At 44.0% G+C, this 143,505-nt stretch overlaps 5 protein-coding genes and 1 long non-coding RNA gene across 12 annotated transcripts; 3 read left to right on the plus strand and 3 right to left on the minus strand.

The window, feature by feature from the left end:
• Positions 1 to 13,405: 13,405 nt before the first annotated feature.
• Positions 13,406 to 18,941, plus strand: LOC102790110 (proteinase-activated receptor 4). Its single transcript, XM_035909775.2, has 2 exons — positions 13,406 to 13,709; positions 17,297 to 18,941. Exons 1-2 carry the CDS (start codon positions 13,598 to 13,600, stop codon positions 18,385 to 18,387), a joined length of 1,203 nt encoding a protein of 400 aa, XP_035765668.2. The 5' UTR covers positions 13,406 to 13,597; the 3' UTR covers positions 18,388 to 18,941.
• Positions 18,942 to 24,330: 5,389 nt separating this feature from the next.
• On the minus strand, positions 24,331 to 62,025 carry arap3 (ArfGAP with RhoGAP domain, ankyrin repeat and PH domain 3). Of its 2 annotated transcripts, XM_087847423.1 has the most exons (36): positions 61,879 to 62,025; positions 47,190 to 47,352; positions 45,369 to 46,295; positions 44,916 to 44,956; positions 43,282 to 43,364; positions 43,121 to 43,185; positions 42,734 to 42,973; positions 42,522 to 42,644; positions 42,306 to 42,375; positions 41,863 to 41,983; positions 41,050 to 41,234; positions 40,868 to 40,974; positions 40,375 to 40,574; positions 39,530 to 39,615; positions 39,034 to 39,216; positions 38,606 to 38,741; positions 38,147 to 38,251; positions 37,303 to 37,456; positions 37,121 to 37,223; positions 36,743 to 36,941; positions 36,596 to 36,659; positions 36,353 to 36,516; positions 30,448 to 30,660; positions 30,163 to 30,268; positions 29,876 to 30,023; positions 28,690 to 28,758; positions 28,292 to 28,366; positions 28,090 to 28,207; positions 27,885 to 28,013; positions 27,668 to 27,804; positions 27,316 to 27,398; positions 26,673 to 26,708; positions 26,486 to 26,549; positions 26,272 to 26,409; positions 26,133 to 26,171; positions 24,331 to 26,038 (listed from the first exon to the last, which is right to left on the minus strand). In XM_087847423.1, exons 2-36 carry the CDS (start codon positions 47,282 to 47,284, stop codon positions 25,556 to 25,558), a joined length of 5,289 nt encoding a protein of 1,762 aa, XP_087703549.1. In that variant the 5' UTR covers positions 47,285 to 47,352; positions 61,879 to 62,025; the 3' UTR covers positions 24,331 to 25,555. The 2 variants fall into 2 exon arrangements, with proteins under 2 accessions (XP_087703549.1, XP_087703555.1); XM_087847429.1 differs by lacking the exon at positions 42,522 to 42,644.
• A 5,770-nt stretch (positions 62,026 to 67,795) lies between these two features.
• On the minus strand, positions 67,796 to 81,871 carry stard15 (StAR-related lipid transfer (START) domain containing 15). 2 transcript variants are annotated; one of them, XM_087852616.1, is made up of 6 exons: positions 81,656 to 81,871; positions 72,128 to 72,275; positions 70,157 to 70,260; positions 69,706 to 69,823; positions 69,280 to 69,332; positions 67,796 to 68,756 (listed from the first exon to the last, which is right to left on the minus strand). In XM_087852616.1, exons 1-6 carry the CDS (start codon positions 81,800 to 81,802, stop codon positions 68,541 to 68,543), a joined length of 786 nt encoding a protein of 261 aa, XP_087708742.1. In that variant the 5' UTR covers positions 81,803 to 81,871; the 3' UTR covers positions 67,796 to 68,540. The 2 variants fall into 2 exon arrangements, with proteins under 2 accessions (XP_087708742.1, XP_087708745.1); XM_087852619.1 differs by having other exon boundaries at positions 67,796 to 68,835; positions 69,172 to 69,332.
• A 7,042-nt stretch (positions 81,872 to 88,913) lies between these two features.
• LOC148106101 (uncharacterized) lies at positions 88,914 to 91,622 on the plus strand. Its single transcript, XR_015719725.1, has 3 exons — positions 88,914 to 89,021; positions 89,525 to 89,578; positions 91,257 to 91,622. It is a non-coding gene; the product is annotated as an uncharacterized LOC148106101 (long non-coding RNA).
• Positions 91,623 to 95,817: 4,195 nt separating this feature from the next.
• On the minus strand, positions 95,818 to 97,828 carry LOC148106102 (uncharacterized). The gene has a single exon (XM_087847445.1). It carries the CDS (start codon positions 97,220 to 97,222, stop codon positions 95,903 to 95,905), a length of 1,320 nt encoding a protein of 439 aa, XP_087703571.1. The 5' UTR covers positions 97,223 to 97,828; the 3' UTR covers positions 95,818 to 95,902.
• Positions 97,621 to 113,575, plus strand: LOC102786705 (rho guanine nucleotide exchange factor 37-like). Of its 5 annotated transcripts, none has more exons than XM_087847436.1 (16): positions 97,621 to 97,639; positions 102,536 to 102,732; positions 102,934 to 103,032; positions 103,902 to 104,356; positions 105,394 to 105,523; positions 106,010 to 106,157; positions 106,249 to 106,448; positions 106,525 to 106,655; positions 107,902 to 108,006; positions 108,504 to 108,617; positions 108,993 to 109,162; positions 109,239 to 109,386; positions 109,464 to 109,592; positions 110,383 to 110,578; positions 110,747 to 110,916; positions 111,613 to 113,575. In XM_087847436.1, exons 4-16 carry the CDS (start codon positions 103,913 to 103,915, stop codon positions 111,829 to 111,831), a joined length of 2,304 nt encoding a protein of 767 aa, XP_087703562.1. In that variant the 5' UTR covers positions 97,621 to 97,639; positions 102,536 to 102,732; positions 102,934 to 103,032; positions 103,902 to 103,912; the 3' UTR covers positions 111,832 to 113,575. The 5 variants fall into 5 exon arrangements, with proteins under 5 accessions (XP_087703562.1, XP_035767632.1, XP_006781970.1 ...); XM_035911739.2 differs by lacking the exon at positions 97,621 to 97,639 and adding an exon at positions 100,617 to 101,723; XM_006781907.3 differs by lacking the exon at positions 97,621 to 97,639 and adding an exon at positions 100,617 to 101,534.
• Positions 113,576 to 143,505: the final 29,930 nt, after the last annotated feature.

The raw sequence follows: 143,505 nt of genomic DNA on the forward strand, positions 1-143,505 counted from the left end.
TTAGGTTTTTTGTTACTGTATTTGCATTTATGAAAATAAAATTTAGCTAAGATAACTAACAAGTTTATTATAAAGTAAACATCTTCTTTTTTTTGCCTTCGAAAGAAACAAAATACAACATTTTCCCATTTCACAGTAAAGTCTTTATAGAGATGTCCAGCAATGAATCTACTGAAGTCTTTCCAAAATGTTCTAGCGTATGAACAGATCCAGAAGAGGTGTCGAACAGTCTCAGGATGGCTTCCACAAAATCCACAGTTCACATTTATGTCCCTTTTGAACTTTGTCATGTAATGATTAGCAGGATAAAATTTATGCAGTATTTTAAATGAGACTTCCTTCACTTTATTCGTTACCAGATACTTGTTAGGAATTGTCCATACTCTTTTCCAGTTAATGTCACTGAGAAAGGAATTCCAATAAGAGACCACATGTGGAATAGTTAGAAATTCTGTCTGGAACAAAGCACGAATATTCTTATTACTTTTACTATGGTTTGTTAGACAGATTCTTCCTATGTGTGAATCTAAAGGGTTGGGGAGAGAAACCGATGATATGCAAGGTTGAATACCTTTAAAAAGCATTATAATACCCGTAGGTATTGCATCAAATAATATGGCATATTCTTTGGGTGTGGCAGGAAATTTATAGGTGTTTAAGAATTCTGAATAGGACATAAGCTGCCCATTAGGATTAAGCAGCTGATTCACTAAAACAATCTGTTTCTCAACCCACCTAGAAAAAAAATAATGATTTATTTTTATACACTATGTTCCTATTATTCCAAATTGAATACGTATGGGGTGTAAAGTTGTGTTTATATATAAGGGACCAAGCTAATAGAACTTGTTTGTGAAACATCGAAAGGTTTTCTGGAATCTTATCTATATTATAATCACAACCTAAGATAAAACTTAGACCACCAAACTTAGAGAAAATGTAGTGAGGAATAAAATTCCAAATGGATACCGGATTTTTAAGAAAATGTTTGGCCCAATTAATCTTAAATGTATTGTTTAGAGTAGTAAAATCCAAAACATTGAGACCACCGTGTTCATAGTCATTCATCAATACACTTTTTCTGATGTAATGTGTCCTGTTTTTCCAGAGGAAGTTGAAGAGCATTCGATCAATATCCTTACAAGTTTTGCCGTCCACATGCAGAGAAATTGCTGCATAAGTCAGTCGAGACAGACCTTCTGCTTTTGAGAGCAATACCCTTCCTCTTAAACTTAAATCTCTCTGCAACCATTGATTTAATTTGGTTTGAGGTTTTTTAATAATTGGGGGAAAATTTAGTAAAATTCTGTCTTTTGGATCTTTGCAGATAATCAGACCTAAATATGTTGCTTCATTTTTAACTGTTATATTACAAATACTCTGAACATTACACTCTTTGACAGGTAATAATTGATATTTATTTAAGTTTAGGACCAATCCAGACCCTTTTGAGAAATCCTCTATTACACGTAAAGCAATTGGCACTTGGCTGGCATTTTTAAGAAAAATTGTGGTATCATCTGCCAATTGACTGATGACAATCTCTCTGTCTGCTATGTTTATACCCTTCACAGGGCTATTCGAAATATGAGAGGCAAGAATTTGGGTGCAAAGTAAAAAAAGATAAGGGCTAATCGGGCAACCCTGGCGTACCCCTCGATTAAGACTAAAACGAGAAGTGGTGCCATTTTTCATTCTAATAGAACTATTAGCATTGGAATACAGAGTTTTGATAGCTTTGCAGAAGATATCAGCAAAACCAAATTTCTGAAGTGTAAGAAATATAAATTCATGCTCAATTGAGTCAAAGGCTTTATAGAAGTCCAGGAGAAGGATGAATGAATCATCAGATATTAATGCTGAGTAGTCCAGAATATCCAAGACGAGTCTAATATTATTGGAGATGTGCCTGTTTGTCATAAAACCAGACTGTGTCTCGTCTACAATATCATCCAAAATATATTTAATTCTTCTAGCTAGCAACAGAGCTAATATTTTATAATCGTTATTTAGGAGGCTTATTGGTCTCCAGTTGTCTATAAAAAGTAGGTCCTTCTTAGGTTTGGGAATTAAAGTAATAAGTCCTTGAGTAAGGCTGGGAGGAAGAGTGCCCCTTTCAATACTTTCATTATAAACCTGCAACAAAAAGGGTGCAAGCTGAGAAGAAAATGATTTATAGAATTCAGCCACCAGCCCATCTGTGCCTGGAGATTTGTTGTTTTTAAGAAATTCAATAGATGTCAATATCTCTTTTTCAGTAATTGGACTGTCACAAAAAAGCCTATCAGCACTTTTAATCATTTCAACATTGTTTACAGAGTCAATAAATTGGGTAGCGACCTTTGCGTTATAATTGGATTCATACAACTTTGAGTAGAAATTACAACAAAATTGAGAAATAATTTTTGCATCATCACTGACCGTACCATTTATATTCAATTTATGAATAGTATTGGTTTTAGATCTATGTTTTTCTAAGCGGAAAAAATAAGCAGAATTCTGCTCTCCCTCCTCTATCCATCTTTTTCTTGAACAAACAAAAGCTCCTTCAGCTTTCTGGCAGTAAATCTCATCCAGTTTAGATTGAAAGGACCTAAGATGTAATCTATCCTCCTCCGAGACCTCGTCTGGTGGGAGTTGATATATTGCGGAAATTTGAACAATTAGATTTTCTTCTTCTGCCGCCCTTGACTTAGTTATTTTTGCCCCATACTGTCTCAAATTTAAAAATTTCCCAGTTTGTGCTATAGGAATTCTCAATATTAGCCTTGTGTATAAAGTGTTTTAACAGTCGTGTGATTTCAAATTTTACAATTGTATGGCTCAAAAGCGAGCTATTTAATTTCCAATATGAGGATCTATTAATTGCAATAGTAGGAAAGAGTTGCAGGTTAATATATATTGCTCTATGGTCTGTACGTGGAGTTGTAAGGATATTGACCGTGACACTGTCCTTTGATAGACTACTTGATATTAACCAGAAATCAATACGCGATTTCCTTGAACCAGAATGGTTACTCCAGGTAAATGATATATCATCAGGAAATTTGTCTCTCCAAATATCAGTTACATTAAATTTATCCATAAATGTTTCCAATCTCAAATTTTTCCTAAAATGTTGTGCTGGGGGCCATCTATCTATAGTGTCATTCAGTGAAACATTAAAATCTCCTCCAATTATTAAGTTTGAACTGGGATATTTAGAGAGCCAAAAACTAATCCTTCTATCTAAAGAGTCAATTAAATTATCATTTTCAGGTTTGGTATTATAGCCATATAAATTGACAATTATGAAAATGGAGTGATTGTATTCTACTACCAGACAAATATAATGACCCAAAGAGTCATAATCTGAATGTAGAACAATACCTTCGAAGCTACCTTTGAGAGTTGTGACCCCAGCTGACCTCTCTGTGCCGTGCGAATACCAAACATCGTTACCCCACTGAGACTTCCAGAAGTTCACATCAGCAGATACAGAATGGCTTTCTTGGAAAAAACAAAAATGACTTTTATATTTCTTAGCAAACAAAAATAAGGCTTTAGGTTTACAGATCTGTCTCAACCCCCTGGCATTAAGGGAAACAATAGAAAATGACAATTAAGAAAACAAAAAATAAACAGCTAGAAATTTAAGGAACCAATATTGTGTGCTTAACAAAAAATAAACCTCATTAAGGGACCGAGGATTGCAAGGATGTAAATAACTCGGCAGAAATACACAAAATATTTTTTAGGATACAACTCAGGTGCTGAAACTTAAAGTGTCCTCACACTATAAATGAGGCATAGACTTAATGATCCAAAACACCAGAAGGATCAATGAAAAACAGTCAACCAAGTCCAAGCAACTGTGCAACATTGTAGGGTCTTTTCTATTCCTTAGCTCCCCCCATATTCACCTCTCATTCTGAAGACGGGAAAACTTCTGTCCCATTAACAAAACCCCGGCATCCGACGTAATAGGCCTTTTTATTTTCTCTGCGAGCCTTCTCGATAATGGGCCACAACTTGCTCCGGCGCTCCCTCTCTTCTCTGGAAAGGTCCTCAGCAAACTTCAAGTCCCGGTTCTCCTTTAAGAATGGAGATGTCTTGGCTGCTTTCCACAGGCTATCTCTGGTTCTGCGGGAGATGAACTGGATGATAATAGATCTGGGACTGGTGTTGTTTGGGCGTTTGGAGCCGACCCGATGTACGGTGTCAATGGTGTCATAAAGTTGGTTTTTACATTCAGGCAACACAGCCTGACAAATCTCAACAGCAACTTTCCATGTATCCTCCTGTTGCTCTTCTTTGACACCAAACAACCTGAGGTTCCACCGTCTGGAATATCGCTCGAGATCTGTGATTCTTTGCTGGTTTTTATCCATACGCTCTTCCTCTTTGGAGATTTTCTGCTCCAATGTGCCCACTCTGCATTTGACATCTTTTATCTCTTCACATGCAAAGTCCACAGTTTTTCTGATCCCGGCAATCTGTAGTGCAAGGTTATCCATTCTTTTGTTTATTATCTTCGATAGAGTTTCAACAATATCCACGCTATCTACCTTTGAATGCATCGCTTTCTTTGGCGCTGGAGACTGGCTGGGTGAGATGGGTAGAGGTGGAAACTCGTCCATTACGTCCTCAGTTATTGGGAGAGGTAGTGAAAGAGCCGTATAGTCATGGCAGTTGTCAAGCAGTGGGTTTACCGACCCGGTTGTTTGGCTAGCATTAGCCTTTAGCAGCAGCTTCGTCTTGGAGCTAGACGAGGGTCTTTTATTGTCACGCTGTGACATTTTGTCTCTTAATTGATCAAAATCAGTCCTTTTCTGGCTTAAACACCGAAAAAGCTTCTAAGGTCTGAGTTGACACAGTGTTGCTACCGTATTATAGGCAGTGTTGGGAAGGTTACTTTTAAAATGTATTCCATTACAGAATACAGAATACACGCCCCAAAATGTATTCTGTAACGTATTCCGTTACGTTACTCAATGAGAGTAACGTATTCTGAATACTCTGGATTACTTAATATATTATCATGCTGTTTACAACTACATGAATGTACTATTGCTGTGATTTATTACTGTTACTGAAGGTCCGCGGCTCCGATCCGTAGTAAAGGGACCTCTGACTAATACGGTGGGTTCCGTGTCGGGCTCGTAGCTGAAAACTAGCTTTACTTTGTTGTCTGGGTCAACTTTGCTAGCGAGAGACAGAGAGAGGGTTGAAAGGCTGCTCCAACAGAACTTACTGTTTTTGGAGGAAAACACGAACACGGTGTACAGTCGAGTCTTAATAGCTTACTTACAACTGGGCTCGTCAGGCTCTCTTCTTGGCTGCAGTGGTTATTATTATATTTACATGCTTCCAGCTCCCGTTTTTGCTCGATGACAGCTCGTACTTTTCCTTTTTCTCCCTCCCTCGCTCACAGACACATAACGTGTATGGCAGTCCATTCTCCCTGCAGCACGGACTACACTACCTATGATGCTACATTTTTTAGAGTTATACCGGTAGCATTCTGCCTATTAGCTTAGCACAACAACAACAAAAAAGCCTCTCTCACCCAGGAAACACGCAGAGAGAGAGTGTCACCCTGTAACCATGGCAACCCTAAGGCTGCCACCTGGAACAACAGAACGTAGCTGTCAAACAAAACCCAAACAGTCCTGACCTGCCACAATATGAAACAGGAAAGTACCGTCTGTAATCCATTTATTTCAACAAAGTAACTGTATTCTAAATACCACCTTTTTAAACGGTACCTGTAACGGAATGCAGTTACTCATATTTTGTATTTTAAATACGTAACGGCGGTACATGTATTCCGTTACTCCCCAACACTGATTATAGGGTTACAGCTTGGCAGTAAGCGTGTACTTACTCGGCCATCTTGGAACGCCCCCCCCCTCCCGGTCTGCAGCCTTAAAGGCCGCATTTTACGGCAGATTACGTCACAGCGACGCGACGAAGGCTGTCCCAATTCAAAGGCTGCTCGAAATGTGGCCCTTGTCACTACCCGATCCGTACCGGAAACCCGATGGGTACCCCGCATGCGCGAAAGGTGTCTACTTCCGGTCGTAGCGTTTTACGATAGTTATGGGTCAGAGTATCGGTTAAGATGTTAAGAATAATAAGTATATCTTAAAATGTTTGCAATAATGAAGCATTTCAGTACAATGTAGACAAAAACGAAAAATAAAAAGATAGTTACGGATCGGGACTCCCCGATCCTTACTGCGCATGTGCAAAGTCGGACCGTACAAATCTGTCGTGTCCAAATTCATGGGCTGCATCCTCCTGAGGACCCGGCCTTCGCGGTCTACGTGGGCCGGGTCCTCAGAAGGTCGGGTAGGCCGGAAGTAAACGGCCGTAAAATTGGACGGTCTAGCCTTCTGATTAGCGTCACCACTGTCTCGGTGGAGTTTAATAAACTCAGCCGTCTGCTCCTTGCTATCTAAAATATAACAGGACACTGGCGTAAATTCTCGACTGTCTCATACTTCTGTTTAATCAGTTTTCTGTTTGACGTTTAGTCAGCTGTGTAAAAACCAAGGAGGAACCCACCCGGGGGATTAATAAAGTTTTATTTTATCTAATCTAATCAAATAACTTTAATCTCAGCCAAACCGATTTACTCACGAACAAACAAAACACTGAAAAAAGCCCAACAATAACATTTTTAGGTTGTCTAAGTGACTTATATACAGTGTTGGGTAAGTTACTTTAAATTAGTAACTTAGTTACATTGCTAGTTACTTCTATCAAAAGTAACTCAGTTACTTCAAGTTACTCGTTACTTTCAAAGTAACTAGTTACTAGGGAAAGTAACTTTGGTTTTACTCAGAATTCTCTTGTTAATGTGTTGCTTTCATAACTTTGCCAGTCTTCTAGCTTGCTTACTGTCAGGAGTGTCGTGTGTGGAGGCGAGGAAGTGACCCAAAAGCAGGACTCGTGGATAGTGAAGAACTGAAGATGGTTTATTATGAATCGTGGATAAACAGGGCAGGAACGAAGGACTGGCTGGCTGGCTGACTGGCTGGCTGACTGAACTGAACATACATACGGAGAGACGACATTAACATCAATGACACGAGTAGAAACAGAAGACTTAAATACACAGACTGATGAGGATGATAATGAGAGACCAGTGAGTACACAGCTGAACATAATCTGGCTAATGACACGAGACGAGCTGACACAGGAAAAGCAGGAAGTGAGAACATGGAAGTGGCAAAATAAACTGAACATGAACAAAACTGAAAGCACTGGGTCAGCAACCCAGGAACCCTGACACTTACTTGCCACAAGTGCACTGTGCCACCTACCAATAGAAAAAATAATAATAATGTGCATATTTCCACAAGAGAAATCCCACGCCTGGACCATCGTTGACCGCGGCCATGATTCTAGCCTACGTCACAGCATCATGTGCGCTTTTTACATCCAACACAAAAACTGCAGTCGTGATGCTTTTGATTGTACTCGGAAATTCTGACTTCTGAATAGGAAGATGTAAGCAACACCAGACTGCAGATGAGCTGCATACAGGGCTGGACTGGGACAAAAAATCGGCCCGGGCATTTTGACTAGAGACTGGCCTGCCATTATAGGAAAAATCATAAAGCCTTTGAATGAAAACAAACGCTGTTGTGACAGTGATGTACACTGTTTTGATGGTATATATGCATCAATCGTTTGTTGTAAGATTCAGATAATTTTTTTTTAAAAGCGAGACATTTTAAATGAGAATAAGAAAGAAAAGTATTTCTTTGTGCCCACCTCTCCCTGTTAATGCCCTACCTGCCCCCCTGGCAACACTTTGCTAGACCCGCCCCTGCACAGTTACCAGCTGTCAGCTACGTAGAAAAATGATCCTGGTGTTATTTGTCTCTCAGAAACAGTTCATAACTTCCCTTCAACTCATTCATGTCACCTAAAAGGTAAACCTGTTTCTCCATCACCTGTTCAGCTCTGATGATTCAGTAAGGACATCTCCTGGTTTCATCTTCATGTTTCCCTCTCACCAGATAACCAAACCGATATCATGACCAGCAGCTATACAGCTGTGGCTCCAGCAAACATCAGCTGATAGTAGAAATTAATATTAAATAAATTCTAACTACAGCTGATCAAGCTTAAACGTGCTGCTGTTGTTTAGCGACATCAGCTGGTTTCTTTCTGGCGCAAAGTGGGCGATAAACAAACGAGAGAAAAGCCGATCAGCTGATCTTGATCAGTTTTCATGATTGAAGTAGAAACAGGAGAGGGAGAGAATGAGAGAAGAAGAGGCAGCTGTGCAGCAAAGACACAGAATAACTCCAGCTTTGTGTCTTTTTCATTGTAGCTGAAGTCCGGGACAAACTGTGTGTCTTTTCACCTCAATACGAAACGCGCAATATTTTCTCTGAATACGAGACGATTCTGTTTTTTACGGGACGGTTGGAAACTCTAATAATTAACCTATGAACAAAATAAAGTTCAACATCTTCATAGCACCCACCCAGCTGTATAGAAACTCCGTCATGCTAGCTAGTACGCAGTACGGAAAAAGTCAGAATAACGAAAATAAACTCCACCTAAACTTGGTTTATATCTGACTCAGACTGCAGGTCATAACTTCTTACCTGAAGTTCAGTTCACCTGACAGTCGGACCAGCGGCTGCCTCGGGTCTCTGCTCCTCCTGCCTCCCCTTTTTCTCATCCACTTGCTAATGTTACTGAATCTGTGGAAGCTCTGCGATAGCCACCACACGAAGTAACGAGTAACGACCCTATCTAAATCCCAGTAACGACTAACGCGTTCCTGATTTTGGCATAATAACTAGTTACCGTGCTCGTTACCACAATAATAACGTAGTTACTGTAACGCGTTACTTAATAACGCGTTAGTCCCAACACTGCTTATATATTACGTTTAACCCGAGCAGCGAAAGTCCGCGGTGATCTGAAAATGATGTGCCGGGAGTTGTGCCGTTCTCGGCCGCATCAGTGACCCTCGAGCTCCCGGCTTGCTATCGAGCTGGTGGGTAACAGACGTCTCCGAAAACGTCGAAGCACTTTTGCAAATATGCGATATCTTGATAAACCGAGCAGTTATTTGATGTTTACACAGCTACTTTCTCGCCTGAAAATATGTTAAAAGTTTATTTTGTGACCCAGAAAGATTAGTATGAGTAATTTTAAAACTTAGTAGCGGCCCCCATTGTTGGAAACTGGAGTTTGGCTGGGCCGCGCTATGAATTCTGGGATATGGTAGGCCACGAAGGACACACCCAACCCATCCTTCAAATTTGGGGAAAAGGAGGACGCATTTGTCGGCTGCATTCGGAGGAGTCTACGAATTTGGACAGCCTTCAGCGCGTCGCTGTGACGTAATCGGTCTACAAATGCGGCCTCAGGAGGATGCAGCCCATGAATTTGGACACGACCATCGGGTCTACCCAATCCGTACTGCGCATGTGCAGATGTTTTCTTCTTCTTCTGTTCGTTTAATGGCAGAGTACTCCCCAGTGTATGAGGATACTGCCACCTGCTGACCGAGCGAATGAACCCCATTGTAAAATGAATTGGCGTCATTACAAACGTGTGTTAAATTTCATTTAGTGATAGTCGAGTGTGTTTATGCTTGTCTGTGAGGAGAGGATTGACTGGAATAGTGATGATGATGTCCGCTATCACTGTCAATTGTCAGTAAACACTTAATCTGGCTGATGAATCTTTACGTGACACATTGCTAAATCAATATTATTAAGTAAGTAATTAGGCGCCATTCTTCTTATTTTACAGCGCTGTTGTTCAATCGGGGAACGCTCTCTGTTGAGGAGAAAAGCATGAATTTGTTTGTATACGGATTATCAATTGTTTAAATGTCCCGGGCAGTCGAAAAGGAGGCAGAGCTGTTGAGAAATGCTAGGAGCTAACTGGGCGCTAACCATATCATTCAAATATATTGAGGGCCTTTCTCAATATGCGTACTTGTGCGTACTTGCGTTCTCGTGTACTCGTGATACGTCATCAGTTGGTGTTTTATTTGTCTGTGTTTTATTTGTTCCTGAGTAAACTGGTTTGGCTGTGATTAAAGTTAAGCTTCATAACATATTACTCACAGTTAAATTAAGAGGGGACAGCAGTAAAAACTCCGGACCTGTGACATCATCAAGTACGCTGGTGTTCCAATTGTACAAATCGCGAGTCCGTGCTCGCGTTCTCGGCGAGTCCGTACTCCCGTGCGTTCTCGGCGAGTACGTACTCACCGAGAACGCGAGTACGTACTCGCGTACTTGAGAATTGAGAAAGGGCCTCGCAATGTTGGCAAAGAGAGGAAGTGACGTAAGATTTGCGCATGCGGGGTACCGATCGGGTTTCCGGTACGGATCGGGTAGTGACAGCCCTCAAATGCGTCCTTCATTTCCCTGAATTTTAAGGATGTGGCGGTGTAGACTTCGTGGCCCAACATATCCCAGAATGCCTTATGTCACTTATTTATGTGCAAATGTTTAATAATGAAGAACATTAAAACATTACTGTTGGCCACATGTCAGCAAAGTTATGTGACATTAGTGACGTTTGTACTAACTTGGTTTTAAAGCCTTTACTTTAAAATATACGCCGTTCAATAGCTGAGCTTAATCTTACAGAGAATGATCAAAGCTCATGTAGAAACAAACAAACACTTGAACAAAAGATTTTCTCCTTCATTTCTGTCAAACAAAGCTTTATGAAACGTTTCCCGCTGTTAGTATCATGGTTGCTAGGCAACCTGGGCAGCGCAACGAAGGCTAGACCGTCCCATTTCACAAGCCTCGCACTTACCCATAAAACTTTCCAAATTTCATCAACAAGTTTTGTTAAATTGGAAATTAATGTTTAAACATAACTTTAGTCCCCACAACGTTCCATTATGGAACAATAGGGTGATATTGAATCGGGGGAAATCTATGTTTGTGGAAGAATGGATGACAAAACAAATTTGGTCTGTGGCACATATAATGGATGAAAATGGAGATATACTTGAATTAAACAGGCTTAATGAGAAATATGACATGAGTTATAAAAAGGTTTCACAGAATATCCCAATAGTCCTTGTAAATACGATAAAGAACAATTTTTCAAATATACCGACTCCAAATTTACATAAAATTAAACTAGACGGTCTTGACTTGGTTAATGAAAAATGCAATAATCAGTTTTTGAGGAGGTATTTGGTTAACACCTTATATCCAGGTAGGACAAAACATTCACTCATCTTTAAAGATTATAACAAATCTGAGATCTCGTTGATCAGAACCAAATATTTAAAATTTCCAATTCCCCCCAAATTTAAAGAAGTCTATTTTAGAACTACAAAAAATATTTACCCCTCCAATGAATTTATGAGAGACAGATTTAAATTTGTGTTAGACAACTGTTATATTTGTAAAACAACTTCGGAAACAACAGAGCACATGTTCTATGGGTGTGTGACAATCCAGGATTTATGGAAATCTCTCCATGTCCTAATATTGTCCCAGTATGGAAATATTGATTTTTGGTCTTTTCAAAATACTCAAATTGGAGTAATCCTTAAGGATAAAAGTAGTGAGTTTTTAGTTAACAATCTCATTATTATAACAAATGCCGATATGCTAAATCCCCCCCTTCATGGCCTGCTCTTAAAAACGAACTCTCCCTGTTCCGTAAATCTCTTAAGCTCATAAATAAGCCCCAAGCAATCAAATTGCATAGATTTTTAGAAGAGTTTGATTTTTCTTAGCCCCTTATTTAAGTTATGTGTCTCGTTTATGGAACCTCACTTTTAGAGATTTTATGATACCCCTTGTCTCCTTTATTTCTGTTCCTTGTTTTTCATTCTTTTTTATTGTTATTTATTTATTTTTGTATTGGTTATTCATCTTTTTATATTATTATTATTATGTAGATGTGTGTGTATAGATGTGTGCGTATGCATGTGTATATGCATATATATAGATATACACATATATGTATATGTATGTATATATATATGTATGTGTATGTATGTATGGTTACTTTCAGTTATTGTCAATTTCATTGTGGTATACCAACTGCACTGTGGCAGTGATGTGTATTCCTCTGATTGGAAGAAAAGAAAAAGGAGGTGTGATTCTGTTCTGAATGATTCAATATGTCGCTTGTCTCTTTGAGATTGTCATTGTTATTGTTCTAAATAAAGTTCACGTAAAAAAACAAAACAAAAAAAACAAGCCTCGCACTTCCGGCCTTAGCGGTCTTTAAGTACGCGGCCCTTGAGGACCGTTGAGGCTGCGTACTTTAAGGCTGCAGACCCTGAATTGGGATACAGCCCATCGATCGCTTATTGATCACCGACAGGTTGTGGATGTCAGCTGTAACAGTGCAACGTGAATGAGCAGCAGCAGGCGGTCAGCACCGCCCCCTGCTGGACACCGTCAGTACATGCAGGTGGGCTCAGTCTATCAGGCAACACTGACCGACAGCAGCTCACAGGTGTGTGTGTGTGGCTTCAGGTAAATCAGACAGGTGGCGCTGCTGGTGCCCTGCTTTGGAGCAGACCTGCTGAAGCTTCATGAGTGTTTGTGATGAGGTCAGTCGTCCTGAAATATCTCACTCCTGTATAAACTCTTACCTGTGCAGGTAAATGCAGTACATGAGGTTGTTTTAGTGACCTGAGAGCCACTGATTCCTTTCAGAGCAGCTAAAGTCCAGTTTGCTCTTTTGCAGGTGACCTTTGACCCTTCTCAGGTTTTATTTTGTGCAGTGTTGTCGTCTTTTCTTCTTGCTCTGAATTTTTAATTTTCTTCAAGCTGCTGCTTTATGATTCCTTCCAGATGTTCCTGCTGTGCTCTGCAGGGCAAACAGAGGCCATCTGAGCCTGAGCTCGTGTGGAGCGTCGGACATGAACAACACCCTAAACTTCTGCATCAGCCACAGACGGGAAGTCTGCTTATCAGCTGCTAACCGCTCGGGAAGATGGAGATAGTTTCTCACTAGTTAGTTTCTGAGGACTGAAGCAGAGCTGCACGTCTGAGTGTGACGTCCGTGTGAGGCCAGGTGAGAACAGTGCAGGTAAGCCTCATCATGTTTTACAGGTTTTGTTGTTTATTCAGTTTTGTTTTTGATTTTCAGTTTTCAGAGTTTCTTGTTTCAGTTTTTTAATGTTTTTTTTCTTTTCGCAGTAAAAGTGGAAAATGCTTCAGAGTAGAAACGCAGCTTGCCCCGCTGAGCTCTGATTGGGTGTGGGTTGTGGAGAGGATGGCGGGGAGGTAGTAGGAAGCAGGTACGTCAGGACTTCTATATTTCTGAGGACATAACAGTTTTTAAAAGTCTACAAACAAAACCAGCTAGCCTGAAGTGAGAAGAGGAAGACACGCACGGGTCTTCACAGAGGCACACATACCAGACACAGACACACACTTGGATTGCATCACCAGGGGAGGGGACAGCACAGCAGCTCTGAGATCAGACAGAACGCCTCAGACCACAGACGGGACTACTGCTGACAGCATTACTACCAATACTACCAGTACTGCTGATACTGGGAGAGTAGTACTAGTCTGAGGTGAGCTGAAAAACATCTGCTGCAGCTGTGACTCAGTGAAGAAGAAGAAGAAGAACAATGAGGGGGCTCACTGGGACTCTCCTGCTCTTCGTCTGCCTGCTGGCGTTCGTCTGTAGCGTCTCTCCTCCTCTTCCTCACCCCACAGATGAATGTCCTTTTATGGCCATCCGTGAGTCTTCTTCTCTTCTTCCTGTGAGCGCGTAGGCAGGCTGACAGTTTTTACTGGCAGCTTTCTGAACCTGAGGGCATTTAAACAGAGTGAGGATGCACAGTGTTTACAGAGGGAAGCAGTGCCTCCTCCTCAGGGTCGATCATTTACTGACACTTTAGACAGCAGAGAAAAAACATGTACAAACTTAAAAGTCTGAAAATACTTTGTGTGCATTTGAAGACACTTCTATAAAATTTACATGTTTAATCAAACCTCTCAAATTAAACTGAATCAGAATCAGAATACTTTATTGATCCCCAGGGGAGGTCATCAGACATGGAGAGACACCTGCTGTGTTTATTAAATGACCTTCAGTTAGGACCGGCTGTATATGTGTGTAATATCATATAAGGTGTCTGGGGAGGGAACTCAAAACTGGATTATAGATGGCAGACAGTTGGTGTCGTAAACCACCGCCTCTGTTCAATCAATGTAAACTTTATTTAAATAATTAATTTTTACAGACACAAGCTGTGCCCCAATTCCGAGGCCACATTTTCCTGAGGACCCGGCCTTCACGGTCTACGTGGGCCGGGTCCTCCGAAGATTGAGAGCGCCGAAAGTGAGCGGCTGTGAAATGGGACAGTCTAGGTTTGCGGCACCGCTGCCTCGGAGGAGTTTAATAAACTCAGCCGTCTGCTCCTTGCTAGCTAAGATGTAACAGGACACTGGAGTAAGGTCCTCTGTGATATCAGTTTTCTGTTTGACGTTTATTCAGCTGTGTGAAAACTATAACTTTAATCTCAGCCAAACCAATTTACTCAGGAACAAATAAAACACTGAAAAAAGTCAAACAATAACATTTTTAAGTTATCTGAGTGACTTGTATATCATATCATGTTTAACCTGAGTAGCCAAATATTGTGGGGGTCTGAAAACGATGTGCCCTATCGAGCGGGTGGGTAACAGACGTCTCAGAAAACATCGGAGCACTTTTACAAATATGTGATATCTTGATAAACCGAGCAGATATTTGAAATTTACACAGCTACATTCTCGCCTGAAAATATGTTAAAAGTTTTAATTTGTGACCCAGAAAGAGTAATAACAGTAATATTAAAACTAAGCTGAAAAACAGGAAAACTGGAATTGGCTGGGCTGCGCTATTAATTCTGGGATACATTGGGCCACGAAGGATACATCCAACAATCATTAATCAGTAATCATATTGTAAATGTCTCTGAAGTTACAGGCTTGTCCAAGATCAATTATAGTCTGTCTGAACCTGCATGTGATCATGTGCTGATGCAGAACACGGTTCTATTCTGGTGAGGAGTCTCTGCTGGAAACACAGAACACACCTGAACACCTGTTCAACCAATCACATTCACTTCACTCTGACCTGATCTCCAGGTCTCCTTCATCAGGCTGTGGGACAGGAAGCTTTAACGTTCCCATGGATCCAGTTTAAAGTCTTACAGCTCTAATGTGGAAATAAACATTAGAAATAAACAGCAGCACTCAGACACAAAATCATTCATTCAAATCGTGGTTTAACATTAATTACTGTTAGACTTTTATGTTTTTTATAGATTTCATCTGACAACATCTCTGATTGGTTTGAGTAGCTGGAAGCTGTCCTGAATTTTGTTTGTGGTCACACCCCTCTGGTTTCTCTGTGACGGTGGGTCGTCTGCACTGCTGATCACAAGGCATCAGCGACCCCCCCTCACTAGCCCCCTCTGTACAAACACATCCAGTTCCCCTTGACTGAAGCTTTGTGGAAACCTTTATGGAAAATGAATGTGCATGTAAACTACCAACACAGTTCACTCATAACTTTGTGTGTCTTTGTACACTGTACTAACAAAATCCCACAGCTCACCATTTGGGATGTAAAAGGTTAGAGTTCATCCAAAGTAAAGTGGGTCTTTAACAGACAGGTGAGGTACAGAGGTCTGCAGAGAGAAGGAAGTTCCTGCTGAACAGAAGCACAGAGCACTCTGTTAGCTGTCCAGTTTTATCTCAAAGGAAGCAGGAAGTGCAGCTAACAGGACACGACAAGCTCCAAAAAGTCTTTTTAAAAGAGGTCTTGGCACTCGGCAGCCGTCTTGGAATGAACTTGGGCAGTATGCCACCGTTCAGTGATGATGGTTCTCGCAGGAGCGACATGACCTTTCTGTGTAACATCGTTAAATCTTTGAGCACAAACAGAAAATCTGATACTGGTGCCCAGCCACGCTGGGCGAAGTTGCCGTAGATGATTCAGGCTGATCAGGAAGTTTCCCAAAGTATGAAAAACAACTCAGCAAGTCGGACACACTCAGGGACCCAACACAGGAAGTTTAGCTTTTAGCCACAACTGACTCATACCAACCTTTGATATATCTTAAAGATAAATATCAGTCAGTCCTGCTTGTTTGCTGAGCAGTACAAAGGAAATGTCCCTCCTCTGTTGGAGACATTTGTAAGTCGGACAACTTTACTGGCATTTATCAAACTGTAGGAAGAACACAAGGCTGCGTGTTGGAGGTGATCAGTGTCCACACCACAGATATTCTGAGGACAGGACAGGATACCACAGCGGTCTAAATGTCTTCACATGTGATTGAATTTCACTGATTTGTTCCACTGTGAGCTTTGTCAGCTTTTATTTTAACAGTCTGGAAGAAGAGTTCAGCATCAAACTGCATTTCTGTCCAGTGGAGGAAATCTGTGTTAGTCTTTAGTAAACATCTGCTTTAACAGTTGTATTTTCTTCTTCACTTGATAAAAATGAAAACCAAAACTCACTTTCCAGGAATTAAAAATGCACCTGCAGTTCCCCTGTCCTCCAGCTGTGGCTACAGTAGTGAGTCAGTCCCCAGAGACACCCATGTTAAAACTTTACAGCAGAAATACCTATACGGGGGGAGGGGCCGGTGTCCTGCAGGTTTCAGATGTGTCCTTGATCCAACACAGCTGATTTAAATGGCTAAATGACCTTCTCAACATGTCTTGAAGTTCTCCAGAGGCCTGGTAATGAACTAATCATATGATTCTGGTCTGTTGACCCAGGGTGAGATCTGAAATCTGCAGGACACCGGCCCTTGAGGTTGGAGTTCCCCACTCCTGCTCCAAAGCCTAACCTGTCGCTGCCATCGGACAGGTGTTTTAAAAAAAATATATATCTGTAACTCAATTGAAAGAATTCCAGCTGTTCCTGAAAGCAGCGACTCTTCACTTCTTCAGTAAAGTTGGAGTCATTACAATAACATCAGGCAGCCCTGCAAAGACAGAGGTTGGCTGAGAGAAGAGAGAGTGAGTGAGTGTGATGGAGCTGTAGACATTTTATCAGTCATATGGGTTCTTGAGTTCTTTTTACCATCTTTTTAAAATTGTTTTGTTTTTGTTGTTTTCTGTGTTATTTGCCGAGATTTGGATGTTGCGACTTGCAACGCAAGCGCAGAGTTGCTGCTTTCAGGAACAGTTGGAATTTTGCAATTGAGCCAGTGGTTAAATGGTTAAAGTTTGACCTAAAACCAATGGGAGTGCCCGCGCTCCCATCAGTTTTAGCGGGTTAAGGGGAGACCTGTTACGCTCTGATGTGTGTCGTGTCCCTGCAGGTCTGCGGACCTTCCGGCTCAGGCCTACCTGTAATGGGACAACTCTGAAGGAAAAGCAGCTGAAGGAGATCCAGGCTCCAGCCACCAACCTGTACCTGCCCATCCTCTACCTGCTCGCCTTTGTGGTCGGTCTGCCCTCCAACTTGCTGGCTCTCTGGGTTCTGGTGTTCCGGACCAAACAGCTGCCGTCCACCACGCTGCTCATCAATCTGACGGTGGCCGACTGCCTGCTACTCGTGGCATTGCCATTTCGGATCGTCTACCACTTCCGGGGGAACAACTGGGAGCTCGGCGAGCCCTTCTGTCGCTTTGTCATGGCGATCTTTTACGGCAACATGTACGGCTCCATGTGGTGTCTGGCCTTTGTGGCCCTGGACCGATACATTGCTTTGGTCCACCCATTTCGCGCCAGGACTCTGCGCAGCCAGCAGGTGTCTCTGTGTATGTCAGTGGTGGTGTGGACAGTGGTTCTGGTTGCAATGCTGCCACTGCTGCTGTCACGGCAGACCTACGAAGTCAGCACGCTGCAGATCACCACTTGCCACGATGCGCTTCCAGAGGATGAGCATGAGAACTACTTCTTGCTGTATTTCGCCACCCTGTTCGCCACCTGCTTCCTGCTACCCTTAGCCATCGTCCTGTACTGCCACAGCACTGTGTTGCGCACATTGCTGGCCGGGGAAAAATTCTACGGTCACGCCATCCGGGTGACGGTACTGGTGCTGCTGGTCTTCATCGTGTTTCTGCTGCCGAGCAACATCCTTCTCCTCCTCTCCTATGCTGACAGCTCACTGGCCGGAGATGGAGAGGACCTCTACATGCCCTACATGGTGAGCTTGGCGGTGAGCACCTTCAACAGCTGCATCGACCCGTTCATTTTCTACTACGTGTCCACGGAGTTCAGGCAAAAGGCCAAGAGCACTTTGTGCTGCCACTGCGATTCTGAGGATAAAACATACTCTCTGGTCAAGAATATGTCATCTTTATCATCAGGCCCAAGGTCAAAGGTCACCCTGCTGTCCATGTCCAGTCGACAGAGGCCACCTGAGATGCCATGCAGCTCCCAGGAGAACAGAGTAATGGACACCTGACTGAAGACTGTCACGCAAATGTCTTCAAATTGTTGGACTGCTCCTTTAAATGGGGAACTACAGTATATTGATCTCTTATTGGCTCTGATCACGTCAGCTGATGTCACGTGTTTAATGATTTGTTTTTTCACTAGGACCAATTCTGTTTACATTATACATGCTTCCCTTAGGCAGTATCATTAGAAGACATAGCATACATTTTCACTGCTATGCAGATGACACCCAGCTCTATCTGTCCATGAAGCCAGATAACACACACCAATTAGTTAAACTGCAGGAATGTCTTAAAGACATAAAGACTTGGATGGCCGCTAACTTTCTGCTTCTTAATTCAGATCAAACTGAGGTCATTGTACTCTGCCCTGAAAATGTTAGAAATATGGTATCTAACCAGATTCTTACTCTGGATGGCATTACCTTGGCCTCCAGTAACACTGTGAGGAACCTTGAAGTCATTTTTGACCAGGACATGTCCTTCAATGCACATATTAAACAAATATGTAAGACTGCTTTCTTCCATTTGTGCAACATCTCTAAAGTTTGAAATATCCTGTCTCAGAGTGATGCTGAAAAACTAGTTCATGCATTTATTACTTCCAGGCTGGATGACTGTAATTCATTATTATCAGGAAGTCCTAAAAACTCCCTGAAAATCCTTCAGTTAATCCAAAATGCTGCAGCAAGAGTCCTGACAGGGACTACAACACACAAACAGTTTGTCTCACAGTGTGTTGCAGCTAAAGGTCCAGCTGCAGGTTTCACAGGGAGAGAAAAGAAAGAGCTAACTTCACTCAGAGATGGAGAAAGATAAGAAAGAAGGACAGGAGAGGAAGAAGATAGCTTAGATATAAAAGGAAGGCCTGCTCAGTGACGCTTGATAAACTGCAGATTTAAAGCTCACATGTAATGACATAATTTTTATTGTATATTTAATGACATATTGGATCTATGTATTTTCAGGTTTGATAAATTATGTCAGTGGAGTTAGGTTAATAGGTGAGTGTAAATTGCCCATGGGTGTAAATTTGAGTGCAAATTGTTGTCCACCTCTCTGTGTCAACCCTGCAACAGACTGCTGACCTGTTCAGGATGTACCCCGGCTCTCAGCCTGGGGTAGCTGGGATAGGCTCTGGATCAGGTGACCCTAAATCCTGCCTTAGTTATGCTGCAATAGGTGTAGTGTTTCTTCTTCAGTCACTATGTGTTTATACACCTCTCTGCATCTAATCATTAGATGCATAGTCTTTATTAGTTTTATGCAGACCATATGCAGACCCTTTAGAGCAGCAGTCTCCAACCTTTTTTGCGCCACGGACCGGTTTATGCCCGACATTATTTTCACGGACTGGCCTTTAAGGTGTCGCGGATAAATACAACAAAATAAAACTAGTTCCGGTACCGAAAAAAAGAAGATTTATTCATAACACACGTGACAAGACCCAGGAAAATTGACAATATCAACAATAAAAACAATAAAAACAATAACAAAATAACGCTGAAAACCAATAAAAACCCTGAAAACCATACATTTCACAACTGAGCCTCAACTCTCGCGGCCCGGTACCAAACAACTCACGGACCGGTACCGGTCCGCTGCCCGGGGGTTGGGGACCGCTGCTTTATAGGGAAATCAAACACATCATGTGACTCTTTCTGTCATTTATCAGTATTTATGATGATCTGACCCGCTCACTGGATAAACACACTCACCTGTTTCTAACAATGACACCTGCAGAGCTCCCTGTTCCTCGCTTGCTGTTCCAAAGGGAGGAGCTTTGAAGAACACTGAAGGAGAATGAACCAACAGGATAAAATAGAAAAACCCATCATTCCTATGAGCAGCAAGTGGCAGCAGTGGGAAGGAAGAACTTGTTCTTCACAGGAAGAAACCTCCTGCAGAAGTAGGCTGAGGGAGGGGTGGCCATAGTTTAATTATTGGTATTACTTTAACTGCTTAATTACAGCAGTGGTGTATGAACACATGGTTCTTAAAGGCTGATGTGTACGGTCTGATGGAGGGTGGTCTACATCTGTCCAACACCATCAGGATGTCGGGCTGGTTTAAGACAAAGTGAAACATGGTTGTTTTTTCTCTGTGGAGGGGCTGATTCTGGCCCCCGGGCTTTATTTTTGACTCCCCTGCTGTGGATAATGAATAATAATTCAGTGTCCAACCTGATAACCCTCAGGTCAGTGGCTCCGAGTTTGAGATGAGATAGCCTTTATTTGTCAGTTGCAGGTCTTTTGCCCACAACCGAGATGACAGACCTTGCCGACCGTACATACAATACACAAACATCACAGTGGGGAGACAGGTCAGGCTAGGTAGCGAGGAAAAAAAACATCGAAATGTGTAACACAAAAGAATAATACAGGAATGCACAGATATCAACACACATAACACAATAAACACAGACAAGCAACACGGGAAAGAGTTCCAGTGTGTACATCTGATCTGGGACCGCTGCAATCTTCGACTGCGCCTCCAGCTGACCCGATGTCCACATCAGAGGGGAGGTAAGCGTTGGAGGTGGCGTTGGATCCGGGGTAGGGAGGGTGATGCGTCAGTGACTGCTTATCAGTGTATATGTATGTGTGTGCATGTCCATAGTTCAGCTGAGACAGTGTCCTTTGCCCTGCCAGGCTAAGTAAACAGTCTTCCAGCCAACCCAGGTGGCCTTGCATGGAATGGGAAGGAACAGTCTAAACACAGTCGTTATCAGGGAGTTTTTGTTCAGCTCATCCCCATGATGGTATCAAACTTGCGTTCCGTGGTCTTGTCATTATTTTGCTCAGAGAGCCGATTCTGAGAACTCACGACCGCAGTCAGCTGTTCCACGATGTAATCAAACTTTCGCTCAAAGGTGTTATTCTGAGCAGGCCTTTCCTTGATGTAACCCAATATACATTCAGAGGTGTTATTCTGAGTATTCACTGCAACTGTAAGCGTCTCCAAGGTCTTAACCATGCTGCCTTCAGTGAGCCCTTTCTGAGAAGTCGCGCCTTGTCCCATCGTTTCAATCCCAGCGGGCAGCCTTGTGGGGGTTTGAACAGCCGGTTCTGCTTTCTTAATTCTTCGATAAGCCAGGGCCAAGCCAGCTCCGATCAGCAAGAACCCTGTTATCATGGTTTCGAATAGGTGGATATCTTCAGCATCCTCGATCGACAGTCCCGCCAGGCACACGACCCTCCATTTCTGCCACCCGTCCATCGTGTATCCGGCAGGGAAAGTCCCTGCAGGGCACTCTGGCTCTCCCGAGCCCAGACTTCTCGTTGAGAAAATGGTGTCAATAGCATTCAGAGACCAGTTGATCAAATCCATAATTCTCTTTAGGTATTAGAAACAGACTGTGAGAGAGTGTTCCAGGGAAAGTAATACAAAAAACACAAGACTAGACAAGGACATAAGAACTAAGCAGGGAAGATAAGGGAGAGGAGAGGAGAAAAAATGCGTCTGCCTCATCCGAGAGCCAAAAGCAACAATTTTACGGTCCGTCTACATTTTTATTGGCTTGTGGAAAAAAAGCTTGTATTTTTTCATTTTGAAATGTTAATGCAATTTAATTACTACAATATTTTATATTATTTCACTTTCAATCTGGAAAATGTTATGAAAGCTGTGAAATAAACATGGTCTGGTACACCCCACGCCCCCCTTCACAGTCACCTCTGTTTGTTGCAGATGGCCTCCATGTAGAAAAGGACGTCAGAGTTTGTTGATCAGGTGTTTTGATGAAGGGCTCCTGCTCATACATGCCAACCCTCCCAATTTTTCTGGGAGAATCCCGAATTTCAGTGCCCCTCCCGAAAACCTCCATTCTCCCGATTTTCCACCCGGACAACAAAATTGAAAAACCATATCGCAGAATTCATAGCGCGGCCCAGCCAATTGCGGTTTCCAACAATGGCAGCACCTACTTAGTTTTAATATTACTCTTATTGCTCTTTCTGGGTCGCAAAATAAACTTTTAACATATTTTCAGGCAAGAATGTAGCTGTGTAAACTTCAAATATCTGAACCGACAAGAACAGCAAACTCCCGGCACATCGTTTTCAAACCCCCGCGGTCTTTGGCTATCAGGTTAAACATGATATATAAGTCACTTTGATAACTTAAAAATGTTATTGTTTGGCTTTTTTCAGTGTTCTATTTGTTCGTGAGTAAATCGGTTTGGCAGAGATCAAAGTTATTAGATTAGATTAAATTAAATTTAACTTTATTAATCCCTCGGGAGGGTTCCTCCGGGTGTTTTCACACAGCTGAATAAACGTCAAACAGAAAACTGATTAAACAGAAGTGTGAGACGGCCAAAAATTTACGCCAGCGTCCGGTTATATTTTCGATAGCAAGGAGCAGACGGCTGAGTTTGACTCCACCGAGAGAGCTCGTGACGTAATTCTGAAGGCTAGACCGTCGCTCACTTCCGGCCTACACAGCTTTCGGAGGACCCGGTCCACTTAGACCGCGAAGGCCAGGTCCTCAGGAGGATGCAGCTTCTGAATTTGGACACCCCCGCTGTTTCCGGCCAGCCAATAATAACGGTGACATTTTTATCCGATAAATAAACACTGTAAAATTCAAGTTTATATATATATATATAAATATATATATATATATATATATATATATATATATATATATGTGCCACCCCCCAACAGCCCTTTTGAATGTCTCCCTAATTCTGAGGTCTCAAGGTTGGCAAGAATGCTCCTGCTCGCCTTTCCAGTAAAGGTTTTATTGGCGGTTAAAGGAACAGTGCATGAGTTCAAAGTCTCACTCATGGCTCCGCCTCCTTCATGGTGTGTAAACAGACTGTTCATAGCCTGTGCGTAGCTTGTAGTTATAGCATATTCATAACATACCTTCATACCCTGTACACTGTAACATAGATCCATATTCTGTAATATATCTGTATTATTGCTGAAGCACTTTCTGGATGGATGCAAACTGCATTTGGTTGCCTTGTACTTGGACATGTGCAATGACAATAAAGTTGAATTGTATTCTGTTCTATTCAGACTTCGACTCCACGTTAACCTGTGCCAGTGTTTCAGGTTAAGGGTGTCTGTGTCTGTCTGCCAGAGTGTCAGGCGGTTTCACAAGACTGAAGACCTCAGCAAACAATGTCTCCATCTGCAGCTCGCACAAATGCATGCACGTATCGACATTATCCTCACGAAACCTCAGCTCGACGGACTCTCCGGTTTACCTGCATACATCCTCTTTACCTGTGAGCTGTTACTGATTCCGGAAACATGCACACCCTCCTCAGCTGCTGGAGCTTGTGTTTCTCCACAGAGTGACGGACCAGGAGAGACGATGGACACTGAGATAACTACAGCTCTTTAAAAGCCAGCGGGTGGGGTCATGGTCTTTGCTTCATGTTTAATAACTTGTCAGTTTAGAAGTGATAAAGTCTAAAAATTGGACGTAGCTTCCTGATCTTAAGAGTGAAGCCAACATGGAAGCGTGTTCCTTCTAAAATCCAGCAGGTGGCAAACCTGTTGACTGTGAAACAGAGGTCCGTGTGAAAACCGACCATCACTGACCCCTCCCTGTGATCAGTCAGCTGGTATTTTAGCTGACAAACTGATGCTGTGGGTTCCCTGTGAGCTTCTGGATGGATCGCTAACAGTTATGACGTTCCTTTGGGAAATTTGTGTCTCTGCTAGGAAAGTCTGAATAAATAAAGTTGGATGTGATCTTTGTGTTCGAGTTTGCGCTCAGATCTGATTAATTCAGCTTCTTTGAGAGGCTGTCCACACTCTGACACGAGGACCCTTCCCTCGGAGGAAGCAGTTTCTCTGTAAGAAGACTTCCCTGCAGAATGTTTGAATACCTGCTGCTCGCTCTCTGCATCACATCCTGCCAAAGCATCAAGAGGAAGCTTTTCATAATAAGAGGAAATATTGGATAAGGCATGACAGCTCTGAACCAATCAGTTTGCAGCAAACCAGCAGTTTAATAACACATCCCAAATCTGTACAGGAACATGAGCACACGGAGGTTTCAGCAACACAAACCAGTGAGGCCAGTCTGTCCTCACCAGCAGCTTTACTGGAACACTGTGGCTACTGGGAAACACTCCCATAAATACACACGTGTGTGTTACTGCAGATATGTTTACAAGTGTTTTTATATGAATAACACGTCTATAAAAATGTTCATACAGCTTCCAAACTAATACAAAGTGATAACTGATGGAAGTACTGCAGTACTATGAACTCCAGCTGGATCATCACATGACTTTTATTATGAAGTCCTCACAGGAAATGCAGCATTAGCGCTGACAGAGCGACAGGAAGAACACGTTACACTGTCCCAGCAGGAGGCGCCAAACCAACGCATGACTTCCAGACAGCCAATTTAAGACTGAGGCAGGCGCCTCATTGGTCACTTTACACACAGACGTGTAGAACTGACCAATGAGGCGCCTGCGTTTAGATGTGACCAACTGTGTTCACAGTTTGATTTGTTCCACATGTTGCAGCTCGTTTACTTCAATTTAATCTTCACAGCGCTGCGTTTCTATGATGTCATCGTTTGTGTAATCTGATGTGTAATCCCAGAGTCGTCACTGAAGCCGGCTCTCTGTCACTTATTCTCTTCTAACTTTATTTAAACACATACGCAGGAACAGCGCTGCAGGTTACCTGTTACTGAGTCCCGTGACACCTTCCTCCTTTACCTGTGTGAGCTTCATCGAGTATTTGAACTGACAGTTTAGAGAAGGTTACTGATGTGAGATATCAGATTAGACTTGTTGGAAACATTAAAATATCATAAAAACATTTTTCACCGTTTGTGAGTCATTCACAATTAAACACGTGTGATCAAACTTCCTGTTACATAAAGAGAACGACTCAGCTCTCAGTCTGTTAAGTACAAACTGATACAGCGCCCTCTCCTGGTTGCAGAGGACGCTTCACACAGGCTGAAAAAGTCAGAGAGCCGCTGATGTTAGCACAGCCCCGAACTGAGCTCCAATCACCTACAGGCGGCCGCATCACATGGCCCTCCTCAGCTGCAGCTTTTACAGTAAAGTCTGCCTGACGGGTCCTGTATGAGGTCATGTGATCGTTATCTCTGTAACCTGAATGGCCACCTTGGGTCGACTGCTGGCGTGCTGTGAATGGAGGGAGATCATGTGACCCCACCGTTTTGTCCTCAGACATCGTAGGGCCTCTCCTCTTCCTCCCGCTCCTCCTCCGTGGTATTCTTGATGAAGGCGGTGGACAGCTCTTGCAGGAGCAGTTCCTGCGATGGCGTGCAGACTCCCATCAGCGTCTGCCTGCTTCTCACTGCAGGCTGGCTGGCGGCATCTGAATCTGGAGAGCCTGCATCTCCATCGCCTCCGCCGGCTCCTCCGCTACTGCTGCTGCTCTGCTCCAGAGTCTCCACGGAGCCTCTCGCCATCCGGACTACTTCCGGGATGATCATGTGATCCAAATCTCTGGACTCCACGGGAACCAACCTGAGTGGGGGGTGGTCTGGCACTTCCTGGGTCTCTGCGATGCTGCTGGACAGGAAGCTGGTCTCCAGAGACTTCAGGACCTGCAGGCCGAAGTCGCCGACCTCCTCGTAGAGCGGCTCAGGCAGGTCAGGAGACTCCGAGCGTTCCTCGAACGAGTCCTGCTGGACCTTCATGGGCTGGAGACACACACGAGACCCAAGGTTAAACCCCGCCCCCCCAGCGTTTACTACAGGCTCACGAGTGAGACGAGAGGAAGTACAGAGTACTTACAAAGTACATGGAGAGAGTTCTCCGGTCGTGTAGTTTCCTCTGCAGGGGGAAGACAAAGTACAGATGACGAGTTTTGCATTTGACCTGTGACAGTTTACTGAGCATGTCTGAGAAACAGCTGAGAGAGTTGGACTCTAACCAGCGTCTGATTGGCCGACAGCATGCTGCTGTTGCTCTCGTCTCCTCTGATGGGGACGAGCGGCATCGTTCCAAACTTCTGCTTGGAGATGTCAGAGGAGGAGTGGCGGCGCAGCACTGGAGGACCCGGGTCATCGTTCTGCAACAGAAGCACATCCATGATGGCCAGCACAGGAGCGACGGCTGATCCCAGACCAGTGTGCAGGTAAACGTACCTGAGCTCTGAGAAGGCTCGTGATCCAATCCCACAGCTCGGCCTCGCTGCTGCAGCACAGGTACCTGGTGGAGGGGAGGGGCAAATACTTTTGACTTCATGCAAAACTCAAACCCTCAAACCACTCAAACATCAGCTGCTGCAGGTGAATGTGACGCTGAGGAGGACAGGTGAGCCTTGATACTTACAGCTGGTGTTTGTCTGACATCACTGTGAAGCCCCACCTGCACAGGAAACACACAAGCCATCAGCCTCTGACGCTCACTGCTCAGTTCAGACCGCAGGAGTGTGTGTGTGTGTGTGCATGTGTGAGTGTGTGTGTGTGCATGTGTGTGTGTGTGGATATGTGTGTGCATGTGTGTGTGTGTGTGCATGTGTGAATGTGTGTGTGCGTGTGTGTGCATGTGTGAGTGTGTGTGTGCGCATGTGTGCATGTGTGAGTGTGTGTGTGCATGTGAGTGTGTGTGCATGTGTGTGTGTGTGTGCGTGTGTGTGCATGTGTGTGTGAGTATGTGTGTGTGTGTGTGTATGGGTGTGAGTGTGTGTGTGTGGGTGTGTGTGTGTGTGTCTGTGTGTGTGTGGGTGTGTGTCTGTGTGTGAGTGTGTGTGTGTACGGGTTCTTACTATACTGGTGGGGACCAACAGCCCGGGTTGAAGCCATTTTTCACACTCAAAATGTGGTTTATGTGTGAAGCTACATTTGAGTTCGGTTTAGGTGTAGGGTCAGTGTTAGTCATTCATTTTTGATGGTTAGGGTAAGCAGCTAGGGAAAGCATTATGTCAATGGGAGGTCCCCACGAGGATAGCAAACCAGACTTATGTGTGTGTTACCTGGTTGGAGCCTTCAGCTTCTTGCGGATGCCGATGTAGATCTTTAAGGACTTCAGAGCCCACTCCTTCTCAGGTTTGATGCTCTGCAGACACAGATGGTGAGACTTTTGTTTTTTACTGTTCTTTTACTGAGATTTGCTGGTTTTCTGTTCTTATTTTGGTTTTCCCAGGTGTTACTCGTCTTCTTGTTCTCCAGTATTTTGTACATATTCCTCCTGTTTGTTAATTATTCGGCCACAGTTGGTGTGGAGCGCCTACAGTTTTGTTGTCCATGTACAATGATATCTATTCTATTCTATTCTTTTTTAACTGTTTTTTTGTTGTTTTACTGCTGTCTACTGTTCCTGACTACCTTCTTGTCTTTGAGCAGCAGCAGTTTGTGGTGTCGAATCTGGAACGTTCTCTCCTGGAACCTGGTTCCCTGAAGGAGTTTCGGAGGCTCCTCGCGACACCTCAGCAGACCCACCTTCATGATCTCGCTCTTATAAGCTGACAGGCAGACACAGGTGGACACGTTAGCCATTAATGCAACATCAGAGGCTTATTATCGCACAGCTGTGTCCACCTACAGGTGAGGAGAGTGATGCCTTCTCCTTTAGGGACCCTCTTCACCACCAGGTAGGCGGAGCTCGGGTCAGCCATCTTACACCACTGCAGAGCCTGCTCCAGGACCTTCTCTTTGGGGTGTAACGGACGCTCTAGAAACATGACAACAACCAACATGTGAGACAGGTGACCTCTGACCTCCTGAGAGAGACAGGAGTGTTTGCTCACCCAGCTGACCATCCTCGATGGCCTCGAACGTCATCCAGACGTCTTTGTCCCCAGCTGGGACGTTCCTCATGTACAGAACCTGATTGGTCAGCTCCTCAGCACACATGGTGGGAGACACCTGCAGGGGTCAGAGGTCACACAGCTTTAGTAATCGTCATTATCGCTATCAATAAAAGTTCTGATTAAGGATGCCCAGCCTTACTTTGAGAGTTATGCAGCAGTCAGGTATCTTCATCTCCAGATAGATTTCAATGATCAGATCACCGGCCTGAGAGAGCTGTACAGAATTAACCAATCAGGCAAAATGGCAAAATCAGCTAAACTTTAAAAGGAACTGCCGAGGACCGGCTGAGGGAACGCATCGCACAAAGGATGATGAAGATGGAGCTGCCAGGCAGGAGGAGAGGAGGAAGGCCTCAGAGAAGGTTCATGGGTGTAGTGAAGGAGGACATGCAGAGGGTGGGGCAACAGAGGAGGATGCTGGGATAGAGACGGATGATCACATTGGTCCCAGAGATCAGGACGCTGAATGAAACACTTAACACATGTTCTACGTTCTACGGTTCACCTGTGTGTCTGTGCAAGAGTGAGTTTGTGTACCTGAGTGTCCTTCCAGGTGGTGATGAGGCTGATTTCCAGCTCAATCTGGGTCTGATGCTCCTCATCGATCTGAAACACGAAACAGAACGTCACACACGGGAGAACGTCAAACACAGGAGAACAACACACACGGGACAACATCACACACAGGGGAACGTCACACACGGGACAACGTCACACACAGGGGAACATGACACAGAGAGGAGAACGTCACACACAGGAGAACGACACACACAGGAGAACATGACACAGAGAGGAGAACGTCACACACAGGAGAACGTCACACATAGGAGAACGACACACACAGGAGAACATGACACAGAGAGGAGAATGTCCCACACAGGAGAACGACACACAGGGGAACATGACATAGAGAGGAGAACGTCACACACAGGAGAACGACACACACAGGAGAACGTTACACACAGGAGAACGTCACTCGGGAGAACGTCACACACAGGAGAACGACACACAGGGGAACGTCACTCGGGAGAACGTCACACACAGGAGAACGACACACAGGGGAACGTCACTCGGGAGAACGTCACACACAGGAGAACAACACTCAGGAGAACGTCACACTCAGGACAACGTCACACACAGGAGAACGACACACACAGGAGAACGACACACACAGGAGAACGTCACACACAGGAGAACGACACACACAGGAGAACGTCACTCGGGAGAACGTCACACACAGGAGAACAACACTCAGGAGAACGTCACACTCAGGACAACGTCACACACAGGAGAACGACACACACAGGAGAACGACACACACAGGAGAACGTCACACACAGGAGAATGACACACACAGGAGAACGTCACACTCAGGAGAATGACACTCAGGAGAACGTCACACACAAGAGAACGTCACACACAGGAGAACAACACTCAGGAGAACGTCACACTCAGGACAACGTCACACACAGGAGAACGACACACACAGGAGAACGACACACACAGGAGAACGTCACACACAGGAGAACGTCACACTCAGGAGAATGACACTCAGGAGAACGTCACACACAGGAGAACGGCACTCAGGACAACGTCACACACAGGAGAACGTCACACTCAGGACGTCACACACAGGGGAACATGACACAGAGAGGAGAACGTCACACACGGGAGAACGTCACACTCAGGAGAACGTGTTGGCGTGCCCCTACGGCTTACTCACTTCAAAGACGTACAGGTAGTTGTCTATCAGGTCCTCCACGATCTTCACCTCATGCTCACCTTTCCCATCCGTCTGGAACAGACTTGGAGCGAAGAGCAGCGATAGGTTCTTGGTGCACATCTGGTTCAGATCTGCGCACTTCTGGACCCTGAAGAACCGCAGGTAACCTCTTTAGACTCATCGTTTGGCTCAGTGTCCTACACTCACCTGCTGTTTTCTACAAAAAGGCAAGTTCCTAAGCCCCACCCCCACCAGGTGTAACCGGTGCAGCTTCTTAGGGAGCTCACCTGTACAGGTGACTGATGAGAGCAGCCAGGGTGGTCCGGTTGACTCGGGGTAGAGTGCGGATGATGTCTTTGTAACGGTCCAGCCTCGCACGCCTCTGAGGGATTTCTGAGCACGAAGAACAAACTCGTTACAGACACCAATTACTCATTTAGACAAATTACAATCAGCTGAAGGTGTACCGCCGACCGTCCCTGAAATCTAAGTAAAACCAGATGATGTTCGGGCTGTGGTCTGGACCTGAACCCTGACAGCAGAAGCACCGGTCAGAAGAAAGGTGGACTCACTGGCAGCTTCCTGCCACAGCGGGTGGAGGTCGACCATGAAGATAGGGTCATCAATCTCTCTGAAGAACCTCTTCAGTACGTCGGTCACGTCCTCGATGAAGTGGTCCCCGATCCGCAGCTTGACGTTTCGAGCGTCTCTGCGGAACTCCTCCATCAGCAGTTTGATCCTGGATTTGGCTCCGTTCTTCCTGTAGATGCCCTCGTGACCCAGACCTGCACAGACCCAGAACGGCTTCAGTCACACAGCTCTGTTATCCTGACATGAGAAACCAGGGGAACAGAGCTGCGTGCCTCTTTCATCACATCTGAGCACATCATTTATCAGCAGAAACAATAAAATCACACATAAGCTGGTCTGCAGGGTTTTTCTTCTGGCTCTAAAACATCCTGCAGGGAAAAACACGCCAAGTTCAACCCGGCAGGAAGTCGTCCTGATGACAACGGCAGAAGAACCGTGCAGTGAGGTTCAGGCTTCACAATGCATCTAACACACTGCTCCTCCTCCTCCTAAACTCAAGCAGCTCATCGGGGAGCGCAGGTTTGCTTGGGTTAATCACCTGCTAGAAGCACCTTTCCCAGCAGGCGAGTATGGTAGAAAATTATAAAGGTATGTTATTTACCTTAAATATACTGACTAAAGTTTTACTCAAGCCAAAAGGGTTTAATCACTAGTGATGGGATTTCCGGCTCTTTTTAGAGAACCGGCTCTTTCGGTTCGGCTCACTAAAAAGAGCCGGCTCTTTCAGCTCCGAACCGGCTCTTCAGGTTGTTTTGTTGCTTTAATTAATTTATTATTAACAATAATATAAAATTATGCACAAAAGGAATTACTAATGTTAAAAAAAGTGGTTTTATTTATATATGTTTATATATAAATATATGCGGTGGCCCCTAGAGACAAAACATGTACAAACTCCAAAACACATTTCTAGCATTTCTAGCATAAATGATCTAGGTAGCTCTGAACTTCCAAAACAGAGCTACCTAGATCACTTAAATTACACAATTGAAAGCATGAAAGCATATGTGTATTGTTTGTGTATTTATACACAAGCATTCATATATAGTCAAAAAAAAAAAAAAAAAAAGTTCATTTACCTGTTACTACCACACACCAAATCCGGCCATTGGTACTTGCTGGCTTGTGTAGCCACTAGGTAACAAAAGTTCAACACTGCCCCTAGCATCCTGGAGCACTTCTGTTGTCTTTTGTACGTGTTTTGAGTTTTTATGTGCTTCTGAGTTTTTACGTGTTTTGGAGTTTGTACGTGTTTTGGAGTTTGTACGTGCTTCAGGGTTCGTACGTGATTTGAAGTTTGTATGTGCTTTGTCTGTAGGGGCCACCGTAAATATACTTTTATTTATTCACACCAAATAAAATGTAATAAATAAATCCTATAATACAAAAATCAACTATTCACATTTCAACTTTTAACTATTTAAATTTTCAGCTTTTTCCTTTTACAAATTTAAAGTGAACAACACAAAACACTGCAAACTACAACACAATTAAATATAAATTATAATATGAAAACAAAAAGAACATGCATATTCTCTGTCGTATGGGCCTGCATAAATAAACTTTCTGAATCCTTTATCATCTGCAACTGAAAATAGTGGATGATTACTATACCTTTCTAATGTGACGTTGTTGTCTCTCTCTGTCTCTCCCTCCTGCTCTGTTCCTGTGCTACTGAGTGTAACTACCGTCCCTCCCCCCTCTTCCCAGCGTAAAGCACAAGGCTCGCATGCTGAGTGAAGCGGAAAAAAGTGCGAGAGAGAGGTTGAGAGAAAGAAAAAAAACCCCCAGGGCTCGCGATAAGGAGCCGGCTCGCGTCGTTCACGTCAAAGATCCGGCTCTAAGAGCCATTTCGTTTGCGACCGACCCATCACTATTAATCATAGGGAAGCCTCAAAACATGTGCCAACGGCCCACCTAACCTCCAACAGTGTACCTGTGTCCAGATGAAAAAACAGATCAGACATTTCCAGCTGGACATATACTGGAATTTGTACATTTCCACAAGGACAAATATTCGTCCAACGATTCTTCATTTAATATTGAAATGTTTCCTTCATTTTCTTTATCACAGCCCGTATCAAAACCCTCGCAGCCTTACCTGTTTCCACTCGCCTTCAGAAGAAGGATCAGTATTGGATCATATAGATCAGTTCTGGTGACAATGTTCTGCTGGAAGTAGGTCCTTAATTGGAGATATCTAAAATAGTCTGAATTATTAAAATGATAATCAGTCTTTAAATGATCATTTTCTCATGTGTGAGCGAATAAAAGGTCTTCACATCCTTTGAAATCCAGTGTTTACATGGTTAGGCCCCAGGGTCAAATGGAAGTATGTGGACTGTATTGTCTAACTCAAACTCCAGTCCTCGAGGGCCGCTGTCCTGAAACCTTTCCATGTGTCCCTGCTGCAACACACCTGAATACAACTAGCAGATCATTAGCAAGACTCTGTAGAAGCTGTCTGCATGCTGAGGTGGCAATTCAGCCATTTGATTCATGTTGCAGCAGCTCACGAGTGAGTGAGCACGGTGCCATAAAAGTACTTCAGAAGTGCATTTTTCCAAAAAGTTTATTTATTTATTTATTTATTCATTTATTTAAAATGACCTGAGGAGGGTTAGAGGCTCTGTTCATCTCACTGTCCTTTCACCATTGAGACCTGAAGCTTCCTCCACCTCTTCAGTTCAGTTTAATCAGACGATCCTCCATCAGCAGCAGAGCCCACAGTGGCGTAGCTACAGTCTCCTAACCCCAACCCTTACCAACAAGGAAAGTCTGTCTGTCAGTCTTTTCAATTCAATTCAATTCAATTCAATTTTATTTATATAGCGCCAAATCACAACAAAAGTCACCTCAAGGCGCTTCATAGATACAGAGAAAAACCCAACAATCATATGACCCCCTATGAGCAAGCACTTTGGCGACAGTGGGAAGGAAAAACTCCCTTTTAACAGGAAGAAACCTCCGGCAGAACCAGGCTCAGGGAGGGGCGGCCATCTGCTGCGACCGGTTGGGGTGAGAGAAGGAAGACAGGATAAAAGACATGCTGTGGAAGAGAGACAGAGATTAATAACAGATATGATTCAATACAGAGAGGTCTGTTAATACATAGTGAGCGAGAAAGGTGACTGGAAAGGAAAAACTCAATACATCATGGGAATCCCCCGGCAGCCTACATCTATTGCAGCATAACTAAGGGAGGATTCAGGGTCACCTGGTCCAGCCCTAACTATATGCTTTAGCAAAAAGTAAAGTTTTAAGCCTAATCTTAAAAGTAGAGATAGTGTCTGTCTCCCGAATCCAAACTGGAAGCTGGTTCCACAGAAGAGGGGCCTGAAAACTGAAGGCTCTGCCTCCCATTCTACTTTTAAATACTCTAGGAACAACAAGTAGGCCTGCAGAGCGGGAGCGAAGTGCTCTAATAGGGTGATATGGTACTACAAGGTCATTAAGATAAGATGGGGCCTGATTATTTAAGACCTTGTATGTGAGGAGCAGGATTTTGAATTCAATTCTGGATTTAACAGGAAGCCAATGAAGGGAAGCCAAAACAGGAGAAATATGCTCTCTCTTTCTAGTCCCTGTCAGTACTCTTGCTGCAGCATTTTGGATTAACTGAAGGCTTTTCAGTGAGTTTTTTGGACATCCTGATAATAATGAATTGCAGTAGTCCAGCCTGGAAGTAATAAATGCATGAACTAGTTTTTCAGCGTCACTCTGAGACAGGATATTTCTAATTTTAGAGATGTTGCGCAAATGGAAGAACGCAGTCTTACATATTTGTTTAATATGTGCGTTGAAGGACACATCCTGGTCAAAAATGACTCCAAGGTTCCTCACAGTGTTACTGGAGGCCAAGGTAATGCCATCCAGAGTAAGAATCTGGTTAGATACCATATTTCTAAGCTTTTCAGCGCCGAGTACAATGACCTCAGTTTTATCTGAGTTAAGAAGCAGAAAGTTAGTGGCCATCCAGGTCTTTATGTCTTTAAGACATTCCTGCAGTTTAACTAATTGGTGTGTGTTATCTGGCTTCATGGACAGATAGAGCTGGGTGTCATCTGCATAGCAGTGAAAATGTATGCTATGTCTTCTAATGATGCTGCCTAGGGGAAGCATGTATAATGTAAACAGAATTGGTCCTAGCACTGAACCCTGTGGAACTCCATAATTAACCTCAGTGTGTGAAGAGGACTCTCCATTTACATGCACAAATTGGAGTCTATTAGATAGATATGATACAAACCACTGCAGTGCAATACCTGTAATACCTACAGCATGTTCTAATCGCTCTAAGAGGATATTATGGTCAACAGTATCGAATGCTGCACTAAGGTCAAGAAGGACAAGCACAGAGATGAGTCCACTGTCAGAGGCCATAAGAAGATCATTTGTAACCTTCACTAAAGCTGTTTCTGTGCTGTGATGAGCTCTGAAACCTGACTGAAACTCTTCAAATAAACCATTCCTCTGCAGATGATCTGTTAGCTGTTTGACAACTACTCTTTCAAGGATTTTTGATATGAAAGGAAGGTTGGAGATTGGCCTATAATTAGTTAAGACTGCTGGGTCTAGAGATGCTTTTTGAGTAAAGGTTTAACTGCAGCCACCTTGAAGGCCTGTGGTACATAGCCGATTATTAGAGATAGGTTGATCATATATAAGATCGAAGAATTAATCAATGGCAGGACTTCTTTGAGCAGTTTTGTAGGAATGGGGTCTAAAAGACACGTTGATGGTTTGGAGGAAGTAATTATTGAAGTTAACTCAGAAAGATCGATTGGAGAAAAAGAGTCTAACTTAACATCAATGGTACTAAGAGTAGCTGTAGATAATATTACATTTGTGGGATGATTATTGGTAATTTTTTCTCTAATGATAAAAATTTTATTTGTGAAGAAGTTCATGAAGTCATCACTAGTTAACGTTAAAGGGATGGTTGGCTCAAAAGAGCTCTGACTTTTTGTCAGCCTGGCTACAGTGCTGAAGAGAAACCTGGGGTTGTTCTTATTTTCTTCAATCAGTGATGAGTAGTAAGCTGTTCTGGCTTTGCGGAGGGCTTTCTTATAAAGCAACAAACTATTTCTCCAGGCTAAATGATGATCCTCTAAATTTGTGACACGCCATTTCCTCTCCAGATTACGAGTCATCTGCTTTAGGGTACGTGTTTGAGAATTATACCACGGGGTCAGGTACTTCTGATTAGAGACCTTAGTTTTCACTGGAGCTACAGTATCCAGAGTCGTACGTAGTGAGGAGGTGAAATTATTAACAAGATAATCGACCTCTGTTGGGGTAGCGTTCAGATAGCTGCTCTGCTCTGTGTTGGTACAGGGCATTGACGATGATAACAGTGGCTGGATTATATTCTTAAACTTAGTTACAGCGCTTTCAGAAAGACATCTACTTTGATAAAGTCCACTCTCCACTGCTGCGTAATCAATTATTGTAAATGTAAATGTTATCAAGAAATGATCAGACAGGAGAGGGTTTTCAGGAAACACTGTTAAATGTTCAGTTTCTATGCCATATGTTAAAACAAGATCTAGAGTGTGATTAAAGTGGTGGGTGGGTTCTTTTACATTTTGAGAGAAACCAACTGAGTCTAATAACAGATTAAATGCCATGTTGAGGCTGTCATTTTTAGCATCAACATGGATGTTAAAATCACCCACAATAATTATTTTATCTGAGCTCAGAACTAAATTAGATATAAAGTCTGAGAAATCAGACAGAAACTCTGTGTAAGGCCCAGGTGGACGATAGATGATAACAAGTAAGACTGGTTTCTGAGTTTCACAGCTGGGGTGGACAATGTTAAGCATCAGGCTTTCAAATGAATTAAAAGTCTGTCTTGGTCTTTCATTAATCAGTCTTCCTCACCGTACTGTGTGATGAAGGCGATGCAGCTGTCCACAATGATGGGGATGTCGTTCCTGCTCATCTGCTGGTCTCTCAGAGCGTTTCCTTTACCGCCGGCTGCTCGCTGAATGTCGGAGTACCACAGAGAGAAGTCTGCGCGACCAACGCCCTGCAGGTGGAGCGTTCTGACGGGAACACCGAACGCACGTGTGTCAAAATGTGAAGCAGACAACAAACTGAAGCCTGGACCAGACAAACACTCACCTTCCTTTTTCCACCAGGACCAGGATGTCTTTCTTCTCCTGGTTCTCCATCTCGGAGGTGATACCTGAACACAGAGAGCTCCGTCAATAACAACCAGACTCCATCAGAACTATTCACCAGGACCTGGACCGGGACCAGCACACGTACTCAGCTCCTGCAGGCGGTTGAGGTTGATGATGTCCTCGGCGGCGCCGTCATTGCGGGGACAGATGAACAGGTTGGACTTCTGCAGGACAAAGTAAGCCTCCTTCCACTGCTGAGGATCCAGCATCGCCCGGTACCGTAAAAGCCCGACCCGCTCAAACTCTCGGGTCAGCAGGCAGTGACAGCTGAGCGGCGTGGCAGCCTGGTGACGGTCGCAGCACAAACAGGGATCAGTTTGTTATTCAAGGAAGTTTTTAGGGAAAATATTTTGTGTTAGAACAATTTTGTAACATTATTTATTTGATTGTTTGTAACATGAACAGCAGAACAAACGTGTTCAGCTGCTCTGTGAGGAGGACGCAGACGAAATGCGGCGCAGACCTTTCCGATGGCTTTGGTCCAGAGGTGCAGCTCGTCGGCCGCTTCCAAGCCAAACAGAAAGAGTTTCTCCGACGTCAGATACAACTCGAAGGTGTAACGAAACCTGAGGGAGAAAAGTTTGAGTTTGACCAGGCTGACCATCTGAGCTTTCCGTTTAACCATGGAGCTTGGCGAATAAAAACCTATCAATGAATCCGTTGTTGCTGGAGGAGTCGGGTCGACTGATGCCCAAACACACGATGTCTTTAGCGCTGATCTGCAGGCTGGGATCAGCTGATCGATCCGACTCATAGAAGACCAGAGACTGATCCACCGAGCACCAGAACTTCTGGAAGTCTGATGATGAGAACAGAATTTTACACGAGACTCAACTCTGAATGTTCATCTCCCTCATCTTCATCTGCAACATTAGTGTTGCTCACAGGCGGGCGGTGAAGCAAACTGTCAGTGCCATAAATGATTCTGCATACGTCGACAGCTACGTCATGATGCTACAGAGTGGCTGTAGTCTGCTCTGATTGTTATTGTATCAGCGTAGCCTCAAATTCCACAAGAATTCCCAGAATTCCTTTGTGTTTGCTGCCAGTGCGCACACGGCTCAGAGAATCTGATGGAGTTTGGAAGCTGTGCTTCAGCCGTTGGGACGAAACAAAACACAATCTGAATAAACGTCTAAGGAGCAACTTTTACTTTGTCAGCACTGTTTAGAAATCAGATAATCCTTATGTCGTGGGAAACGAGATGTTTGAAAAGAGATGACGTTAAAAAACACCACATTTCAAGCTCGTGCTACAACGTCCTGGTCTGTGCTACCAAGCCAGCAGCCTTTGTGAGCTAACACAGCTAACATCCCGCCCTGTGCTCTGAGCCTGAACACTGAAGCAGAAACCTGCTGAAGACCTGAAAACGTCTATGACAGTTTTTGGTTTGGGTGAATTTTGGCAGATGTTGGAGGCGTTTACCGCCTCTTTGTTCTGATCTGAGGACTGTTTAAACCTTAAACCCTCTGACCCCGCCTCCTCCTACCTTCTCTGTTTTTTCTGGACATCGTTCCTCTGTTGGCAGAGCTCGACTTGTAGAGGTACCCAGAGTGAAGAACCGGGTGCATGATTTCATCGTAGACGCTGGGATCTGACCGATAAAAGCACAACATTATCAGATAAACACTGTCAGCCAATCACATCAACGAAAGAGAAATATTGCACTGCTGCAACTGGAGCAAACTGACACTGACGCAGGTGTTCTTCTGCTGAGCCAACACTCGGAAAACTGCTCAGTGAAGCCGAGCGTGACAGGGAGAAAGCCTCCCTGCAGGACAGCGCTGATATAGGAGCGGCTGACCTTCAGCGCCAATGCTGCTCCGCACCGAGCTCAGTCACTGACTTCACACGTTGAATTTAATCGGATCAAATACAACGCCCTGCTTCCTCGCAGCTCAACACTGCAGAGTGCATTAGAGTACAGCAGAGCACAGTAGAGTCCAACCTGATGTGCTGGAGTGATCCGCTAGGTGGGGGTGGCGGCCGTTGGAGTCACTGGCGAGGTGAGCTGACTCCGCCTCTGAGAAAATCTGAGTCACCGTTTTCAGGAGAATCTGCTCAGACACGGCTGAACACAGAACCTGTTGGAGACACGAAGCATCATCGTCAACACCAGAACCATCTCTGCACACTATCATCATCATCATCGTTGTTATTGCTGTTTGCTGCCATGGAAACCTCAGGCCCTGCGGACCCGGACACACAAACGCAGGAGCCATCTTCTGATGATGTCACAGATGTACTATAGACTGACAGTAACTCAGTGTGTGCGTGTCTGAGACAGACTCATGGCTGTGCTGCTGTGATTCTGTTTCGTGATTGTTTATTAAGGCTTTAAATGTTTGGATCAGCATGTCAGCTGATCAGGGTAACCTTGAGCAGCTCCTCCTGGCTGCTGAACGCCGGGTGGGCAAGGCGGTATCGACCCTCGCGGTACTTCTGGGCGATGAACTCTCTCCTCTGCTCGGCCGACGCATCGCAGTCCAACTCCTCAGAGACGGACAGACGGGCCGCCCAGAAGTCGTTGGCCCGGTCGTTCCCCAGCATGATGAAGAGCTGGCCCACAAACATACACACAGTATAAGCAAACAAACAAACACAACAGCACGGCTCTGCTTTCAGGCGTCTGTGAATGCTGGTCCTGAACCGGCTGCTCCGAGCTGGTACTTTAGAGCTTCTCTGTCACATTCTCAGTAGCTTCAGTGTCCTTTAATAAGCTTTTCCACCTTTACAGGTGAATACTTCATAAAAACAGGTGGATGTTAGACTACACCTGCCACTAACCCCCCCTACAGCTGAAAGCCTGTAACAGCAGAGAGCTGCACTGACACCACCCTCAGATTGAGAGGCCACCTGAAGCCGCTCTCACCTGAACGATCTCGTTGCTCCACACGCTCGTGTCCAGTTTCAGACTCTGAACCTTGGAGACCATCGTGCCCAGCCCTCTGTGCTGGCCTACATACACACACACACACACACACACACACACACACACACACACACACACACACTGGTGTGTTTCATCACTGACTTCTCCAAACACTAGCACAATACCAATGTATCACCCGGTGACGATCTTACAGTCTTAACAGACTTGTCTCCTAAGTGGCAGTTTCACCTGCAGTGATTCGTGTCTGCACAGGTAAACAGGAGCCTGTTTACCTGTGCAGGTGTGTTTATTGGCCTGATATTTTCAGTGAGCCACAGAAACAACCTCACCTTCAACATGTGGTGTTTTTCTTTCTGCTGCAGGTCTCCATGCTGACCTCCTGACTTCAGAGCAGCTTCCCTGGTGATCTGTGACGAACCTGTGTGTGTGTGCGTGTGTGTGCGCGTGTTGTTAGGTTCTTACAGTTGTTGTTGGTTACATTTCTGCTTTGTTAGTTGCTGCTTGTTGGGAATGTTACTGGGCCACTGTTACCTGTTGTGACAAGTAAGAGATAACATCTGGCCTGTCTAACCAGATGTCCCAGATAATGTGAGTCAGTGTGAACTGATTCTCTCTCTGTGATGACACAGACTGTAAATAAAAGCTGGATGGGTGGATGAGATGAAATGTAGGCTTTTGCTGCAGGTTGTAAATGTCTTTCTGTCATGCTAGCTCATGTTAGCTGACAGCTGACCGCCGCCGTCATTAGATCAAAGCTAGACTGACAGCAGAGAAAGAGGACTCTGGTATCAGTGAAGATGTCGAGCCTCGAGAGCAGGTCGTACCTGCGCAGTTCTTGCAGATGACCACACACAGGTTGATGGAGGCCCAGTCGGGGTTCAGGGCCTTGCAGTCGGCGCACATCCTGTTAGAGCGGTTGGACCAGATTTTCTCGGCCACCTCGTAATCTGACAGAGTCTCTGCGATCGCTTCCTGCAGTGCCTCCATCCAGTCCCGTTTGTCCCGGTCTGAGTCTGCGGTGAAGCTGAGGAGGCGGAGCAAAGGTCATTTAACGACATCTACATTGTTTGTCTCAGCGTTCTCATTAAAACAGAATGACTCAGAACTCCAACTGTGTGGGACAATAAGAGATTTTTCTCATTCAGCGACCCGCTGCTGAGTGCAGGACTCAGTTTGATCTGCAGAGCAGGAAACCTCAGAGACTCAAACCTGAGTCTTTCTTTCTGAGTTTGATTAATGCAGCGTCAGCGAGGCTGGTAACTGCAGACAGTACTGACAAAATCAAGCAGCAGCTGAGCTGAGCTTCAACTCACCCACCTGAAAGTTTTATACGGCGTGATGAGGTCGAAGCTCTTGTGTTTTCCATCTCGGATCGTTGCTCCGCGAGCTTCGATCACCGTGATGCCGATGCCGTTACGGAAACACTGGAGAAACATGGGAAGTGAAACAGTCACAGGACCCTGAGAAAGTCACAGGAAGTCAACTGGTGGCGCCCTCACCTGCTCGCTCTTGTAGAGCCAGATCTGGTCCGTTTTGATGGCAGCGTACACTTTGGATTTGGTTCCTTTGAGTTCCAGGCCCCCATGTTTCTGGCAGTGAGCTCCAGGACCAAAACGCCGGCGTCCAAATACCAGCTGATCTCTGACGTGTTCCTGCAGCGTGGACACCCAGCGCCGCCGCAGTACTGACGCACAGGAAACACATCAACTGCTTTGCCATCATCAACAGCATCATCATCATCATTATGGTCAATACCACCATCATCACCATCACGACTATCGTCATCACAACCATCATCATCATCATCATCACAACCATCATCATCATCATCATCACCACAATCATCATCATCACAACCATCATCATCATCACTATCATCATCATTATCATCACCACAATCATCATCATCACAACCATCATCCTCATCATCATCCTCATCATCATCACGACCATCATCGTCATCACGACCATGACGATGATGGTCGTGATGATGATGATGGTTGTGATGATGATGAGGATGATGATGATCATCATCGTCATCATCATCATCACTATCATACAAAACAGTCAAAACAGTCGCCTTAAGGCGCTTTAATCATCGTCATCATCACATCACAACCATGTCATCACATATCATCACCACCATCATCGTCATCGCCACCACCATCATCATCACCCCATCATCATCACCACCATCCTCATCAACACCATCATTATCATCAACCTTGAATTTTGTTGCATTTTGTGTTTTTATTGGGAAAACATTTACAACAAGAAGAGAAAAATCAGAGAATCTGACGTTGTGTGTTTACCTTCATTATCCGTCCTGAACACAAAGATCCGGTGACTCGTCACAATTTCAAATTTATTGTCTTTGGCTGGACGGGCCATCTGGATGGCAGCCAATGGGATGACTCCTTTTGGGTAGGCATCCTGAAACAGAGAACAGGTGAGAGGAGATGAGTCCAAACTGTGCGGTCAGCAGGGCGACAAGCTCCGGTGATAGCAGTGTTTCCTTTTTTTTTGTCTTTCCGCTGCTGGGATCAATAAAGCTCTGAAATGTTCAGCAGCTTAATGAGAGGATGCTAACAAGGGCCCACCCTACTGAACCTGTCGGGGTGACTGTTACGTTAGGAACACGAAGCCTGACAGGCTGAACGCAGGGCGCAGAGTGACCCACGCCTCTGACCTGCAGGATGAGAAATTCTAAGCTCGTCCCACGAGGACGGCGGCAACATCATAAAGATCTGAGTACCTTCTCACTGCCGAAGTACATCAAGTTTTTGCCGTCAAACTTCACGAAGCGTTTCTGGAAAACATAGTTCCTGAAAAACACAAACACACACCAGGATCACATTATCACTTACACAAAAGAGGAGACACATTTAGGTTTCATCCAATTCCACCACACTGAGTGACCTTCAGTAAGGGAAGGAAGGAAGGAAGCAGAGGAGAAAGGAAGGAAACACACCGAGTGTAGGAAGAGGAGGAAAGGACAGTGACGAGGCAGAGGCATGTCCTCAGGAGGAAGGAGACACAGGGAGGAGCAGACAGAAGGACACACAGCAGAACGGGCAGAGATGACCTCCGACCCCTGCCAACCACAAAGACAGAGAGAACAGGGTCAGACTTAGAGTCTCCTCCCAACATCCAGGCCCCATCAGCTGTGTGAAACAAACGCACCCCTGCGGAGACAGCTTGTCCAGCCAGCCGCTAATGATGGGCGGGGCTCTCTCGGTCAGGGAGGTGTAGCTGGCATAGGGGGAGATGGTAAGGTCCTCGTCGGCCTCGCAGGGGAGGGCGTGGTGGGGCAGCGAGAGACAGCGGAGGGAGGGTGGAGCTTCTCCCACAGTGCTGTAACCTGGCGAGTCCCCGGAGTGAAACGGCTGCGAAAAACGCTTCGTCCACGAGAACCTGTGACCCCTGAAAACACAAAAAACTTTATCAACGCACGTGAAGCAGACAGCGTGGGCATGACATCATCAGTAATTCGTGCAAATGTTTCTGCATTTTGAATCGTTCCAACGCCACGTTTACGTCTCGTTTCATGAGGATGAGTAGCCGTCTTACCCATGATCCTCTGCGTGCTTCTCCTCTTTCCTCGCCTCCCTTCCTTCATGTCTGCTTCTCTCGCTCTGCACATAAATGATCAAAGCAGCACATTTTATCAGACCTGTGAAAGTCAGAAGAGCGTCTCTGTCAGTGAGGGGGAGGAGTGGTGGCGGTCTGACCTCAGCGGCAGGAGGATGTCTCCGGGTCTGGAAAACAGTCTCACAGTATGGGCTGATCTCGTCCTCGGGGTCGTCCGTGGAGGCTGCCAAATAGAAATGGCCAGAGTTAGGATTCACCTGCGCCCCGGCCCTGTCCATTCTGATTTGATAACGTCAAAGTTAAAATAAACTGTGACCAGTATAACAAAGCCGATCTGTGTAGCATGTTAACACTATTGGAAGTAAAAATAACTTGAACTCCAATTTTGAAAACACAACTTTTTCTTTCTTTTTAAAAAAATAAAGCTCTGACTTGTATTATGAGTCTGTGGTCTGTGGTCTGGGAGAGAGTCTGTAACTCTCTGTCTGCAAAATACAGTAAATAATGACCAATGTTGGGCAATTAATTATATAGTTACTTCTTCAAAATAGTAACTGAGTTATGCAAACAACAACGTTTTTTGCAAGCTGTTTACCTAAAAATGCAGCCAAGGCGTTTTTTAAATAAACATTTCAAACTATTTACAGAACAATCAGCTGTTCTGCATCAAATTTGATGCCACACAAATTATTTGTGCCACTCCAAAAAATAATTTGTGTCCACTATGAGATAAAGGAGAACAACAGCCTGATACCTGCAGGCCTGACAACACCAGATGTATCACTGCTGTAACACCTGTAACATTCAGCAGTCGCCTCATTGTTCTGACACACACAACAAAACTATTAACTACACTACACACTAACTACACAAGATTTGTGCTAAACGCATATCTCTCACATCTCAAACACCGCCGTTACTCCTAAAACTTCCCCCTTCCTAAACATCTAAATGCCATGCTGCCATATCATTTTTTGATTGGTCGACATGGTACATTTTTCCACCAATAGGAAAGGGTGGGGGTTTTTCTGGTGTTGTTTTTGCTCACAAGTGGAGAGCGCTTTCGAGCGTTTTCCTCATAAAACACCGGTTTTATATAAAATATAAACAACGACAGTATTCAGGAAGAAAAGCAAACATTGAAGATATTTTTATCATGACTCTGGTTTTACGTGGCCGATCAACACAATTTAAAAACTGGTATAAAGTTCACACTTTTTCCGTCAGTTGTTCCGTCTTTCCTGCTCACATCTCCAATGGTTGTACACGTTGTCATTAACGTGGCTTCACTCCACATCAGCCGCTTTGCTCGCTAAAACACCCGTGTCGGCCCATAAGGACGCTGTCAGAGCCTGTCAACGTTGATTAGCTGCGTATATACGAATGTGAATCACATCATATGCTGGAACAGCCAGTCGCCGGTCACTTACTGACTCACACTGTAAAACAGAATCAATTGTTAATGTATTTATTTTCATTGCAATTCAGGTTAGATTTTTTTTTTGTGTGCAACGCAGATTTTCTGTGTGCTGATACCGTGACAGCAGTGCGTGATTGCGCGCGCGTGCAGCTTAGAGGGAACATTGCTCTCAAGTGTGCGTGCACTGTCTTGGGAACTAGGAGTCTCACACACCAGTCACAAAATTGTTTTTTATGTTTCGATCAGGCTGACAGGAAACGAGTAAGGACGTCTTCCTGTAGGCAGAGCTTACAGACAAGGCTTGACCTGCCTGGGTTTTAGGCTGTTCTGTGTGACTCAGAGCTCTGAACTCACCTCTGGCTGATCCTGAAGAGTTGTTACTTAAAGTGCTGCCACTGAAACAAACACAGTGAAAATGATGAATTATGTCAGGCCTGGGCCTTCACATAAAAACTGATTTTAAACAAACATATCATGGATCCTGGGGTACGCTCGAACACGCAAAAACTCCTTTTCCTAACCAATCCTCCTTAACCTCGATACAGGTGAAGGAAAGGTGCACTCGTGCGGTAGAGCAAGGCCGACCATCATGCTTTAATGCAAAAACATCCAGATGATCGCTTTTAGGAATGATCAGATGGTCTGTAGCTATGAATTGTGGGATGCTTTCATGAAGAACGTGTCTCCCCCGCTAAAGGAGGTGCAGACTTCAGACCGCTCGGACCGAGCACAAACCTTCCTAAATTGAGTGAAACTGAGTATTGGAACGTACCCCGGTCCAAATACTGATGCATCACGGTGACTAACCTGTTCCTCTCGCAGTTCCTCTCAGGTGTCTGTCTGGGTGGAGTGGGAGGAGCCGACTGCTGGCTGCAATAATTCCTCTTCCCACCGGGGGCAGCAGAGCTGTGTAACGTGTCCCAATATATCTCATTGGAGACCATCTCTAGGCCTCCTCGGGGAGAACCGGAGGGGGAGGATCCAGAGAGCCTGCTGTTGTCATGACTACCCGTGCAGGAAATGAAGGACGGCGCCTGCAAATGCTCTGTGGGAACAGGGGAAGAAGAAGAAGCGCGAGGAGTCCCCTGCATCGAGGCGGGGGGGACGATGCGGTTCAGCCTCGGGGGAACCGGCGGTAACCCTCCAGTGTCTGACAGAGACCTGCTGCGGCCGTTCCCATTTCTCTCCCCATGGCTCGACCTTCGGCTTGGTGACGGCGCCTTGTCACTGAGGTCAGGGGTCAAAGCACTGTCTGCTGTGGGCATGTCCGCTGAGCTCAGACTTTCCAGCACAGTGAGGCAGATGGAATCCTGGGAAAGCCTCCTAGGTAGGGGTGGAGCAGGGTCGGGTGTTGGGGTGAACTGGATGGGCGCGGTCCTGCGGCGATTGAAGACAGTTCTCGGTTTGGGGACCGGCTTCACTGTTGGCCTGCCGCCATCGGAGTTTGCCAGCATGGCGGCGAGGTCGGGAGCAGAGCTGTTCCTGATCACCTCCTGACGGGGCGACTCGGTGCGACCGCGCTTCGAAGAACAAACTGACTGACAGCGGTCACGAGGGAGATCTGCGTTCCGATTGGCTCTTTGGCCTTCTGTCCTCTCGATGTAACCGACCAATCGTAGGATTCTCTTCCTGTGTCCTGTGGCAGTTATGCCCAGACTGACCAATGCATCGCTGTCGAGGTGTGTGAAGTCTCTAGCCAATAGGAGACCGGCTCGATGGAAGGTGTCCAGGTACCTGGAGGAAGACAGAAGCCTGAAGTAATTCTGATTGGCTGGACGGGAGCTGCCCTTTGATTGGTTGTCAGTTTCTGTGATAACGTGTTAAAAATCACATTTGTTGACATGGAAAGAAGTTCATTTTTAACTGTTACACATGCACCCAGTTCTGTAGGCAGCTGAGCCCACTCAGTCACACTGAGGACCACGTGCTTTCATCTGTCTGCATTTCTAAAGTAGAAAAGCAGTCTGTGAGAATGACTGCAGTCAGCCTGAGGCTGTTCGCAGACAGGTTGTCTCCTGTGCGATCGCAGAACGGTGAGTGTGCCGCGAGCTAACCATGCATGACAATCATAGACAACCTCACACTGTTTTTGTAGCTGTGAGGAGGATGCTGCCTTGATTTTCCTTGTGTGGCCGAGCCGTCGGCTCACTCTGAGTTTGGAGGTAGCTTTGGCGAGCTCAGTACGTCTACATTATCTCTGGATGGCAGTGCAGGTAACAAGCCCTCCAGTATGTTCATTTCCATCCATCCAGCCGGAGCCTATCCCAGCTGTCTTAGGGCCAGAGGCAGGGTACAACCTGGACAGGCCACCAGTCTGTCACAGGGATGACACATAGGCACAGACAACCATTTGCACCTGTGGGCAATTTAGAGTTTCCAGTGAACCTAACCCCACTAACTGCATGTCTTTGGACTTTGGGAGGAAGCCAGAGTAGCCAGAGAGAACTCACGCACACACGGGGAGAACATGCAAACTCCACACAGAGAGGCCCCGGCTGTATTTTAACTTATTTAATAGAATATCAATATTTGGAGTCCCTGTATCGATACAACATTGCCACACAAACTATCTGATGATTGTGCCATTTCGGTTTTCCCCCATTTCATGCTGCACTCCTAAATCCTGACCTCTCCAGATGAATCGCAGAAAGCAGCCTCTCAACCGGCGTGCTTCCATCCAGGGAGCCCATGACGACCAACACAGAGTCCGGACTGGGCTTCATCTCCTCCACCAGCCGTAAACACCTGGGCCATCGCTGACCTACAGCAGTGGCGGATGGCGGTCGTCCATCTGGTGGAGAAAGAGGTGAAAGATTGATCTGCTTTAGATATCATCAGAAACTGGTTTAAGTTCTGCTGCTTCACTAACCCCACACTGAAACCAGAAAACCAGAAACACTGGATCACACACAACAGGAGCCAGCCTCTGTAACCATTCATTCCTCCAGCAGGGGGCGTTAAACGTTTCTTTGAACCGCATCCTCTAATTAAAGATCAATAAACAAACTGCCTCCACACACCGTGTAGATGGCACCACTGTCACCTTTGACCTCTGGAGCTCACGAGCCCCTCTTTCTGAGAACTAAAACCACAGAAGAAGAAGAAAGTATGATGTCAGCAGGCAGACACAGCTGTACGATTGTCTCTCTGCGTCTGCAGCAGGCTGACCTTTGACCTCTGCACAGCAGCAGAGAATCAGACAGAGGGTCACTGTGGGGATAAAGGTTGAGGGTTCCTGCCATGAAACCCTGACGCCCCTGCTGCTGCATGGAAAAACTCAGGGAACAAACTGTGGGCCCAGAACAGACCCACATCTGGATCATCTGCTGGATCAACAGCTGGAAGTCACACACAGCCAATGAGACAAGGAGAACTCTCCAGCTCAGAGCAGCACACCTCACTTCAGCCGCTCCCTGCATCCTGCCAGTGGGTGTGTGTCTGTGTGTGTGTGTGTGTGTGTCTATGTGTGTCTGTGTCTGCGTGTGTCTGCGTGTGTGTGTCTGTGTGTGTGTGTGTGAGTGTGTGTGTCTGTGTGTGTGTCTGTGTGAGTGTGTGTGTGTGTCTGTGTGAGTGTGTGTGTCTGTGTGTGTGTGAGTGTGTGTGTGTGTCTGTGTGTGTGAGTGTGTGTGTCTGTGTGTGTGTGAGTGTGTGTGTGTGTCTGTGTGTGTGTGTGTGTGTGTCTGTGTGTGTTTGTCTGTGTGAGTGTGTGTGTGTCTGTGTGTGTGTGAGTGTGTGTGTTTGTGTGTGTGTGGGTGTGTGAGTGTGTCTGTCTGTGTGTGTGTGTGTGTCTGTGTGTGTGTGTGTGTGTGTGAGTGTGTGTGTGTGTCTGTGTGTGTGTGTGTCTGTGTGTGTGTGAGTGTGTGTGTTTGTGTGTGTGTGGGTGTGTGAGTGTGTCTGTCTGTGTGTGTGTGTGTGTCTGTGTGTGTGTGTGTGTCTGTGTGTGTGTGTGTGTGTGTGAGTGTGTGTGTGTGTCTGTGTGTGTGTGTGTGTGTGTGGGCGTGTGTCTGTGTGTGTGAGTGTGTGTCACCTCTCTGTGATGTGTTCAGGAGATGTCAGCTAAGAAGCAGAAGCAGCTTCCTGTTGGACCTTTAACAATAAGAGCCTGTGAACACAGCAGATATACTGAAGTCCAGGTGTGACAGTAAAACTGCAGGTGTGATGGAGCCGGGGAGAGCTCTCTGTCAGCATCAGGACGTCACTCAGAGAAAGACAGAACAATATGTGTCTAACACCAAAGTAAAAATAACTCACTCACACACACACGCACACACACGCCTGCAGCGTCCTGCAGGAAGACAAAGGCCGAGGAGGAAGTGAGTCACAGCAGCTTCCTCCAGCCGACCTTTTTCCTCCTCCTCCACTCTTCAGACAAAAGCAGCGTCTGTTCTGAGATCAGCCGCCACACAGCCAGGAAACACGTTACACAGCAGCTGTGACACACAACATGATCAATGCTGTGTCAATAATGTGATCGTATCATAAATAACACAGTAATGCATGCTTCCGTGCAGTCACGTGACCACAGAGAGCCGTCGAGTGTCGTCAGCGCTGGCATCTCTCTGACTTTGACGTCTCCTCAGACTGAAGCCGGCGACCAACAGGAGGAAAGAAAACGCAGGACAGCTGCAGCACCTCGTCTCAGAGCTGAAATCTGCAGCGTCCGTGGACTCGTCACAGCGCACGCTCACAGACTGAACCTGGTTTTATTTTGAGAGACGCGATGCCTCGTGTTGACATGTGTGCTGGATCGTGCTCCATCTTTAAACCTTCCCTTTCACTGTCGCTGCCATCCTCCTGTCACAAATCCGCCCCGATACCCTCCTCCACAAACTCCACCCTACCTGGACTCTCCCCTCTCTGTGGATGGCTGACTCCAGGTATTTAGGCTCATCACCTTGACCTTCTGTACTCCTTACACATCCACCCTCTCATTCACACATGTATTCTGTCTTGCATCTCTTCAGAGCATGCCTCCACCTCTCCAGGCTCTCCTCCACCTGCTGCTTGCTCTCACTACAGATCACAGTGTCGTCTGCAAACATCAGCGTCCACAGAGACTCCTCTCTGACCTCATCTGTCAGCCTGTCCATCAGCACTGCAAACAAGAAGGGGCTTGGAGCAGATCCCTGATGTATCCCACTCCCATCTTTAACCCACCTGTCACTCCACCTGCACACCACTGTCTCTGTCCCCACACACATCCTGCACCACCCTAACAAACTTTCTCATGTTACTTTTTTCCAGGATAATAAAGGTAGAAACAGAGGAGAGTCATTTTAGGTACTTTGTAAAAGGGGAACAGGAGGTCGGTCGCTGCAGTCTAGTTTACTCACCGTTTACTCAGAGATGTTCACAGATGGTGGTGAATCAACACCAATCCACAGGAAACCACACTGAGTAATAACATCAACATGACTCCCGGCTGCAAACATTTCCACATGAGACCTTTTCATGTCTTGATACAAGCACATGCATCTGCTCAGTGGGAGAAACGTTTCATCATCATCAGGTGACTTCTTCAGTCTCAGCTGACTGCAGGTTTCCAGCCTGGACATTTACACATGACTGAATATGGGCTGTGAGGTCACATCTTTGTTAATGTTCAAACTGTCACGATCAGTGATCAGTGCTCTTCGATTAGTGGTTGTTGATCATTGATCATGACAATTTGCATATTAACAATGATGAAACTGATCTCATAGCTCATTGTTAGTCATTGTGTAAATGTCCTGTTTAAAGGTTGGGGAGACCTGCAGTCAGCTGAGACTGAAGAAGTCACCTGATGATGACGAAACGTTTCTCTGAAAACATCCAGATGAACAGAATCAACTTTGTGGGAGACATTTTAATGTAAAACTGGAGAGTTTCTCAAATCCAGCAGGAGTAAAAAGCAGAAGCCTGAGAAAAACTGCAGTGACAGAAAACAGAAAGTCCGGTGTGAGAGGAAAAAGAGCGGCCGAGGAGGAAAAACGTTAAAGAACCAGGCAGGAAGTCAGTGAAGGCCACAGATAAAGACCGAGCCAAGGAAAAGCAGCCAGAGGATACAGACCCTCCCATCCGACTTCCACTTTTAAACACTGCAGCTGAGACAGGCGGGAGGAGGGCCGAGCGCAGGCTGACTGAAGCTACAGCTGGAGCTCCTGTCTGAGGTTTGGGTGTAAAACCCAGTCAGAGTCAGGACATCGAAGGACGTTCATATTCTGACCACTGGATCCAACACATCTGTCCCTGTATCGATTTAATGTGTACTTAAACATCTTTCACTGGCCCGGCCCACTAAACATCACAGTGGGTTATACGTGGCCCACGGTGTAAAATCAGTGAAACCATCAGCTCTGTCGGTGTCTCCAGCTGATGGTGCTGGTCCTCGTGAGCGAGGGGTAAAAGGCACCAAAATCACATCTGTGGTGTGATCTACTTGAACCACCCTCCACACACCAGCTGATTCAGGGTGCACAGTGGGGGATCTGCAGGGGGATGACCCTCCATGTGATTGTGAAGAAGAATCCAATAAATGACATGAGTCAAACCTGAGGTCAGAGAGTGGGCTTGGAAATGCATGCTGGGAGTCTAATTTATAATAGCCGCTTTAGTTCTGATGATATTGATCCAAAGCGGGGGTCTCTGACACGACTGGATGTTGATTACTGATTAGAATTAGGTCAACGTCGATGCCGCGTGGCCCAAATAAAGTCACGCTGAACACAATGGGCCACAAACAGCAGACACCAGGTGTCAAACGCCTCAAACAGATTTTCACAGGAAACTTTACGAGTTCCTCATGGCGGCTGTTAAAAAGAGCCGATTCTGTCTGCAGGCTAAGTGTCAGCCGACCAAACTGCAAAGACACACAAGCTCACAGCTCCAACACACAAACAGGCAGTAACGCAGACGCACAGCTCTGTGCGGTCAGCATGACACCATTGCTAACAGTCTGACCCGCAGCCCCCCCCCCCCCCCCCCCAGCTGCTTTCCTGTCATTTCTTTACTGTACCTGTCAATAAAGGCCAAAAAAGTAACATAATCTTACTTTATTATTGTTATGCAGGTTTGTGTGAGGCAGCATGGATTACTACAGCATGTCCATGTTCTGTTCAGATGTGACTACATCATGTGACTCTGATAACTCCTGAATGATGTGCGCAGGTCACCCTGTGTTTGTTTCTGAGGACACCCCGTGACACGCTGCAAGGATGGACGCAGGGATTTTCAGCAGCTGGTCGTACTGCACACGTATCTGCACCAGTTTCCTTGTCACAGCTCAAACTTTGGCATTGACTATTTAAAAGAGTCCCAACAAACATCACTGTCTTCGCTGTTACTGAACCAAGAAAAACAGCAAAGACGTACAAAGGTGTTAAAGTGCTACTACATCAAGCTTGCATAACAACCCTGTTTACACTGTGCCAAATGTTAGGCTGTCTGAGACTTCCTCAGGAGGACTGAAGGCTCGCAGCCTGCAGCCCGAGAGACAAATCTGGTAAAAACGGTGAAAGTCCGTCCGGTGAAGTGCAGCTCTCACGGAGACCCGGTTGGCCTGGCTGAAGCGGTCCTGCTCTGACAGCTGAAATCAGACGCAGAAAGACGTCTTGGTTCAGACGCACCCACGCTACCTCTGCCGTTCCCATTTCTCCCCAAACACCAAACACACCCTTTCCTCGTCCCATCCCTCTCTCTTCACCTCCCTGACATTGCTCCCATGCCGCCCGCCTCATCACTGGTGTTTCTGTATGTTAGCTGATTTTTCACATGATAAAAAGACCTGGGAGAGCGAAGCTGGAAGACAAAAAGCTGTCATCTAGGGCTGGGCGATATGGCCTAAAATCCATATCGCGGTATAATTTGAAGCACGTGCGGTAACAATATATATCACGATATATTCTTTTCTTCTGTGTAATGTATTTTCAACACTATAAGGCACACTTAAAATCCTTTAATTTTTGTGCTTACTCACCTCGAACCGATTTTGGCGTGCAGAAATCTGTTAAAAAATGTTTTAGTACAACTTTGGTAAGCCGCACTGCTTAATGGATTGTCAGAGCATTACGGCTGCCGTAGTGAGGAGCTTCGCGGAGTAATCTGGGTCCAAAACTCTGTCCGCTTCAGGTCCCAAAGTCAAACGAACACTGAGAGTTAAAAACTGTCTAAATTCTTTCATCTTTAATAAAATCATCAGCGTTGCTGCTTTACCAGGTGTAACAATTAAGCTTAACATCCAGGCATCCGTGAAAACAGAATTTATTAAATTTAATGGAGTTAGAAGTCAACAGGAAGTTAGCTCGCTAGTTTCCACCTAAACATTTCATACCATGTTCTGACAGAGATTTTTGAAACTAATTAAAACGTACAGCTCTGCTACCACTTCCAACATAAATGAAGACAGAAAACTAAACAGCAGTGACATTTGCAGGGTTACTGAAGTTGGACTACCTGGTATATAATGTTGTGCTACGTGAGTGCTAGCGACACAGCTATGTTAGCATAACATTAGCACAGTGAAGCTGGAGGATGAACGCCAACGTTTCTAACGTGAGGGATTCTGGTGGTCAGGGACAAATGCAATCGCATAGCAGGATACTATACACGGGCCAAACTTCAGTCAGGAGAACTGAGATTTTTCATCCACAATACAAGGTTAGTTATTAATATACTGCAACAACATGTGAATAGAGCAGCTGCAAGAGAATTCAACATTAAGGAACCAATGTTACGGAAGTGGAGGAAGCGCGGTTTTTGGCTTTCCCCATATTTCAAAAGTGCGTCATCTCTTTGCTATGACTGCCACCCGGCAAAATTTGCAGACGCTAATGGTTGTAGCCGCTGCACTGCGCTGCTTTCGACCAAAACAGGCGCAGCTTGATGACATCATCAACATGCACTATCGCGGTAGAGCGGTATAGTCAAAATCTCCATCGTTGGCCAAATTTATATCGTTTATATCGTTTATATCGCCCACCCCTACTGTCATCTGTGGATTTTTACATCCACGTCTTCCTGTTTTATTTTGAATGCGAACCTTTTGTATGTTGTTTAACATACCAGTCATTACTTCCAACCCTTAAACATGAACATTAAAACGCAATGCAATGATCTGCCTCATAAACGCAAATGTGATTTACAATAGAGCTTAAGAAAACAAAACAAATGGAGAGGAGCCAAGATGGCGACCTGTGTGGACGCTTCTCTGTAAGCTCGTGAATTTCTGATGAGTACCTAACGTTTTAAATGATCTAAACGGACTCAGATCATTTCTTTATTAGAAGTGACTCATTGCACTTGTGTTTTGCACACGTACAGGACATCTTTATAACATAAAATCAGGCCGAACTGAGTTTCTTTTTTTTTCCCTGCCGAATTCTGACACGGTGAAGTGTTAGCTTGTATAGAAACATTTAGCTAATAGCCACGGGATAAGCTTGCAAAATGGCCAAAAAAGAGGCAAGAAGAAAGGAAGGACTGATAATGGACTTTGCAAGCGAACCTCTCCCTCAGACCCCTCTTAACAGCCCCAACCCAAAGAAGAGCCGCATCGAAGTGCATGAGGTGAAGAGAAAGCTGTATCCAATGCCGACATCTTGAAAGCTATTAATGGGCTGAATGACAGATTCGAACAAATTCGAACAAATGGTGAACAAAAACACGGCGGAGATTATTGCCGTGCGGGATCATGTGAAAGGTCTTGAAATACAGAGCAAAGAGACAGAGGTTACTGTGAAGAAGCTGAAAGATCGCATTGCTGCACTTCAAGAGAAACAAGAGGAGACGGAGAGATTTGGAACCTGGGTTTGCTGAATCTCCCAGAGCATAGTAACGAAGATATAAGAAAAGAGGTGATGGATATAATCGCCCTGATCATCCCAGAGGAAAAAAACAAATTCGAGTTCATGGTAGATACTGTTCACAGAGTTGGTCAAACAAGAGATGAAAACCGCTCACGCCCCATCATCATACAGTTCACCATGCGCACCTTCCGACACAAAGTGTGGAGAGCTTCCCTCAACTCTGATGTGATGAAGAAGAAGAATCTCAGGTTGGCTGAAGATCTCACCTACATGGAGAGACAGTGCAGAAAGAAACTGTGGCCAACTGTCAAACAAGCCCGTGACGAGGGAAAGAAGACCAAATGGATTGGTCCTGTGGCCATCATTGATGGTGTAAGACACACTGCATAAATAAGAGGTTATTAAAAGATCAGCAAGATGACTGAAATACTTTAAGTTCACTCTGTAAGTTACCTAACATTAACAGGTATTTCAACTACCTCAGGCTCCCAGTGTTACTGTTCAATATTTAATAATTTTGAGGCACTTGTATATTGTTTTTTTTTTTGTTTTTTTTTTGCTTGAAATACCTCAGGTTCATTTGGTAATATGTTTACAACCAATAATATCCTCTTTAAATTTTCTATAAAACTTTCATACCTCCAAGTTAGTTGTATGAAGTTGGGCAAACATTATTATGATTATGTTTGGACTTGCTTATGTTTTACAGTGTGAGTAGTTAAACATCCTACTTTTATTGGTGTATAAATGTTAATTTGCTTAAGCATTTGGGTCACTTCAATGGGGAAAAGAAAAACAAACAGAGTCTGAAGACTTTTACTTAGGTACTCAACATTTAGTGTTCCCGTTTGAGAGTATCTTCTTTAGGTGTTTATACCTTAGCACCTTATAAGTTTCTAGTTAATTTAACAGACATCCAGTTCACTTTATTCATTCCCTTCTTCTCTTATGACAGACTTACATTTCAGTTCCTTAAAAATACTATCCCTTAATGTTCGAGGTATTCGTGACAGTACCAAAAGAAAGTCAATTTTCATTTTCTGTAAACGGAAAAATGCTGATTTGATTTTTCTACAAGAAACTCATTCGAGTGATAATGATGTAAAATTCTGGAAAGCACAGTGGGGTGATCAGTGTTATTTTTGCCACACCTATCAACATTTGGCAGGCGTAGCCATTCTCCTTAACAACTTTAAAGGTAATATTATTGAATCATTGTCTTCAGATGAAGGCAGATGGATTATTCTGGTTTTCAAATTGGACAACACCTTCTTTATAGTCTGTAATTTATACAGTCATAACAACACAACTCAGGCCAAATCTATGTGCATACAATTATCTGAGAAACTTGATTTTTTTAAAATCAAAATATAAGGGAGCCCACATGATTCTTGGAGGAGATTATAATGATGCTCCAGACGATCTTATAGATAGAGTACCAATAAGAACATCTCAACACTCAAAATTTAAAAGCACTGCATTTTTCTGTGAACAACTTGCAGTTATAGATGTATGGAGATTCTTCAACTCTGATACAAAAGAGTTTACCTGGAGCAATGCAAATAGATCTCTACAATCCAGAATTGATTTGTGGTTAATATCTTCTTCATGTTTACATTTTGTTTCAGAATGTTCTCATGATTTTGCTCCATTAACTGATCACAAATTGATCACAATTCACTTAGTTGGCAATAAAAAGTCAAAGTAAACTACGTGGTTTTTGGAAGCTAAATAATAATTTATTGAATGATGATACATTTTGTAGTATAGTGGAAAAAATGGCAGAACAGATATTTGGGGATACCAATGTGAATCACACACTAAAATGGGAATTTTTCAAATTCAAGGTAAGGGAAGCGGCAATAAGGCGAAGCAAAGAAATTAAAAAAAGAAATGACACTAAAGAAATCAGTATTATGAATGAATTAAACATATTAATGAAGAAAGATGCTCTGTCAGATGATGAAGAAATTAAATTGAAAAGACTAAAGGAAGAAATGGATAATGCATATATTAACATGGCTAAAGGGGCTTTTATAAGGTCCAAAGCAAAATGGCTAGAACTAGGTGAAAGAAATTCCAGTTACTTTTTTGCTCTTGAGAAAGAAACCAAAGAAGAAACAATATATCTGCTCTTAAGATTGATAATAACATAACCACTAATTATTTAGATATCTCAAAACATGTTGGTTCATTCTACAAAGATATATACAAATCAAATTGTAATATCAATGATTGTGATAGATTTATCGAGTCAGTTAAAAATTTTGCACCAACTATCTCAGAAAACTTTAAAACTAATTTTGAACGTCCCATAACAAAATCAGAAATTTCAGAGGCAATTTGATCAATGAAAAAGGGCAAATCTCCAGGTAATGATGGTTTGTCAGTGGAATTTTATTTACAGTTCTGGGATATCATTGTTGATCCTTTATTAGAATTGTTTAAGGAATGCCTTGATGGAAAAGAAATGTCCACAAGCATGAAACAGGGTATTATAACTTTAATTCCTAAACCTGATAAAGATCTTCTTGTTATAGAAAATTGGAGACCTATCACGCTTTTGAACATAGATTATAAGATTATCTCATTGGTCTATGCCAAAAGATTAAAGAAAAATCTTGATGAGATCATAGCTGAAACACAAACCGGATTTATGACCAACCGCCGTATCAGTTCAAACATAAGGGTTATTTTTGACCTATTAGACTACTCTGACAATATAGATGATGATTCCCTTATTGTGTTTCTCGATTTTTATAAAGCTTTCGATACGGTAGAACATTATTTCTTATTTACAGCACTCAAAACCTTTGGTTTTGGTCAACTATCGAATTGTTTTATAAAAATATTGACAGTTGTGTTATACTATATCCAAATACTACTAAAAGATTTCCAGTCATGAGATCTGTTTGCCAGGGTTGCCCAATTTCACCCTTTTTATTTTTGATTGTGGCTGAACTACTTTCATTACACATTTTGAATAGCCCAGTCATTAAAGGTTTATCTATTTTTGGTAAAGAAATCAGAGTGACTCAACTAGCAGATGACACCGTTTTATTCTTAAAAAACAAAGATCAGATTGAAAATGCTATTTCATTAATAAATGATTTCTCAATTGCCTCTGGATTAAAACTAAATAAATCTAAATGTGAAATTTTATGTTTGTACCAATCAAATGTCAAATCCTTATACAATATTCCTGTCAAAAACTGTGTTAGATACCTTGGTATTCATGTTTGTAAGAATGACACAGAGCGTCAACAACTCAACTTCTCTCCCAGGATGGAAAAAACTAAAACTATACTGAACTTATGGCTCCAAAGAGACCTATCAATTTTTGGTAGAATCCTTTTGACTAAAGCTGAAGGTGTTTCCAAATTTGTGTATCCAGCCCTTTCCCTTAATGTGTATGATTCCACATGTAAAAATGTTAATAACTTATTTGTTAACTTTGTATGGAAGAATAAGCACCATCATCTAAAAAAATCATTGCTTTGTGGACCTAAAGATAAAGGTGGTTTTGGCCTTCTGGACTTCATGGACCTGAACTATACATTTAAGGTGAAATGGCTAAAAGAATGCTTAAAATCTCCTGGATCATTATGGCATTTCATTCCACATAACATTTTTAGAAATGTTGGAGGTTTACAGTTCCTATTGTTTTGTAATTACAGTATATCAAAGTTACCAGTTAAAATGTCTGCATTTTATCAACAGGCATTGTTGGCTTGGAAATTATGTTATTCACATAACTTTTCTCCACATAGATCTATTATCTGGAATAACGAATGTATTACTAAGAGGAACAAATCACTATATTTGCAGAATTGGATTGATAAAAATATAATCTATTTAAAAGACTTATTTGACTCTGAAGGCCAGCTACTTAGTTACAATGACTTTATTACAGAATAAACATTCCCTATCGAATTTAAAGATTTTAGCTCTGTAATAAAGTCCGTACCCAGCGGACTGACTGAGTTGATGAAAAGCTACAAAAAACAGAACACACCACATGCATCCGTTAACACTCTTTATATAAATGGTATTGATTTCTTAAGCAAGAAATGCACCAATAAACATATTAGAGAATGTTTGTATAATGCGAAGAAAATAACTCCAAGAGGGAAGTTTTTTTGGAATGCTATTTTTGATAATATCAACTGGGATAAAGCGTGGCTTGTTCCTTTTAGATTTTGTATTACAAACAAAGTTAGAGAATTACATTTGAAAATATTACATAACATATATCCATCCAATACATACATTTCAAGATTCTGTGACACTGATAGAGAATGTACCTTTTGTAAAACTGAACTTGAAAGTGTTACTCATTTGTTTTATGGCTGTTCATATAGTGCTATATTTTGGAGAGAGCTTGAAAATTATATACTGTGCAAGACAACATACGGAATCAAAATTGAAGGGAAGAACATTATCACTTATTTTGAAACTAAAGGAAAAAAAATATGTGCCATTGTCAATCTTTATATCTTATTAGGGAAATTCCATATACATAAATGTAAATTTCAAAACTCAACCCCATCATTTAATTTGTTTTTGATTGAAATTGAATATTACTTAAACTCTCTTAAATTAACTTCCAATAAAAAAGGTTTATCATTGATTGAAATTCATTCAGAAATGTTTAACGAATGAGCTGTCACAACTTTCAAGTACAAAGTTGTTATGAAGTCTGTCACATTCCCCCCCTTTTTTTTCTTTTTTTCCCCCCCTTTATTTATTTATCCTTCTTATTTCATTGTACTGTATATTGTTACTCTTATTTGCCTTGTATGTCTACTGTACAAACTGAACTGGAATGACTGACTGTTCGCTTTATAATTTCAATAAAGTTTGAAAAAAAAAAACTATTTGGAGGAACACTTAGCATGTGACTTAGCATTTCTCAGACGTTCGCCAGCTGCAAAAAACTGCATCATGCTGCTCACTGTCAACAACATCATCAACAACTGATAACTGTGACCTTACAGCGCAGCATTAAAAACATGACCCTGTGATCAAATCATTGCACGGACTCCAGGTTCTCTCTGCGGGTTGTCCCTGGCCCTGCAGGTTCTCTTTGCAGGTTCTCTTTGCAGGTTCTCTCTGCAGGTTCTCTCTGGTCCTGCAGGTTCTCTCTGCAGGTTCTCTCTCAATCTACAGGTTCTCTCTGGTCCTACAGGTTCTCTCTGCAGTTTCTCTCTCAATCTACAGGTTCTCTGTGAGTCTACAGGTTCTCTCTGCAGGTTCTCTCTGCCCCTACAGGTTCTCTCTGCGGGTTGTCTCTGGCCCTGCAGGTTCTCTTTGCAGGTTCTCTCTGAGTCTACAGGTTCTCTCTGGTCCTGCAGGTTCTCTCTGCAGGTTCTCTCTGGGCCTACAGGTTCTCTCTGCAGGTTCTCTCTGGTCCTGCAGGTTCTCTGTGAGCCTGCAGGTTTGTACTTGCTGCAGATATGTCGGACCGAGGCGTTGCTCTGTAATGAGGAGGAGCAGCAGAGAGGAAAGCTGGGAGAGTGAGGGTGGGCGAGTGAGGCAGTATAATAACAGTGAGCCTCTATTGTGTGAAACAGAGGGCTGATTGTTCCTGAGCTGTGACTGGAACCACACACTGACGCGCACTGGGAACACTGGGAACACTGGGAACACTGGGTTATTATTGATTCTACATCTCTATAGATTTCCTCTGAGCTCTAAAGTCTGATTAATTATTTATTTAAATAAAAGAAAACTGGTCAGCTGAGCAGTGAATGTCATGATGCATTCAGTTTTACCTGCTGAGGTTTAAAAAGCCCTCTGCACACAGAGCGACCTCCTGTTTTACTGAGTGTGTGCAGAAACACACGCTTCTCTTACACTAAACTATTTTACAGCTTCCCTGGAAATCAAAGCGAGCCATCAGGAGGTGATCAGATAAACAGGAGTTTCACAGTTCAAGCTTCTCAGGATAAATACATCACATGATCACAGAAAGGCAAAACTGAGCCAAATCTGAAATCCCCATTTAACCACAAACTCCACATGCAGGAGATCCCAAATGTGCAGGATCACAGCAGAGCTCAGTGAGTGAGTCTATGAAGACAGATGTCTGACTTTAAGAACTCAACCAGGAGCAGCCCTTCGTGTTCAGGTGGAGCACAGGATTTATCCAGGTGCGTTTTACAGACAGGCTGATGTGAACCTGAACTCTGACCTGGAGCATCATCACTGACTGGACTGGATTAACAGTTAAAGTTTGTGGTGTACATCGTGTGAGGCTGCAGGTAACTATTAAAGCCCAAGGAACGCACATGACTACCTGTGGGCACCAGGTGGGACATTCACAGATGGCTCTAAAATCAGGAAACCTGCTTTCCTCAGTGGAAAACAAAGATTATTCTCTGACACTGATGGCTGTCGGGGGAACTGGGCTCCACCGACCTCTGACTCTGTTGTGTGTCACGTTCAGCATCATTCTGCCCCTGAACCCGTCTCAGGGCCCTGAAACAGTGAGGCGAACGAGGAGACGCTTCACTCTGATCAGAGACCTGAGGTACGAATCAGCACAGAGCCAAAGATAACGTTCCAGTCTGAGGTCAGAGGTCAGATATAATCCCACAGGGTGATGATTTTACAAATATTCACACACAGAATTATGAAGCAGAGACATGCTGAGCAATAACCGGACAATAAAACACAAAAACATCCAATCAGAGGCCATGACATGTTGATAAACAGGATGTTACATCACAGGGAGTTTTCCCTTCCTGTTCTGTTCTTCTCAACACAAACACACACACGGTGCTGTTCTGTGTGTGTGTGTGTTCACAGACTAACACCTCAAACACTCGGCTGTAGAAATTAATCCTTTCATTGATTATCAGCTGATCAACTGAAATCGAAAGACAGGAAAAGGAAGTGATGAATGACCAGCTGATGATGTCATGATGAAGTTGCTCAGAGGACAAGATCAGCTGTGATCATGATGTCAGCATTCACGATGTTGTCCTGCAGCCAGTGAAGGCAGAGACGGACTCCAACAACCCAGCACACACCCTAAAACCAGAACTAGAACCCTGAAACCAGATCATGCACCAAATACACCAGCATCACCTTAGAACCAGGACCGTGAAACCAGAGCCAGGACCATAAAACCAGGACCAGGATAGCAAACCTAGACCTTCAAAACCTCAGAGATCCACTAACATCAGAAGCTCGAGTCAAATCAAATCAAATCACTTTTATTTTCACATCACATGTGCAGGTACGCTGGTACGGTACATGCGAGTGAAATTCTTGTGTGCGAGCTTCACAGCAACAGAGGTGTGTAAAAATACAATAACATAAGAGAAGTCCTGCTGTCCCTCACACTAATTTACTCTGACTCCAGTCTGGATCCCCTCAGACCCCTTGTGTGAATCCAGACCCTCAGAGACTCGAACCTGTGGCGGGGTCGGACCCGCGGACTGCGCGCGGCTCCGCGGCAGGAGAAGCCGCTTCCTGCGGGACTCTGAGAGACTGTTTAAGTAAAGTCTGAAGGACTGGGAGCGCCTTACCTCCGACCCGGTCTCTCTGCGCTCCGGTTCTGCCTGCCTCCTGCTCCGTGCTCCGGTCTCTGTGCTCGGTTCAGTCCGGTAAGCAGTGCGCGCGGCTCTCAGTGCGCCGGGAGGACAAACTCTGAGCAGCTACGGTAAGCTACACGCGACCACTGTGGGCACAACCTCTGCTCACTTTCACAATAAAAGTCCCAAGGAAATACAGCTTCCGGTCAGACTGTGTCTCCACATCCACTTGCTGGCATTGATCCCTAAGTTCTCCAGATCATCAGTAAAGGTTCATGTTCATGTCTTCGTTCTTTTTAAACGTGCTTTAAGACGTTTGCATTAAAAACCTGAGCAAAGTACAGCTGTTCTCACCTGCTCTGTTTAAACCTGTTATTATTATTATCATTATTATTCTGATTGTTTCTTATTATTAATTTCTTTATTTCTTAAAAATCGTTTAAATGTTCACTAATACATATAAAAAAAAGACAACAAACGTAGTCAGGAACAATGCACATATTCATATAGTTATGTATTGCAAGAAGGTCAACTCTCAGTTCTCTCCAGCGCAGCTTTGATTTATGATCATCAGGAAAATGATTAAACTGCACATGCTCAGTTCATTCCACTTCTGATCATACAGAATTAACATGTTCGTGCTTCTGTAATGTAAAAGAAAACTGTGATATCATCTTTATGCATTTGTGATTTAACAAAAAGCTCCTAAAATATAAAGAAGATGTTAAAACTGTAAAATGAAGTTAATCTGGAGTTTTATCACGGGTGACCCCTTCATGCTGGCCTTGGGCTTCAGTCGCTCAACAGCCTTTCTGCTATTTAACTGTAAAACGTGAGATGAGCAGGTAAATAAACCACTTGCATTAATTAGGTTTCACGGTTGCTCTGTGGGTTTCATGGCTTCATGTACACTCATCCTCTAGGTAAGTCAGTCACTTCACAACATGAGGGAGTTGTCCCGTGGGCGCTCAGAGGTCCTCGTGGACACTGTGTCCTGTCCTCTCAGCACTAAGGAGCTGGACAGCGGTGGAGTTTCCTCCTTGCTGCCCAAACAACAATCTGAGCAGAGCAGACAGGAAACAGGAAGTGCCTGAGACAATACAGCGCTGAGAGGATCCGGAGCCCAGCTGCATTTTTCTGCCTCTAAAGGAGGATGCAGTCCTCATGAAGCTTTCCTCATCAAGGCAGGAAGAGCGTGCTCAGCAGCACTCACCCAAAACCCCACAGGAGGTCACCGGGCTGCACACGCCCTCTGACAGCAGGAGACCACACATACGCACAGACACAGTGTAAGGAAGAGGACTCCCTTACTACATTTATTTATATTATCTGTATAGCACTTCAGAGCACACCTTTCACTTTATTAAAAGCACATTTTCAAGCACTTTATTTAGCATTGCACTTTAAGCATGGATTTGCACAGTAAAACATTTGCACACAAGAAGTTTAATTATTTATTGACTATTTGTTGGGAATTTTAAAATCAGTTGGTAGGCTTGTTTCAGATCATGCACAGCTGCTCCTCATCAAGGAATGTGGTGGTTGTCTGTCAGGAGAGAAGAAAAGTGACTGAGATTGAGATTAAGGTTTACCAGTAAGGGAAACTAATGCAAATGTGTGTGTGTGAAATCTAGGAATAAAAGTGGTGCAAATAAGTGTTTGTACGATAATGATTACTCCCCTTTCTTGCCTGTGTCCTCTTCAAGGTGTTTGAGCAAATGTTTCCCCGGGGGTCCAGACACCATTTAAAGGTTCTGGGAGAGACCGTGGGTTAAGAGAGTGTGGTGAATCTTTTTGTGCTTGGGTTTCTGGGTTTTTATAATATTGGGTTTGGTGTAAAATTAAAGTGTGAAATATTTATTAATATAAAAATGTGAAATGTATTTATTTATTCAAACTGGTATATTGTATACTGTGGTGGAAGGTTGGGATTTAAGAATTTACCTGAGAGTGGAAGAATGGTTTAGTCTGTGATAGCTGAACATATTTAAGGCTGCCGGTTGTCATTAGAGGGTTAATTGTGCTGTGAAGAAGCTCGATTAGTGAATTGTTGTAAGGAGAGCTGTATGGCAAATAAATACTTTCTGTTCCACTACACTTGCCTCACTGTGTTTCCAGCCGCTACGGGCCGCCCTGTTACACACACACACACACACACAGCTCCTGGGTTACCTCTATCGCCCCCAGCAGGCTTCGTGAATCAGAAGACGCTTCATCTTTGCCACGCCCACCAGGTTGGACTGATCTGCCACCCGCTAGAGAGAGGATGACGGACTGATTCAAATCACAAAGGTCGAAGGTCACCGCTGAATCAGTACTGTACCACTGTAAGCTGAACATGTGCCACCTCCTGCAGTAACTTTAACTGTGATATTTTTAAAATCCCCACCGTGATCAGCCTCAGGTCGTCTCACCTGTCTCCTAGTGTGTTCTGCAGGGTTACCTCTACACCACATAAAAGGATTTAAACACACTGATTCTGAACAGGAAGTTGTTCAGGTGGAGGCACTGCTTCACCTGAGCAGGGTTCCAGGTGAGCTGAGTCTTCATAACATTCCTGTAAATGTGACGGCAGGAAAGAGGTGTGTCCCTCTGGGGTCACCTGGATGAAGTGTGGGAGTTGAGCCTAGACAGAAGGAGGATGAGGAGCTTCAGTCCTTCTCATCAGAGGAGCTGTCCAGCTTCATTCCACCTGTTTGCACCAAAGACGAGCTGCAGAGACGCCTCAGGCAGTGACTGTCTGTGGATTTGTGTCTGTGCCTCACTCACACACCTTAATGGGAAGCAGCTGGGCCAGAGATTTGGGCACACACTCTGCAGCTCAGACTGAGTCCACTCGGGGGCGCTGCAGCCTCACGCAGACAGAAGAAAACTGACACGGTTTCTTCCCTCTGTGCTGAGATTACCAAAGGGAAGTGTGAGGTTCGGACTTGGTGTTTCCTGCTCTGAACACAGTCTTTGGTTTTCTGGATGATCGGAGGTAAGCGGACACTTTCAGCTTCCTGCAGACTCACTAACAAAAACCCAAACATGAGGTCTGACACAGACAGAAAGAGGACGCTTGTTGTTGTCCTCGTCCTCACATCTTTAATTAATGGAATAAACACAGGGATCAGAGATTATTTTTTTTACATTTATAGTATATTCCAGGATGTAGGCACCCCTGCACAGAAACTCAGGGTACTTTGAGATGAACTCATTTCCCTTTTCCTTGGAAAACGCCATGAAGTGAAGGAAATGTGTGGAGGACTTGGAGACTTAGGAAGTGAGGTGCTTGGTGCTGAGAAACTCTGGACTGCTAACACTGGACCCAGATGGAGATGAGCTTCATGCAGGTCAAATAAATGAGAAGGTCCAGAGTTTTAACGATGGAGGGACAGTCAGAACCAGGTGTGCAGCACAAGGCTCTGAGTCCTGGACAGGTGCAGCCACTGTGGGCTCCCGTCCTTTACTGATCGACACAGTGATCTGCAGCAGCCACTAGGGAGCTGATGATGAGCTGATTATGTGCCATATTTAAGAAAAACCTTTGACACACCCACAATTCTGCTGTTTAAACCTGCTCACATTGTTGTCTCTAGTTCATGTTAAAATCTACATTATTTTTATTTTGTCATTTTTGTTTCAGTGAGTAAAATTCTCCTGGTATGAAAAATATATCCAACACGCTCTGTCCTCGCCTCATCCTCATCGCCCTCAGGGAAACCTTCTTCCTGTTAACCTGCTCACCACCTCAGACGAGCGCTGAGGCCTGTCAAACCAGGTCATTACGTACACCAGAATAACTATAAATGATATTTAATAATTGTCAAGTTATTTTATGGAGGTCCGCAGGGCCTCGAACTGTCTCACACTGGCTGCAGAATTTAGGGTAGAAGTAAGTTATATTTTTAACCTCTGAGATCTCTGTAATATGGATTTCTGCACCTGTTCTCCCTTTGCTGAACGGAGGTAGTCTTTCACATGTTAACGACTGCAGGCCAAAAAGCTTATTAGTGAACATCTAAAACATGTTTTGGATGAAAACTCTTTCCCAACATCAGTCAGAAAACACAGTCCAATAACTCCTGCTGTCAAGGTGGTGAACGACATTATTGATGCAAAAAACACCAAGCTGCTCTTCTTCTTGATTGGTTGAAGGTTTCAGACCATATTACTTTTGGTAAGCAGACTGAACGACATGAATTGGCAGCTATTCTGCTGGGTCTCCCAGTATCCATAGGAGTTTCCCAGGCTCCAGACTGGTGGTCAGAACTTCTGCTCAGAGTTTTTCATTCAAATCTCACAGTGAAAGTTTCCAGATTTAAACTTAAAGTTTCTTTTTTAGGAACAAATCTTGTTTCTGTCTCCAGGTGAGGAAACCTGATTTAAAAAACAAAAAAACAACTTCATTGGATTACAGTGATCTACTTGTTATGAGCCCGTCTGGCCAGCAGCTGAAGAGGTTGGATACATCTGTAATTGTGCTTTACATGTTTTATTACTGACTGTGGACATCACGCACATCACTGTTCTCTGTAGACTCAGACTTTCCCATTGGTTGACCTTTACCTGAATAAGGATTATAATAATAAAATTATTATTTTATTATTACTGTGTCCAAACCTATTTTTGTGTCATTTTAAAAAGCAGTTTCATCAGTCTGAAACGCAGGAGCTCTGGACTAAACCATTTATCATTTGTAGGGGTGAACAAGGCATCATAAAACTTGAACCACCCAGCTTATTCATTTTGTAACAAAACTTTTATTGCAAGCTTACGTGGGCTAGCGTCCCTGTTTCTCCCTCCGACTCTGAGCCTTCACACAACTTTCATTTTTTGAATGTTTTACAGATGACGTGATGGATGTCCTACACCTGAGGATTTCTGCTATAATCATCTCATTAAATGTTTCAAACCTCATCGATTGTCTGAATCGTTCCAGCTGCAGAGTTTTTTTGGGGGTTTGCACGACAGTATTAACACCACCTGATGCTATATGCTAACTCTATTTTTTCCACTCTAGAAGATTCCTGGCGGTTGTGGCGATTGTGGCTCAAGAGTTGGCAGTTCGTCTGGTAATCGGAAGGTTGCCGGTTCGAGCCCCAGCTTGGACAGTCTCAGTCGTTGTGTCCTTGGGCAAGACACTTCACCTACCGCCTACTGGTGTTGGCCAGAGGGGCTGATGGTGCAATATGGCAGCCTCGCTTCTGTCAGTCTGCCCCAGGGCAGCTGTGGCTACAACTGTAGCTGCCTCCACCAGTGTGTGAATGTGAGAGTGAATGAATAGTGTAGCACTTTGAGGGTCTCGAAAAGCGCTATATAAATGCAATCCATTATTATTATTATTTTTGTTGCCGTGATAACAAAAGCCAACAATAGCATGATTTGAAAGAGCACCGAGACAAAGAAAGCTTAAATCAGGCAGAAAGGTGAGAGGTGTGCTGGTTGCTCAGGGTGTCGTGTTGAGGAGAGCCAGGATGAAGGGCGAAGCTTTGACTGGTCGATCGGCATTCTAGTCAGTTTTTATAAGTGACTGAAAGAATGTGGTTGCGCTTTCCCCCGGTCATATCTGGATTTTCCCCTTTCACATGGGTGAGGAGCTCCATGACGGATCAATGGCGCTTACTGGTCAACGCCCTGTAGAGGTTTTCTGGCCTCTGTGAGGAGAACCCTAACTAACTGATGAGGTAATTTATGTTATGTGGGAATGCCTTGGGATTGGCAGAGGTTTCTGGAACTGCCTCTGTGACCCGACACTAGAAAAAAAAAAAAAGGCTGGTTGCAACTTTTCCATCAGCTGCCATTGTAAGAACATAGAAATTTGTAATGATGGACTTGCAGTGAGCTGAAATATGTTCGCTCATCATCTGTTGACATAGATCATGTGATCACACTGACTCACACACTGCAGAGCTGATTTAATGTGGTTTTTATTGCTCAGGTTAAACATCCAGGAAAACAAATCTGAGAACCTGCAGAAGATTCATGTGGCTTCTGTCCCACACAGATTACAGACTTTAAATATTTAGCACAGAGCCCCGACAAAATCAACACATCATTACTATTATTATTTACACTCTGAACATCCACCAGGACACAGCGACCGTCTCAGAACCGTGGTTATAGTTTGTTTTCATCATGTGGGTAAAAAAGTAACCAGAGCTCACCTTTCTGATCAATTCTTACAGAAATCGCACAGTTGTTCTGTTAGAAACTCTATGAGTGGGGTAAAGATTTAGAAATCCACACCCACCTGAACCAAACCCCTACCCGACCAGGAAGTGGATGTTGTTAGGAGGCTAACACTGATTGTCATTAGCTTCTAAACAGACTACAGGAAGTAGATTCACAGACGAGTTTCTGCTGCACGCTTTGTCTCACTGCAACACAAATACAATTCAAGGAAAGATTAGATGAAACTCCAGCCACCTTCAACGTGAGCAGAGGCCATCTCGGAACACCTGGAAACAGCTGTGAGGGCGGTCTCATGTTTGTAGCTGCCATGAAACCGATTCTGTCCGATTACTGTGAGCTGACAGAAGGTTTTCAGAAAGTTGTGAAAAGGTTTGTGAGATCCAGCAAAGCGAGCGCAGCTGCATTCAGAAAGGTGTCCAGCATGAGTTTACCTGATCAAACAAACCAACAAACAGTAAACCAGACAGAGTCCGCCATCTTTACGGCTCCTCGTCGTCACTCTGCTGCGTCTTCTCCTCGCTCAAGCCGCTCTCATCGATGTTCTCCAGAGAGTCAGCTCGCTGCACCGTCAGCTCTGACACGCTGATGCACGGCAGCGTGTTCTGCTCTGGGAACATCCATGGCTTCAGGCCCGGGTTGTGTTTCCTCTTCCACTCCGGGTACTTTACAGAAGCCTTGTAGATCTTCCTCATAGCCTAAGAGGACCAAAATGAGATGGGACAGAGACACAGTCAGATGGGACAGATACACAGTCAGATGGGTCAGAGACATAGTCTGACCTCTGCTCACGCTGATGGGACAGAGACACAGTCAGATGGGTCAGAGACACAGTCAGATGGGTCAGAGACACAGTCAGATGGGAAAGAGACAGTCTGACCTCTGCTCACGCTGATGGGACAGAGACACAGTCAGATCTGATGGGACACAGACAGTCAGGTCAGATGGGACAGAGACAGTCAGGTCAGATGGGACAGAGACACAGCCTGATGGGACAGAGACAGTCAGGTCAGATGGGACAGAGACAGTCAGGTCAGATGGGACAGAGACACAGCCTGATGGGACAGAGACACAGCCTGATGGGTCAGAGACACAGTCTGATGGGTCAGAGACACAGTCTGACCTCTGCTCACGCTGATGGGACAGAGACACAGTCTGATGGGACAGAGACACAGTCTGATGGGACAGAGACACATTCAGATGGGAATAGAGGTCATTTACCTTTGGAGCTACTAACTGGGACACCCTGTTCACCACCCACTTTGGTAAAGAACCTGCAGACAGAGACAAAGGTGCTGAGGGTCAGGCTGAGTCAGTTCAGTTTAAACATGAAGCACAGATTGAGTTTACAGAGAGAACATTTGTATACACACACACACACACACACACACACACACACACACACACACACACACACTATGCACCACTGACTGTCATCAGTTCTTTTGTTGGATGAAGAAGTTTGTGGACCTTTGACCTACATCTGTCTTGGAATAACCTCAAACCACAGAATCCAGTAAATGGCGTTTCTGCCGCAGGGTCAGATCAAGATCTTCTGACGTTTCTCTCAGAGCGGTAATTTTGGTGTATTTGACCTGTAGAAGAGGTACTGTATTTAGTACTTCTTCCACTAGCCACAGGTCTCACCTCTGGGGTCCACCTGAGTCAGGTAGTAGAGGGTGGAGCTGGTGGCTCCGTTGGACTGGATCAGGTACCCCGTGAGCAGAGAGACTGCTCGGACGTAGTCCTTCTTTGGAGGATATTTCTGAGGTGGACAAAGGAGCAGTGAGTGATCGACTGCACTGTCCACTTGGCAGATATAACTTCACACATCACACCTCAGTGTGCATCTGTATACTGATGATACTGTGCTCTATTCTCTGGAGTGGTATTTACAATTAAAACTTTCACCTACTGATCTGAAGTCTGTGATTGATTGTGCAACCATGAATCTGCTGGGGTCTGACTGGGTCCTAGTGATAAAGCTCCCCTATGGAGTCTGCTCTTCTAATAAAATGTTTTTGTGTCTTTATGTTCCATATGTCACTAAATGAGTATAAAACCCACCAAGTCACAGTCAGAGCAGTGAAATACTGACCGGGTGTTTGACCGAGTAGTTGATGATCATGTAGTCGTTGCCGAGTGGAAGCCAAGATCTCATCGTCACAAAGTCTCTGTTTTTCAGCGGGCTCGGGCATTTCCCTTCAAACAGAACACAAACACATCCACAAAGGTTCAGACAGAATCAGATATTTGGCAACTAAAAACCAGCTAAGCCTTTTGGACCAGCACAGACTCTGGTTCAACCTAACCTCAGTTTGATCCTAATTAAGAAACAGAAAGTTAGAGGCCATCCAGGTCCTTTAGACCTGAGTCTCTTAGATAGATATGATACAAACCACTGCAGCGCAGTACCTGTAATACCTACAGCATGTTCTAATCGCTCTATTAGGATATTATGGTCGACAGTATCAAACGCTGCACTGAGGTCTAGCACTGCTATGCAGATGATACCCAGCTCTATCTGTCCATGAAGCCAGATAACACACGGCAATTAGTTAAACTGCAGGAATGTCTTAACCTCCTAAGACCCAAACTCTTCCACAGCATGCATTTTTTATTTCTCTTTGATATTTGGGCATATTGGGACCTGATGAATGTAAAAACAAAGAATTGCCTGATTTTTATTTTTTTTTTACCTGATTTTTGTTTCTGACAAAAATGAGATCCATATGAGGATATTCATTTAAAATTTCAATAGAACAGTGGCAGTATGTCCTCATAAGTGGATATCAGGCCCATGTAGAGCAAAATTTTGTATTTCGGTCTAGACAACCCAAAATGTGATGTCCACATATGTGGACGCCAAGTCCTAGAGGGTTAAAGACATAAAGACCTGGATGGCCGCTAACTTTCTGCTTCTTAATTCAGATCAAACTGAGGTTATTGTACTCGGCCCTGAAAATCTTAGAAATATGGTGTCTAACCAGATTCTTACTCTGGATGGCATTACCTTGGCCTCCAGCAACACTGGGAGGAACCCTGGAGTCATTTTTGACCAGGATTTGTCCTTCAACGCACATATTAAACAAATATGTAAGACTGCTTTCTCTCATTTGTGCAACATCTCTAAAGTTAGAAATATCCTGTCTCAGAGTGACGCTGAAAAACTAGTTCATGCATTTATTACTTCCAGGCTGGACGACTGTAATTCATTATTATCAGGAAGTCCTAAAAACTCCCTGAAAAGCCTGACAGATACCGTCTCTACTTTTAAGATTAGGCTTCAAACTTTCCTTAGTTATGCTGCAACAGGTGTAGGCTGCTGGGGGATTCCCATGATGCACTGCGTTTTTCCTCTTCACTCACTATGTGTTAACAGTCCTCTCTGCGCTGAATCATACCTGTTATTAACCTCTGTCTCTCTTCCACAGCATGTCTTTATCCTGTCTTCCTTCTCTCACCCCAACCAATCACAGCAGAAGGCCCTGCCCCTCCCTGAGCCTGGTTCTGCCGGAGGTTTCTTCCTGTTAAAAGGGAGTTTTAACAGGAAGTGCTTGCTCATAGGGGGTCATATGATTGTTGGGTTTTTCTCTGTATGTATTATTGTAGGGTCTACCTTACAATATAAAGCAACTTGAGGCGACTGTTGTTGTGATTTGGTGCTATATAAATAAAATTTCATTGAAATTGAATCAAATCTTTATTATTATTTATGTATTTATTTATCAGCAGCCACGGCGTAGCCACAGCGGGCTGGGGTGCCCACAGGCTCTGCCGGGAGCCAGCTGTGCCATAGCGGGCTGAGCCCAGGTCCAGAGGCCCGAGATCACCCCCATCCCCCCCGGAAAAGGCCCAAAGTATCTTTTATACCTGTCATTTGAGTGTCATGTTAAACCACATCACTGGGTCTCCCTAATTCCACAACATCGATTGCTACTTCCTCTTGTTCCCTTAGGTCTTTGTCCACCATTCACCTTATTGTTCCCTCTGCCTGTCTCACCATTTTGGTGCTGTGCTGAGGTGTTTTATGGCATGTATTACATCACCGCTCAGTAAAGGAACTAACAGGAGTAATATCCCACGTCTGCGTTGACCGTCAGCCTGCCGATGTCATACGTATCGATCATGTTGGTGTCCCACTTCTTCCGGTAGCTGGTGTCATGGAGGACGTCGTACAATGTCTCTGCTGTCACGTCCTTACAGACTATCCTCATCTGAGGCACAGAAAGAGAGAGGCGGAGAGTCAGACAGAGGTTAGGACCGATCACGCTCAACTCTAACCACCAGTTTCCATGCTGGTGTACTGTGACATTTAGGTGTGCCATGGGATTTTATTACTTGAACTCTGCAACTGCATGAAATGTTAGAAACATACATGTGTTTGGATTGTAGGAGGAATTTATTAAAAAAAAAGAAAAAGAAAAAAAGAATAAAGAAAGAGTTTTTTTAGTATCATTGCTTGGAAACAGTAATCTGTCCTTGACCAACCAGACTTATTAACCTGGTTAGTAAGATTTCAGGGAGGTCTCAGGTCCAGTTTCTGGACAGGTGCTGAGGAAGGAAACGTCTGTCATATCTGAGAGGATGGTCTGAACATCCTCTCTTCAGGTCGTTGGTATAAAGTGCCTGCAGTGACGAGACCACAGAGTGTCTTTTATACCTGCTGCTGATATGATGGTTATTAAAGCTAACCTATAAGTGTTGTTTTGCCATCACTATTGCACTTTGTTGCTGATAAAACTTGGGCTGTTTTTTGATTTTTAAATGTTTGTGTTGTTTGATGTGTGGACATGCTGCAAATCCGTTTCCCATTGGGGACAATAAAGTTACCAATTTGTAGTCTGACAAACTGTCTTAAGACAATTGGCAAATGATTTTCTGCAGCTTAATGCAGACGAGACTGTTTCATTAAGCCCCAAATTAGACAACATCCTGGTTCTTTCTCATTGATGGTGAAAGATGCTGTTCAAAATCTTGATTTTTGATCTTTGACTTTTGATGCTCACATGAAGTCTGTGACCCACTCTTGCTTTTCCACTTAAGAAATATCACTAAACTCAGAACTGCTGTCTCCATAGGTGAATTAGAGAGGCTTGTTCATGCCTTCATCTCCTCCTGATTAAAATATTTTGATGCTCCTTTCTCCCGTCTGTCAAAGACTTCTATAAATTACCTTCAAGCCGTTGAAAATGCTGCAGTAACACTTTAAATCACTCAGAAATTCTCACTTCATTCTTAGTCTTTGCACTGGTTTCCAGTTTAGTTCGGATACCAGTTTAAACTCTTACTTTGACTGCCTTACAAGGAGAGAGCCCAACTTATATCATCCTTATAAGATCCTTAGATCTACAGATCGTGGTCTTCTGGTAATTCCACGGAGCTGTTTGAAAACTAGAGGAGATCATGCTGTCTAAATCTCAGCTCCAAAACTGTGGAACAGTTCATCTCCCCCTCTGTGCACCAGTGGCTCTGTGGCTGAAAACATCTATTCAGGCACACATTAATAATGAAAATAATCTTGTGTAATATGTTGTTATTTTTAATATCCCTGAAAAACACTTTGTAATAGATTCTTGTCTTAAAAAGTACACACGCACACACACACACATTTAAATAACTAAGATTTTATATTTTATGATTTCAGTTTCACAGTGACACAACTGCAGTGTTGGGGCGGTGCAAGAGAAACCCTTCAGTTTCTTTTGCGGTTTATGTGACGTCACAGTTTTCTGGTTCTGGCTGATAATAGTTTGATTCCTGTGTTTTCTGAATAAAAGAACCAGCGGCTTCTGTCACACAGTGGAAAATTGTGTTTTTATATTTTGTTTAGTGTCGATTTTATTTGCATGTTTTTATTGTAATAGTGATATTGCATGTTTTTATTGATATTTTTATTGCATGATTTTATCCCCATATTTATAGTGCGTGTTTGGTGTTGTTGTGTAGTATTTTTTCCACTGTGTATTAAGCGGACAATTGTAGGCACCTGTGATGTGGGGGTGTTTCCCGAGGTGGCCTATCAGCCACCAAACGGACTTAAGGGAGATGGTGAGCACAAAGAGGAGAGAAGAGAGACACACGAGAAGCGAGGAGCAGGAAACAAAACGTGTGCAGCCCAGCACCTGTGAAGAAAGACCGGCCTGCCTGTGGGACGGCACGAGATATCCGACGATCGGCCAGCATAACCCGGCGATCCAGTCCAGACGGACAAAGTAGCAACAGTGGGAGGCAACGCGTGAAATCCACAGTAGGGCAGGGGGACGCCTCTGCCTGCATTTGTGAGTATCGCTTTCCCACTGTTGGGCGCTAGGCGTAGCTTTGCCGGGGGAGGATAACAGCGGCTGCGCCGACAACGTTGCTGGCCCGTGTCTGTTGTTTCAGGGTGGGGCTGCGAGGGAAGCCGTGTGCAGGTGCGGAGAGCTGCTGGACTACACGGCCGCGTACCGTCAGGCGGAGATAGAAGCCTCCTCCCTGGTCGGCTGCTGGCGAGTTTTACCATCCCGGAAGAGGAGTTCCTCTCCTGTCTCTTCTCCATCTAAGGAACATTTGCCCGCATGTGTGTGGCTGGACAAGAGGGAATATAGGACTCTGGGGGGAAGTTTTTATCATACAAAAAAAACCATTTATTTAGTTTTGGTTTTTAGTGTATAGTTATTCCTGCCGGCAGGGCTTTTAGCGGGTTGCGAACATTATTTTTATTGTGTAGCGGGGATTTTAGCCTGTATTTGGGGGTTCTGACTGTGTTTTATCCTTAAAATAAATGGTGTGTTTAAAGCTGGCTTAGTTTCTGTTCTCCGAGCGCTGACCCACTCACTCCCTTTTCCGCTTGTATATATACGGACGTGGTGGTTAAGAGTTAGGTCCACCAGTTTAGCGGCTACACTTCCATTCAGTTTTATTCAAATGGCGCCAAATCACAACAGTACTGTGTGCTGTAAGGCCAACACCTTACAATAATCCGCCTCATTCAGAGCTCTCGTGTGGTTTCCTGTTGGGTCTTTTTTGGATAAACCAAAGTGACCTGTTAGCAGAGGAGACACCTGATCAGTTGTTGCTCAGAGGCACCTCAGCAGCTAACCTGAGCAGCTTCACTTTCTCTGCTCTGACCTTATCAGGTGTTCTCAGGTTTCAGTGCTTTAGCATCCGGTTTTATCTCTTTGAACTCATCCAGGCTCAGACCATCTTCAAACTCAGAGATAAGTCATCCTAAAGGGAGCTCCACAAGGATCCGTCTCAGGTCCTCTGCTCTTTTATAGTTAGACCTTTAACATCTGCTCCATTTCTACTGTGATGACACAAAAGATCATCTTCAGCTTCCTTATTTCAGCAGCTTCACCAACTCAGACCGAGGTTTCTAACAAAGCTCAGCTCAGGTTTGAAGATTTCATCGTTCCCACAAAATCTCCAAACAAACGAATCACGTGTTCTTATCTAACACAGTTGACCAATATTATCAGCCCAAGACTTTATTCCTTGCACAGGGACAGAAACTTAATCTGTTAGTGAGGATAATCCCTGATAATCTGAAGGTTGTGATTGGCTCCAATTCTCTGTAATAACCAGACTGCAGTCGTCTCCATTCTCCTCCATGAGGTTACCTGCTGTATTGAGTTTTTAAGTCCATCAGGGTCATATTTGCAGTTCTGGTGTTTTGTTGGACCTGATGAGTTTCTGCATCACGTGTGAGGCAAACAGAGCTACAAGAGATCACCAGCTAATCCAGATCAGCTCCTCTGTCTGCCTGAAACAAACTGAACCATCTGACCATTAATCAGACAGACAACCACCGCCTGCTCCTGTGAATGATTATGTGGAGCAGGTTATTATTAACATGGAGCTGACTGTTCATATGGACCACAGGAAGTTTCTCTGTACCATTTCCAGCTCTGCTGCTTTGGTCACTGTTTGCATCGTTGTTGCAGTGCAGCCTGAACGATGACAAACCAAAATGTTCATGTAAAATATTCTCAGCCAGGAAACATCAGACTGTAATTTCCTCCTGTAGGCATGGAGAGATCTGAGCTCCAGATTTCCACCTGTCAGAGTTTCACAGGGGTCATGTGAGATGGTTTGTTACTGTAGGACGTCACTTTTTTCCACTGCTGTAATCGTGCTGGAGCGGCGGTCATTGATATGGTGATGGCGAGCGCTGTAAACTCTCCGTGTAACTCAATCAGCGAGACTCCGCTCGCCGTTAATCATTCATAAAGTCCCGAGCGCTGAGGCATTGTGTCTGTCACTCAGTCCGTCTCTCCTGCAGGAAACCTTTCAGCTCACTCAGGAGCTGAGCCAGGGTCTGTAGTTCTACTCACTGCCTTGCTTCACAGCACGTTGGAGATGACGAGCAGAGGTTCGTTTACTTCGGATAAAATAAAGACACCACGATTAGAAAGACCTACAAGCTCCCCCCGAGGGAGTATCACCCCCCCCCCCCCCCCCCCCCCCCCAACCCCCACATAGATGGGCTTCTGCAGGTCAGACGTGAGGAAGCGGCCCGTGTTTTTGACTGGGCCATGCAGAAAGCTTACATGGAACCATTAACCAGTAACCAGTAAGCATGTCCGTGTTTGAATCCACATGTGCTAGGAAGACGAATCAGACTGCAGGACAATGTTTTTAATCTCGGTTTTGTGGTTTTTACATGACGGGAAGCTGTGACTGAGGTAAATCAGCAGGTGATCATGTGACCTGTTTGGTCGCTGGCTCCATCAGCAGCTCTGAATTAGTCATGAGGCAGAAGAAGAAGAAATGCCTCGCTGCTTTCCAAAGAGTTTATGAATTATTTACACACAGGAATCATCATCATCACCTCACCATCACCTCTGTGTACTTAGAACAGAGACACTCCTCCTCGCACTCACACTTCCTCCCGTCTGCTCAGAGACTTCCTGTGATTGGTCTTGGGTCACCAGAGAAAAGACGTGAGAGAGAATCACCCAAAGAAGTCCCTTGAATTCACCAAATACCAGCTAAGCGTGTCATCTCGCTGATGTCTTGACTCAGATGCCAGAGGACACCTTTGGTGTAAACAAGACACCAGCGGCTCTAACAAAACACACCAATTACCTAGCCAGGTAAGACTCAGAACTGGAGTTACAGCCAACGACCAATGATTGCGTCACATTTTAACCACAAGCAAACTTTAAAATGTCTTCAGCTCAGTGAGGTCCATTAACAAGAACTTTCTATCTTCTTCCACTTATCCAGGTCATGGCCAGGCTGGAGCCTATCACAGAGGTGGGAAACACCTGGATGGGTTGGCAGCTCATCACAGGGCTAACCCAGAGAGAAAGACAACGGTCACACTCACATTCACTAGAAGGTCTACTTAACTAACTTAGAGTCACCAGGTAACTTCACATGAATGTGTTTGGAGTGAGCCTTAATGCTGAATGCTCACTTCACTTCCTCCTGAGGTGTGGAAATGCTGGTGTGCACATCCACCTGCACAACACCTGGCTCATTTATCACCATCCATAAGTGTCCTGCAGATTCGCTACAACACTTCCAGCAGCTGAACACGAAACAACAAGACTGTATGCATATTCATCAGATTTACTCTAATTTTTAAGTTACAAGAACATTTTTTATCAAATAACCTTTGTATGTTTTGTGTTCTAATGTACAGCCACATGTATTGTTTAACCACAGCCAGTCACAGTGCAATGGTAGGGATGGACAAGAGGAGTGAGATGACTGTAAGTACTACAGGAAGGAATGATGGTGGATTCAGAAAACTGAAACAATGAAAGAGGTTATAAATAGAATAAAATGGTGCAAATCTAAGAAGCTTTTGATCAAGAAATACACTTAACTGTTACAGATATTAATTTGATCGAGACTAGATGGCCCGACCAAGTGATATACGCAGCCTGCAGGGCTCGCAAAATCGCTAGCCCGACGTCCCGGAGCTAGCGATTTTTCCAGTTGGGCTACCAAAACCCATCTCTGCCCTGCCCGTCGGGCTATCGTAGGAAGGAAAAATATATGTCAATGCTTTTGCATTCTTTCGGAAATGTAGCTGGGTAATTATGTCATTGGCATCGCTGAGCCACTGTCAATATGTGACATATTGAAATCGCGTTTGAATTTGCGCTTGTTTTTTGCTTTCACTTTGCAATCGCGCGAACTGTGTATAGAGAGCGACAGTACTGATTGGTGAGTGACGATAATTTGCGCACCAATTCCTCTGACATAGTCTTATCAATCGTTAGCTTACTATGCAAACATGACAAGTGAAATCTCCCGCAGCAAGCTTAAACATGTGAGAGGTTGATCGCGCAGAGAATCGCTGAGCGTTATGCGAGTGTCTGTGTAAAAGCAGCAGGATATATATTTTAGTTCTGCTGAGCCAAATAGGACAGGTCAGGGTGAAGAAGTGACCACAAAACGGAAAGGTTATGACAAATCAGACTATAAGGCAAAAAGAAAGTGCAGCTTTATGGTTTCATGGACAAAAGAATTTCTGTGGCTGCAATATGACGAGCTAAATAACCAGGGGTGCACATAAGTGGTCCGCAGGTGTGCATTCGCTGTCAAAATAACAAACGCGCACAAGATAAGAAGTTGCAACGCGTGTTTGCGTACATAAGATTTTCTGGAGGAGGACAGACATTTGTTTAGAACTCTTAAAGATGTCGAAGAAGCAAGCTCCTTTAAGCAATTGCTTTGGTTTTCCTCCACCTCCAAAGAAATGTCAGAAGGAGTCCGAACCACAAAAGAAGCACGTATTCTCGGGAAAGTGGTTGCAGGAGGTGAGCTTGCTTCAAACAAATGATGAACGCACAGAGATGTGGTGCAGAATGTGCCGTGAAACTCTAGCGGACAAAAACAGTGCCTTTTATATGGACGCAAACGCGCGCTGCAACTTCTTATCTGGTGCGCGTCTTTTATTTTGACAGCGAATGCGCACCTGCGGACCACTTATGTGCACCCGTGTAAATAACATAATGTTCTGCCGGTTGTGTTATTGGCTTTCTCTTGATTTCTGAGTCGACAAGCGCCTTTGTTACTGGGACCAGTAATTTTAAGAAAGGCCCCCATTAGAACCCATGAGAAATGCAAGAAATGCATTATTGCTCAGTCTGCAATATCTTTCTCAGAACAAACACCAATTGCAAATAACATACTAAAAATAAACCTGAAAATCAGTTTAAAACAGCGTACTATGTTGCAAAGAGTGAACTACCACTGGCAAAATTTAGCAGTGTTTGCAAACTTCAAAAAGCAAATGGCCTCGATCTTGGTTCCACTTGCCTCTTACTCGTGACTTCAGTGGAAATGTCAGATTCAGGATCTGACACAGACTGATTCATGTCCTACACAGTTCTTACAAGTTCATAGAAATTTCTGTTCAATTAGAACCAAGTATTTGAGTTGATGATTGTAATTTTTATACAATGTTGTAATTTGTTTTTCAACAATCTTTTGATTAATGTTTTGTTTCCTTTACAATATTATACTTTAATATATAATATTGTAAAGGAAACAAAACAGGAAACAAAACATCAATCAAAAAATTGCTCTCTCTCTCTTTTTTTTTTTTTTCTTTTTTTTTTATTTATTCGGGCTACTTAAGTTTATTTTGGGCTACCAAAAACTGAAGAGTCCCTGCCTGAAGGGCTACCAGGGATTTTGAAATTTTGCGAGCCCTGCAGCCTTTAACACCTATTGTGGCAGAGTACTTAATCACAGGACAATACCGGCTCAGGTTATTGAGATCATTCAGGACTTCTGGGAGGTATGTTATAACACTTCAAAGGAGAACTTGATAAGTGCGCACAGCCCAAAATAATCAGTGTCCCCATTGGGTGCTGGCGTATGTATAACTGGGGGTGATTTCAGATTAGATCACAAGATGGACTGCTCAACAGGTAAAGAGTAGCAGGTGACCAAGTGCCACATGGCTGAGAGCGGCTGGCCCGGGTTCCAGTGTGATGCACGGCCCTTTGCTGCTGTCATCTCTGTTCAAGGAGTTACCCACATTCAGTTTGGGTAATACTCAAGTGGACCAAAATCGTATCCAGTGACCCACCCGTCAGGGGTGCCCTCTTTCACCTGTTTGCCCTTGTTCTCAGGAAGAATCTCCTTCTCCAGCAAGCTAGCCGACTTTCCCTCTGCAGAAATCCTCAAATTTAGAGTCGCTCTGACTGAAGCCGAGACCTTTGGTTTCACTCGTCACTGTCCCCATGCTGCATTAGCTGCTCCAGCCTGAGGTAGGGATTCAAATCTTCAGTGGGTCGCTGTAACATCAGAGTTCTGTACCACCCACCCTCACAGAAGTGACTGAGCAAAGCTTTAACCTCCTTCACACTTTTCGCCTTTAACTTCATGGAAAATATTCTTTGTGTATTTGAAAATGAACCTTCAGGTGTGACTGCATCCATCAGAGTGATCCAGCTGCACACCATGGATCTGGATTCAAAACCGATTCAGTCGTCCTTTATTCATATAGCACCAAATCACAGCAACAGTTGCCCAGAGAAGCTTCATGTTGTAAAAAAAACAAAAACAAAAACAGACCTTACAAAGGAGCTTCTTGCTGTGGAACCTCTGACTTTCCTCAGCACCAGTTTGCGGCTGCGAGTGGGTTAACAGGCTGAAAGATGAAGGTTACTCCGAGGATCGAAAGAGCCTATTAGAAACTGTAAAAATACTTAAACATGAACAAACGCTCGAGTTTGGAGTCTTAAAGCACCAAACAAAACTGCACACACTCCATAAAGTGAATGTAGGCAGTCTGGGGGCCCACTGCGGCGTCCAGGACCCAGAGTACTGTGATCCGCCCCTGTCCTCACATCAAACAGTGGCTCCCAAGATCTGATTGGTTGTCAATAAGCTGAAACTGGCTGAGCAGGTTCGGGAGGAGAGCTGGTTAAATGTTTGCAGAGCTGTTGAGGTACCTGCCTCCAGCTACAGGTGACATCTGTCAGGTGGGCAACATCACACATGAACCGTAACAGGAGTTCTGATGTTAACCCTTCTGTTACCCACAATGCACCTGGACCTCTGACAGCTGGCACTTTAATGAGGCTGACGCCCTGTGACAGGTGTAGATTTCACCTGTTTGTACCAAAGTAACACAGATTCACAGGTTGCACCACTTCCAGGAACTTTCAGGTGTTTACACTGAGCAACTTCCTGTTTCCACCTTAAAGATAAATCAGTAAAAGTCATCAATCGATTGATCAGTGATCAGATTTCACCGATCATTCGATTGATTGATGGATGTGTTTCTGTGTTTACAGTCCAAGTACCTCATTTACTCCAGTAGCTTCAGCATTAAATCTTTGTGAATCACCATGGTGACCTCAAAACTCCAAAATAAAACAACCAATCAAACTTTCTGAAGAGATGATGACACATGATCAAACCCTGTAGTTAGTGACTAACCAACTAACCAACCCACCGACTAACTGACCGTCTGTGCTAGCCCGTGCAGTTCTCAGAGGAAACTTTCACCATAATATAAGTTTCCAGAGTAACTCTGGGATGAAGTAATGGAGTAAATGTACTCAGTTACTTTGAGTATTGCTTTTATTGTGTAGGAGCGCGGTCTTTTCGCAGTAAAAGCGTCAGCGGTGACACGGCTCACCTTGAGCTTCTGCACGGTGCTGCTGTCCTCCTCGCGCCCCCACACCGTCACCCCTCCCTTGCTGTAGCGGCTGGTCCAGCCCTCCGTGCTCAGGCACTGCTCTCTGAACGAACAGAAGTCCGAGTCGTCCGGGATTTGCACCGGCATCTCCGATCAGCTGCCCACCGACCTTTGCACCTCACTGCGCCTGCGCGCCGCCCTCACACCACTAACAGGTAGCTGCTGTCCCGGCGGGGGGATGTGAGCAGCAGCGGCTGATGATGCCGCTTTTATCTGCCCCAGCACACAGATAGGACGGAGAGCAAGAGGTCCCACTCTGCTGCTCAAACACCACAATACCCACAAGGCTCGGCGAGGGCGGGGCCTATTGAGCACCTGCTGGATAGGTGAAGCCACAGTTGAAGTAGTCCAGGTGGAAGGTTCATCAATGAGATGGAGGACAGAAACACCAACAGGAGATGCACAAATACGACTTTTACACGGACACAAAGACACAGAGAAGCTATAAACCAACAAAAAGAGGTAAACACACAAACAGGCTGTGTTTACCTTAACCTTACCTTAACCTTAACAATGGTAACTAAGATGTGATTGGCTGTGTGTCTTCCTCCTCCTGCCTGCGAGGAGCTGCAGGAATCAGAGCGGAGGGAGTTATCTGTCTTCGCGCATCACCTTTGAGGCCCTGCAGCGTGCTGCCTTCATGTTCCTTTGGAAATGTGAGCTTCCCCGGCCGCAGAGAGCTACCTGAATCTCTCTCATCTGAGCTCCGCTCATTCGTTTAGATTAAAAACACAAGTCAGCGTTCCGCCTGTCACCTGTTACAGCAGATAGACAGTGAGACGGTGTAGTTTGGTTCAAAGAAAATAGTTCCTACATAAAACTGTTTGCCCTGACCTCCTGATGGAGCTGCTGAGGTTTCAGTATTTATTTTTGGGAGTCAGCTCCATCACGCTGAAGTAAAGGCAGGCATCTCCCATAAGGTGGAGAGACAGAGGGCTGAACTATGTCTGAGCGCTTCCTTTAATGCTGACTGTTTGATTTCCAGAGGCTCTTGAAGGCATCGGTAACTGATACCTGTTCTCCAGGTGAAGCAGTGGGCGGAGCAAAGTGTGTGCGTGTGAGACAGATCAGGTGTTATTTTCCATCATGTAACTGAGTCTGTGATGAAGGTCAGAGAGGAGGAGGAAGAGGAGGAGTAAAGTGTGATGAAGGTCAGAGTGTCATGTTAAGGTGCTGCCTGATCTGTCAGTGAAACAGTTTACCTGGATAAGTGAGTGTGCCCCCTGCTGACAGTGCACTGAAACCTGCAGGACTCGGCTCCAACCTTTAACTTCTGCACTGTGATTTTCCACTTCAGGGGTCGTTTCCACGGTAACAAACTCAGTGCAGGACTGTCTCTGGAAATGCTTCTTTTGGGTTTGCTGTGGTTTCTCCAGCTGTTTCCAGCTGCTGTGCTTTGTGCTGTACAAACTAAAGCTGCGTGTGATCTCATGTGGTGCTGTCTGTTCAGAGCAGCGTGCTGCATACGTGCACAGGCTTGGCAGACGATGCAAGTTTATTTTAAAACGATGAGACCCAACTTTCATCCATCCATCTTCTTCCGTTTATCTGGGTTGCGGGGACGCTGCCAGATCGCCACCTCCTCCAGCTTGTCTGGGGGAACGCCAAGGCATTCCCAGGCTAGCCGACAGATACAATCTCTCCAGCGTGTCCTGGTCTGCCCCGGGGCCTCGCTGGGGGCCACCCAAATTTCATTAGCAATTAAAACCATTCATGTACTTTCAACAGCATCAGGTCTCCTTCTTAACACCAATAAATGTGAATTAATGCAAATTAAATATTGTTCAGATATTATTGTTCCTGTTAAGAATTAGATTTTATGCTTTGGATTTCAAGCAGTATGGTGGCACGGTGGTTGGCACTGTTGTCGCAGAGCAAGAAGGTCCTGAGTTCAATTCCACCATCAGGCCGGGGTCTTTCTGTGTGGAGTTTGCATGTTCTCCCCGTGTTTGGTGTTTGCATGGGTTCCCTCTGGGTACTCTGGCTTCCTCCCACCGTTCATTTCACATTGAAGGTTGCCTGGATTCAACAATTATTGAGCTTCCTACAAGTATGTGTGATGTCATCCTCTTCGTATCCTTTCTAAAATCGCAGGCTTAAATTAATTTCTTGTCTGTAATTATGATGTTGACAAAATGTATTTTAAGCTTTCAGGTTTTCATTGTCAGGTCTTCTTATTCTGGTCTCTCATGTAAATCATAACTCCTCCCATCATCACGATTTCTTCTGGAACAACAAGCAAAAATCACAATTCTGTGACTCCTGGTTCTGAAACACTCCTTGTGATAGACTGTTATAGACCGATAAGAAGTGTTTAATTTTCAATAATGTGTTTTCAATAATGTGTTTAATTATTGAAAATTAAAGAACACCTCGTCACCTTCCTGTAACTCCTGGGAACATGTCTTTGGTGTGTCTCATCTAAAATCAGTGTTTCATCACGGGCCCAGACTGGATGAGCACCACCCTCCTGCTCTGCTGTAGGTGAAGCGGTCAGAGCTCTGTTTCTGGACCATCCTGTTCCTAACCATATACAGTCTTCTGTTGGAATCACCTCGTCTCTGCTATTAACTGGAAGAAGGACGTGTCCTTTAAACGTGTCCACAGGTGTGTCCTACCAAAGGTGTCCTTAAAACTGCTATAAAACGTGACTCTCAGGGGTTTTGGAACGATGTCTTATCTGGACCACATCAGGACAGCAGCATAAACTCGTCTCTATCTTCTGAACAGAGACCCATGTCCTCACTGTCATGATGGAAATGCACAACTATACTGACACTATCAAACTTTCCTCTGATCATAAAGCAGTTCAGACGTTATTAATCTGCTCTCTGTTTAACATTTAAACGGTTCTTGATACAAAGCTTTGCTTTTTCCTCCTTCGTTGTTTTTGCATCTATATTTCTGTGTTTAAGTTTGGTACTCTATGTAATCGTTGTGCTACTGCTCTTGTCCTTTTGTCAAATGAAGCTTTTTTTTTTTAAGTGTGCTGTGTCTGGGTAAAGGTTAATGGTTAGTATGTGAGTGTGTCACGTGCTTCAGAGCTGAAGACTTCACACTGATTCAGCTTCAGAGCTGTGAGCCTGTGCTGCCCCCTGCTGCTTGCTGCCTGCTATTGCTGAGTGTGGCTTTACTTTGTTTCTATTAGATTTAAGAGAGTTCTGTTGCAGTGCTTCCAGTTTAGTGACTTATTTATTAAAATTCTATTTTATTTTATTTCATGTATTCAGTAAAGGAAATACCAACTTTTAGAATAAATAAACTCTAAGATTATCTTATGTTATTGTGTGTGTGTGTGTGTGTGTGTGTGTGTGTGTGTGTGTGTGTGTGTGTGTGTTTTAAGGTCAGGTCTGAGCTGAATGGTTTGAACTTTATAACACAATCAGACATTTTTATGTTTGTTTACACATGTTGATAAGAGGATGAGGTGTGGTGTAATGTGGTGTTTACAACAGACTCGTTTTCCTTAATGATTGGTTATTGGAAAACATAAACATTTGAAATTTATGTTTCAGCTGTGTTGTACTCAGAATTATTGCTTCAATCAATCACCCAGTGCATCATGGGAATCCCCAGCAGCCTACATCTATTGCAGCATAACTAAGGGAGGATTCAGGGTCACCTGATCCAACCCTAACTATATGCTTTAGCAAAAAGGAAAGTTTGAAGCCTAATCTTGAAAGTAGAGATAGTGTCTGTCTCCTGAATCCAAACTGGAAGCTGGTTCCACAGAAGAGGGGCCTGAAAACTGAAGGCTCTGCCTCCCATTCTACTTTTAAATACTCTAGGAACAACAAGTAGGCCTGCAGAGTGGGAGCGAAGTGCTCTAATAGGGTGATATGTTACTACAAGGTCATTAAGATAAGATGGGGCCTGATTATTTAAGACCTTGTATGTGAGGAGCAGAATTTTGAATTCTGGATTTAACAGGAAGCCAATGAAGGGAAGCCAAAACAGGAGAAATCTGCTCTCTCTTTCTAGCCCCTGTCAGGACTCTTGCTGCAGCATTTCGGATTAACTGAAGGCTTTTCAGGGAGTTTTTACGATGCCTGGGTCGTTGACCCAGAGTTTTGAGTTTATTATATTATTTATCATTTCTAGTCTTTGGTTTCTTAGAGTTCTAACTTATGGTTTATGTCTCTGTGTCTGCCCTGGTCCCACGTCTCTGTTCCCTCTGTTGTAGTGCCTGCCTGTGAGTCTGTGTCTGTAAGTTCAGTGTGTGTTATGTTGCCTGTTTTACTTTGAAAGTCCTTGTCTCATTTAATGCTTCTGGTTGTGCTTCCTTTGTCTCGTTAGGCCTGATTTGCCCCAGCTGTGTTTCCCTCCTGTTACCCATTCCCTGATTGCTCCCTCTGTGTATTTAAGCCCTGTGTTTCAGTTTGTCCGTGTCGTGATCTACCCTTATTTTGCTGTGTGTTCTGTCAAAAGTTTACATTGTAGTCTCAGTTTTGTTACTCTTTTTGGGAGTTCAGCATTAAAGCTGTATTTAAGTTCACCTTTGATTTCTGTGAGTCTGCATTTTGGGTCCTTCATATCACCACTCCTGCCTGCACACAGCCTTCCCATAACACAGTCGTCCAGCCTGGAAGTAATAAATGCATGAACTAGTTTTTCAGCGTCACTCTGAGACAGGATATTTCTAACTTTAGAGATGTTGCACAAATGGAAGAAAGCAGTCTTACATATTTGTTTAATATGTGCGTTGAAGGACATGTCCTGGTTAAAAATGACTCCAAGGTTCCTCACAGTGTTACTGGAGGCCAAGGTAATGCCATCCAGAGTAGAAATCTGGTTAGACACCATATTTCTAAGATTTTTACTGTGAATATTAGAGATAGTGTCGTGGTCCTCACGTCTTCTCTGGTGTTCTCTTTGTGGTTCTCGCTCCCTCTTCACTCCTCCCCCAGTAGGATGGCGCTCCTCCCCAGCAGACCTTCCTGGACCCCCTTCCTGTTTCCTGTGGGCCCTGCTTGGATGAGCATGAGTGAGTTTCTCCGTGGGACTGGACTGAGAGTGTGTCAGTCACAGACTGTGTGTAGAGGACTGTGAACGAGTTAGCCTTGCCCTGTACTTTTACCCTGGAGTCCCAGTCCCTTCGTCACAGTACATATGTATATATGTCACCTGGTGTTGTAAATAAACCTCCCTTTAATGGCACAATTCCTGCCTGATCTGACGAGACAGATGAATCATATTTAAGATTGAAGAATTAATGGCAGGACTTCTTTGAGCAGTTTTGTAGGAATGGGGTCTAAAAGACACGTTGATGGTTTGGAGGAAGTAATTATTGAAGTTAACTCAGAAAGATCAATTGGAGAAAAAGAGTCCAACTTAACATCAACGGTACTAAGAGTAGCTGTAGATAATATTACATCTGTAGGATGATTATTGGTATTTTTTTCTCTAATGATAAAAATTTTATTTGTGAAGAAGTTCATGAAGTCATCACTAGTTAACGTTAAAGGGATGGTTGGCTCAAAAGAGCTCTGACTTTTTGTCAGCCTGGCTACAGTGCTGAAGAGAAACCTGGGGTTGTTCTTATTTTCTTCAATTAGTGACGAATAGTAAGATGTTCTGGCTTTGCGGAGGGCTTTCTTATAAAGCAACAAACTATTTCTCCAGGCTAAATGATGATCCTCTAAATTTGTGACACGCCATTTCCTCTCCAGCTTACGAGTCATCTGCTTTAGGATACATGTTTGAGAATTATACCACGGAGTCAGGTACTTCTGATTAGAGACCTTAGTTTTCACAGGAGCTACAGTATCCAGAGTCGTACGTAGTGAGGAGGTAAAATTATTAACAAGATAATCGACCTCTGTTGGAGTAGTATTCGGATAGCTGCTCTGCCCTATGTTGGAACAGGGCATTGACGATGATAACAGTGGGTGGATTATATTCTTAAACTTAGTTACAGCGCTTTCAGAAAGACATCTACTGTGATAAAGTCTGCTCTCCACTGCTGTGTAATCAATTATTGTAAATGTAAATGTTATCAGAAAATGATCAGACAGGAGAGGGTTTTCAGGAAACACTGTTAAATGTTCAGTTTCTATGTCATATGTTAAAACAAGATCTAGAGTGTGATTAAAGTGGTGGGTGGGTTCTTTTACATTTTGAGAGAAGCCAATTGAGTCTAACAACAGATTAAATGCCATGTTGAGGCTGTCATTTTTAGCATCTACATGGATGTTAAAATCACCCACAATAATTATTTTATCTGAGCTCAGAACTAAATCAGATAAAAAGTCTGAGAAATCAGACGGATTTTTGATTCATTTAAACAACATAATCATCCTGCTGTAACCAGGTTTCTGTAAATCAATTTGTTGATCAATTATTAAGTCATGCACTAACAGAGACTTGGATGAGAGAGACCTAATATTTAATAATCCACATTTCCTGATTTATTTAAAAGCAGCTCGTCATCACTGTGCCACCACGAGAGGAGAGCAGAGACAGGAGCCTGCTTATCTTTGTTTGGTCTCCAGTTTGAGCCTAAAACTCATTTCATGTTTATTTATAATAAGCCCTCTTCTCCTGTCTTCTTCCAAAGACTAACAGGAGGAGCGTGTAAGTCTCTGTTTTTACCGATAATAAACCTTTGTCTCTGATGAAAACACTGAGCGCGAACCGCAGCCTTCACATTGAAACCTTCTCTGTGTTACATAGCAAATATGGACAGAAACATGTAGACTACTTCCTGTGAGGCCAAACTGAGCCTGTGTGTTAATTAAAGCCTTCATCAGCCTCCTCCTCCTCACGTTTTGAGGACAGACAGAAAGTCATGCTGTGATCTGAAACTGGTTTAAAGCACATGAGAACATGTGGAGGTACCTTTGGAGGTCAGATAACAGATACACTGGATAATATTTCCCCAGAAATCTAACCAAAGGTATCAGTTTAAAACTTATTTCATATATTTATTGTCTTTAAAATGTTTTCATGTCTTTTAATCCTTATTTGAATGAATGCTTTACTTCACAGAGGTGTTTCTAACAGACAGGAAGCAGTGAAGCCGATCTATGGTGAACGTCATCACTCAGGTGTTTGCAGGTGTTTGGTGGTCCTCTGTGTGAGTCCTCGTTGATGCCTTGATGCGCTCTGTGGGACAGACACCACGCTGAAAGTCAGACCGGTGAGCCGCTTTTATTCTGAAAAACCGGAATGCTTTTATTCTGTAGAGCAGAAAGCGGATGTCCTGTGTGTGTATTGCTCGAGTTCGTGAGCTGCAGTACATCAACAGGTGAGAGAGACGGCGCGCACTCAAAGGAAACGGAGAGGTGCGAAGGCGAGAGGATGGAAGGTGAGGAGGTGTCAGGGGAGGAGGTGTCAGGGGGTTCCGCTCCTCTCTGAGCGGAGGACGGCAGAGGGTAGCAGACCTGCGGAGGAGGAGGTCCGCTACTTTCCGGAAAAACAGTCCGTGATTTGTTTCCGCCTGCTCGTGTTAATGATCGACCAGGCTTCAGTTAATCGACGAGCCAAGCAGAGTCATAGGAGTTGAATCAAACGCCGCGCTCAGATCTGAGGATGCTGTTATCTTCAGTATCCAGTCATCAGTTACATCGCTGTTCATTGTTATTAAACACACAGGTCAGGTCTTACCATTGACTGTAGAAAACATGGACAACGTGACAGCTCCCCAGAAATGAAGCCAAAACGTCTCTATCGCCCCCTGGTGTCTGGCTGCAGTATAGGTCATAAACCCCGCCTCCTCCATGTTAGCGGATGGGACTGGGGTGAGACTAAAATAAATTAATTCTCCTGAGATAATTTTTTTCCAAAGATTCTTTCTTTTGTTTTCAACAGTTCTCATCACGCTGATTGATCATCATAAGAGCTTTGCCCCGCTGCACTTTTTCGGTAAGTTAAACGTGTTTGTAAGCTAATCCGTAACTACCGTCCTTAGCTAGCTCCTGAGACCTAGCTAGCTAAAATGAATAGTCGGCTGTCAGGGTTCGTTTAGCTAACCCGTGCAGGTGAATGAATTTACTAAAGAAATCAAGAGAAACTACCTGGGTAGTGATGGTGAGATGAAGCCTCATGATGAACTTAAGCTTTCCACCCAATTTGTCGACTCATGGTTAGAAGCATTGTGATGATTCATTTGCTCTACTGCGCCATCAAGTGGACAATTCAAGTGAAGCGGGCTCTGTGATTATAATGATGTGTAAACCTCTAAACTGAATAGATAAATTGTTTTCTTGGTTATTTATCCCGAATATTGTCTCAGTATGTGTGATACAAAAGAGAAAGTGGAAACTATCAGGACAGAGTTTTGGTATGATTGTGTAACTGTTAGCCTCAGACAGTCAGTCAATAGTATAATTCAGATCATAGATCAGTACATTTGCATATTTTTATAACTATAAAAAGAAAGCTGACACTTTCGAGACTTTATCTAATGTGTAAGCATCACAGCAGAAGCCTTAGATTAGAATCAGTGAGCTGTCGGCTTTCAGCCCCGACCGTGTCCATGCTGTCTGGTGAGAAAGGCGACATCTCACTGATTCTGATGCGTCAGCGCTTTGTGTTTACGTCTTTGTGCAGAATCGGTGTACCTGCTCTCATTTACTGTTTTAGCTGTTTGGTGGTGTTTGAAATGTAGTAGTATTTATATTAAAAATCGATTCAGGATTTTAATGAATCGATATCACGTTATCCAAGCTAGAATTGATTTTAATCGATAATCAAAACCTGCTAGTACCTGTGTAATCATGCTTATGTACATCTGGATAATGACACAAACTAGTATTTGGCGCTTCACTTTTTAATAAACTAAAAGACAGAAATCAGATTATAGGATCTGTAGTGTTGTTTATTTATATTATGGTGCTTATCATTTGTGATATTTATTACTGTGTGCATACTTTATTAGGAGAGATAAAATAAAATAAAAAATCTCTTCCTTCCTGGTTCCATCAAAGAAGAAATGCTCAAGTAACTATGTAACACATACGTAATCCAATTCCACAACACAGTGTGATGGGAAATCAGCTGTGTTTTTCTGCCCATTTTATTTTTCGAATCTGGTACGGACTGCCCGCGAGGCCTCGAACGTCACTGCATACGTAATCAAAGCAAGCCTCGATACGCGCTTCACAGAAACGCCCCCGAGATTACCCGACACACGATTCGACGCTTCGACACACAGGACACATTACTAGCCCAGGGGTGCTCAGTCACTAATTACTGTTACTGTACTTTTATTACAAGTCTTATACTGTAAAAGCAACAGGCTGCACCCTGCTTCAGCTCCTGTGCAGAGCTGAATATTAAATATGTGCAAACAACAGCATGTTTTCAGTCTCTTGCCACATCTGTAAAGACAGTAACAATTTTTTAAAAGCTTGTACTTCCTTAACTCCTCATTAATCAGGAACTATGGATTAAAGTACTGTAGTGTACTGTAATACTGAAAAAAATGTAAGAGAAGAACTTCAGATCCTGAGTGTGTGAGGACAGAAGAATCAGCTTTATTTCAATTTTGAGGGATAAAATTTATATGAGTTTGATGGTTCTGTTGTCTTTGTGATTACAGGAGCTGCCCTCAGATTCAGACCTCAGCACCACCCAGTGACAGCAGACAGATCATCCAACATGTTCACATGTTAACTGCAAAATGAACTGATGAAAACAGTACAAAGGTTAAAGTACCACACGTGCTGTAGTGAAAGCTGCAGTTGTTTTATTGATAAAGTTAAAGACAAAAAAAACAAAAGGATTAATCACTCATGTAACTGTGTCACTATATATCAGCATTAACAGGACTTCAGTTTTGTGTTTCACAAAGCTGCTGATCTCAGACCTGCACAGCTTCCGTTTTAAACATTTGATGTACTCAGCTGCATGAAGAGCATATGAGATTTTCTCTAACACAATTAAATAAAACCTGATGAAGGTCAAAGGTCGTCACTTGTATGTTGAACTACAAACTTGTCATCTGGAATTTTTTCACAGTTTTTTTTACACAGTGTGTTATTTACCATAAAGTGATTCAGAGTTATTCATACCAGAGTAACCAGAGAGGATCACATATTTTTAAATATATAACTTTCTACAGGACTGAATATAATATCTTTATGTAAAAGTCCAGAGCCTCTGGGGAGTATCTGAGTATTTATAACATTACACAAACCAAAGGTCTCATCACAGTGTTGATGAAATGCTGGGTTTATCCATCTCCTGGGGCTGGCCTACGGAAGAGTGCTGAAGATTTCCCTGTGAGGGAGCTGCTGGTGAAGATCATGAGTCCTGCTTGATCAATGCCATGAGCTTCAGTCTTCCTGGTGTTTCTTAAATGATGCCTCTTACAGTGGGTCAACAGAACTTATGGCACAGGACAGCTGTGATGAAAGAAAGGGAAGACGTTTCTCCAAACCTCTGGACCCAGGAAACCCAGCTTGGTCCTGATGGTCTCCCTCACTAGTTTCTCTCCAGGGTGAATGTAGCTGTTGATATAATATGGACTCTATTATTAAATGAAAAGAACAAATTAGACTACACTACTGAAACGTTCTGCTGCTGTTTTTAAAGTCTCCATGTTACCAGGCTGTAGAGGGCTCTGAAGATTTAAACAGTTTTAGATCCATTACACTCACAGTCTTATGTTAAAATCTCAAAGGACAGCATTATATTTTTGATATTAACAGTAACTCTGGGCCTCTGTAGAGTGTGCAGCTGATCTCATTGCTGTCTAAAAATGGATAAAAAAACATAAGTGTTTAACTCTATTAAGAGTAGCAGGTGTGTAGCATCGCTAACTAGCTAGCAACAAGTCTCCAACACAGTGTGTATGCTAGCGGCTAATCTAACTAACGAATTAACAACAGAGTGATTTTAGAACTATAAGATGATAAGCTGTGTGTATTTTTTTATAACAGTGACATGGTTGTATTTACCTTAATTAAACGAGTCGTCAGTCGCGGTAAACCAGCAAAAAAAACTCGAGCAGCCGGGCTACCTAAAAAGTGTAGGGGGGCGTGTTTGCGGTCACGTCCAGTGGGTGTGTGGGCGGGAGCGTTACACAGTCGCTCCACCTCAAGTCACTACTGCGCAGACTCTGGCTCCAAATTTGCAAGATGGCAGCCTCCACAAGCGGGGTATTTTGGCTTCATTTTTGCACAATGGTAGGAGGCGGGGTCGCGTCGTCCATGTTTTCTACAGTCAATTCAATTCAATTCAATTCAATCTTTATTGGCAGACTTTATGTCCATAAAAACAAGACAGAAACACAACCCCCCCCCCAACACAAGGTATAGACCATTAAATATATATAAGTATATAAATAAGTATATAAAGCATTTGTAAAAATATAAAACCATAATATACATAAAACATAATTAATTAAAATAAATCAATAAATACACAAACACTTTAACCAGTGCTTTCTCAGACTGGATGAGTAACGGGAACCACTCACTGTCGGATCTGTAAGTGCTAAAATTATGCTGTTTCTCGAACCATCCAGTCGTTCTCTAAAATTGAACATTAACTTTCTTAAAAGTGCTTTAAAAGTCCAAACACCCACAGCTACAAACATCTGGCTGGCACTACCACTTCTAGGTATCCTGCAAAGGATTCTCATTGCATCATTATATGCAACATGCAGCTTCAGCATGCTACATTGTTTGTAGGATGACCACAAGGGGGCAGTATATAGCGGTGTGCAATACGCTTTAAACAAAGCCACTTTAACTGGAAGTGAACAAAAGCTGAATTTGCGTGCAATCGTATTTGCCTGCACATAGAGCTTGCATCGTTGTCTGTACATGTCATCATCATCATTCATTTGCTCAGTAATAAAGTGACCAAGGTATTTCACCTTTTTATGAACTTCAAGAGTTTTTTGTGCCAGTTTAAACAAAGGAAAATTTAGCTGTTTATCCTGCTTGGTTCTACATATCAAAACAGCACTTTTAGCAGCATTGTACTCAATGTCATATTGCACACCATATTCAGTACAGACATTAAGAAGATCCTGTAATCCAGCACTGCTTGGACTAAAAACAACCAGGTCATCTGCATACATAAGATGATTTATCAATGTTTTACCTAATATACACCCAGTGTTACAGGCTCTCAGCTGTATGGACAAATCATCAACATATAAATTAAATAAAATTGGAGACAAAATCCCACCCTGTCTGACACCATTGCTGACACCAAAGGGGGCAGAAATACTGCTTCCCCATTTAACCTGCATGTTCTGATGAGCGTACCAGTAAGAGAGAATCCTCACGATGTATTGAGGAACCCCCCGTGTCTTCAATTTATCAAAAAGTTTTCTGTGGTTCACTCGATCAAAAGCCTTAGAGGCATCAATGAAACACATGAGGACAGATGAATTTTTAGCCCTATACAAACTGACTATTTCCTTGAGTGCATATATGCACATGTCAGTGCCGTGCTTTGGTTTGAAGCCAAACTGATTATCCAGAGAAGAGATGAACACACTAACTCTGTCAAACAAGATTCTTTCTAACACCTTAGATAAAATACTGGCTAGTGCAATTGGCCTGTAATTATCCAAACAGCTCACTTTTGCAGCTTTGTCCTTCATAACTGGTACCAGTAAAATACACAGCATTGAGTCTGGTAATATGCCATGAATCATAAACCCAGTGAAACAGAGTGCTAAAAGAGGAGCTAGCCTTAAACTAGCATGTTTTAAATGTTCTGCAGTGATGCGATCCAAACCAGAAGCTTTATTATCAGACAACCTATGAATGGCTTCATATACTTCATGTGTCCCTACACTTATTGTGTCATTACTCATGTCAAGATTGTCCTCATATGGATCACTTTTTATACAGTTAAACAACGCACTGTAATGCTGTCTCCATAATGCTGCAATGTTATCTGCCCCAGAAACACCTTCAACAGTTGATGGTAGAGATGGTTTACAGTTATTAAGAGCTTTCACCTCTTTCCAAAAATCTGCCATATTATTACACAGCATTTTCCTGGCCAAAGAATCTGCTCTCAGCATTTGCTCATTTTTAGTTATAAAGCGAACAGCGTACTTATATCTGGCATTCGCACATTTTTTCTGTTCAAATTCTGGGCCTTGTTTAGGTCTTCCAGCCATGGCCCAACATTTATAAGCTATGCGAGCTTCATCATGATACATGGATACATGTTCTTTCCAGCCAGGTCTGATGTTAGGTTTCTTATGCTTATATTGTTTATCAAGCAGTGTACCACTTTCATACAGAGCAGTCACTATATCATCATACATGGAGCAGAGTAAATGTTTATGCACAGCATTCTTACAGTTGACATCCTTGCACAAAAGAGCTTCTTTGGGCAAAGAAATGTTGTTCAGATGTATATCGGTATTACTATGATAAGCTAAGAAATCATCTTCACTACATGCTGACCAGTCTAATTTTACACTGGTAGCAATATTAGTAATATTATTCCCAGTTGTTGCTGGCATTTGTTCCACATTCACAGTAAAACCAAAAGGTATATGATCGGACACAGTTACCTCATACCTAATAGTCATGTTTGCTAAAGCTGCATGCCCATCAGCTGTACAGATACAGTGGTCCAGCCATGATGTACTATGCCAGGCTTCACTTATGTATGTATAGCTATCTGCAGGCAGTAACACTTTGGTAGACAAGATAAGATTATTAACTTGACAAAAGTGAGTTAAGTGGTTAGCAAACCGAGAACTGCTGTCTGTGAGATCAGCATTAAAATCACCCAAAACATATATGCTGTAAGTATCGTTGTCTTGAATAAATGCATTAATAAAAGCCAGCCTACTGAGGTATTCTTGCTCATTTTGACAAGATTCATAGGGAGTATAAATATTAAGAATGATAAAACTACTATTGTTCTGTGTATATTGTATACCAATACACCAGTCTACATCCAGTCTAATGGGCTTTATCACAGGGTCTATTTTTTTATCCCAGAGCACAGCAACCCCTCCAGGTATTCTGCCTCTGACTATAGCTGTGCTGAGATCAGTTGTTGATTCCCCCACTCCCAAAAAACTTGCATTTAGACAGTTAAGTTTTCCCAGGTCCTGTTTGGACAACCATGTCTCCTGCAAGCATAAAATGTCACATTCTGCAAGCAGACTGTCCACAACAATCCGTCGAGCTTTGTCCCCTGCACTCTGTCCCAAACGTAGACCACGACAGTTGTAAGATAATATCCTAATAGACATCTTCATGTTGATACATTGGTACCAAAAGGCGCAGTTATCTCCCCTGCTGGATCCCCTGAGCTTGGCACCACCGTACCGGTCTTACGAGGTTCATAAAAACGCCGGACCAGAGCCCCTTCAGGCCAGAGTTCAGGATTGTACATTTCACCCACATCATTACATTCAGCAGTAACCTTGAAAGAGCCGAACCTGCTACGTTTACCAGCAATTTTTTGGCAGGTCACATCTCTTTTGAGTTTCTCTCTCAAATACAGAGCAAGAGTTTCTGCATCTACATCCAGGGCAAATTTAGTGGCAAACACGCTCACCAATTTAGTTTTCACAGTTCTGATTGTACTCACAGCTCCAGTGCCAATAATCGATACAGGTCCAGGCCTCTTATTGTGTCCAGTGGTAACAGCATGCATTCCTGAACCCGCATTAACCTTCTCCAGCTTGTGACGAGGCTTGCCATTTTTCACAACTTTACTCCATTGTGGGGAGCATGTAGAAAGCACTGTCTCAACGGGATCCTCCGTCGTTGCAGTAGTTTCCATATTACGACCTGAGGCTGTCGTCGGAGCCCGATCTTGACCACGTAGCAACATCTCCGGACAAAACGCTGACACTGTGCTTGTCCCAGTCCTTGAAGCAGCCAAAGCTCCGGCTTCCTGCCTTCCGCGCGGGCCGCCTTTACTTCGGCTCCCCCACCGCTCCTCTGCGTGTTTCCCCAGGGGAAAGTGGGAAGCGGTCCCCGACCCCTGAGCATTCAGCGTAACAGGCTCAGCCGGTACCTCGGGCCGACACTCAAGAGCAGTCACACGGTGGTCGACCTCCACAGCATTGGTCATGACTTGCTCGCAGACATCCGCCTGTAGTTTAACTACATGTTTTAAAGCACCCACCTCAGCACACAGCTGGTCCATTCGCCGTAGTAGACAACACACATCCATGCTGGAGTATGTAACAGGCGGCAAATCATCCAGGTGATGAGATACAAATCTTGGGATATTCTCCCCACACTCATTCAGCACTTTAAGACAGAGTTTAATATTGTTGGCGTCTTTATGCTGTCCTTTATATCCGACGCACCGCTGTGAGGTAGTGGGGCAGAGCTCAAACAAAACTTTCTTGGAGGCTTCAATCCCCTCGGATTCAAATGTGTTCGTGGCCAACAACACAATTTCATCCTGACTTAAAGTTTTGATTTTTACAGCAAGGAAATTAAGTAGTTCATCCTCTACAATTACCCTTCCATCAGTTGTTTTATATATCTCTGGTTTTAATCGTGACCGTTTGAAAGTCGGAGCTACGTCTGCAACACCACCTGCTACATCCGCCATTTTGATCAATGGGTCATACACTGTTCTTCCACCATCCTCTCACAGTAACACACTGATGGTTTCAACACATAGTTTATGTGTTATAGTTTCATTCAATCTATGTTAAACTTTGTATGACTTATTTATTGTGTTATTTCAATTACTTTCATGTTGTAGATCCAAACTTTCTCCTTAAAGTAAACACTTTGGTAATATCAGCAGGTTTAGTCTACAAATGATGGGGTTGATTTAGCCCTCTGACCATGGACTTCAGTTCTGTTACCATTTTGCCACATGAATCTTAGTTTCGTAATAACTTAATTTTGTGCGTCTCCTGCCTGATGTGCTTCGGCAGACGTGTGTGTTTCAGGTGTTTGCTGAGTCTCGTGCTGCGGAGTCCTCTGCTGTCCCCGCGGTCCTCGATGAAGATCCATGAAGGTAATTTGTGTTTCTTCTTTGTGGCTTCACTTTAAGCAGCTGGACACGGTCACGGCTCAGCGACATCAGCAGTGTCACATCTGTGACGCCTGTCACAGACACTCACAGCAGTTTCCTGAGTGATTCACTCGCTCCGCTTGAACTCTGCTCTCTGATTGGACGGTTTCTGTCAGCCGTGACATGACTCTGTGGCCGGTGTTCCAGATCTACTGGCGTTTAGATCAACTGGCGTTGGTCGAACAGATGTTTGGCAGTCTTGCGTTTCAGGAGCTGCTACCGACAAATCAGCAAAAACACGCCAAATGTGTCACCTGTGACACTTGTGAGGTTATCTCAAACACACTCCGTCAGTCTTGATGCTGTTGAACAACAAAATGTTTAAAAATGTCGCGAGTTTACCTGGTGATATCCTCATGCGCGACGCGATCGCGAAAACAGCAAACAATTAACACCACGCCGATGTTGTTCACAGGACAGCAAGAGTAAATGATCGGGAGACTCTTGCCGTCGTTATCGTTCCCCTCGCACGTTTTATTTCTCCGGTTTCAGCGTTTTTGCTTCACAACTACAGCGCGCAGTTTACTTTGTGTGCACTAACATGGACTCGAGTCACCCAGCGCCACCTCTGGCCAAGTGCCACAGCCTACAGCCAGATCAACTTGTGACACACATCTGCACCACGTTTGAATTTGTTTCATGCAGAACACATTTGTACCTTTCAGTTGTGTCCGTTTGTGCGTCATGCAAATAAACCTTTGACATGAATGAAATGACACTAATATGTCACTAGTGTTGTAACATCACATGTCGTTAGCGTAGTCTGTCTGTGTGTTTTCTCTGCGAACAAACATTTTAGAGTTGCTTGTTATATACAGTCTGCATAAGTGTGGTCAATCTAATAAACATTTGTAAGGAGATGGCAGTTACTGTGAATGTACAGCAGGTACACAGTGATTAGTAATAAACAGTCAGACAATGACTCTGACAATCTCATTTAATCTTGCAGATTGAATGCACTTTCTGCGGAAAGTGGTACCACACAGTGTGTGTGGACTTCCCCTGTGCAGAAGGCGACTACAAATGTTGTGGGTGCTAAATAAACAGAAAAAAGTGATCTCTGTTGTCTTTGCTTACTGATTGTTTTTAGTGTTGACAATCCACATTGCTGGGATTGCATCTTTCAACATGTTTGTGGGTAGATTTGGAGGTACCAGGGGTAAGTGCAGCCTCTCAGCCGCTACTCATTGTGATCATAGCAGCAGGTGCAGATGTGTCACAAGTTAATCTAGTAGTAGGCTATGCTACTTGGCCACGGGTGGCAGCAGTGGATTGACCTCCATTTGAAACTGCTCCAGCTGCTGTGTGATAGTGGATCTGCTACAAATTGAAGATCATATGCAAGTGTTGGAAATTAACCCTTGTATTATGTTGAAAAAAAAAATATGACATTGATTTTGTTGCGGGTCATTTTGACCCGTACTGTGTAAATCCACTCAGAACCGTCAAGAAACTGCAATAAAACAATAGCACCTTTATTTCCCATCAGATCAACACGTAGAACACAGACATGCAACAGTTAGACTTTCCATAACTATTTTCAGGAACAATTTGGTTTTTCGTTCTTACAAACACATTTCTTTTGAACTTGCCCTACGTTCTCAGTTTTTCAATGTTCAACATTTTCAATTTTGTCCACATGATGGACAGAATGTAACTGTGTGCTTTCTGCAGATGTACTTCTTGCATTTCTCACAAAGTGCTTGTTTTACAACATGAATCTTCCTAACTTAGATTTAAAAAAAAAAAAAGATTTCTACGTCTTCTCCAGACTCATAAACAGTTGACAAACCAATCGACACACCTGAGTCACTGACTTTCTTAAATCCACTCACTCTCACTGGCTGTTTATTACTAATCACTGTGTAACTGCTGTAAATTCACAATAACTGCCATCTCCTTACAAATGTTCATTAGATTAACCACACTTATACAGACTGTATATAACTACCAACTCTCCAGCCATGTTGATGGATTGCCTATATTGGCTGGAAATATTCATTTCCAGAGAAAAGACACAGACAGACTCTGCTTACAGGATGTGATGTGACAACACTAATGGAATACTGATGTGTCATATTCCAAGGCGTATTTTATTGTTATGGAAAAAGAGAATATTAAAATCATGATGAACAGGGATGGTGATTTCTATGACTTTGTGTATATAATTTGGAATTTTGTACAAATGTAGGCCAATAATAAATATATTATATCATTTCATTCTTGTCAAAGGATCAACACCGTCCAAAGACATGCAGCTTGTGGGGATAGGTTAATTGGATAATCCAAATTGTCACTAGGTGTGAATGTGCGAATGAATGTGAGCGCGAATGGTTGTCTGTCCCTGTGTGTTGGCCCTGCGACAGACTGGCGACCTGTCCAGGGTGTACCCCGCCTCTCGCCCTATGACAGCTGGGATAGGCTCCAGCGCCCCCCGCGACCCTGAAAAGGATAAGCGGAAGCGAATGGATGGATGGATTCTTGTCAAAGGTTTATTTGCATGACGCACAAACAGAGACAATTGAAAGGTACAAATGTGTTGTGCATGAAACAAATTCAAACGTGGTGCAGATGTGTGTCACAAGTTGATCTGGCTGTAGGCTGTGGCACTTGGCCAGAGGTGGCGCTGGTTGATTCGAGTCCATGTTAGTGCACAAAGTAAACTGCTCGCTTTAGTTGTGAAGCAAAAACGCTGAAACCGGAGAAATAAAACGTGCGAGGGGAACGATAACGACGGCAAGAGTCTCCCGATCGTTTACTCTTGCTGTCCTGTGAACAACATCGGCGTGGTGTTAATTGTTTGCTGTTTTCGCGATCGCGTCGCGCATGAGGATATCACCAGGTAAACTCGCGACATTTTTAAACATTGTGTTGTTCAACAGCATCAAGACTGACGGAGTGTGTTTGAGATAACCTCACAAGTGTCACAGGTGACACATTTGGCGTGTTTTTGCTGATTTGTCGGTAGCAGCTCCTGAAACGCAAGACTGCCACACATCTGTTCGACCAACGCCAGTTGATCTAAACGCCAGTAGATCTGGAACACCGGTCGTGGTCACCGTGGACCCAAACAGGCGACTGGACGTGCCTGACAGGAGAGTGTGACCGCAGAAGAGACAGGAACCCTGGATCTGCTGCTGATGTAGAGGTCCGTCCCAGGAAGCTCACAGGTAGACGTTGTCAGCTGAGTGAAACCTCTCGCTGAACGATCGGATCGGTGAGGAGCGACGAGGCCTGTCTGTGTCATGTTTCACTCTCAGGTTTGTCATAGTTGCTGTGATTTAATATGAAGTTGTGGCCTAATCCCGGCTTGGAATGTGCACGGCTCTGAAAGCTTTCCAGGTACGAAGCGTACGAGCTCTGGACTCTGAGCAGCGTGTTTGCTCTGCAGGTGGTGAATGCCTGAAGTGTCACGTCACTTTTAAGCCTTTCTTTTCCTGCAGCACACCTGAATCCGTCAGCCGATCAGCTGACCGAGTCCGGACCCGCAGCATTCCTCGCCCACATTCCGAGGATGTTATGAGCAGGATAAGCCGCTCCCGCCCTGCACACTCACCCAAACACGCCGCTGTGAATCCCGTCAGCCTGTCGGGCTGCGGCACGAAAACGTCTTCCTGTTTATTCCCGCTGACACGCTGGTCATCAGGCTGAAGCTCGGGCTGAGAAGGTTCCAGATGTTTGCTGTCAGCCAGCTGCTGTGTGAACCTGCGCCGCACACCAAGTCTGTGGAATAATAAACTGAAGTGAAAGCTTCGAGTGAGAGGCGCTTTCTGTCAGCTGTTCCTGCCCTTGGACCTGGATGATGTCACTGAGGAAGGACGATGGTGTGCGCTACGAGGTGAGTCCACCGTTCCCTCTCGGTTCCCCGGGTATCCTGACGTCAGAGATCAGGTCGGTTACCAGCCCGCTGACTGAACACGGCTTTCTTGATCCAGGCACGAGGGCGCTCACCTGAAAGTTGGCGGAATCTGAGCAATCACAGTGATGTTAGGAGAAGAATAAAGTATAAAACCAAGACGACTCAGAGGTCAGTGTCAGCAGCTCTGCATCAGTGTGTGTGTTAATAAAGTTTGAAGCCTGGACAGGAAACCATCCATCATTCAGGCATTTTATCAAATAAATGTCTGTAAAGTCAGTAACCGTTAGAAACGCGGCACGTGTGCGTGTGAGGGCCGAATCGCATGTTAAAGGTTATGAAACAGAAACTGAACCCAAAAGGAATCACATCAAAGTTGTGACTGAGAATGAACATGTGTCACTCGGAGTCACACAGACTTCAGACCTGCTGGTGTCGACGCTCTGAGGGATCCTTAGGAACGGGGACGTTGTTTTCCTGAGATCTGATTGGCTGGTGGGTGGGGATTTCATACCCGCTGATCGCTAATCTGGAGCAGGTTCGGTTCACAGCATCAGTTTATTTTTTTAACCCCCTTCACAGAAACCTGGAGTTACTGGGGTTACCTGGATCAGGTGAAGTCCTGCTTTGTGCTGCAGACCTCAGATCCGACTCTCTGTTTCTAAACGTATCCCCCTTACTGTCAGCCTACTGCTCCTGGTCACCCCACCCGGCCTGCCGTGTTTGCACTGCCCTCTAGTGACGTCTGGAAGGGGGCGGGGCTAAAGCAGCTTCTTTCACACACAGGATGAAGCAGTATCAGATACAGAAGGATTATTCTGAACTGCGAGTCAGGCAAAACTGCTCTGTTAGAGTCTGGATGTGCAGTTCGCTCACCCTTTAATACAGGATAAAGTCTTTATGTTTGGGGTGGTGTTCACTTCCTGTCAGGGTCAGAGGTCAGAGAGGACCTAAATGTAAATGTAAACCCTGTTTGTTCTCAGAGAATCTGAGTGATCCCTGTGAGGAGGAGCAGGAGTGGGAGGAGGACCCACAGCACTTTGTCTCCTGTGAGAGGGAAACTTCAGCCTCTGCTGCCTGAAGCTCTGCTGCCTGGACCCCACCGCGTTTCATCAACATGTCCTCTGATTGGTCCTTCCCTTCAGTCTGAAGATCTATCAGCCAATCAGTTTCTGTCTGGGTGAGCGCCACTTCCTCTCCCCACCAGCTGCTGCAGTCACTCAGCTTACTCAGCAGCACGAGTGTGTGTGTTGTCCTGTGTGAGCCCTCCCACCTTCTTTTCCACTCCCATCCCCCTTCCTCACACACAGCCTGTGTGTGTGAGTCAGTGGAAAAAGTTACACTCTGTGAGTGTGTGTCTGTCTGTGTGTTGTCCTTGCAGCAGACTTTGCTTCAGTGCGGCGGGGGAGAGGAGTGAGCGAGGATGCTGCAGCTGGGTGAGGATCGGAGCTGAGGGGATCGCAGCGTTTTGGGGTTAAAGGTGAGCATGTGCTTCCTTCAGTTTGTCCCCGCCTGCATAAAAACGGCTCTGACCCGGTTCAGACCTGGTCTGAGGGTTTTAGGTGATCAGGATTATTTGTGAATCATCGGTTTTCTACTGAGGGTGAAGGAGTTTACCATCAGAGGCAGTGCTTTGGGGCTGTTTAGACTGAGGATTTTAAATATCAGTAATCCCCTCTGTGGGTCACCGTGCCCCCCGAGATGTCCCAGCCTTGGTGGTGGGGTGGGGTGGGGGTGGGGGGTGGACACTTCCTGAGTATCTGTGAAAGCTCTCAGTCATCCAGGTCATCGCAGTCTAAGGAGCTCGGGGAGAAAAGTGTCTGGACTTCTTAAGTTTGCAGACGTTTCACCTCTCAAGGAAACTGAAAGACGTGCAGACACACTTCCTCAGTCATTTATTCAGTATGTGTGTGTGCTGGAAAATCTTTTTTTTCAGTTTCTGTCGTCTGTAGTTCAGAGTTATCTTTATTAGTTATTGATGATCTATATTGATTAACAGTGGTGTAGTACACTAGTTTAAATGACGTGTAGGTGCCCTGTGTTTGTACGGCGACTGCAACCGTCTCTGTGCTTTTCTTCCTGTGAATGATGATGCTGCGTGTGAGCAGAGTGCTGATTGGTTGAAAACTCTCCTTCCAGCTGAAGTTGTTGTTTGGCGACCTGGTTGTTTGTGTCAGGCTGAGGACGTCTGTGTGAGTCTTTGTCATTTGCTGTTATTTCCCATGGAGACAGCGTGCCGTCCTCTCAGTCATCAGGGAATGTAAAGTTCTGCAAGCTCCAGAGCAGACTGATGACAGCAAAGATGCTCAGACATGTAATGAAATACCTGACAGTCTGTTTCTTTCACAGCCATCTCCATCATGGAGGTGCCCAGAAGGCTGTCCTTCCCACTGGTTCTCCCTAAACCAGCCTCGTCTGCTCGGTCTCCTCTGGGAGCTGCAGGTCAGACAGCTGGAAGCAGCAAAGATCAAACTGGAGGGGAAGAGTTCATCTCAGAGGAGAAGACGCCTGAGTCAGGGGTGATTGTAGTGGTGGAGGCGCCACCTGAAGATGGAAAAGCTGCTCGGAGATTCTCCTCTCAGGACAGTTTCTCAGAGGAGAGCTCGTTATCAGAGGAGAGGCTGGAAGAGGAGGCCAGAGAGGCCCAGAGGAGGGCCGAGGAGGAGGAGGCAGCAGCCAAGGAGATTGCGGCCCAGAGGCAACAACTGGCCATCCAGGAGCTTGTGGAGTCTGAGAGGAGCTACCTGCGCCTGCTGCACCTCAGCACCGTGACCATCAGGAGCAACCTGCAGCAGCAGCTACAGGTAGGACCTAGGAACACACCTGCCCATTGAAGCAGGAAGCAGGGGGAGGGGCCAAACTGCTTGTTTCAGACGGAGGGCGACTCTAGGGCCTGCACTGTGCCCTGGGATCAGACACAGAAGGATTATTATCGACTGTGAATCATACAGAACTGCTTCAGCTTTATTTATATAGCACCAAATCACAACAGCAGTGGCCTCAATGTGCTTTATATTGTAAGCTAAATAATGATAATATATAATAATACAGAGAACACCCCAAAAAGGACCTCTGAGAACAAGCACTTGTTCATAGAGCTCATCCAGCTGGGGAGGAAGAAGGGCTGAGGGAGGGGACAGAGATTAATAATAAGCAGTGAATAAATGCAGGGAGGTGTATACACTCACAGTGACAAACTCTGATAGTGACAATACAAAGAAGCAAAAAGAAAGTGGCTGAACGTAAAGCTGCTGCTCACCTGTGCAGCAGGTGAGGGTTTTAGCATCCTGCGCCCTCTCAGTGGTTTCTTATCACCTGCTTTTCATTATGCCTGTTCTGTTGCTTAGTACTGTTAAATGACAGCTTATTATTACTGTGCTAATGAAATGAGGCCTCATAAAACATAATGAAATCAAGCTTTATGGGCAAGGAGAGCTGAGCTGTGGAAACACAGCGAGGGAGCAGGGCGAAGGCGTGAGTGAATGGCGGCTCTGTGAGACAGATGAGCCGCTGGATTGTGCATTGTTCAGCCTCCTAGCGCCCAGCGCACCCACTGCCCCGTTTTTCCAGCATGAGCACAGATCTACCTTTATTATCAGAGGTCAAAGGTCAGCCAAGCTCTGACGCTGCTGCAGCACATCCCCATCACTTTTTCAGCGTTCCTCAGATGTTTTTATATACTCAAAATACATGAACACAATGTGTTATAATGGGTAATTTGGGTTATAATGGGAGCGTATGGGTTGTAATGGGGAACCTTCAGACTTTGGGGTTAAAGAAGTGTCTGATATCAGGTAAAAACCCTTATTTCCTGTCTCCCCTCCACTTGCTCTGACCGAAGCCGCCTCCAGCTGGACTGGACAGCATGTTTCTGCACATCGAGGAGGTGATCGACGTATCGAGCCGTCTCCTGAGCCTGCTGGACCAGAAGCAGCTTCAGTCTGGAGAGCCTGACTTCCTGCAGAGTCTCTGTAAGCGACCTGACACCAGACCTTTACTTTGATGTGTCACCCTCACAGCTTCAGTCTTTCTGTCGTTGTAAACAGGAAGTCAAACAGGAAGTCAAACAGGAAGTGGTTGTTGTTTGTTGTTTTTCTGACTCTTATCCTTTTTCTTTATTGACACAAATTTAAAGATGGAGTAATGTGATTCAGCTCAGGTGAGTTCCTGAATCACACAGGTGTCACCTCTTTGTTTTTGTTCCGGGGAAGACTCTTCTTCACAGACCAGCTCAGCATGTAAAGTCCACCTTAAAGTCAGACGTTGTGGCGCTCTGACGTCTGATAAGCTGATGTTTCTCTAACTTCTCACAGTTTTTGTTGGATGAACACGAGATGATCATCATCGAGAAACCCGGGAGGTAGACAGTGAAAATGCCGTTTCCCGTGATGAATGTTAAAACTCCCTTTCTGCTGCTTCCTGTAAAGGAGTAAAGGTGTGTTTTCCTTCGCTGACAGGTGACTCATTTCTCAGCCTGTCATCAGAGATGGAAGCCGCCTATAAGGAGTACCTGGCGCACTACAATCATGTGACGGAGGTGGAGAACAGCTACAAACAGAAGGAGGCTCTGTGGAATGAGGTTGTCAGAGTCATCAAGGCTGCGGCGTAAGTTTATGGCGCCTCGTCTCGCCTTGGACAGGAAGTGCTCAGAGCCGAGGAGCTGACTGATGAGTCTTGTGTCTCTCTTGACCTTCAGGCCTGACGTCAATGCCACGTCACTGAGCTTCTTTTTGGTGATGCCCGTGCAGCGGATTGCCCGCTACCCCCTGCTGCTGCAGACCATCCAGAAGCACACCGACGCCTCCCACCCGGCCTACGCCCTGCTGGAGCAGACCGCTCACACCTCTGTCGCCTTAAACTGTCGCATCAACGAATACAAGCGCTTCCGGGAAGTTGGTGAGGAGCGTGACTTATGGGGCCGGATGTTGCCGTGAGAAAGCAGAAGGTTTTAACTGTCACTCGTGTTTTCTAGCTGACAAATACAGGAAGACGGAAATGCTGACCATCAAGGACAAGATCGTGCGCCTCAACACCCACAGCATCGCCAAGAAGACCGCCAGGCTCGGTCAGCAGATCAAACATGAGGCCGGACTCAAACCTAAGGTAGGCCGAACCCTGAGCCTCATCCACAGGAAGCTCCGCCCACATGTTTGTGAGGAGCAGCCAATCAGCAGAATGCTGTCTTAAAGGAAGAGGAGCTAAAACAGCTTGTGTCAGACAGCACCAGGATGACGCACAGAAGGATTACTGTGAACTGTGGATCATGCAAAGCTGCTCTGGTGGAGTCCAGGAGTGAGAACAGCAGGTTACAGCTCATGCAAAGCCTCCGTCAATCATACACTGTAATCATACGTGTGGAAGGATCAGCAGGGGGAGCAGGCTGCAGACAGGAAGTGTCTGATCAGACCTCCCACTCTCCCCAGGCCACTGCTGTGTTTACAGTAGGTGTGAACGTCCGAGCCAGAGTGACTGTACAGCACACGTCCTCCATGAGTATAAAAATTACAATCGATGTCTCACAGTAAGTTACTGTCAGGTTTATTGCTGCTGGACTCTGAACTGTGCAATCAGACAAGTGGGTTTATTTACAACACCGGTGATGTGTACATGTATAGAGTGAGGCAGGGAGAAGGGGGCTGGGAAAAAGGGGAACGCACGCTCAGTCCGAGTCCACACCGTGCTCACTCTCGCTCACGCTCACGCTCATCTGGGAAGGGTCCAGAGACGGATTGTACAAGGGAGATGGAGATAGACGTCAGAGCAAGGCTCAGGGAGATCAGCATCAGTCTGAGCCGGGCTACACTAACACTAGTGAGTAAAGCGCTCCACTCCAACCGGGCCTTAAGTATGGGTGGTGTTATTCAGCTGTGGTGAGCTTCCCGTTTGAAGCTCAGGTGACCACTGGAAGGTCTGATCGACCAAATGCTGTTAGGTGGAAGCACAGCTGTGCACTGGGGAGAGTGGAAGGTCTGATCAGACACTTCTTGTCTGCAGCCTGCTCCCCCTGCTGATCTTTCCACATGTATCATTACAGTGTATGATTGACTGAGGCTTTGCATGAGCTGTAACCTGCTGTTTTCACTCCTGGACTCCACCAGAGCAGCTTTGCATGATCCACAGTTCACAGTAATCCTTCTGTGCGTCATCCTGGTGCTCCTCCTATAAGACAAATGTCTTCTGATTGGCTGCGCCTCACAAACAGCAGGTCTTCTCTGAACCTCTGGCTCCTACTGACACTGACCCCATTACTACACGTTTTAAAGCAGTGTGTCACACAGCTGGTTTATGTAGCGCAGCAGTGTGTGAGCTCAGAGCATCTCTTTAGACTGGCGTGTTGGATGTCTTGCAGCTGGTGGACGAGGAATTTGATGCCCTGGAAGGATTCTTCTATGTTTTGGAAAACGGCATCCTGGAGCTGCTGGAGAACGTGGAGATGTACCTACAGCACCTCCAGGTAAACTCACGCTCACACTTTGTCTTGGCTTTCGACTTCAAAGCTTTAGTGGACTTTAGTGACTAAAACATCAAACCTGAATAAACTCATTTGTAAAACATAAATTTGCAGCAGTCACTGTTTCAGGCTGTGACTCACGGTCAGACGCTATAATTACAGACGTGCAGTCATGAGTTTGTGAGTCTCTGTCAGGAGGCCACACACATGCTTGTGTACCTTTCTGTTTTCCTCATTCTGTCCTTCACACCAACACTCAGCTCTTTGTATCTCTCTGCTGTTTAGCTTGTTTAGACGTTAGCGAGGACGACCCGCCCACATCTCCTGCTCTCCGTCTGCAGCACAAACACCGACTTTAAGAAATGCTCAGAAACGTTTATTTGTTTCAGCTTCACTCTGATGTGTTTGATTGTACATGTTTGGTTTGTAAAATAACGTGCTGAGGGCGGCGAGTCGTGTTTGGACAGCCAAGCACTCAGCTGTGTGTGGTTGCTCTGCAGGGCTTCCTGTCCTGCCGCACGGAGGACTTTGACTTGGACATGGATGGTGAAAAGGCACCGATCTGCTACAAGGAGATCACGACAGCGCTCCGACAGTGGATCCTCCCGATGTTTGTGAGTGATTAACTCTGAGAACGGTGCTGCAGTCTTTACAGGTGCAGGAAATGTCGCAGCACTGCATCCTGTCGGCTCGTGTCCAATTAAGATGATCATCCAGGATGAGCTGCGATCACAGACACAGCACCAAACTTTACAGATTACATCACAGACTTCTCTCTGTGTAAACAGCTTCTGATTGATGGATGGTCTGCATCCTGCATCCCACCTCCGATCTCCTCTGCACACGCTCAGAACATCAGAGGTCAGACACAGACCGCTGCGTCTCTGAGCGCCTGCAGAGGTGGACATGCATATTTTGCCCCCTGTGAAAGGATGATGCAGTGAACGACAGTCTGCTGATGTCGATCTGTTCTTTGTTCCTTCTTCCAGGAGAAGAGGATGAGGAAGCTGATCCACCAGCCTCTCTGTGCTCTCCGGGACCTCCTGGTGGGCCCGAGGAACCTAATCAGGAAGAGACTCGACAAGCTGCTCGACTACGGGGTGATCGAAGGAAAACCCAACCTGAGCTATGAGGAGCAGGCTGTGGCCAACACGTACAGGTGGGAACTGGTTTCTGATGGTTCCTGATGGTTGGAGCTGTGAGTGACCTCCTCTCCTCCCCTCTCCTCCTGACAGGACGTTGAACACACTGCTCCTGACGGAGCTCCCTCAGTTTAACGGGTTGGCTCTGCAGATGATGTGGAGCACGTTGGGGACGTTCAGCTGTCTGCACAGAGATCTCGCAGCAGACATGGAGCAGCTGTTTCACAGCTTCGCTCAGCAGGTGACGTCCTTACAGACAGGCTGATGCACAAAAACACGTTGGATATCTGTGCTCATCCTTCACGTGTCTCCCTGCAGCTCCCTCACAGCAGCCTTTCTCCTGGTGCATTCTGGGAGTGGGCAGAGTCTTCGGTGCTGGAAGGAGCGAGGAGGCTGCAGCATTTATGTCGAATGGTGGAGGACAAGCTCAACGCTCCAGATTCCCAGGTTAGCGTTCAGATCGGCTTTCATTCATTTATACAGCAGCAAACCACCTCAGGGCACTTTACACTGTAAGCTACAGAGCATTATGGGCAACAGTGGACCATGTGGACATGTTTGACATGTTTCAGCTGATTGGTTACTGCTGAGAGGTCAGAATAAAAAATATAACAGTGATTTTATCATCCAGCAAACATCCTTCTCCGAATATTTAACCACACCGACGCGATGGTGTCACACCGACGCGATGGTGTCACACCGACGCGATGGTGTCACACCGACGCGATGGTGTCACACCGACGCGATGGTGTCACACCGACGCGATGGTGTCACACCGACGCTCCCAGTCTGAGCTTCAGTTTCCTGAGATTGTTGGTGTTCGGTGGGGGCGGTGGAGTTTGCTGTGTGAGCGTTGAGCATCGTTCCTGAAGTAATCTGTCTAAAAAAACGCCACCTGTATTTCCTGTTCTGCCGCGTGTTTCGTGTGAACTGGTTCAGCTGCTGGTCCCAGTAAAGATCTGAAGTTCCAGTCATGTCACACTTAGCTGGAGGTTATAATACAAGGTTCTGGCTGAAGAATGTGGCGAATCATCATCACAGGCGATAACGAGTTAGAGACGAGGACGCGGTGAATGTGCCACTTCTGGTTCTTCAACTTTGCAGCTGCAGAACCAGAAGTGTCTCTTTCTGAGTCATTGTTTTCATTTCTGAACACCTTCCAGGTAAATTTGAGCACGTGTGAGTAATTCAGCAGCTCTGCCCTCTCTGAGATCTGACGTCTGCTCGTGTCTTTCAGCCTCTCAGCCCGTCCTCTCAGCGCCGTCTGAAGCAGCTAACGGATAAGCACGGCTCTGGAAAGATCTTCCAGGTGATGAGCACGGTCGTGGGCACCCGGGACCTGGACCTGAACTTGACTAAGGGCGAGCTGGTGGCGGTGATCAGCGAGGCCGACAGCCGTGGAGACAGAAGGAGGTGGCTGGTCGATGCAGGAGGTGAGACTTTTTATGACATTTGCACTAAAACCTGAGAGGAAGAACTGTGGCGCCATCTGCTGGTGAGCCGCTGTTATTGCAACTGAAACAGACGAGCAGCTGTGCAAACCGGGTTAGTCTGACACTGTGAACAAATGAATGTTAAACTATATTTACGTCTTCACGCAGGGAAGCGAGGCTACGCTGCTGCCTCGAAACTCATTCGCTATCACCAGCCAACAGACGACCCGCCCCCTTCACCACACCCGAGCCTGACAGAAGATGTGACCACACGCAGAAGACACTCCTACAGCCCGGCGGGCAATGCCCCACTGCCCATGAGTCAGCCCTGCTTCCAGGTAATTGAATTCCTCTGCATTAGACTGTCCAGGAGACGGAGGCCACGTGCTGTCCACCAGCGCAGGACTGCAGGTTGATCATCCAGCTGCAGTCAGAATACTTTAATAATCCCGACAGTCGCCCCGAGATAATAAGAACAGACTGAACTAATTAAATAATACAACATGTTACAAAGTTCGCTCTGATATGTACAAACGGGCAGGAATGACTTTCTGTGTCGTTCAGTGGTGCATTATAGGTAATGTCAGTCTCTGACTGTGTTTGCTCCTGTGACTGGCCAGCACGTTGTGGCGAGGGTGGGAGGTGTTGTCCTTGTCTTGGACAACACCCTCCTCTCCACCTTGACAGCGTCCAGCTCCGCCTGTTACTGGCCGTCCCAGCATGCAGCAGCACAGAGGATGGCTCTGGTCACGACAGTAAGACTGAATTTGTTGTTGTGCACAGCAAATGTGATGCTGTCACATCCTCGTAGGCGTTGATACGCTGCTTGATGGAGCGCCGGATTCTCGGCGGTCTGCTCCTGAACAGTAATGTGACACAGACCGGCTCTACCTGAGCAGGTGATTTAAAGACAGGCAGCTTGTTGTTGATGCTGGATCCTGTCTAAGCTGTCAGTGTTTACAGTGTTTGGTCCACCCAGTAACAGCCTTCACGTGGATCACGTGTTAAATGCTGCTTTTTTTTCATGTTTCCAGGTTGTGGGCGCCTACGACTTCACGGCTAGATCGAAACACGAAGTTTCCTTCCGGGCCGGAGAACCCGTTCGTGTCCTGGAGCCTCACGACAAACGAGGGAGCCCCGAGTGGAGCCTGGTGGAGGTCAGAGGAGGTCAGAGAGGCTACGTGCCCTCCAACTACCTGGCAATCATGCCCGTGGGAGCGGGGCTGCCCCCGAACCCTGGCTTCTTCCTTTAGGGGGTGGAAACTGCAGCTGGTGCAGATGAGAGGATGGATGGAAGAGCCTCCCAGGATCAGCTGTTTACAGTCTCAGTGTTAATCCTGCCACTTTATCCAGTTTACGAATGGAAGTGTAAAGTTTCTCCTGTGGCGTTTCCTGCTTCCACTTCCTGTGCAGCGTGCACAGGATCGAAGCTTCAGGAGCAGCAAATGAAGTTTACTGACTTTAGCTTTAATAATGAAGGTTTACTGGTCTGTAGTGATCTCTGCACTAACATGCACAATCATCCAAGAATGCTCTTCAAAGATGGCATCTGTAACGCCATGAAGCTCTGACGGCGTGTCACCTCAAACAGCCTGAACATTTGGACGATGTTCGGTGTGCGGCGAGGACACAAAGTTGTTTTTAAGATGAAGGACGATTTTCATGGCTGCTGAACGGTGAAGCGCTCATTTCCCATGAACCTCAGAGTGATGCTGCATACATGCAGGGTGTGAGCTCTCTCAAGCTAACTGTAACGTGTGTGTGTGTGTGTGTGTGTGTGTGTGTGTGTGAACCCTCTTCACCTGCAGCAGAGCTGACAGGTACACGGCGCTCTCATCATCTCAGACTGAGTAATGTGATGTAAATGTGAAACGTCTCCGAGGCCGAGGAAGAACAAGACTCAGCAGGAGGAGGAGCTGGGAGAGGGGCGAAGGACAGCGGCAGTTTCTGCTTTGCCTATGAGCGGATTTAAATTTTGTTGTACTTTGATTCCAGAGTTTTACGTAGGAGTGAAATGGGTCAGGACAGAATAACCTCCTCCTGCATTCACATTCACCTGACGATGCTTGTTGCTATGGATATGGCTCAGGCAGCGCGGGTCACATCTGTGGCGTTTGCTCGGCCGGACTAAAGCTGCAGCAGCATTTCTTGATTCCCGCACTTTTGGGTCAGAATCATTTGAAAGCATCTCTGAGCCTCCTGATTGGCTCTCAGGTCAAAAACAGGAAGCTGAGCTCCAGTAGTTTTGCAGAAAACAACAGCTTGAATGTTTGAGCATCACAGACTCCTGGCCTCCTCCTGTGGGGCTGAGCACCCTCAGCTGCTGTGAGCGTGGAGCAGAGGGAGGGAGGCCGAGAGTCAGAGCTGCTCAGCTGTTCCCATCAGGCTGAATGTCAGGAGGAGGAGGATGCTTCTCTCCTAAAATACCAGATGTCCTCAGGGTTAGTCAGATGGACTGAAACCTCAGCCTGAGAACATTTACCTGATTTCCCCTCCTCAGAGCCCGGTTTAGGATGAGGGGAGTGGTTCATTCCTCAGTTATTTTGGGAAGTTTTAATTCCACAGACGTGCAGATGAAGCTGCAGCGTTCCCTATGTGGAGGAAGTAGATATTTGAACCCATACACACATGGAAACCACAGAGGGAACATTTCTGGCTTTTTCTGTCTGATCAGAAACCAGGTCAGCATCTTCCTCGAATGCTGTTCTCATTTTCACCACCAGAGGGAGGCAGAGACTCGGAGCGTGTGTGCATGATCAGACTAACCGTGTGTGTGTATGTGTGTTTGGTAATCGTGGCCACAGTGTGTACTTCCTGTTTTGTTTCTGTGTGGTTTCATGAACCTGCTGCTCAGTCGGTCCTGCTGAGTCATTCTGTTTCCTCGATGCTGCAGAGCCTCGTGACCTCTGCTGAGCTGCCACAGTTGTGATGTTGAACTCAGTCACACAGCAGGTGGGAGGCTGAGCAGCAGCAGAGAGTGTGGCTTCAATAAAACTAAACTCAAAACTTTTTTGTGGCGTTGCATCATTTCATAATCAGATGTTAGTTGTGAGAAGAAGCACCTGAATATTTGTGATGATTTACGAAGCTGTGGGGTCCACACCCACTCAGCCCCTTTTACAGTTAAACATCTGGAGACACAGCTGTTCTTGTTCATGCATCATCATCATCATCAGTGTGCACATTTGCACACAGCCTACAAGTTTTTGCCATCTACTGAATAACAAGCTGAAACAGGAAGCTGCAGTTCCTCTGGTGTCCAGCAGAGGCAGCAGTCCCCATACACGCTAGTGTTAAATAAACAGCCTGATACAGGAACAGCATTGGTCTCCATAGATAATTTACTCCTTCATAACAGCTGTCTTAACCCTGTGTTGTACAGAATAAAGATAAGAGGAAAAAGAAAAGTCATTATATGCAGATGACACATTTTTATTTTACTGGACTTTGTTTGAATTCAGAGACAAATATAACAGCTGTCCAGGTAAGGATGTTTCTGTACCTCACCTGTTTAAATTATATTAATCATCAACTTTATTTATTCATCAACTTTATTTATAAAGCACTTTAAAACAACCACAGTTGACACAAAGTGCTGTACATTGGAACTGTAAAATAAAATTACATAAGATATAAGTAAAAACCAAATAAAAGAAGAGTGAAATCATTAAATAACTGCTTCAATTAAAAGAGAAACTAAGTCTCGCTGAGGTTAAAAGCCAAGGAATAAAAGTGGGTTTTAAGACATGATTTAAAAGTGGACAGTGAAGGGGCCTCTCTAACGTGCATGGGCAAATTATTCCATAATTTTGGAGCAACAATAGAGAAGGCCCTGTCCCCTCTGAGCTTCCTCCTGGATCTCGGTACCTCCAGGAGCAGCTGGTCAGCTGACCTGAGAGACCGACAGGGTATGTGGGGATGAAGAAGCTCAGAGAGGTAAGGCGGGGCAAGACTGTGGAGGCATTTAAAAACAAACATAAGAAGTTTAAAATTAACTCTAAAAGACACAGGCAGCCAGTGCAGAGAGGCTAGCACGGGGGTTATATGCTCTCTTTTTCGAGTTCCTGTTAGGAGTCGTGCAGCCGCATTTTGAACCAGCTGCAGACGTGAGAGACTGACTGACCCCCACATAAAGTGAGTTACAGTAGTCCAGGCGGGAAGAAATAAAAGCATGGATCACTGTTTCAAGATGCTGCCTCGAAAGAAAAGATTTTACTCTTGCCAGTCGCCTTAAATGATAAAAACTGGACTTCACCACTGCTCTGATTTGGTTGTCCAATTTAAAATCACTGTCCAACTTAAAACCAAGGTCTGTAACAACAGGTTTAAAATAGACTTCCAGGGATCCTAAAACAACAGAGGAGGACTCACAGGGACCACTGGGTCCAAACACCAACACTTCTGTTTTCTTTTCATTAAAATTTAAAAAGTTTAGAGCCAACCAAGTTTTAATTTCATCTAGACATGTTAAGAGAGGTTTTATGGAGATGCCATCCTTGTGTTTTAGTGGCAAATAAATTTGGCAGTCATCGGCATAACAATGAAAGGCTTAAGGTTTGCATTATTAGGGGCGTGGTCTCTCCAACTGACAGGTGGATGGTGACACAGGTGGGTGTAGCTGCTAGCTTCACCCGAACTGCACCTCAGCATCGTGTTTGTGCTGCTTGAGAGTTTTGGAGCATTTTAATGACATCATGTGACCAATAACATGGCTGCTGTGAGGTCACTGTACTAACAGATTGTGCAGGAAGGCGGAGCTCCAGATTTAGTGCAGGGGAAATTTCTAGGATTTTGATTGGCTGTTACTGATTAGGTGGTGTAGCTGATACCTTAGCACACCCTCACGGTCACTTCAGTCTCCAGAAAACACGACTGGACTCTGAAGCTTGGATATGTTGAGTTCAAAACTAGCCGGTGCCTTTACCTCCACCTTTTTTAAATCTTTGTCAGCACAGTGGTGCAGAGAGAGAGGAGTATCCTTTATTGTCCATCCTTCTGCATGCACGGTGACACTCAAATGGAGTCACACAGAAGTAAGGAATAAGAGACTGTACAGGACTAGTTACACACTAACTACAGGAAATGGAGAAACTGTGCAAATACCAGCAGGATGTTGGTATTTATTGACTTCATAACCAGTGATGGTTATGAAATCTAACGGGGAGGAAGGACCTGTGACAGAACTGGACCTCTCCAGCTTCATGTGTGTGTGTGTTAGTGTGTGTGTGGGCTTCCTGATGAGCTTATCCAACTGATAGTCGATAACGCTAACACACAGCATGGCTGACGCCACCCTCAGAACCACGTCCTCTGTCTCCTCAGCAGGTGGAGTCTGCTCTCAGTCTTCCTGTAAAGAGCATCAGTGAACACCCAGGTACTTCATTACTGTACCTGTGTAGAACTTTCAGGTATCTGTACTTTACTATTTATTTTTCCTGAAACGTTTTACCCCAAACCTTTGTACACAAACATCTGTTCTTGCTCCTCCTTACATTGTCAAAACAGGCTTGTTGCTTTAGGTTTAACGTCTAAACGTCTTGATCCTAAACCCTGTTGGTTTATTGATCACTGAGGGATGTCCCACAGAGGTGAAACCTTTAATTTATGCATCTTTAAAGCACATTACTCAGAGGTTAATGGTGTTCACGGTGCCGATGTTAATAAAGTTGCAGTACTTCAGCGCTACAGAAGAGGATCGGGCATAAAGGGAGGAGCTCAGCAAACATCAGCAAACACACAAACTGTTGGTGTGTGTGTTTGTCTCAGTGTGTGTGTGATCTGAAGGTCCAGCTGCTGGATCACAGCATGAGATGGAGAGAGGGGGAAGAAAGAGCACAGGGAGGAAGAAGACCGTTGGATTTAAACATAAGGACTGTTCTGTAACTCTGTGTTGTTGAACAGGTCAGCTGATCACAGCATCAAAATGTGCTGCTACAGCCACGGAGAGCTCCTCCACCTTCTTACACCATGCTGTAACAGCTGATTTCTGTTTATGGTGGAGGTGTAACTCCACTCAGTCTATATGTCCGGTGCTGTATGAGTAAAACTCTCTGGACTCAAGATGGGTAGAGCTCAGGCATGGTTTATTCCCCTTTTGTGGGTCTCTGCAATAACATGGGACATGAATAACCATGGATTTCTAACGGGATAAGCTTAGGGAAAACCAGCTTACCAGTAGCAGACTTCCATTGCAGATTTTCAAAATAAAGGTTTTAAAATCAAATCTTTCAAAATAAACCCATGGTTGCGATCCCAAGTTTAACAGGAATTTAACCACAACAAAACCATGTTCATTCTTTTACATCGTTACAGAGGCAAATTACAAACTTCTTGCCCTGACGCTGAGTGTGAGCTGATAGGGAGCACACCAAAGAGTTCAAATGAACTGAATAAAAACAGCAGAGTGTTGTGTTGGGTTCTTGAATAAAGACTCGTGCTCAAGCAATAACATGGAGCAGTATATTTTTAATAAGCATCTTCGAGGCTGTTTCCATGCCAAACCATTTCCCATTTTGTGGGCAAGTGGCGCATGCATATACAATCAATATATACTAATTGTATAGATTACAATTAGGGCGGTACACTCTCTCACTCGTAGCTGCATAATATTTTTTTTCAGTACAGAAATACCCAAACATAAACTTTGGTATTTTCATAAACACCCTTTCATCACTCTCTTAACCCAAGTTAAAAATATTATGGGCTCAAATTGTGGTCATAAATATTTTGTACTTGTAAATCAGGATTTGTAAAAAGAATTTGTGTGTGCGTAAAAAAGATTTGTGTGTGGACTAGGTGTGAAACTCTGCACTCATGTTACAAGCATGAATTTTGACCCTATTTTTCTTCCTTTCATCTGATTAGCCAATGTCATGTCAATCACAAATTTAACTATCCAATCAGAGAACAGATGGGTTTGGCTATTGGAGGAGGCAGGAGGATTAGAGCTCCTCTGCATGTTGTGTTCACTTAGTTTTTGTTTTTCACCTTTTCTGCCCAGCATGTTCTGAGCTCTGGTTACGTTGATATTTGTATTTTAGTTTATGTCATGAAACAGCTGTGTGCAGGCAGGAGAGGACCCAAATGCAGACTCATACGCGGAGAAAAAAAGGGAACTCAAAACACTGCTTTATTGCAGGCGTGCAAGATATGCAAAGAATAAACTACACTGGGAAATGCTAAACTAAGACATGGGGAGACCCACAGGGAGACACAGCCATGATGGACGACGCGACACGGAACTAACAAGGAACGTAGGAGCACACAGCTGACACGAATAATGATAGTAGTGAGAAAGGGCAAGAGCAACACAACATGACGGACACAGACAGAGACTATCCTTCTGCTCTTGCTCTTGACGAAGGCGGTCGCACTTTTCTCCTCTCCTCCTCCTCGGTTTTGTACTTGTAAATCAGGATTTGTATGTGTAAAAAAAATTTGTGTGTGTGTAAAAAAGATTTGTATGTGTAAAAAAAATTTGTGTGTGTGTAAAAAAGATTTGTATGTGTAAAAACAATTTGTGTGTGCGTAAAAAAGATTTGTATGTGTAAAAAAAATTTGTGTGTGCGTAAAAAAGATTTGTATGTGTAAAAAAGATTTGTGCGTGAGTAAAAAAGATTTGTGTGTGGACCTAGCCAAAAAAAACGCTGCAAGTTACAAGTACGAATTTTGACCCTATTTTTCTTCCTTTCATCTGATTGGTCAATGTCATGTCAATCACAAATGTAACAATCCAATCAGAGAGCAGATGGGTTGGCTGTCGGAGGGGCGCTTTTTTTGAACTGCAGGTCTTTGAAGGGAATAAATGCCCTTTTACATGCCAACCCAGCGTTTTCCTTCATCACCACGAAGGAAAACAGTCTGTGGTCGTCCGAGTTTGGTGATTTTTGTGTCACAGGTCGACGTGTTTAATATAGGGACTTCTACAGCCTTTTCAACAGCGCTGCGGACCGCGGGGTGGGGGCGGGCAGTGTTTTGGAAATGACAGTCTTCATTACAAAGCTTTCTTCGTTATGAATCAGCAATAGATGTTTTTATTGAACATTTGAAGAACTAGCAAAAAAAACAAACTCTTGTAGAGGACATAAAGTCAGAGATAGAAAAGACAAGGAGCAGGTGCATCTAGTACAGGTAGAGCTGCTGCAAAAACCCACAGAGCTCAGCAGCCAGCAACAAATTCTGGATCCTTTGCTTTTAGTTAGCAGTTAGCATTAGCAGCACATCCTGCGTCAGATGTGAAAGGACTTTTATGCTGCGCACTGTGACTCACAGCAATGGTCCCGGGTCAGCCCTGACTTTGTGGTAAACTAATCCTAAAGTAATAATGGTATTTCTAACCACTGATATACCACAACTTTATCCTTTCAACAGCAACTGAAAGTTTGGGGACCTAGCTGCTATCGGATATTTATATAGAGATCCTCCAGCTTCAACCTGTATTACCCTTCAAGGACCTGCAGTTCAAAAAAGCGCCCCTCCGACAGCCAAACCCATCTGTTCTCTGGTTGGATTGTTACATTTGTGATTGACATGACATTGACCAATCAGATGAAAGGAAGAAAAATAGGGTCAAAATTCGTACTTGTAACTTGCAGGGTTTTTTTGGCTAAGTCCACACACAAATCTTTTTTACACACGCACAAATCTTTTTTACACATACAAATCTTTTTTACACATACAAATCTTTTTTACACATACAAATCTTTTTTACGCACACACAAATTTTTTTTTACACATACAAATCTTTTTTACGCACACACAATTTTTTTTACACATACAAATCTTTTTTACGCACACACAAATTTTTTTTACACATACAAATCTTTTTTACGCACACACAAATTTTTTTTACACATACAAATCTTTTTTACACACACACAAATTTTTTTTACACATACAAATCCTAATTTACAAGTACAAAACCGATTTACAAGTACAAAATATTTATGACCACATTTTGAGCCCATACCAGGTAGGCCAATTATGGATCTTCGGATCCATATTATGTTGGCAGCTGTTCTCCACCGTGAACTATGTTAAAAACAAACACAGCTCACGCCTCACAGATGACAGCTTACAGTCCTGCGTGAAGATGAAAGGGACTTTGTACAGCCCCGATTTGCAAGCGCTGTGCGCAGAGGTTCGGGACCAGAAGTCCCATTGTAAACATATCACGGCAGACCCGACGATGTTTGCATGAACACGCTTTTCAGCATCTCTTTATTGACCGCTTTTCACACACGGTTGTTGTACGCATACAGCCGGCTGTAGCTTTTCAGCTCACAGCCCGACACAGACCAACACAACAGCAGAGAGAGCACAGACTTTAAGGCAGCGAGGCGTGATTGCGGGTGCCGCTCAGGTGCGTCCGACTCCCATACAGCGGAGCGGCACTGCAGACCGCGCCCCGCCACACACATTAACCAAGTAAAATACATATTTAGAATTTAGAATTCAGAATTTTGCAAATATCTATTTTTTTTTAGCAGCATAGTGCTTTTTTTCCAATTATTTTTTAAAAGTCTGGTCAAGGCTCCAAAAGCCCAAAGGCAATATAAGGGTGGCGGCTCACAACAGTTTTTAGTTTGCTACATGGATCATTTTAGTTCAGCTGGGTGTCTTTCCTTTTGTTATATTTCTTTAAGAGTTCAAAATGTGTTAATTACATAAATAAAATGTAATTTTCTCTGTAGCACTTCATGGATTTCATAAGCAACACACCTTAGTTGCTCTGTGGATTCTTTTAAAAAGCAGTTACAAACTTTCCTGTTCAAACAAGCCTTTTGTTGATCTACGTATTTTATATTCTTTACATTATTTACATTTGATCTTTTACATTGTGTATAATGTCTATTGATTGTATTGTTTATTTTAATATTTGTGTACAGCGCTTTGTGACTGCCTGTCTGTGAAAAGCGCTTAATAAATAAACTTTACTTACTTACTTTAGTTGTTCACACAAAGCATAAAAGTAAAAAACAATATATACAGTGTTATCTTCATTTTAGATTTCAAAAAGTATTTGCGGCTCCCAGTGTTTTCTTTTGAGTGGAAACCGGGTCCAAGTGGCTCTTTGGGTGTTAAAGGTTGCTGACCCCTGGTCTAAACACAGTCCGTATCAGGGTGTTGTTGTTCAGCTCCAGCCTTGAGACCGCAGCTGGCGCCGAGAGGGTATCCGCATGAAGTGATGGTGGTTTTTACTTTAGTGCGAACAACTCATGAGAATTTCAAAGCTGTTCTAACAGTCCGACACTGGTCTCTCAATCTCCCGTTGGAGAGCTGTGATGATGTTATCAAACTTACGCTCTGTGATGTTGTCATTCTTGTGCTCAAAGAGCCGATTCTGAGAACTCACGACCGCAGTGAGCTTCTCCAAGATGTGATCCAATTTGCACTCAGGGGTGTTATTCTGAGTATTCACGGCAGCTGTAAGCTTCTCCAAGATCTTATCCGTGCTGTACTCAATTAGCCCATTTAGAGAAACTCACGCCTCATTCCATCGTTCCAATCCCAGTGGGCAGCTTTGTGGGGGTTTGAAGAGCCGGTTCCGCTTTCTTGATTCTTCAAAAAGTCAGGGCCAAGCCAGCTCTGATCAGCCAGAACCCTGTTATCATGGTTCCGAATAGGTAGATATCTTCAGCACTCAGGCTCACCCAAGCCCAGACTTCTCATTGAGAAATGGGTGTCAATTGCATTAAGGGACCAGTTGATCAAATCCATAATTCCTCTTTTAGGTTTTAGAGAACAGACTGTGAGAGAATGTTCCAGGGAAAAGTAATACAAAAAACACGAGACTAGACAAGGACACAAGAGGCTAAGCAGGGAAGCTAAGGGAGAGGAGGACAGTATCACCTTAAAGCACTTGTTGCAGGCTGCTGAGGGGGCCAGGTAGGGCAAAATTATGCCCTACCTGGCCTCCGGGCATAATTTTGCTAGATCCGCCCCTGCACAGTTACCAGCTGTCAGCTACGTAAAAAAAAGGTCCTGGTGTTATTTGTCTCTCAGAAACAGTTCATAACTTCAACTCATTCATGTCACCTAAAAGGTAAACCCGTTTCTCCATCACCTGTTCAGCTCTGATGATTCAGTAAGGACATCTCCTGGTTTCATCTTCATGTTTCCCTCTCACCACATATCGAAACTGACATCATGACTAGCAGCTGTTACAGCTGTGGCTCCAGCAAACATCAGCTGATACTAGAAAGTAATATTAAATCAATTCTAACAACAGCTGATCAAGCTTAAACGTGCTGCTGTTGTCTATCCGCTGTCTCCTCTTTCTAGCAAAAAGTGGGCGATAAACAAACAAGAAAGACGGGACTAGCGACAGAAAAGCCTGAAAAGCTGATCATTGATCAGTTTCATGATTGAAACTGAAGTACCAACTTGAAGTAGCAACAGGGGAGGGAGGGGGAGAGAATGAGAGAAGAGTCAGCTTTGCAGCAAAGACAGAATAAATCCAGCTTTGTGTCTTTTTTTCATTCTAGCTGATCGATTACATTTTTTATTTTTTCTCCGATATCCGATCCAGTAATTTAGGTACACGTAACTGACACGTAATATTGGATCGGTCCATCTCTAGTTTATACCATTGCAAAAACAAACAAACAAACAAAAACCCATCGGCTCATGAAAACAAAAAATCAGTTGCCGGTGGGCTGATGGCCAGTCCAGCTGTGGACACAGATGCCCTGTGTGAAATAGACAGAAAGCTCAGTGTAGGAGCCATATGTGAACTTTTCCTTTTTTGGGCTAGTGAGCTGGTTTAGTCCACACGCTGTATTGGTGCACGGTTGTGGGGCGTGACTCCTGGGTGTGTATTAGATGATAAATAATGGCACTCACCTGTTCACCGCACCTGCTGTTTGATGAGCGGAAAGGTAGGGTGAGCATGGGGAGAAGCTTTCTGTTGACCGCAGCTTAATGCACAGTTTGATATGCCGTAGGCTGATTCTCTGAGTGAATATTGCAAGTGTGAACTGAACTTCAGGTAAGAAGTTATGACCTGCAGTCTATCTGGGTCAGATATAAACTAAGTTTAGGTGGAGTTTATTTTCGTTATTCTGACTTTTTCCGTACTGCGTACTAGCTAGCATGACAGAGTTTCTATACAGCTGGGTGGGTGCTATGAAGTTAATGATGATGAACTTTATTTTGTTCATAAGTTATTCGAGTTGCCAATCATCCCGTCTGGTATTCAGAGAAAATATTACGCGTTTCTTATTGAGGTGAAAAGGAACAGTTTGTCCCGTAATTCAGCTACAATGAAAAAGGCACAAAGCTGGAGTTATTCTGTGTTTGCTGCACAGCTGCCTCTTCTTCTTTCATTCTCCCCCCTCCCTCTCCTGTTTCTACTTCAATCATGAAAACTGATCAATGATCAGCTGATCGTCTCTCTTGTTTGTTTATCGCCCACTTTGCGCCAGAATAGGAAACCAGCCGATGTCGTGTTAAACAACAGCAGCACGTTTAAGTTTGATCAGCTGTTGTTAGAATTCATTTAATATTAATTTCTAGTATCAGCTGATGTTTGCTGGAGCCACAGCTGCAAAAAAGCTGCTGGTCATGATGTCGGTTTGGTTAACTGGTGAGAGGGAAACATGAAGATGAAACCAGGAGATGCCCTTACTGAATCATCAGAGCTGAACAGGTGATGGAGAAACAGGTTTACCTTTTAGGTGACATGAATGAGTTGAAGAGAAGTTATGAACTGTTTCTGAGAGACAAATAACACCAGGATCCTTTTTTAGGTAGCTGACAGCTGGTAACTGTGCAGGTGCGGATCTTGCAAAGTTTTGCCAGGGGGGCCAGGTAGGGCATTAACAGGGAAAGGGGGGCACAAGGAAATACTTTTCTTTCTTATTCTCATTTAAAATGTCTAGCTTTTAAAAAATAATTATCTGAATCTTACAACAAACGATTGATAGATTGATGCATATATACCATCAAGACAGTGTACATCACTGTCACAACAGCGTTTGTTTTCATTCAAAGGCTTTATGGATTTTTCCTATAATGGTGGGCCGGTCTCTAGTCAAAATGCCCGGGCGAATTTTCTGTCCCAGTCCAGCCCTGTATGCAGCTCATCTGCAGTCTGGTGTTACCTACATCTTCCTATTCAGAAGGCAGAATTTCAGAGTTCTGAGTACAATCGAAAGCACCACGACTGCAGTTTTTGTGTTGGATGTAAAAGGCGCACATGACGCTGTGACGTAGAATCATGGCAGCAGTCAATGACGGTCCAGGCGTGGGATTTCTCTCGTGGAAATATGCACATTATCTTTTCCTTCTATTGGTAGGTGGCACAGTGCACTTGTGGCAAGTAAGCAAGCTAGAAGACTGGCAAAGTTATGGAAGCAACACATTAACAAGAGAATTCTGAGTAAAACCAAAGTTACTTTCCCTAGTAACTAGTTACTTTGAAAGTAACGAGTAACTTGAAGTAACTGAGTTACTTTTGATAGAAGTAACTAGTAATGTAACTAAGTTACTATTTTAAAGTAACTTACCCAACACTGTTAGTGGGGGATACATTTCTCCTGTTAATCGTGTGTGTCCAAAAATTATTGAACTGAATGTCATTAAGCTGATGATGAAGCTGTGTGGCTTATAAAATGCAGTTTAATCTTTGGATTTTGTAAATTTTTTTAAAAGAAAAATGGAGGCAAACCAATGAATGCAATAGAAAGAAAAGACAATAGAAACCTACTGTTACAGCCTCGGGAAATTACAGGTTTCAAACAGAACGCCACGCTGAGATTAATGAAATTAAAAGTGCTATAAAGGTTATTAAAGAATGAATGCAATTTGAGGATAATCTTTCTAATGTCCAGTCTCAGTTAGAAAATTTGTCTACATTGCTTGATGCAGCTCATCTGCATGAAGCACTGGTTCCCTTGTTTCCCCAAGAACAACAAACTGCTTGTTTCTCCAGCACCCGTGCATATAATATTGGATTTATTGAAGGGATTAAGAAGTGGGGACCCACAGAGTACAGACCAGGTGTCTGTGGATACACTTGATTTGGGACAGTCAAAATTGTTCTAGTGTAATACCTGTTGGAAAGGGTTCTTGTGTTTCTAGGCAGACTGGGAATGATGGCAAAGGTGCTGCTATAGATGATGAATTCAAATTTGATTTGTCTCATACAAGGAACGAAGTGCAGTGAAATGACCATAAAACTACGGTGTAAAAAACCAAATATACACGTGTGTGTGTGTGGGTACATTAGGGGTGGGGCTCGATTTAAAAAAAGAAAAGAGAAAAAAAGATTTAAAAAATAATCTCAATTAATTGCACAAGAGGATTTTCCCCAAAGCTCAAATGGTTTTTTTTTTAAATTTAAAAGGGTTTTAGTGGTTGACAGATAGAAATAATCGATGGGGGGGCATAAACAGCATCTCAATTCAAAACTGAAACAAAAATAACATCCCTGGCCAAAATTGGGCAGACTTAAAAATAAAGTGCTATTTTAAGTACATTTTCACAATTGTATTATCTTTAAATAATAACAATATCAACACAAAGTGCAGTTTTTCTTCTTAAAAAAATAAGGCAGAAACATAAAAGGTTATTTGAGCAGCTTCACCCTACACCAACTCTGAGTAACCTTAGACAACATTATTTTGTACATTAGGCTAAACAGTGTGATCGTCCAACATTTTAGTGTAAAAAAAAATAAACAAATAAAAAAAAATAACAAACCCATTGGCTCACAATGCCTTCATGCTTATTTACGGTCTCTTTCAGCCAGTTACTTGGACAAACTAGCTTGTTCACATGTTCAGAGCAGCTTTTTGTTACTATGAGAGTGAGAACAGTCTGTAACATGGGACAAAAGTGGCAGGACCAATCAGATACTTGCAGGCCAGAACGGACAGCTGTGGGTGGGTCCCTGCTCGACTGGACCACCACTGCAGTGGGCAGTCTGTCTCACTGATGGTGCATTCTGCTCTGTACAAACTCGGGGCCCTTTTACACAGGGCTTCCTCATCTGAATCAGAGAGGAGGAGGCTCTTTGTCTCTGCTGGCTCTTCTGTGGTGGCATCTTCACACTGTTCCTGCAGCAGGGCTGGTCCAAACCTCTTCTCGCTCTCCCCTTGCAAGACACTTTAAATCCTTTAAAGCAGGGGTGTCCAAACTTTTTTCACTGAGGGCCACATACATAAAAATATACGAGGGGCTGGGCCACTTACTAAAAATTAGGTATATAACCTTAACTTTAGTGTATTAAAGTTAGAAAAATCACTTAAAAGTGGTCGAATATGTTATATTGTTGAATATAATTAAAGACAAAACTGCCTTCATCACAGCTTTCCATAAATGGATCTTTATTGATTTATTCAGAAAAAGCTTTGGTAGCTCATTCTCAGAACAGCAGCCTCAGATTTCTTCTTAGACAGAAGATTTACAGTACAGAGAAAAATCAATAAAGGGGAAAATGGGACGGCTACATTTCAAGTTTGTTAATTAAGTTATTAGGCTTAGCAACACACCTATTAACGTTCGTTTGAAACCGTTATCAACATTAACAGACTGAACTGGACTTAATAACAGGAGTGCATATAATTTTAGTAAATTATTCTGGTGAGTATCAGCTGCGCTGGGTATGTAAATTGGGCCATCCAGCTGCGGTGCTGATCGTACACCACTCGTGCCAAAAAGCCAGACAAATGTCACCTGATCAAGGAGCAAATCTGCATCAGATGAGATCAGCTGACTTTGCGTGTGCGTGCGCTGTGCACAGCGGTGTGTACTCCGTGTGTTAACAAGAAAAACATATAAGAAAGTGGTGCGCAAAAGCAGGGTAGTGACAGAATTGATGCGCATTATTGATATTTGAAGCATGTGTACCTGCACATTAACACACGGGTACTGTGGAATATATTTTTTACTCACCTAAAGTGCTCGTGCTCTCGTCCACTCCCCGCAAAAAAATAGCAGCTGTGCGGTGTCTGTGGCATCGGTGCTCTCATCGCATGCGATGGAGTAAAAATCAAAAGCACAGCTTTATCAGGCAGTTGCAGTTTAATGTTGGCTGACGAGCCTTCAATGCGTCGCACAACTGGATTTCTGGACATGGTGACGTTGTTGAACTCCTGCACTTTTTCTGGGCACATTATTTCGGTGACTTTAACGAGGCCGTGTTTTATGAATTCTCCATCTGAAAAAGGCTTGCCATGTCTTGCGATGAGTTGGGCGACCTCATAGCTGGCTATTGTAGCCTTTTCCTGGACCTTTTGAGCACGAAAAAAAATACTGTTGCTGACCCCGCAGGAGAAGATACCCTTTGCTTTAATTTCTGCTCTCGCTCAGCACCAGTGTAGGATGGATAGGCCTGATGTTGGGTTTCATAATGACATTGTACATTATACTCTTTCATAACTGCCATAATTTCAGTGCAGATCAAACAGACACACTTTCCCTTGAATTCTTTGAAGAAATATTCACTCTCCAGCAGTGTCTGAAATTTTCTGCATTCACTTTCTACCTTTCGCTTCTTTGGTTCTGCCATGTTTAGTAACTTGGGGTAAATTTCTTCTGTGATTGTCCTTTTTGGTGGAGCAACTGCCTTGATCGACAGTAGCTCCCCCTGGTGTTAAAACTAAGAAGTGCAATACACTAAAGCAAAAGTTGAAGTGCGGGCCATATTCTGTTCTATTTATAAAATTACTTATGGGCCAATTAAAAATAGATCGCGGGCCGGAGTTTGGACACCCCTGCTTTAAAGCGTGTGTCAAGCACAGTAACTGTCTTGAGCCACTGATGGTTGAGTGTAGCTGCACGTTGGGATAGGTCTTTTGTGAAGGCAGTCTTAAATTTCACCTTGTAGTTTGAGTCATCATCAGAGACCTGCATGAGACCTGCATGCAGGTGGCAGAAAGCAGGTAAAGCCACTGAACACAAGACGTATGTCTCACCTCCAAGAAGCTCAGTCACAAACCTGTAGTAGACAGTTCAAGAAAATTGGTTTTAATCTCCACAATAACTGTCAGCTATAGAGCTTTTTGAAGAAACAGTTTTTTTTTTTTTTACCTGCATGACTCAAGTACAATTAAATTTTATTTATATAGCGCCAAATCACAACAAATGTCGCCTCAAGCCGCTTCATAGATACAGAGAAAAACCCAACAATCATATGACCCCCTATGAGCAAGCACTTTGGCGACAGTGGGAAGGAAAAACTCCCTTTTAACAGGAAGAAACCTCCGGCAGAACCAGGCTCAGGGAGGGGCGGCCATCTGCTGCGACCGGTTGGGGTGAGAGAAGGAAGACAGGATAAAAGACATGCTGTGGAAGAGAGACAGAGATTAATAACAGATATGATTCAATGCAGAGAGGTCTATTAATACATGGTGAGTGAGAAAGGTGACTGGAAAGGAAAAACTCAATGCATCATGGGAATCCCCCGGCAGCCTACGTCTATTGCAGCATAACTAAGGGAGGATTCAGGGTCACCTGGTCCAGCCCTAACTATGTGCTTTAGCAAAAAGGAAAGTTTTAAGCCTAATCTTAAAAGTAGAGATAGTGTCTGTCTCCTGAATCCAAACTGGAAGCTGGTTCCACAGAAGAGGGGCCTGAAAACTGAAGGCTCTCCCTCCCATTCTACTTTTAAATACTCTAGGAACAACAAGTAGGCCTGCAGAGCGAGAGCGAAGTGCTCTAATAGGGTGATATGCTACTACAAGGTCATTAAGATAAGATGGCGCCTGATTATTTAAGACCTTGTATGTGAGGAGCAGGATTTTGAATTCAATTCTGGATTTAACAGGAAGCCAATGAAGGGAAGCCAAAACAGGAGAAATATGCTCTCTCTTTCTAGTCCCTGTCAGTACTCTTGCTGCAGCATTTTGGATTAGCTGAAGGCTTTTCAGTGAGTTTTTTGGACATCCTGATAATAATGAATTGCAGTAGTCCAGCCTAGAAGTAATAAATGCATGAACTAGTTTTTCAGCGTCACTCTGAGACAGGATATTTCTAATTTTACAGCTGCCAGCTTCTGGAGGTTTACCAGCTCTGATGGAGTTAAAATGACCAGCTTGTGCTTTTGTTTGTCTAAAGCAGCAAAAACAGCCTCTTGATTCATTAGTAGACGAGAAACCGTCTCCAGCGTTGAATTCCACTGTGTGGAAACATCCTGTGTGAGTGGCTTTTCTGTTGTCCCAGTCTTGTTTGCTCCTGGTGTAGTTCCTCCATATTAGCAGGGCTGTCATGTGATGTATGAGAGAGTGCAGTCCTACACCAGGACTATCTCTCTGTAACCAAAGTGTTCAATTCAATTTTATTTATATAGTGCCAAATCGCAACAAAAGTTGCCTCAAGGCGTGTTGGTCTCTAATGTTGCAAATAGAAGTTGGAGAGGTAGGTCAGCAGTCGGTGTCTCCATGGTTTCATCCGCCTTATCAGCACGTATAAAGGCAGAGGCTGACATGGCTGCCCTCCTTTTGGGGGTCGACCATTAAGTTTGTGCTTGTCGACCTTCCTAAACGCAGTCTTCATTAGTTTTTCTGTCCCAAACTCAACGACACTGACAAAAATACATTTCCATTTAGAGATTGAGCTATAAGAGTCTTAAACACTGCTGCATGGCTCACACGCACTTGGTTGTATTTACTTCTGAAATGATAAGTTGGTCTACTTACGCTCAGCCCTTCGATTGAAGTCATCAGAACAGGTTAAATCCAATGGAAGAGAAAATATTTCAAATTAATTAAACTGATTGTAACAATCTCGTGCAGTTAGGAGTTCATCGCTGTTAGCTGGCTGTAACCAAAGTCAAACAGCAACCGAACTAGGGGTGGGCGATATAAACGATATACGATAGAAACTATATAAATTTGGCCAATGATAGAGATTTTGACTATATCGCTCTATCGCGATAGTGCATGTTGATGATGTCATCAAGCTGTGCCTGTTTTGGTCGAAAGCATCGCAGCGGCTACAACCATTATCATCTGCAAATTATGGTGGGCGACAGTCATAGCAAAGAGATGAAGCACTTTTGAAATATGGGGAAAGCCAAAAACTGCGCTTCCTCCACTTCCGTAACATTGATTCATTAACGTTGAATTCTCTCGCAGCTGCTCTATTCCCATGTTGTTGCAGTATATTATGTCTGTGAAGGTTCTCAGTCATCCAGGTCATCGTAGTCAAAGGAGCTTGCAAAGAAAAGCGTCTGGACTTCTTTAAGTTACTTGAAGACGTTTCACCTCTCATCCGAGAGGCTTCTTCAGTTCTAAGGTCAAATGGTGGAGAGTCCCAGATATAACCCTAGTGGGAGTGTCCCCCCACAGAGGGACAAAAGGACCCCCTGATGATCCTCTAATCGCCTGAGCCAAGGTGTGGAACTGGGTGTGGGTCCCAATCAGCCAGAGTTTCGGGTGAGTTCATTGTGAAACCTGGCCCCACCTTATCATGCAAATTCCTGAGGTCAGATGGCCCAGGGTGTGAGTGGGCCTTAAGGCGTCTGGGAAGGGATCTCAAAACTGGATTATAGATGGCAGAGAGTTGGTGTCGTAAACCACCGCCTCTGTTCAAAGATGGTCGCTCACAGTGGACATAGATGGCTTCTTTCACTCCTCTTTCAAACCATCTGTCCTCTCTGTCCAAAATGTGAACATTGGCATCCTCGAAAGAGTGACCTTTATCCTTAAGATGCAGATGGACAGCTGAATCTTGTCCTGTGGAGGTGGCTCTTCTGTGTTGTGCCATGCGCTTGTGAAGTGGCTGTTTGGTCTCTCCAATGTAGAGGTCTGGGCATTCCTCGCTGCACTGTATGGCATACACCACATTGTTAAGTCTGTGTTTTGGCGTTTTGTCTTTCGGGTGAACCAGTTTTTGTCTGAGTGTGTTGCTGGGTCTGAAGTACACCGGGATGTCATGCTTGGAGAAAACCCTCCTGAGTTTCTCTGATACACCGGCTACATAGGGGATGACAATGTTGTTGCGCCTGTCCTTCTTATCCTCCCTCGCTGGTGTCTGATCTTCTTTTCTGTGCCTCTTTGCTGACTTTAAAAATGCCCATTTAGGATAGCCGCACGTTTTGAGTGCTTCCTTTACATGTGTGTGTTCCTTCTTTTTCCCTTCAGGCTTAGAGGGAACATGTTCTGCCCGGTGGTGTAGGGTCCTAATTACTCCAAGTTTGTGTTCCAGAGGGTGATGGGAGTCAAACAGGAGGTACTGGTCTGTGTGTGTGGGCTTCCGGTAAACTTCGATGTTGAGGTTGCCATTCTCTTCAATGTGCACAGCGCAGTCCAGGAAAGGCAAACAGTCATCCTTCGTGTCTTCCCTGGTGAACTTGATGTTTTTATCCACAGCGTTGATGTGCGCAGTGAAGGATTCCACTTCTTGTGTCTTGATTTTGACCCAGGTGTCGTCTACATATCTGTACCAGTGGCTGGGTACTCTTCCTTTGAAAGAGCCAAGAGCCTTCCTTTCCACTTCCTCCATGTAAAGGTTGGCTACAATAGGTGACACGGGGGAGCCCATGGCACAGCCATGTTTTTGTCTGTAATAGCCTTCGTTGTATTTGAAATATGTAGTGGTGAGGCAGAGGTCTAACAGTGTGCAAATCTGATCGGGTGTGAAGTTGGTCCTGTCCTCCAAGGAGCTGTCTTCTTGTAGTCGTTTTCTGACCGTCTCCACTGCCTCCGTGGTGGGTATGCAAGTGAAGAGAGAGACTACATCAAAGGACACTATGGTTTCATCTGGATCCAGGGTAAGTTTCTGGACCTTGTCAGTGAAGTCGGTGGAGTTCTTGATGTGGTGTGGGGTGTTCCCCACGAGAGGAGCAAGGATGGTAGCAAGGTGTTTTGCAATGTTATAAGTGGCTGAGTTTATGCTACTGACTATGGGTCTGAGTGGGACAGCTTCCTTGTGGATTTTTGGAAGTCCGTAAATGCAGGGTATGGCATCCCCTGGGTAAAGGCGGTGATAAGTAAGGCGGTCAATGATTTTGTCCTTTTCCAAGTCTTGAAGGCAAGCTATAACTTTCTTTTTGTAGCTGCTTGTGGGGTCTCGCTTTAAGGCTTCGTAGGTATTGTTGTCACTGAGGAGAGTAGTGATCTTTGTATGGTAATCTGTAGTGTTTAGGACCACGGTGCATCTTCCCTTATCCGCTGGTAAAACAGTGATGTTGTGGTCTTTGCTCAGGGAAGCGACGGCCTTCTTTTCCTGTATTGTGAGGTTGGACGGAGGGACTTTGGCACTGGAGAGGGTGGCTGAGACTTTCATCCTGATTTGCTTTGCTTCTGTCTGTGATAATTTATATATTTTTTATTTATTTAGCAAAGACCACAACATCACTGTTTTACCAGCGGATAAGGGAAGATGCACCGTGGTCCTAAACACTACAGATTACCATACAAAGATTACTACTCTCCTCAGTGACAACAATACCTACGAAGCCTTAAAGCGAGACCCCACAAGCAGCTACAAAAAGAAAGTTATAGCTTGCCTTCAAGACTTGGAAAAGGACAAAATCATTGACCGCCTTACTTATCACCGCCTTTACCCAGGGGATGCCATACCCTGCATTTACGGACTTCCAAAAATCCACAAGGAAGCTGTCCCACTCAGACCCATAGTCAGTAGCATAAACTCAGCCACTTATAACATTGCAAAACACCTTGCTACCATCCTTGCTCCTCTCGTGGGGAACACCCCACACCACATCAAGAACTCCACCGACTTCACTGACAAGGTCCAGAAACTTACCCTGGATCCAGATGAAACCATAGTGTCCTTTGATGTAGTCTCTCTCTTCACTTGCATACCCACCACGGAGGCAGTGGAGACGGTCAGAAAACGACTACAAGAAGACAGCTCCTTGGAGGACAGGACCAACTTCACACCCGATCAGATTTGCACACTGTTAGACCTCTGCCTCACCACTACATATTTCAAATACAACGAAGGCTATTACAGACAAAAACATGGCTGTGCCATGGGCTCCCCCGTGTCACCTATTGTAGCCAACCTTTACATGGAGGAAGTGGAAAGGAAGGCTCTTGGCTCTTTCAAAGGAAGAGTACCCAGCCACTGGTACAGATATGTAGACGACACCTGGGTCAAAATCAAGACACAAGAAGTGGAATCCTTCACTGCGCACATCAACGCTGTGGATAAAAACATCAAGTTCACCAGGGAAGACACGAAGGATGACTGTTTGCCTTTCCTGGACTGCGCTGTGCACATTGAAGAGAATGGCAACCTCAACATCGAAGTTTACCGGAAGCCCACACACACAGACCAGTACCTCCTGTTTGACTCCCATCACCCTCTGGAACACAAACTTGGAGTAATTAGGACCCTACACCACCGGGCAGAACATGTTCCCTCTAAGCCTGAAGGGAAAAAGAAGGAACACACACATGTAAAGGAAGCACTCAAAACGTGCGGCTATCCTAAATGGGCGTTTTTAAAGTCAGCAAAGAGGCACAGAAAAGAAGATCAGACACCAGCGAGGGAGGATAAGAAGGACAGGCGCAACAACATTGTCATCCCCTATGTAGCCGGTGTATCAGAGAAACTCAGGAGGGTTTTCTCAAAGCATGACATCCCGGTGTACTTCAGACCCAGCAACACACTCAGACAAAAACTGGTTCACCCGAAAGACAAAACGCCAAAACACAGACTTAACAATGTGGTGTATGCCGTACAGTGCAGCGAGGAATGCCCAGACCTCTACATTGGAGAGACCAAACAGCCACTTCACAAGCGCATGGCACAACACAGAAGAGCCACCTCCACAGGACAAGATTCAGCTGTCCATCTGCATCTTAAGGATAAAGGTCACTCTTTCGAGGATGCCAATGTTCACATTTTGGACAGAGAGGACAGATGGTTTGAAAGAGGAGTGAAAGAAGCCATCTATGTCCACTGTGAGCGACCATCTTTGAACAGAGGCGGTGGTTTACGACACCAACTCTCTGCCATCTATAATCCAGTTTTGAGATCCCTTCCCAGACGCCTTAAGGCCCACTCACACCCTGGGCCATCTGACCTCAGGAATTTGCATGATAAGGTGGGGCCAGGTTTCACAATGAACTCACCCGAAACTCTGGCTGATTGGGACCCACACCCAGTTCCACACCTTGGCTCAGGCGATTAGAGGATCATCAGGGGGTCCTTTTGTCCCTCTGTGGGGGGACACTCCCACTAGGGTTATATCTGGGACTCTCCACCATTTGACCTTAGAACTGAAGAAGCCTCTCGGATGAGAGGTGAAACGTCTTCAAGTAACTTAAAGAAGTCCAGACGCTTTTCTTTGCAAGCTCCTTTGACTTGCAGTATATTAATAACTAACCTTGTATTGTGAATGAATAATCTCAGTTGTTCTCCTGACTGAAGTTTGGCCCGTGTATAGCATCCTGCTATGCGATTGCATTTGTCCCTGACCACCAGAATCCCTCACGTTAACTTTTATTGAGTGGAAAAACAGTTGGCGTTCACCCTTCAGCTTCACTGTGCTAATGTTATGCTAACATAGCTGTGTCGCTAGCACTCACGTAGCACAACATTATATACCAGGTAGTCCAACTTCAGTAACCCTGCAAACGCCACTGCTGTTTAGTTTTCTGTCTTCATTTATGTTGGAAGTGGTAGCAGAGCTGTACGTTTGAATTAGTTTCAAAAATCTCTGTCAGAACATGGTATGAAATGTTTAGGTGTAAACTAGCGAGCTAACTTCCTGTTAACTTCTAACTCCGTTACATTTAATAAATTCTGTTTTGATGGATGCATGGATGTTAAACTTAATTGTTACACCTGGTAAAGCAGCAACGCTGATGATTTAATTAAAGATGAAAGAATTCAGACTTGATTTTTTTTTTCAGCATATATCAGGTGCAATAATTGTCTTTTGGGTTTATTGGAGGACTTTCCATTTTGCTCTAAAACATGAGGGACGGAGGATTTTGTTCCTCACAGTGCACCTTTGACAGTGAGAAAGGTTTTCAAATTAAGATGCAGCCTAAAACACTATTAGAACATTCAAAATATATTAATTATCATACTGAGTTTTCAACCTGAATGATTTCTCATTCTTAACTTTGTAGTTTGCTTCATTCAAATGTGGCAATTTGGGGACAAGATTCAGATTAATCAGACTCACAGACCAGCAAAGTTTAAAATTTACACTTTTATTTAAGAGTGGCAGTCACGGCAGGAGCAGATCTTTTTCGCCATGGTCGTCACGTGTTCTAGGACGCCAGAGAAAGTCTAATGCGACGACCACAGCGTGGGCTCCATGGGAGCTTCCTATAAAAGTGGGCGAAGAGAGGAGAAAAATGCATGAGTGCAAGTAAGCATCAGTGGCTTTCAAACAAAACCCTATAAATACCAACCCCTTCGTCTTTCAAAGGAGTCTCCGAACTTACTGTGAGACATTCCCATTACATTTGGCCCACATTCCCTGTCGAAAGCACCTCCAATCCCACAGTCCATCTCTGACAATGCACGAGATGAAACAACCAGACATCCAGCAAAATGTGAAACTGTTCCACACTTGTTCTGAGTGCTGAGTAGGTTCTCAAAACGTCCTTACCGTTCATTCTGCCCATCCCTGAAGACGTTAACACAGAGGGCACAATGTGAGATCTTTAAACATATAGATACATTTATATCCTTTGATTATTACTTATGAAATAAATCCCATTGAATAAGGTTTCTCTTTGAATACTCTTTGTGATGGAGCACAAAACTGCTGCTACAGTTTCACATTGTTGTTGAAAAGTATGAACAGTCATGTTTAGTGATCTTGGAGGGAATCACATTCTGTCTGGAAAGACCAAATGTAGGTCGACTGAAAGGTTTACTACATGCCTCCTTTTCCCATCAAGCCTCCCATGTTGCCCAAGCCCATAACTACAGCAATGAGTCTTTCCTTCCACTGCTGTCTTTTAGTCAACGGATTAAAAAAAAATGCATCAGCTAATTTCTTTAGTTTTGTTTAGAAAAGACATTAAACTTTCCAAACCTTCAATGTACGCTTTAATTCTAGAACAAAGCTGGATTGTGTACTCACGGGGAAGAGCAACTGCTCCTTCTAGTGGTCGCACACCTTGACTATGAGATTCTTTAGCCTGTAAAAATAAGTCATTCTAAGCATGCTCATCATCATGTCATACAGCTCTAATGTAGAGTAAAGGCTAAGCAACATAGTGGTTTGACCAGAACAGCAGCTGTCCTTTTGAACATTGCTTTGAAGTCATTAAGGAAAACAGACATCTCCCAAGTCACTATAATAGCACGTTTGACCTCCCTCTTTTACGGTCAGGGGTAGACTGCTGAGTTGAAATGTCAGTATAAACATTCTCTTGCAGTTCAAAGTTCATGTCCCCTGTGACAGAGGATTCCCAACTACTAAGATACCAGAGGAAAATTTTCCAGCTGTTATATGGAAAGAGTTTTATCAACCATCTAGCAGCCTTGTTACAACCTATTGCAGACTACATCATAGTCAGGAGGTTACATCATGTCACGTTTCTGTATCTGAACAATGCCCAGCATAGTAAATAAGGAAACCAAAGCTAGTGTGTCTCAGCTTGTTCTTATGCTTCCTTTGCTTTACTAAACTAAGGTTGGCTATGAAACCTGACAAAACCCCACAACATAAAAACCCATGAGCATGAATCTGAACAGAAAACAAGATGTAAACCTGGAGAAACTTGAAACAAGACGGACTGAATAGTGGAAGACAGAGGACTAAAACACACAGAAGGCAGAAAGTGGAAACACCTGGGGAGACACAGCTGACACACATCAACATGATGCCAAAGTGAAACAAAAAAGCATTGAAAATCTAGTTTCCATGTTCAAAATAAAACAGGAAACATGGAGAGATGTAGACATAACCCAACCTTGACAACATTAACACAACACAGACAGGAAACGCGTGACACATAACCAAGGAGACATAGCTGAAACAAAGAATAAAACTAATCTAAAAGCAACACATCAGGAGGTCGACACCACACTAGTCCATAAACAAACATTTCTCACCCTCTGCCAGCTGTGAACAAATGCACCCTCCTCAGAGTGCTGCGACTCATTTACTCAAACTGCTAACAAAAAGAAAGGCAATAGGCCCTGCTCAGAAAAACTACATATCTAATTTAAAAACAAAACAAAAACATTGGTGGGGATGAAACAAAACAACTTCTTTATTCCACTATAACAGTGTTTACAGGCCTTGCCAGTGTTTCTGCCTGACACACTCAGCCAAACAACAAATGCAAAATTAAAGGGTTAAATCAGAATGCATCTTCCAGAGAAGATTGAAAAGACAATCTGACATCATTTTGTCATTTGTGCAATTTGGCACACCTCAAATAAATAATCCAAAAGGGAGCTATAAGAATACCAAAACGATGTAAAATATTAAATTTTCTAAAAGCACAAATCAGTCCATGCATGATTCCATTACTGGCCACTGAGTTGACATATGACCACCTACCACTGAGTGACATATCACTATAAACAATCTCATGCGGTTCAAACAACAAATGCAAAATTACAAAGTGCAAAAACTCTGACGTCATTGTCTTTTGTGCAATTTGGCAAGTCCCAAAATAAATAATCCAAAAGGTCGCCATACCAATACCAAAACAGACAGAATATTTAATCTAAACAAAATGTATACACACACTTTCTAAAAGCACATATCAGTCTGTGCATGATTCCATTACTCCGCCCATCAAAATGTCACCTGCGCGAATACGTCTCCTGTTGTCATTTATTGGCCTGGTTATCAGTTGTAAATTGTTACATATCGCCCAACCTTACCTTGTCCACAGCCTTTGTTCCAAGTGAGTCCAGCATGGTCTCAAACAACACTGTACAAAGCTGCAGTGATCAAAGTGACCCTGCATCCTGATTTTATCAGGTAGAAAATATGACACGAGTCAATTCCTAAGCCTGATACCTGATCTTTCCTCAGGGCTTTGAGGGCCTGCCATTTAACATCATACAGGATGTTACTTACAGAAAGGCAAGCTCTTTTTGTAACGTGGCGACCACCACGTGTCTTCTGTCTCCTCTTCTTCCTGCGGGCAAAGTTTAGAAAACTTTCTAAGCATACTTTGACAAGCTTTTAGAAGACTAGAAGGCTTCAAAATACCTTACTAAGAGCAAATACAAGGTAAGCTTCTCCAAATTACAATTGCTTAGGAGAAGTACATCTACCTAGGACGCTGACCATATTAGATGGTAAGTCCTGTGTTTAAAAGGATTGTAGCGATTCAATCAATTTCAAAAGCAATACGAATTGTTTTTATTTTTGGAATGACGTAATATTGCATGCGCGGTTTTCTACTATCAGCAGTGACTGGTACGAATGCACGTGACTGGTACGAATGCACGTGACTGGACTGATGATGTGGACTGCAGTTTTGGCTGATTTGAGGTTTTTTTTTTTTTTTTGGGGTTTTTTTTTTAGGATTAGTCACTTCTAATGCCTAATCCACCCCAAAGTGTGAGGGGGAAAAAAAAGGTCGTCAGGAGCAGGAGGACGTCGGGGGGAGACTATAGGTTCACATGAGCGTGTGTGGGCCCTGCAGATTTAACCCTTTAGCTGCCACTTTTCTGCGTTATTGATTTTGTGTGAAGGAAGCTGTTTTATTGGCTGCTTTTTGGTTACAGTATCACAATGTATTGTTGGAAAATGCTACAGTGGGGAAATGTGTATTCAATGTGAAACACATAATGTGTTGAGACCAGTTTCACGTCTTCCACAGAAAAGGAGGGTTGACCACATGGTTTACAGCAGCACCTGTGGAATCTGTTGATCCAGACCTGACCTCCAGGACGCTCCACTGCTAATGTTTGTTTTCTGAGGGTTTTTGTGGGGGATTTGACAAAGACATGAGTGAAGATGAAGTAGGATGTGCAGTGAACAAAGAACATCTTAGTGTTGGGCTCATTATCATATCACTGAGCTTGTAGGGTGAAAACAAGTGAGTGACATTATTTAAGAAAAGTCACTGGTTACAGTAGTTTTGATTAAACACATGGGATGATTCATGATTCAGGCAAATAATGGACCCGGTAATGTTTTAATGATCTGGGGAAATAAACTGCACATGGCACACTTGTGTGTGTGTGTGTGGTGTTGGGTGCCTTATTGCTCCTATGACCCTACAGTTGTTTGCAAGTTTGTATTAACTCACAGATTTTGTTATCTAGGTAATTGTGGTGTGGCTGATGGCTCCAGGCGGAGCCAAGAGTTAGACACACGTAACATGACATTAATACTGATTCTATTCTCTAACAGTTTTACAGGCCTGGAGTGAAGCTCCAGAGGAGAATTTCTGATGTCGGTTGTGAAATTATATTGCTAATCTTCTTTTTATTCTCCTAATTCTAGTGAGTGAGACTCATGGGAGAGACCATGTGTCAAACAGGAGGGATTCCAGGTTTAACATGAAAACAATGTTTTTCATGATTTTACTGGTATTTGTGTGATTAATAGTTAATTCAATTCAATTTCAATTCAATTCAATTCAATTTTATTTATATAGCGCCAAATCACAACAAATGTCGCCTTAAGGCGCTTCATAGATACAGAGAAAAGCCCAACAATCATATGACCCCCTATGAGCAAGCACTTTGGCGACAGTGGGAAGGAAAAACTCCCTTTTAACAGGAAGAAACCTCCGGCAGAACCAGGCTCAGGGAGGGGCGGCCATCTGCTGCGACCGGTTGGGGTGAGAGAAGGAAGACAGGATAAAAGACATGCTGTGGAAGAGAGACAGAGATTAATAACAGATACGATTCAATACAGAGAGGTCTGTTAACACATAGTGAGTGAGAAAGGTGACTGGAAAGGAAAAACTCAATGCATCATGGGAATCCCCCGGCAGCCTACATCTATTGCAGCATAACTAAGGGAGGATTCAGGGTCACCTGGTCCAGCCCTAACTATGTGCTTTAGCAAAAAGGAAAGTTTTAAGCCTAATCTTAAAAGTAGAGATAGTGTCTGTCTCCTGAATCCAAACTGGAAGCTGGTTCCACAGAAGAGGGGCCTGAAAACTGAAGGCTCTCCCTCCCATTCTACTTTTAAATACTCTAGGAACAACAAGTAGGCCTGCAGAGCGGGAGCGAAGTGCTCTAATAGGGTGATATGGTACTACAAGGTCATTAAGATAGGATGGGGCCTGATTATTTAAGACCTTGTATGTGAGGAGCAGGATTTTGAATTCAATTCTGGATTTAACAGGAAGCCAATGAAGGGAAGCCAAAACAGGAGAAATATGCTCTCTCTTTCTAGTCCCTGTCAGTACTCTTGCTGCAGCATTTTGGATTAACTGAAGGCTTTTCAGTGAGTTTTTTGGACATCCTGATAATAATGAATTGCAGTAGTCCAGCCTGGAAGTAATAAATGCATGAACTAGTTTTTCAGCGTCACTCTGAGACAGGATATTTCTAATTTTAGAGATGTTGCGCAAATGGAAGAACGCAGTCTTACATATTTGTTTAATATGTGCGTTGAAGGACATATCCTGGTCAAAAATGACTCCAAGGTTCCTCACAGTGTTACTGGAGGCCAAGGTAATGCCATCCAGAGTAAGAATCTGGTTAGATACCATATTTCTAAGCTTTTCAGCGCCGAGAACAATGACCTCAGTTTTATCTGAGTTAAGAAGCAGAAAGTTAGTGGCCATCCAAGTCTTTATGTCTTTAAGACATTCCTGCAGTTTAACTAATTGGTGTGTGTTATCTGGCTTTATGGACAGATAGAGCTGGGTGTCATCTGCATAGCAGTGAAAATGTATGCTATGTCTTCTAATGATGCTGCCTAGGGGAAGCATGTATAATGTAAACAGAATTGGTCCTAGCACTGAACCCTGTGGAACTCCATAATTAACCTCAGTGTGTGAAGAGGACTCTCCATTTACATGCACAAATTGGAGTCTATTAGATAGATATGATACAAACCACTGCAGTGCAATACCTGTAATACCTACAGCGTGTTCTAATCGCTCTAATAGGATATTATGGTCAACAGTATCGAATGCTGCACTAAGGTCAAGAAGGACAAGCACAGAGATGAGTCCACTGTCAGAGGCCATAAGAAGATCATTTGTAACCTTCACTAAAGCTGTTTCTGTGCTGTGATGAACTCTGAAACCTGACTGAAACTCTTCAAATAAACCATTCCTCTGCAGATGATCTGTTAGCTGTTTGACAACTACTCTTTCAAGGATTTTTGATATGAAAGGAAGGTTGGAGATTGGCCTATAATTAGCTAAGACTGCTGGGTCTAGAGATGGCTTTTTGAGTAAAGGTTTAACTGCAGCCACCTTGAAGGCCTGTGGTACATAGCCAATTATTAGAGATAGGTTGATCATATATAAGATCGAAGAATTAATCAATGGCAGGACTTCTTTGAGCAGTTTTGTAGGAATGGGGTCTAAAAGACACGTTGATGGTTTGGAGGAAGTAATTATTGAAGTTAACTCAGAAAGATCGATTGGAGAAAAAGAGTCTAACTTAACATCAATGGAACTAAGAGTAGCTGTAGATAATATTACATCTGTGGGATGATTATTGGTAATTTTTTCTCTAATGATAAAAAATTTATTTGTGAAGAAGTTCATGAAGTCATCACTAGTTAACGTTAAAGGGATGGTTGGCTCAAAAGAGCTCTGACTTTTTGTCAGCCTGGCTACAGTGCTGAAGAGAAACTTGGGGTTGTTCTTATTTTCTTCAATCAGTGATGAGTAGTAAGCTGTTCTGGCTTTGCGGAGGGCTTTCTTATAAAGCAACAAACTATTTCTCCAGGCTAAATGATGATCCTCTAAATTTGTGACACGCCATTTCCTCTCCAGATTACGAGTCATCTGCTTTAGGGTACGTGTTTGAGAATTATACCACGGGGTCAGGTACTTCTGATTAGAGACCTTAGTTTTCACTGGAGCTACAGTATCCAGAGTTGTACGTAGTGAGGAGGTGAAATAATGTATTCAACCTCTACAGGTGGTACATCCATGTTCACATAAAAGGGTTTGATGATGGTTGATACTTTTTCAAATGGTTAGAAGTTTTTCCTTCTAGTAAGGTGATACTGTCATGGTCCGACAGCCCTCGCCGGGCTGCCTGCCTGTGTGTTGTGTGCGTGTTGCTCTTGCTCTCTCGTGTAACGAGATTGTTTACCTCAGAGCGGTGACGAGCATTCCTGAGAGTGTTCCCGCCAGGGCCGTGCAGAGAGGTTTAAAGGGGCGGGTGCTCAAAGTTAAAAAGGGGCACATTGAACCAGGCTGAATAACAACAACACACATTCATCAAGAATCTAATATGGGCAACAAGGCAAAGCAAACGTAGCCGATGTTTTACCTGATGGGTGCAATGTTGCTGTTGAGGGGTTGCTGTGGATAGTGCTGGAGGGCAGGGCTGTGTTGATCTGAGACTGTAGACATTAAAAAGTCCATAGGAGAGATGGTAGCTGATTAAACAAGTGTCATGAGATAATAACAAAATGCAAAGATTGGTGACAGCACTCGGAACAAAAAGGCAACAAAAAACTGTGAGAAATAATTTAGGCTCTGCCTGTGAATCACTCTTTGCTTCTCTTCTTCCTTCCATCCCATCATTTCATATATCACTCTCCACTTGCTGTCTATCTGAGACACACAACTTGCTATTGCAATAAACTATAATTTAAAAATCCACACCTAACAACTCTTGCACTTAATCTATAATAAAATGATGAGAGAAAAATGTTATAGCTGGTACAACTGGTACATGTGCTCTTTGTAATCCAGCTGCTGAGGGATCCACTGCCTTTAGTAGCCTCACACAGCTCCTACTGTTTCCTCCTCATGTCCTTACCAGGCATGTCTGGACAATGTTATATCATGAGTAATATTTTTTTTAAAAATCCATCTAAATAAAACACACACATGCACGCACACACAGTGACATTTTAGACCTTCTTCAGAATACTGTATATACTATGGGCATCACGGTGCTGATCCAGAATCCTTACATTATTATTTATTACTAGAGCTACAATAATAAAGCAATGAGGAGGGGGAAGTAATAAATATGAAATAATGTATTTATGATGATTCCATTTGTTTCACTATCCACTCTGTGCAGGGGCAAAGCTTATTACATTTTTAAACTGTAGAGATGCAATAATTTTACTGCTGTAAAATCCAAATTTTATCTTATTTAAAATATAAATCTAATATAATCTGCTTCTTAATGTATGTTCTTTAAAATACAGCGTGTGTTTTTTAATATATTATAATAATAATGCATAATTATGTGGACATGCATATTAGATCGTTTTTTAGTGAAATATAATCCCTCCAGAAAGGCAGGAAAAGCTCTATAACTTACTTTAAAACTAAATATGTTCTAAATACTTTAAAACTAAATATGTTCCCTAAAATGGTGACAGAGCTACAGACCCATGACAGCCTTACACAGGTAGCCAGCAGCTATGACCAGCACTACATGTGCAGTTAATAAAAGGACAGGTAATGTTTGTCGCGCTGTTGCACACACAACACGCTCGTTTGTTTCAGTTCGTCAGTTGCAACAAGACAGCTTACCAACGTGTACGTAATAAGCTAATACTCCTGTGTGCTATACACTACAGTATACGCTGTACACCTACTTACTGGTTTGTCACATCAGTCTGTGTCTCTGAGTTAACTTGTGTTTCTCCTACAGCTCCGGACCGCAAAAAATGCGCGTGCTCTTTGTGAACCAGCGCGTTCTGCCGTCAAGGGCGATCATTGGTTAAATGTGATCATGTGACAGATGCAAGCCAGATCCTTTTATTTAGCAAAACTGTGATTAATAGTTAAATATTGTTGAGGGGCACAGACAGGACTCCGCACACACACACACATTAAAAAAAAAAAAAATTAATAATATTTTTTTAAAAAGTTGCCTCAACAAAAGGGCACTTTGGGCAC

Source organism: Neolamprologus brichardi, chromosome 2 (assembly GCF_056152115.1).
Source record: "Neolamprologus brichardi isolate AB-2024 chromosome 2, ASM5615211v1, whole genome shotgun sequence".
In the NCBI taxonomy this organism is placed as follows: Eukaryota; Metazoa; Chordata; class Actinopteri; order Cichliformes; family Cichlidae; genus Neolamprologus; species Neolamprologus brichardi.

Bases quoted from the DNA above. Each gene is read 5' to 3' on its own strand.
- LOC148106102 (XM_087847445.1), bottom strand. From the start codon at position 97,222: ATGGCGGATGTAGCAGGTGGTGTTGCAGACGTAGCTCCGACTTTCAAA.
- LOC102790110 (XM_035909775.2), top strand. From the start codon at position 13,598: ATGAGGGGGCTCACTGGGACTCTCCTGCTCTTCGTCTGCCTGCTGGCG. The intron at 13,710-17,296 runs GTGAGTCTTCTT...GTGTCCCTGCAG, and splicing joins ATGTCCTTTTATGGCCATCC to GTCTGCGGACCTTCCGGCTC.
- arap3 (XM_087847423.1), bottom strand. From the start codon at position 47,284: ATGAAGCCCAGTCCGGACTCTGTGTTGGTCGTCATGGGCTCCCTGGAT. The intron at 28,208-28,291 runs GTAAGGCTGGGC...TGACCCCTGCAG, and splicing joins ACTGCTGCATAACTCTCAAA to GTGTCTCCCACCATGTGTGC. The intron at 26,039-26,132 runs GTAAGTACTCTG...GTGTGTCTCCAG, and splicing joins GAACTCTCTCCATGTACTTT to CCCATGAAGGTCCAGCAGGA.
- stard15 (XM_087852619.1), bottom strand. From the start codon at position 81,802: ATGCCGGTGCAAATCCCGGACGACTCGGACTTCTGTTCGTTCAGAGAG. The intron at 69,824-70,156 runs GTCAGTATTTCA...TGTCCACCTCAG, and splicing joins ACTACTCGGTCAAACACCCG to AAATATCCTCCAAAGAAGGA. The intron at 68,836-69,171 runs GTCTCTGACCCA...AGCAGAGGTCAG, and splicing joins GTGAGCAGAGGTCAGACTGT to ACTATGTCTCTGACCCATCT.
- LOC102786705 (XM_087847436.1), top strand. From the start codon at position 103,913: ATGGAGGTGCCCAGAAGGCTGTCCTTCCCACTGGTTCTCCCTAAACCA. The intron at 106,656-107,901 runs GTAGGCCGAACC...GATGTCTTGCAG, and splicing joins AGGCCGGACTCAAACCTAAG to CTGGTGGACGAGGAATTTGA. The intron at 110,917-111,612 runs GTAATTGAATTC...TCATGTTTCCAG, and splicing joins TGAGTCAGCCCTGCTTCCAG to GTTGTGGGCGCCTACGACTT.